The following is a 112502-nucleotide window of genomic DNA, read 5'->3' as shown; positions in this document are numbered from 1 at the left end:
TGGCCATACCCGGGGCAGCGTTTTTTTTTTTTTTTAAGACGGCACAGATTGGGGCAAACACTGTTTATGTGACGTCATAATGCCTTGCGCGCACCCTGTTTGACCTTTTGCCTCCCCAATCTGCGCCGTCTAAAAAAAAAACACGCACCCGGGCACTAATCTGATATATCTATCAATAAAGAATTATACTTGAAGATTATTACACTCGGAGAAAGGAAATAAGACAGTTGTGACTCCATTCTCTTGAACCTCCTTGGTTGAAAGAGCTTCACGTGATTATGGGTATTTTCAGCTATATCAGCATGTTTGACACTCCATAAAGTACTATTTCGATAATGACGTCACTCCTATGACGAAATTTTGCAAATAGTACACTACAGTCTTGAGTCAAACCTGCCTTAGCGACCACCTGTCTATAGCGGCCAATGAAAATCCCCCCGAAAGAAAAGCCATGTTAACCCTATAAAGCCCAAGCTATTTTGACCCCTTCCAGGCCCAAGGGGGGCACATTGTGCCCCCCCCCCCTACATAACTTCTTTATTATATGATGTATGACCGTCATATTTGGCACATGGATAGAGCAACTCATACCCTACATGACGCAACATTTGAAATTTCTCAAGGTCATCCACTGAGGGTGCTATTTGCCAAAATATAAAGAAATACATAGGAAATACGCTAAAATCATGGGGTTTTTTTGTATTTCTTTATCCCGAGCATATATGTTTTTATTTCATATCAATCATTTTAATATTTACCACAAAGGTAAAGCAAATCAACCTTCACTATTTGTTACGGTTTAAATTTCTCAAGGTCAACGTGTGGGGGCGCTATTCATTACAATATAAAGCAATATATGAAACCTATGATGTATTGCTTGGAATGGATACATATATTGGTATCACATTTCATATTTCCAAAATATTGAAATTTTGAGTTTGCAGATTGATAATATGAAAAACAAATGATATTACAGGCAAAGCTGGTGTGAAGATAACACAAAATAAAAGGGTAGTCTTTGGAAAATGCTGTATTTTCAATTATTTCTATTATATCTATTGTGTGATGCCTATGTCATATAAAAATAAAAGAAATAATAAGAAAACCATTTCAGAGTAATTCACAACCATAATTACTTCACCATTTGGTCCTTCAGCTAATTACAGCCAAGAAAACTCCCATTTCATTAATTATTATATTGTTAACTGCAATTAGAACAGAAAATCATGTAAAATCTGACGAACATGGTTGTCAGTTTACGGTTGCCATGGCAACCAGCAATATCATACATAGCTAAATTATACATCAAAATGTTCGCAATAAGATTTTAGGAAAAGTCACCAAATTTGGTTGCAATCGGGTAAAGGGTGTAGGAGTGGCAAACGAAAATATGGTGGGGGGCACAATGTGCCCCCCCCCCTTGGGCTTTATAGGGTTAAAGGAAACCAAAACCAAAAGAGAAATGTGGATTGAGTGAAAGCAGCAACATTATTAAAACACATCAGTGAAAGTTTGAGGAAAATCGGACAATCGATGCAAAAGTTCTGAATTTTTAAGGTTTTGGTGTTGGAACTGCTGGATGAGGAGACTACTAGAGGTATGATGTCATGTGGACAGCAATATAAAGAAAGTATAAAGTGAATTCCACAAAAATTCACTTTTCTAGCTTAATGAAAGAGCACTTGACTAATCGCTTTCAGAAAGCAGGGGGAATAATTGCTACCCTTAACATATGTCAGTATCAAGTTGATGGGATGTGTAATTTTCATGAAAAATGAATTTTTGTGGAATTCACTTTATACTTTCGTTATATTGTTGTCCACACATGACATCATAACCTCTAGTAGTCTCCTCATCCAGCGGGTCCAAAACCAAAACTTTAAACATTCATAACTTTTGCATCGATTGTCCGATTTTCCTCAAACTTTCGTTGATGTGTTCTACTATTATTAATGTTGCTGCTTTCACTCAATCCACATTTTTTTCTTTGGGTTTTGGTTTCCTTTAAAGACCCTGTGTATAGCGGCCACCTACCTAACCCGGCCAGCGGCCACAAATTTTATTTTCCGCGATTTCAACGATTCCGCGATTTCAACCTGTCTATAGCGGCCACATACCCGATAGAGCCGTAGCCGAGCCGATAATTCAGCATGTTTTTCTGCTTTGTAGCCGTGCCAGTCATTCCTGGGTAACGTTCAGCGATCGCCACCGCTGCATTCATCACTCATATAGTCATAATAATGTACTAGTGTTGAGTTTTCTTCACGACTGTAAACATGCTACTGTGCAACAATTTGATACTAGTAGTCACCGGCATTGTTCAATGCATGAAACACACGTGTGCATACTAAATACACATACATGTACATGTAAGTACTTATAGATGTATACAACGATGATACATGTACATGTAAGCAGTGCACACAAAAGTTGGATAACCTGTCTATAGCGGCCACCTGTCCATAATGGTCATTTTTTTTTCGTCTCCCTTGGGTGGTCGCTGTAGACAGGTCTGACTGTATTTGCAAAATGATGTCACAAAGCATTTCTGAAATTGTGTGCGCAGCTTTGCACCGTCACTCTATGAAATGTAACAATTTTTACAAACAATTATTACGTCACAAAGCAATTCTGACATCGCGCACTGCATGCGTCGAACCGTCACTCTAAAATGTAACAATTCAAAAAACAAAACAAAACAATAGTGACGTCACAAAGCAACTTTGATATTGCGCGCTGCTCAGTCTATGAAATGTATCAATAATTCTTGTAAAGCAGTTGTGACATCATAAAATAAATTCTGACATTGCGCATTGCTTCGTACTGTCACTCTGTAAAATGTAACATCTTTGAACTAAACAAGATTATTATAACATCACAAAGCAGCCTGACATCGTGCGCTGCTTACGAGAGTCCCTTCACAACATCGCATCCCGGCCACCACTATACGACACGACTTCTCGCTTCGCACTTCCCCCATTTCCCCCTTCTTTTATTAAGATTTGTGATCCAAAATATGAAACAAATATACTTTGCCTTGAGGGTTTCTGGTTAAAACTATAGGCCTCGGTGTCTCCAAAAGAACTATTCACTTTCGGGGCTGCGCCCCTCAGTGAATAGTTCCTTTGGATTCACCTCTGCCCATGATTTTAACCAGAAACCCTCAGGCAAAGTATATTTGTATACTGTTTTTAATCTCAAATTTGATCCTCTATCTATAGTGATTGGTTGAAAGAGCTTCAGTGTTTGTGTGTATTTTCAACTGTTCTAGAATGTATAGCCTGTTTGACACTCCATGGTATACTATTTGGAAAATGACGTCACTGTTTATAACGACATTTAATTTCCAAATACTAGTACAACTGTACATGTAGTGTACTTTTTGTTCGAAATGATGTCACAAAGCAATTGTGACATCACAAAACAATTTTCTGACATCGCGCACTGCTTTGAACAGTAACTCTGTTTGAAAGTTTGAAAGTTCATTTTACTCAACAACCCATACTCTGGGTATCGGAGTCCAATGTAAAAACATATATCACCAGGGGCGGATCCAGGAATTCCGTAAAGGGGAGGCGCCTTTACGAAATTGAAAAGGGGCGCACGCTCCCCCCCCCCCATTTTTCTTTTGTTTTAACAAAAAACGCAACTGATCACATTATTTATTCAATAATACAGAGTTTGTGTTGTGTGCTTGTAATAAATATCTGTAAATAAACTGTACTATAATGTTAATAACATAATCTGCTAGAATCTCACACAGCTTATTGAAGGAGGCAGACATAACCAGAAGAAGAAGAGTTGCAAATAACTTAACACAGTTGCAGGGGAGGTGAGACTCACTTCTCATCTCGTCTAGAAACCTTTTGTTTACGTCATCAGCTTCCAGCTATATACGCGCAACTTGAACTCCCAAGTTCATTGACCACATCTGCAAAAGATTAAAAAAAGATCCTTAAAAAATCCATAGAAATTCCCTTATCACTACCAAAATTTAATCATCTGTTCCTCGTGTCATTATCAACTTTTTTCTACAAGTTTCATTCAAATCCGTTCACAACTTATTTAGTTATTTTGCAAACAGACAAACAAACAAACAACTTAATTATACAAACGCCGATGAAAACATAACCGTCTTCCTTGGCTGAGGTAATGATATCAGTATTACTACTGATAATGTTGATAATAACGATAGTTATATTAATGATGACAATCATTATTTTTTTTCCCATAATCTTTTATTGATTCCATATTCAATACAATTTCATGATAAATCGAATCACATGTATTCCAGAATCCACGATTCTGGAATCCACGATAATTATTGTTACTAATCGATTATTGTTATCATCATCACCACTATCATTTCCGTTGTTCCAGTAATTTTCATTAGCCTGAATGATTGTTGTTGTTTTAGTCACTAATCGTTATGATCAGGAGACCGTTTCATGAAACTTTTTGTCAGTGATTTACACTGACAACTGTTAAAAGCTACTGAAATCCTTGCGTCTGATTGGCTGATAGCAAATTTGTCGGTGAAAACGTCCGACGAACTCGTTGATGAAACACCCCCAGGTCTATGCTATACTCTCCAAGCAATAACAAATCAAACAGTTGCAAGGGATTGTGACTTACAAAGAGATAAAAGATCTGCCCTTGTTTTTAAAAAGGCGTATGGACTTGTAACAATCATGCAATGTACATTTTTTTCGAAATATCGGACGAGATAAGGGGATGAATTATTACCCGTCAGTGTTCGATAAAAACACTGATGAGTTTTGTGATCTCACTCACAGGTGGGTTCCCGCAAGCGCAAGGAGTAATATAGTTAACTCTCTTTGTTATTCGTTAATTTTGTATTACTTTTTTACTTTTATCTCTCCGTAATACATTTTAGTTATAGGTCTATCAATCTATCAACGTACAGTGCCCAACACCTGCAATTCAGCTCCTGCTATTATGCTGGCTGCGAAAGGATGCTATATGTCATGCGGTGTAAATATCAATTCATGTATATACATGTAGTATACCATATGACACATTTCGTTTTGAAATTCATGAATGAATAAAGATCATTCAACTCCTTGGTTCCTTTTTGAGCGAGTGGGTGTGCTTCTGTTCCTGTGAGTGCATGAGTGCGTGGTGTGCTATGTCTGCGTCCGTTCGTCTGTCTGCAGTGAAATATGTCTCGGCCTGTGTGTGTATGTGTATGTGTGCTTGTTTGTTTGTTTGTTTGTTGTAAGCTAGATTCTCTTTCTATATTTCAGGTCATTCATGGATAAAGAGGGAATATATGTATATATATATATATATATATATATATATATATATATATGTGTGTGTGTGTGTGTGTGTGTGTGTGTGTGTTAATGAATGAAGAAACAAACTGGTAATGCATTTTTGGCTAATAAAGAATGAGTTTATTCGACTCGAATTTTCGGCGTCGTACGCCTTCTTCAGGAGTATTCATACCGTCATTGTCAAGACTCCTGAAGAAGGCGTAGGACGCCGAAAATTCGAGTCGAATAAACTCATTCTTTATTGGCCAAAAATGCATTATACCAGTTTGTTTCTTCATTTCTTCGTGGAGCCAATACGTGAAATCTCAACATGAATGCATATTGGTATATACTGTATATATATATATATATATATATATATATAGTATATATAAACCCCTCAAAAAAGTTTGGAAATCTGATTTTGATCAATTATTTCTCATTTTTCCTTAGAAATAATTTATTTGTGCTTAGTACCACACAAAGATTTATTAATTCTCTTTCAAATGATACCATACTTGTAATGATTATCGTATCGTCATGGAGGCGCCCGGTGCAGTGCTTACAAATATGAGGTAAAGTCAGAATTTAAAAGCTGCAAAATGGCCCAATTTTTAACGTCCCTAATGGAGTTTCCTTGTTATGAGTGAGTTCCCCATTGTTTCTTTGGTGTATGGAGTGAAACATGTATGCGTTCAACCAGGGAGGTGAGACTCTCACCTCCCTGGTTCAACCAAACAGATAAACAAACACACATATATACACACACACATACACACACACGCACACAAACACAAACACAAACGATCATGACTTAAACCATTTCGTCTCACAGAACCTCACCATATTAACCACAAAAAAAGACATAAAGAAGTGAAATGGCATGGTCTTGATTTTAGTGGATTTTCATCTTTATTTTGTCCTTATCTGGTCGTTATTTTGTCTTTAATTTATGTTAACTTCGATTTTATATTGTCAATGAACATGATCGGGGCTCAGTATCTGGTGGACGACCCAAGTGCTTGCACCACGGCCTGGTACCGTGTCCTCATGCTGTTGATTAGCTTCGTGATTCGCTGCTGAGGAATGGCGTTCCACTCGTCAACCAATATCTGACGGAGTCCTGCCAATGTTGTTGCATTTGTGACCCTCTTCCCCACAGCTCGGCCAAGTTAATCCCAAAGATGTTCTGTGGGGTTGAGGTCGGAACTGCATGCAGGCCAGTCCATTCTAGTGATGCCCTCTCTCTCGAGAAAGTTGCGCACAAGTCTCGATCTATGTGGTCTTGCGTTGTCATCTTTTTGAAGCATCTCAGCTTCAATTTGCCCTATGGCGCGGGCTTTTTGAACATTGCTTACACGTGGTATGATGTACAACCATAAAACTTGATGAGTTATCAAAATTACCTGGCATGGCACCACTGAAAACTTGAATGTGAAGTTAAAATGTCTATTGAAATTTGCCTTCATGGCTGACCAGTTGAGAACAAAAGACATAACTCAAAAGAACATGTTCTCTATTTACTCTTCACGACCATTCTCATTCTAGGAATGTTCTTGTTCATTTTGCAACTTTTCAATGCAGACCTTATCAGACACTTTTAAGCACAGCCCTTTACTTAACGGCATAAGGCATAATCATAATGAGTAGAATATCATTTTAGAGAGAATTTAATAACCTTTCCATTGATATCAAGCACAAATTGTATAGTGCTAACAAACTGGAGACATTTACAACTGAAGTCAGATTTCCAAACTTTTTTGAAGGGTTTATATATATATATTTCTGACAAGGTCAAGTTGGAATGTTACGACGTGTGTGATATATATGGGATAATACACGTCACAATAGTGCGTTGATATCTTTCTTGCTTTCTTTACTGTCAACTCCGATTCTTTTTTTCTGTTTGTCTATAAGTACGGAGAACCCAATGAAATGGATGGAACGAAAACAAAAAGGGATACAGATTGGCAAAAACATACATGTACATATGATACTTGATACACGAGGAGTGTGAAGGTTGAGAACTTTGCGAAACTTTGTTTTGATATCGGACTTTGTACCGGTTTCCGCGCGCTTGTTTGTCTACTGAGGATCGAGCGAACTGTGCATATAAGCGTCACTCATGTCACGTGGTTAATTATTTGCATAAACCATCATGGCGACATCAGAGGACGGTATTGTGCGACGGAAAATCACAGAATTGCGAGTCGTCGATCTCCGACTTGAGCTTGAAAAGAGAAGCTTAGACAAGTCTGGGGTGAAAGCTGTGTTAGTAGAGAGATTACAGAAGGTAAACTGTTTTGCTTACTCCTCAATTTGTTAGCCCTGTATGACTTTCAATCGTCGAAAGCAGTGACAAGAGTTGTTGGTCAGAACGCTCGTCGAATTTGTGCACTGGTACACTATTGTAGGGCCCGAGGCCTACGCTGTAAAAACGGACAAGGAAGGTAGATGTGTGCGGAACTACACACGTTACAGAGTGTGGCGTGTTTCTGACTCAGTAAATTATGTAAATTTTATTTCATCATGGCGCCCCCTAACCACGCGCCATGCTCCTGAGTCCTATTTCTGGGATTTAAAGGGTTGGGATTAAGGGGTTGTTGTGGCATAAAATATGTAAGACTAAGAGTACGAAACTGCATGTTGTGTACATTACTCATTAGCGCCATGACCCCATCGTGAAGACTCATGCGCGATGCCACATGGCCAGTGGCTTACTACATGTATAAAAGTTTACGAGCAATATCTCGCAGCAGTCTCCGCTGTGAGCTATGAGCTGTGGAGCTCCACCTTGCCCAGTCGGTCGGGTTGGTAATGCTGTGTCGGCAGAACATTCCTTACCCGATTTAGCGGAGTAGAACCTACCTCAGTACCTGATTAATCGCAGAATATGTTTCATTGATCTTTGATCATGTTGATGTCACTCACTATTGCACTAGACTACATTTAAATGTATGACTGTATCACATTTACTGCACAGTACAGACTACTGTACAGACTACTGTACAGACACGGTGTGCACGTGTGGTAGAGGCTGTATCACAGTCGCCTTCATAGCCTAGGCCACACAGCTTGTCAAAAGCCATACAGTAGCCTTCTCAACTCAGAAAGTCAAAAGCCCCAATTTCATTTCTCATGTAAAGTTATTATTGCTGTCAGTGTCATTGAAAAGCAATGGACAAACCCGACAAAATTATGTTTGAATTCTGTACCTTGTCAATTGTTGCTGCTGTTTTTCAGAGGCGTGTCATTCACATTTGAATATTTGCGTCTTCATCTTCATAATACCAATACTTTTACATAACATCAATACTTTATAAAAGAACAATAACCTGAAAAATGATATGCTGCAAAAGATAATCCATGGCCATGCCAAGACTCATTATTATTTAATGTCATTCACGAATGTATTACTGCTACCTTCTTCGGACAAGCCACATTAACAAGAGTAATATGACATTGTTAATAAAACTAGAAGAGGTCATACGGTCACAGCTTTCTTTGCCTGACAAAATACAATTGGGAATTTGTGTTTATTGTGCCTGCCGCTTTTACTCATTCCTTCTCCTTCTCAGGCCTTAATAAGTGAAGGTGCTGACCCCAATGAAATCATTATTGATGGAAGTGGTGCCAAAGGGGGGTCCAGAAAAGCAACACCAAGTAAGTATTTATTACTTTGTAATGCTACACTGTAATCGCTTCTACTTCATTTTCTCCCCGAGTCAAGTGGCAGACAAACGTTAACATCAGATACTATTTAATATGATGATGGCTAGAGAAGAATTTATTTATTATTATGTAGTACAAATTATTTGCATATTTTGTTTACTATTCAAGGAAGACTGTGTAGAAACGTAAGATGAGGAAACTCAAGGATTAGCAAAGAATAGAACTTAAGCTATTACTTAGTATGCATTATATTTCTTTTCATGTGATAACACTTGTTTTTGCCGTCATTGGACCTAGCAGATTTTTTCTGCTCCAATAATGACAAATGACCTGTTTAAGACATGTTTTGGATAGCTTAAATTTTGAAGTTCAAATACATTGTACAAGTACCCAAATTGCTGTATAGAGAGATGGGTAAGGTTATTGCTCTGGTCAAGGTGCACACTTACCTGTACTTTAGACTGAAACATATTTTGAACATTATGTTAGTGCTTTTCATATATTTCAAAATAAAAATCATCCTTTGAAATTGGAGATACAACTTTTACCATATTATACCCCCCCCCCCCCCCCACCGAAAAAAAAAAAAAAAAATGTGACAGAACTTTAAAATTTGCTCCATATTCCAAATGCTTTGAAATGGAATTTGATCATTAAATGCTACAAAAATACTATTGAAAAATTCTCTTTCTTTTCAATTAAACCTGTGACTTCTCTTCTCATTTTCAGGGAGGGCTGTTGGAAAGCCAGATGTAAGTGTCCCAAATATGTTACGAGAGATGCATTTATTTCAGTTTCTTTGTGTTTGTATTGCTGTTGAGTGGACAGACATTCACTGAAACATTATGCAGGAGGAACCCTATATTGTGTGTGTGTGTGTGTGTGTGTGTGTGTGTGTGTGAGAGTGAGGAAATCATTCTTCAAATTATTATGAATGTACAGTTGTACATTAGGAACTGCCAGAGTATTCTGTCATAACACATCTGAAAGTAGGTATTGGTCAAAAGAGGATTAGTTTTATTTTGGCTTGATTGCTCATTGACTATACAATGTAACATTGACGTACCCCTAGAGCAAAATTGCAGTCAGTTTTGTGTACCAGCAACTGCAAGGGCAGTGTCATCCACTTAAATTGATAAAATGAAAACATACACTGCACTTGTTAGTGATCAATTTACCAGCCAGAGTAGAAGCGTGCATGCTTCACAATGCTTTCCTTTTTTCTGCAAAGTCCTGTTAATGTTTCTTAACAAAACTGCCTGGGACCTTTTACAGGGGGATCATGAGGAGCAGATGGAAGAAATGGAGCCAGAGGAGCTGATGGATGGTGAATTCCTGCAGGTGGACTCCACTGGAGACCAATCCATCGACGGCCTGTCGCAGGAAGAAGACCTCGCTCTGGATGGCATCACAGTAGAAGACCAGATGACTGACGAGGTGGGTGCTTTGCTAATCCAAAATGTGTAACTTTGCATCACCACAAAATGAAAACATTCTCAGAAAATGTTAAACTTTAAAGTATTTTTGAATGTTTGGACACACCACAACCAAGACGTAATGAATGTGAATATGCATAAAAGCAATTTAGGCAGTAGAGTGGCTACTCAAACATAGGAATATGAAAATGGTGTGATACTTATTCACTAACAAACATGTGTCCCATTGCCCCAAAACATAATTATAGTGAATATTGAATAAGTCAAACTGGGGGTTTGGATTTTGAATGAAATCTAAACTATACTTGCAAAGAGATTATGTGATGTCTTCTGTCACATAATTTTGTTGCATTTAGAATGATTATAGCATAGATATATTCTTTTCCTTCATTTTGTATAGTGTCCCACACTACCGGTGCCGTAAACGAATGAGGGAGAGAATGCACATGGCAAATAAAAGCTGAAAAGTGATATTGATGGGATATTCAAACAAACAGGATAGTAATTTCAAACTGTATTGCACGTTCTTGTAGGATGTCATGGGTAAGATGCAGCAGGAGTCTGCCCTCGATGAGGATATGCCACCTGATGATGATGCCATCAACATCACAGCAGAGGACGACCAGCTTCTCACGGAAGATGTAAGTCACATGGCGGTAATATGACAGAAATTATCTGTCATCAGACTTGGTACATACATACTTGTACTACGGTGCACTCCCATTATAACGAACACGATAATAACAAAATTCCAGTTAAAATAACAAAATAAAAATCCAGGTCGCAAAATAATCGGCTCTATGCTTTTTTATTGTTTATTTGTTCAGTTATAATGAAATTTCGATATAACAAAAGAAAACTGCCGGTCACAAGGACTTCGTTATAACGGAAGTCAACTCTAATTCCAGAACAATCGTAATCAAAGGCAAAAAAAAACAAAAAGAAAATACAGTGTGATGTCATTTTATCTTTTTAAACAGTTAAACGTGTGTTTTCATCACATATGATGAATGACTGCTGCAAGACATAACTAATTGAATAATCTGGCAAAATCTGCTATGTGTCACTGGTCAGAATTCATGGTTTAATCACAATTAACTTGGGATTGATGCAGTAATTAATTTGATGCTTATGACATTTTTTTTTTTTTCTGTAAATATCATTGTCGTAAATGCGACTGGGGAGTCACCTTAGCTATTGGGAAAAACATGCCTGTGTGAAGTGGTCAAATAAAATTCTGAATGGTCATAATTTCATGTAGGTTTTCTATCAGTGCATTTATACTGGCAGCAAAACATTGAAGGTCTGTGGTATCATGAAAATTTGGGAAGATGACAAGAGTAGCTTAACTGAGATACCTGGTACACTGATTTTGCATGACCAAGGAAGGATTCAACAATTCCACTGTAACATGAAAATTGCCCATGAGACTTTGATTTGGACCAGAATGGGATCAAGAATGAGGTGGTAGTCTTGATAAACCAGACAATTTCAACACTGTATTGTGTAGTGTACAGGTCTGCTGGTTTAACTATTGTGATTGTAATTTTGTTTTCGTTGTAGGAAGCCATTGGTGATCAGTCCGAGGAAACAGGAGGTAAGGATTTTAAGTCTAGTTGAAAATAAAAAAGGGTGTTGTTGGTGGAGGGATAGGATTTCATGTGATATAGAATTTCTGATCTGTATTTAAATGCAAACTTTGCTGTGTAGAAAGAGGGCATGTTTCTGTGGCTTTTTTTTAAACAACTTTACTAGAGGATTCAATATAGTGACTGAAATGAATTACACGTCATAAGGGGTCAGCGTCTCCAGGTGCATCGTTCAACAGGACTTTGGTGAAAAGAGGTACATGCTGGAGTGATCGGAGAGCGTGCCTTCTCTACACCAGTGCGGCTAACGTGTGTAAGGTGCTGTTCTCAAGATGTGGCATCAGTCAACCTATCTGGTGCAGTGGAGCTAATTTAGCTTGGCGATAAATCTCGCATGAGCTGTTAGGCATAAAGGCTGAGTAATTTGAACTGGACTTGGCATGTCTCCAGGATGGGCAGAAAGAACATATGTGACAGATACTAGAAATTCAACTAAACAAGAGAACAGATTAAAAGCAGGGAAGTAACGGGGGAAGATACTCCAGTGTATACATACATGTATATATATATATATGAGTGTGTATATATGAAAAAAAAAACACTGACATTGCTGAACGACATTCTGGAGGACATCGGGAAGAATCAACGTTGGCTGAATTCGCACTATCCAGAGCACAACCTGATGTGAATCACACATCACGTCTTTAGACTTCATGTGTATGGCAGCATAAGACCGATGGAAGTGGTCATCGTGCAGTGGAGAGCTGTCTGGTTACTTGCAGAAATCGTCACACTATGCTTTGGTTTCCTGTAAAACTGGATGGAGGTTCTCATGACTATTCAGACAGGCAGTGCGTGTCCTCGACAAGCTGCCTGCAGCAGAATGCTGTTGGAAATGGAGTAGCTTTCACTTGGAAGGTTCGGAGGCAATGATGGACTCTTCAGTAACTGTAACACGCATTTTATCATGTTTTGTTACAAAGTGATACTGAGACTTCATACGGCTACTACACAAATAATCCAGAACACGTGAAGAGGAACATTCAGTGGTGAAGACAGGCTATGTTCCAGAATATGTTATCTTCTAATACAAAACGCTGGGTAGCCAGTTCAGCCTGTGTTCCTCAGCTCGAGTGCATGGATTGAAGCTTATGGCTCAGAGGTTTCTTCCTGAAGAACCAACCCAGCGACTGCCTTCTCTTCGAGTTAAACAAAGCCACAGAAACCTCTGCTCTACTTTTAGTAATGTTTTGTTTGTTTTTGGGGAAAAAATTCAATTTGCAAGTACTAGTGCATCATGTCTGGCTGTAAGTTTTATTTCCTTTCTGAGATGTTCTCTCTCTGAGGCGTCGAGGTAAGTATGATTCTGGTGTGATGAGCAAGGAGAGCTGGACCAGAGGCTGGCTGGCACCCGACCTGCTGCACATGTTTCATGACCGGTGTTCCTAATGCTCTTTTGTTTTCAATCACTTCCCATGGCATTCAGTAAAATGTGTTCCGTGTGACCAAATTTCAGCAAAAAGCATTTTGGTTCCTCTGGCTACCCCCACTCACGGAGATCAATTTGAAACCACAGCAGTGACCGATAGCTCGGCGACAGAGCAGGGCGGTGCCGGCGAGCGCCGTGACAACAAGGCGAAGACAGAGCCGACGGCGCCCGCGTCCGTAAAGCAAGAAGTCGATAACGAGTCCCTGATTGTCCACGTGGACGAGCCCTCGCTGCTGGAGTTGGACGCTGACCTGACCAAACCGGAGGACAAGGCACCCACCGAAGAGCCCGGCAATGACACCAAATCGGAGAAGGCCACCAAGGAAGCGAGCCAGGGCAAAGAGAAGTGGGAGTTTGAGACCCAGGAGAAGACTGGGGACGGGGAGAAGAGCGGAGAGCCAGTACAAAAAACAGAAGGAGACAAGAATGCTGACAAAGAGGCAGACAAAGAATCAGCGGGGGTGAAAAGTGAAACCCCTACAACTGGCAGTGACACCCAGAGGAGAAGGTTTGTTACCATCACATCACTTTTTTTTTTCTTATAAGTGATAGTTCCAGGTTTTTACAATAAGAAAAAAAAAAGGCGTGGCAGGCAAGAGACCTTGCATGTTTCCTTTCACATGATGACAGCAAAGAAAGCTGCCTTCTTTTTTTTTTTTCCTGGCATCATCGAAAGAGCCATGCGCACTGTGACACGTAGTTGGTAATAACTGAGCCGAAGACTTTGCCGACAACTTCACCACTTAGCCTGTCAAAAGATCATACGGAGGTTCTTAAAACCAGCTAACTGCTAGCCCAATGCAAAAGTGTCCAAAGCCACTAAAGGTATATAAGTGGGTCTTGTGGGACAAGTGTCTGGCTTGTATGAAATGTACACACACAAGATCCAGCGTGGCCCAGGAATAATACTAGAGTGACAGTCATGACACATGCTGCACTGTGATCATTACGATGCAGAGAACACTGCGATCTTACCCGCCATTACATGGACAGCTTGTACAATATGTAATACTTGTGGAGTCATGTCTGTGCATGTAAATCTCACTCTTCTCATAGAATCCACTGACAAAGTGAAGAAAATATGCCTTGTTGATGCCCAGCCAAAAAGAAAAAAAACTAAGCAAAATGCAAATACACAAAGAGATCACATATTACACAAACACTTTCCATGTCGCTGAGATCACATTGGTCAATGAGAGAATGTACCAGTAATTCACCTCGTGTAGTAGATGTGAAGTAAGGGGTACCAACAAAATGATACTACGCGTACATGGTGATAATTATCAGTAGTATTGTTATTTGCAAATCTACCGCTTTTGTTTTTCGGGTTTTTTTAAGAAAGGTGGGAAGGGGGACGCCTTACTTGTTCGAAACAAAGATAATAGCAACAGGATTAAGGTATATTTTGCATGAACGTATGATGTATACAGAGTTCTGGCAGAAATCGGAAGACAAGGAGCCTGCAATGTTCAATATGTATGTTTTCTCCATTGAAAAAAAAAAATGAAAATATGTATTAAAAGTAGCTAGAAGATGGCAAAAAAAAAAGATAAACCATTGTTCAGTATTATTTGCTCACAGAATTACTAACATTTCCATTCATATTTGTGAAGATGATGCTGCATGAAAGGAAAGCAATTGAATTACAACAGCCAGGTATCGTAGCATTTTCATTGAAGTAAGATTATATGAGGTAACTCAAAACGTAACCTTCAAAAAAGAAAAAAAAAAATGCTTGTAAGTGTAGTTGCGTGAATTCCAATTTGTGATGTATCTTTTTTTTTTTTTTTGAACAGAGCAATGTAGAGTGATGTTGGCTGTGAGTTTGATTTTTAAGTGTTTTATTGTGTTGGTGTGTGTTTATTACTGCATTGATCTGTGCATTCACACTGACTGTCCAGTGTTTGTGCTGAGTGTACATAGCTGCTGTAATGAGACGTGAGCAAGTGGACAGAGAGCTGTTTGTGTGTCTGTCTGTCTGTGTGTGTATCTGCCTGTCTGTGTCTGTGTTTGTGCGTATGTGTGTGTGATGACTAAAGATAAAGTGCACTGTAAACCACTGCAGACAGAACAGCTTGCCAGGCAATGAATGGCATGCTGTCTCTGCTCTGCTGTGAGGCTGGGTTCTCATACTTCTCCCCTTTGCTTCCTCTCACCAGCTCTACTGGGACTGGCTCTGGCAAGCCTGCTTCTGAGAAAGGTAGGTCTGGGTTGATTTTGGGATGAGGGTTGGAGTTTCGGAAATGAGTATATCTCATTCCATTCCCAAGCATTAGGAATAAGACCATTACCATGTGTGATGAAGTGATCGGTGAATGTTGCCTCTAGTTGTGACGTTGCCCTGATGTACTCTTTCTATCTCTCGTAGGGGAAACATCATTTTAGTTTGTCCAACTGAAATAAGTCAAATCTCAGAGACTGATAAAGTTTTGAATCGTCCTGTCAAGTACCCAAGTTATACATCCCCACCCAGTTACATTCAGAAGTATTTTGTAGTACTCAATAAGTGTCATTATCTGCCTGGCATTACACTGAGAAGTTGTTTTTGAAACAGAACAATGGCAGAAAAATGGATACTATACCTGTACTGCCTGCATGTGCAATGTAGTAATTTCTGAATTGATATACCAGTATCTTACTGTTACATGGTATAGCAGCATGAAACGTAATATTTACTTCTTGACAACCCTGTGCCCCCTTCCTCCTTGCAGATCGACGCCCAGGTTCTGGCAGGAGTGGTGGCCGTAATCTGTGGGTGTGCAACCTGTCCAAGACTACGCGGGCTGCTGACTTGAAGGTCGCTTTTAGCAAGTATGGAAAGGTGAGGTGATTTGATTAGGAAAAAAAAAGTGTAAATGATGTATTCAATTGACAGTCAAAAATATATGTAGCAAGGATCTCGTCTCTAAATAATTTGTATGTTATTGCTTATTTTATTCACTTTTTATTTCATAGGCATAATGCAATGACCATATGATCACTGGCTTGATTGGGCAATTAGTATTTAAGGAAGTTTAGGCTTTCGTGTTGCCTATAGCACAGAAAAAAAAAATGGTACATTGCGTTTCTGTTGCAATCTTAAGACGTTAGTAATGAAGGGAAATTTCAGGTCCCCAAATTATCACATTAGGATTGTATGTTTTCTTTCTTCAGTTACAACAAAATTTTGATATAGTTTAACATAAATAAAGTGCCAGTTATGAGGATATTGCTATAAAAAGAGTCACCAGAAATCCTCTCTCTCTTTCCTTCAGGTTGCTGGAGCCAAGGTGGTCACCAATGCTCGCAGCCCCGGCACACTGTGCTACGGCTTCGTCATGATGTCCGCCAGCTCAGAGGCACAGCGGGCCATGAACCACCTCCACCGCACTGAGCTGCACGGAAGAATCATTCACGTTGAATGGGTGAGGACTGGACACAACTGTCATGTAGTCTTTGCTGCTCTTGCCATGTTTACATTATTACACTTTTTATGCCTCCGCCACGAAGTGGTGCCGGAGGCATTATGTTTTCGGGTTGTCCGTCCGTCCGTCCGTCCTTCCGTCCGTCCGTAATGAATTTTGTGGACAGGGTAACTATCAAAACCTTTTGAGGTATCCTAATGAAACTTGGCATGTATGTGTATTAGGGGGTGAAGTTGTGCCTATCAACTTTTGGGTGCACATGCTCAAGGTCAAAGGTCAAAAGGTCAAGGTCAAATGATTAAAATTGCACTATTTCCCCCATATCTATGCAATGCCTGAAGATATTTTCTTGAAACTTAGTGTATACATGTATTACCCAATTAAGATTCTTTGATGAAAGTTTGGGGTCATGAGGTCAAAAGGTCAAAGGTCAAAAGGTCAAGTAACTGTTAAAATTTCACTTTCTTCTCTGTATCTTGGAAATTGTTCAAAGTATCTTTATGGAACAAAGTATACATGCATGTACTGACTGGCAGTAGTTATCTAGGGAATTTGGGGTTCATGGGGTCAAAGGTCAGGGGTCAAAGGTCAAGGGCAATACTTCGAAATTTTACTATTTTCCTTATATTTATGCAATGCCAGCAGGATTATTCTTTTTAAAACTTAATGTATGCATGTATATTACCCACTAGAGATTCTCTGGGATTTTTTTTTTTGCCAAGAAGGTCAAAGGTCAAAAGGTCAAAGATCAAGTGAAAGTGCTGAACTTACTACTTTCTCCATATCTCGGAAGCGACTCAAGTAATCTTTAAACTTAGTACATATTTATGTATGTTCTGCCTGACAGTGATTCTCTGATGAATCAAAGGCCAGATGAAAATGATAACAATTTACTGTTCAATACAGAAATTGCACTTTTTCTCCATACCTTGAAAATTACTCAAGTGCGTAAACTTATGAAAGGGTCAAAGTCGAAGTTAAAGTACATGTTCTCCTATTCATCCAATTAAACATAGGTCTAGGAAGGTAAACATTCGATACATTTGTGACAAACATGTCATTTTAATATTTTGCCAATTATGTGAAAATGTAATCACACATTGTCCACATGTACTATAGACCTATTAGGAGAATCATGCATTATGGCGGAGCTAGCGACATTTCTAGTTCTTACTGAAGTTCTGTCCCTGGTGGTTGGAGACTACATATTGAGGTTATGAACTATTAAGTTGGCAGTTATTCTATTTATTCTATAGAAAAGCAAGCACCACTTCTGTTGAATAAAGCTTGGAAGAGAAAAACAAAAGATCAGCCATAATCATTTCAGTGTGTAATTCATACGTCACATACATGTTTCCCTGGAAATGACCTATCCAAAGAAGAAGACAGTCAAACAGTGAACTTCATATTCTTCAATTCACCATTGATAAACACAGATTTTCAAGGCTATTGCCTAGATGCTACCTGCTATTTGTAAGGTCTAGTGACAAACAAACAATCCAGAAAAAAAAAAAATGATCAGTTGCAATTCTCTTTACTATGCGTCTGCTGACGGGACATGTTACTTGTGTCTTCATTCATGTGATATGTGTGAGAGTATGTGTGTCCCAATGGTGTGCAGTAAGTATGTTATGACGTTAATCAATGTCACCCTCTGCCCTCTGTTGTTAGGCCGGCAATGACCCTGTGCCCGGTGGGAGGAAGCCACCCCTCATCCCACCATCCCTCCTGGCTGCAGAGAAGGAGAAGGAAGCCAAGGAGGAGGCTAAGACCAGTGCTGCTGATGCAGAGAAGGCTGTGAAGACGGAGACCAAGATTGAGCTGGAGATGGAAGCTGTTAGCCCGGAGGCTAAGAGTGATAAGGAACCAGATTCCACCTCCCCAGGTGAGTGTTCTCTTTTAATTGGTTTCACTCATTATTTCTCACTGTTTGGAACACATTGTTGTCTATTGTGATAGCATTGGGCTGTATTCTTTGCTTTATCAACACTTCCATTTATGTGGTTTTAAAAAAAAATGAAATTTTCACACAAAAGATACATGTTGTATCTATGTACTTCAGGGAATTATGCTTTTATAGTACAGATGGGTGGAAAATAAATGGTTCTCATGAGAAGTGATTCCACTTGTGTATTTGAAGTTAAGTCTTTTCTGGCATAGTTCTGCAGGTGCCCTCTTGTGGCAATGATCAGTCAATATTTGAGGAAGTCCTAATTGTATGTTGTCATCTTCTTACCTTGTTCTCATGCAACAGGTAAGTCCCCAGATAAGCTAGATGAGAAGCCTGCCGTCAAGAAGGAGCCAGGCTCAGAAGAGAGATCACAGGAACGCAGCGCCAGCAAGGAGAAGTCTGACAAGGAAAAGAAAGAGAAGGAAGACATCCTATCACTGGACAAGATCAAAGAGCAACGTGACAAGGAGAGGTACAAGAACCGAGAGAGAGAAATGAGAGAAACCGAGCGACGCAGGGAGAGAGAAAGGTCGGAGCAGTTCAGGCGACAGCGAGACTTGCTGAGACGGCGCACGCGGGAGGAGGAGTTGAAAATCCGGAGAGAGCGGGAGCAACTGAAGATACAGCGCATGCAACTTGAACAGGAGAGAATAGAGAGGGAGCGTCTGGAGCGGGAGCGAATGCGTCTCCAGCAAGAGAGGCAGAGAGAACATGAGAGGCTGGAGAGGGAGCGGGCACTCAACATGCAACTCCGCATGGAGCAAGAGCATCGGTCTGCCCTCAAGCGTTCCTTGGATGCCAGAAGCCTGCCGATGCACGACATGGATCCTTACATGGGTGAGCAGAAGAGGAGGATGGCGATGGAGAGTGGGCTGCTCGCTCCGTCAGTCGTTATTGGACCGCCAATGGAGATGGCAGGGGGCCTGATGAACAACCAGCGGGGTCCAGACATGGGAGGAGCTGAGAGGAGGTTTGACCGTCGGGATCACCGTGGAGGAGACCGTCGGGACGAGCCAGCTGGCCGGTTTGGGGCAGGAAGATTCCGTGATGATCAGAGAAATCACCGAGACGACAGAGGGGGCCCGAGAAGGGATGATACTCGAAAAGAACCTGTGAGGAGGGATGACTCCAGGAGAGAAGACACCCGGAGAGGTGATGCCAGGAGGGATGAAGGAAGACGAGATGATTCAAGACGAGATGATTCAAGGCGAGATGATTCAAGGCGAGATGATTCAAGGCGAGAAGATCCAAGGCGAGATGATCCAAGAAAAGATGTGCCTCGCCGTGAGCCTCAACGAAGAGAAGACCCCCCTCGTAGAGAAGAAGTTACTCACAGGAGTGAGCCACCACGCCGGCACTCAGATAGCAGGAGGGATGACTCCTACCAGAGGAGAGAAGTCAGAGAGCAGCGAAACAGTGCCCCAACTCATCAGCGGCCTGATGTCCATCGGCGAGAAGATGCACCGAAGCGAGAAGAACCAGTCAGGAGGGATCAACATCAGGCTGGACGCTTTGGTGGAGAGAAGGATGAAAGGCGTGTCATTGCCACCACTCGAAATGTGACAGGTCGGTCAGAGAGGTATGATTCCCGAAACACCCGCACAGAGAGTCATCAGTTCAGTTCCCAGCAGAGTGAAGGTGGATACCAAGCTAGAAGACCAAGAACGGACAGGGAACGCCCTCAGCAGGAGAACTCCAGAGGGAGAGAAGCGGAGAGAGACAGAAGTGGCTTCAATCAAGAAAGAGGTCGTTACGATGCTGGAGGAGACACACACTTTTCCCGTCGATCCCCGCCATCAAGGAACAGACCTCAGCAGACAAGAGAGTCCTGGAAGCAAGACCATCACAGCAACATGTCCACCTCTGACACCAGACGAGTGACGGGTAGCCATGACTCCTGGAAGCAGAGCCAACAGACCTCCCAGCCGTCCAGTGACCGCAGAGTGGAGCTGAGAACCATAGACCACCACCACGAGCGTCCTCCAACAAGGGAGATCGTCGACCACTCCTCAAACTTCAGTCGCAACAGCAGCAGCAGGATGCAGAACTACCAACAGGACCTAAGCCAAGACAGCTCTGGATGGAGCTCCAACACGGACAACCGCTCCATGGGCGGCTTCTCCGACAGGTCCATGATGCGGGACACCATGCAGAGGCACAGCTCCAGTAATGACATGAGCTCTGGGATGATGGCCAGCAACACCCGGTCAGACAACAAGTGGAACAGCAGTCGGATGGACTCGTCGGTGACTGCACAGCAAGATAGGTGGGCTGGGGGCGTGTCCCTTGGTGGCATGTCATCTTCTCTGGCATCAAACATGGGGCAGACCTCCCAGGGGGTGAGTAACATGCTGAGCAGTGCTGGCCCTTCTGCCTTTGGCCCTGGCTTCGACACCACGGCTCTGGGTAGCTTGATCAACAGCATCAATGGGGGTAGGACCTCTGGTGGGTCTAACTTTGGAATGGATAGTCGTAATATAGCGAGTGACAATCGCTTCGACTCTTTCCAGAATGTACAAGGAATGCGCAGGTTCTAAGGTCATCTTCCCCCCCCCCCTTTATTATTTTTGTATACAATCACCTGCTTCAGTGTATTCTTCATAGACCTTGAGTACCCCTTCTCTGAATAAGCTTGTGTGTATCTCTCTTTCTCTGTGTTATGATTCATTAAACTAATCAATAGACAGAATTTACTGCCAGAGTATGATTCCTTTTAGTCATGTAAACTGTAACTACTTTATGACAACTTGCAAAGTAGTCTAAGAATTAGATATAGTGCATGTACATTGTGAAACATTTTTTTTTTTTGTGGCTTTGAACTTGATGCTATGATTTTGCACAATGAAAGCCCATTTTCCCTCCCTTTTTTAATTTGTAGATTTCATTGATGATTCTGTCGTGTGTTGTGCACTGTCTTAAACACAGTCTGTGATGTTCTTTTCCGGGTTTGAATCTGTCAAAGAATTATTGTCAGTCTGAAAAATCAGTGCACCATAGCATAGATCTGGGAAGTTGATCAAAATGATTTGAGGGGAGAAAAAAAAAATGTTTGATTTGCACAAATGTTTATGTGACAAAATTCGGCAGGATATTACTTGAAGTTGGAAGCATTGTACAATATTGTTTACCTGACTGAAGATGTGTAGAATTTTCCATGAGAGGGAATTTTTCCCCATGTATAGTAATCATAAGAGACAGTTTATTGTACATGTTATGTGGTGATTACTGTCTTGTCTCTATTGTCAGCAGTGTATGCAGTCATTGTCAGTTTCCATGAGCACTGGGATCAGGGGCAGAATTAATATTGCATGATTTTGTTGCTTATCTCCTGTGCCCCAGTCCCAGCAAAACCTAGCACAAGTACCTCAGAACATTGGCTGTCAATTATGTTAGCATTGGTAGAGATGAACATGTGTGCATCTAGTACAATTGAAGACTCGATTGACCCTATTTGTGTAATGTACAGCAGAGTAGTTGAACTGAGACTGTGTGATACTTGAAATGTTGAATGTCTGTGTAAATTTCTCATATTGGAGTCATGAATACACTGTACAGATGTTGTGGGGTTTGGGGTTTTTTGTTTTTGTTTTTGTTTTTTTGTGCAGTACAGTGAATGACTATACATGGCATTTTCGATTGCATAATATAATCAACCATGACACCTGAGAAACTACATCTGATCGTGCGACTTGATACCACTTTGCAAACTTTTTGCGCTGTACTTTTTATCTGTATCTTTTACATAACAATTAGGATGGCTTCAGCAGTGTTCATACATACTTTTGTATTGTTTCATTGTTGGATTCATTGAATATGTTTTCTGCAAAGAAATCCATCATACACATATATAAAGTCTAGGATGATACACATATTGTTAATATGCAAAGACTACAAGAGCAGATATTGGCTTCAAATGTTATACATTGTACTTTCATGGAAAGCACAACACACAACTTTGTAGGAGTTTAGAGTTAAGAAAAAATTACAAACACTGAGATAACACAAGTAAATGTTTAAGATAACAAGTAAATATTAAATGCTAAGTACATACCTTGGTGAATCCATAACTGCAACGGCTGTTGGTTATTTAGATGTGGTTGTCCTTCAATCTATGCATGTGTTGTAAGCAAAGTAGAACATGCTTTTTGGTTGTTCTAATACTTAACTGACAAAATTTTAATATCAGTAGCATGTACCAGATAATCTTCAGTACAACCAAATCTTTGATTCTACTGCTGCTGTTAAGTCGAGCTGTGAATGTCAGCTGAACACTTCAGTACCTATATAATATACACAAGAAAATGATGTTAGCATTGATGGTGTGTTTATGGTATCTAGTTAGTTCTGTATTTTTTTGTGCACTAACATTGGTTTGTAAATATGCTTTGTCTTATGCATAGGGAAATTGTAAGGAATCTTCTTGGTCTATGTTGTAAACGCAAACTTCCATCTTCATGAATGAATACATACTGTCAAAATTCTGCATAAGTCTGATCTATTAGCACAGGAGAAAAGCATCAACTTAAGGCGATGTCATTAACATGTATGTTATTTACATTTATATGTCGGACCAATACGTTACTTTGGGGTAGGCAAAAATTTTACCTATGCTTGTCATGTTTCACTGTACTAGGTTGACCACTCAGGAGTGTAAGATTTACAAATTTAAGATCTGCTGATTCGTCTCAAATCTCTGCACACAATTTGTACTGTATTGTTGATTACAATTTGTATGCACGCATGGGTTCAGGAATCACTAAAATCAACCCAATGCAATATTCGGTCGACTTTGCCTGAGCTGACATTGCACAGATCAGAAACTTCGCATAAATCAGCTCTTCATGAAATTCTCATATTTTCCTCATTTTCTTTTTCTTCTCTATTGTGCAGAAAGACAGAGTCTAGAATTGAGACGGTTAAATTGCACTATTCCTTCCTTGCTTCCCAGTGGCCACCAAATTTTGTACATCTTATGAGACGGTTATGTGGACATACATGCATACACATTTCTCTTTCCTATTGTGCTTCTTATGTGTGAATACTTTACAGAAATTAGTGCAGTACACTACACTGTGTGGTATAAAATTTCTTGTGACGCTAACAAAATTTCCCAGCAACCACTTTCACTTTGCATCGAAAGCAATTGGTGTGTATGTTTGATGTGACAAAAAGAACATGATTACAAAGAAATGTTGTCATTTCCTTGTCTGTAACTTAGTAAGGAATTCCCAAGTTCATAATGTGTTGTGTTCCTTTGTTCCTATTCCCTCTTCTTCCCACAGTATGCATTGTCCACACAAAATGGTACATTGTAGGCAATTTATTTCTTTTTTCTGTTCGTTTTTCTTCTGAATGTAGAATGATTAGAACGATGTGGTGGGATACTGACAATGTGACTAGCTAGCAAGAATGAATACAATTACAGCTGATCCTCCAGCAAGATTTGGTGGGAGTTACGCAGTGGTACTCGGTGTACCCAGGAAGACAATTGGATTTACGATGAAAGTTCTTCTCCAGTATAAATGTATGTGTATGGAATTATGAGCACTTGCATGGCCTTCTCCTGTTCTTTTATTTCTTCCCCGATTTCAATAAAATTTAAGGCCATTGATATGTACTCACTGGTTTCATCATTGTCTTTGCTAAATGTCGTGTTTTGTCTTATCTCTCAATCATATAGTACACATATAGATCTTTTGAAGAATTGAGACAGGAAGGTTGGGTTTTGTCCACAAATTGTGTGATGTACTTGTACATGGATGAAATAACAGCATGAAAGTTTTACATAAAGAGTTGTACTGTATACCAGGTTGTAATTCACAGTAACATTGCATGAGAGGAGTATGATGAATGTACTATGAGCAGTTGATGATGCATCTCTTAAATTTGGGAATACAGCTAGTGCCTAACTCACAAAAGTCGAACTTTGACAAATATTTGGCGTTTAGAGTAGGAAGGCAGATATGAAAGGATGAATCTGATAATGTATTAGCAACTGTGTGTGTGTGTGTGTGTGTGTGTGTGTGTGTGTGTCAACTGTTAATTGCACGCACAAAGTTTTATTACTTGCTATTCAGTGTAATGTGCTGCACACAATCTGTCTTAAAGTAATAACACTGCAGAAAATGAAATACATGTACAACACGGAAGCATAGGAAACTTGTCACTTCCTCATATCATGTCTCATACCGCACAAAATAAACAAGCATCACATGATTATATTACAGGGGAATCTTGAGTGAAACTCTAGTGCAATTTCCGACATGCATCTTGTGTGTGTGTGTGGGGGGGGGGGGGGGGTGGCGTGTAATTGATTGTTGGATACAGAAGAAACGGCAGAGTAAGAATGCCAATAGGTTCAAGACTAACCTTAAAGGGATGGTAAAGCTTTGGTTGAGATGGGGATTCACGGTTTTAACTTTTTGAGAGATAATTAGAAACCTCATGAAATATTAAAGAGCATACAATTCTAAAAGGACTTGCAAGTTTATATGGTGAAAATTGGTTTTGAAACGGCTGACATATCCAAGAACAAAGAGATCTTTTGTATCTCACAAAAGAGATCTTTTGTATCTCACAAAGTTTGACGTGAAACCCATCTCAACCAAAACTATACCATCCCTTTAAAGGGATGGTACAGTATTGGTGGAGATGAGAATTGGGCTTTTAACTTTTTGTGAGATACCAGGAAAATACTTATGATATAGTACAGACCATACCATTTTAAGAGGAATTCAAAGTTTATTTGATGAAAATCGGGTTTGGAATGACTGTAACATCCAAAAACAGAGTAAAACAAAGCGATCGTAATAAAGTGTGGATCCCACACTATTAGAATCCCTCTTTTTTGGATATCTCAGCCATTTCAAAACCAATTTTCATCAAATAAACGTTGAATTCCTCATAGAATTACATGCTCTTTCATATTTCATAAGAGGTTTCTCATTATCTCACCAAAAAATGTTAGAAACCTGAAATTAGGTCTCAACCAAAACTATACGATCCGTATGTATTTGTTTCATGTGCATGTAGTATTTCACCTCCACACTTTCATCTACACATCTTCATTTACGTATCGTACATGTACTCGGTGCATTGTGTATTTTATGAAGGTTTCACTCTACTGCGTATTCTTTTCCTTCACCTTTTGCTTTTTCCTTCCGTGTTAAATTTCTCACAGGATATGCTCCTGAAATGATGTAATGCATGTACCTACGATGTGTTTCTCCTTTAATCTTCGTCGACTCCCTTCTCTTCGCTTCCAGCGTTTTTTGTTTTCACTCGCTACTAGAGCAAGAATCATTTTGCTAGAGAGTGTATTTCCCGTAGATTGGTCGATCTGTGTGAGAAAGAAGAGGGTGTAACCAGTCTGAACACTTTAAGGGATAGTACAGTATTGGTTTAGATGAAAATTGGGCTTTAACTTTTTTGTGAGATACCAAAAGAACACTTAAGAAATGGTACAGAGAAATTCAAAGTTTATTTGACGAAAATCGGGTTTGGAATAGTTGAAACATCAAAAAACAAAGTAAAACAAAAAGATTGTAATAAAGTGTGGGTCCCACACTTTATTGGGATCACTCTGTTTTGGATGTTTCAGCCATTTCAAAACCTATTTTCATCAAATAAACATTGATTTCCTCATGGAATTACATGCTCTTTCATATTTCATAAGAGGTTTCTCATTATCTCACCAAAAAATGTTAGAAACATGAATTTAGGTCTCAACCAAAACTATAATGATCCCTTTAATGTAACGGTCAGTGACAACTTCTGCATATAGCTGCTTCTCCCTTTCCTTCTTGTCTTTGTCTTCTTCGTCTGCTACTTCTCATTCATCTTCCATTTCCCCTTTCTTGTCTTACCTTCTTCACGATACTATCTCTATGCTACCAGTCTCCATATGAAAGATGATAGAGCGCCGCCCGCTTCGCGGCCTCTATCATCTCTTTGCTCCGTACTGACTTCTTCCTCTATAGGGCTTTTTACACTTGTAAATTTTTGCTTAGCCCCGGACCAACGGTGGGGCTAAGGGGGGGGGGGGGGGGGGGGGGGGCCTTAGCCCCACCGTTGGTACGGGACTATCCTTAGCCCACTTTCTGTTTATACTCGTTTTTGCCAAAGTGCAGAGACTCCAACTCTCCCGTTTTCGACGGGAGATCTCCCGCCGAAAACCCATTTTTGCAAAATCTCCCGTTCTCCCGTTTGAGATTTAATTTCTCCCGCCCTGGCTCTTTGTCTCCCGTTGGAAAGGATTTCTTACATATTTCTATCGTATGTTGAAAAAATAAGCCTTAGATAGCACCAGAGAGCATCTAGAACCCTGGGAATTTCGCGCTTCGCACACATCAACTTTGAGTCTCCCGTTTGCTCGGGGTTTCAGGCGGGAGAATCTCCAGATCAGAAGGTACTTTGGGTTGGAGTCTCTGAAAGTGGGCTAGCCCCACCGATAGTACGGTACTATCTGGCCCTGCAAAATAGCAGGGGTTAGCACCGCAATTGCGGTGCCAAGCAAGTGAGTGTAAACAGAACGAAAAAATAATCCTGGGCTAAGCGACGGAGACGAAGTCCCACCCTCACTGACCAATCAGAAACGAGGTAATCAAGTGCTGCCGGTGCGTGCGTGTACGTGTACAGTACACAGCGTAATTATGAATATTCATGTGGTTTGGAAAGTCCGGGGCTAAGAAATACGAGTGTAAAAAGGTCAGTTTTCTCCTTAGCCCCGGACAAGAGATAGTACGGGACTAATTGGCGAGTGTAAAAAGCTGAAAAAAAATTGGTACTGGACTAACGATAGTCCTGGGTCAGAGAAAGTCCGGGGTTAAGAAACACAAGTGTAAAAAGCCCTTATGTACGATGAGGGCCAGGGGAGGCGGTTGTGCGAACAAGGGTCAATCACCTCATATCCGCAGCAGAAATGGTCCTAGAATTTCCAGCTGTCCCATTATGTACGGTAGTAGTCTGCATCATGTTATGAACGTGACACACCCACACACAAATCTCGCACATACACATGTTGATGAACAATACGTTCATTAGTCTTGCATGGTGTAGTAGTATACTTGGATGTGTATATATGGCAGTCCAGAAGGGACGTCCCCGAGTTTTGTCAAAACGCATTTTACATTGTCTGTTGAGTAAGTGATGAGGAATGCGGAAGTGGATAAGGAGGTGAGTTCGCGTAGGTACGTGTCCTGTGACTTTTCTCCCCCAGGAAATCGTGAAACACCACACATAATCCACTCAATAATGAAAGCAATATCAAATAACCAAAGAGAAAAATGAAAGATGGAACCACAATCGAACCAAGAGGAGGAAATTGTGGAGTTATCATAGTTTCATTGCAATCAGATAAAATCTAAAGATGTATGGAGTTGTGATATCTCTTCCTTGTTCATGTCTTCGTGAAAGTCATTTTGGTCAATCTCATCACATGCACATTGGCACGAGGCTGGCTGTGATGTCTGCGCCTGTAACTTTCCTATTGTCGTTGGCTGTTTTTTTTTTTTTCTAGTTAAGACAATCAGTTAATGAAAACAACTACAACAACATCCTTTGAGAACTAATTGCTTGCCATGGCAAGTTTCCATAGGTCTTATTTGCAACCTTTTAACGCAGGGTAAACAAACAAACAAACAAACAAACAAACAAACAAACAAACAAACAAACAGAAGGCTAATAAGAAAACTTCCTGTAGTTTGAATTCTTCCTAACCTTTGCATGTCGGATTATACATAATTCATAAACAAGATTTTTTTTTTCTTGTGGAGCTTACAAGAATGTTAATGACCTTTCCAATAGGGCGAAGTTCACTGCTCTTTTGACTAAGTTTGGAGTTTCTGTAAAAACAGAAAAAGATATAACCCAGAAACTATATCTTTGAGATGACAATTCTAGATAATATTATGTCTATGTGATTCTTAGCTTCTTAGTGCTGGGGAAGATGTGCCCCAACATGTTCAAAATAGTTGCTTTGTTATTTCCCAGTGTTATATTATTCACTTACGCATATTGTTCGTGAGAAATGAAACTGAAAAAATGAACTGAAACTAAACTGAACTAGAAGAATCTACATCAGATTCTCAGAAATGCGTCATTGGTGACGCCCGCTTGTCGGTGATAGACCGTAGGTGGCGCAAATCTAAAAATCGGCCTCTGACAAACGTTCGTGGTGGAGTCAGCGCCGAAAAAGACCTCTATGGATTTTGTGGCGGTGCCGCAGTGGTTGAAGGGAATATTGCGTCGCCATGGAGAACTAATCGACGCGCTAACAAAAAGCTGCAGCATCCAAAAGGGTTGTTAGCGGAAAAGGTAGTGTCGGCTCGAGTTATATCCACGAAAGGTTGAAAAACTATAGGCGTCGAGCAAGTAACAAGTCGAATCAGCGAATTAACGAATCAATTTCATCTGCGTGCGTCATCTACTTCTTTTGGTTGGCGCAGGCACGTGAGAAGTCATCAGCCTATACTTCTCTACTTCTCTTCCTCCTTCCTTCTCTCTCTCTCTCTCTCTCTCTCTCTCTCTCTCTCTCTCTCATTCAGAAGTAAATTCAAAACCGCGGAGATTAGAATAACGATGCAGCAGAAGTACCCGGATTCTCATTTGCATAATTCGTTACTCGCTGTAAGCGTGAGAGTAATTTTCTGGCCTACGTGCATTTTGTCACGTCCTCTCGCAATGGCGGTTAATATTAAACGCCGGCCGGCCGGCGAAAGTCCAAATTTCAAGTGGAGAGTTTCGCCGACTTATCAGCGGAGGATTTTTGTCAGGGAGTTGTATCACTGGAAGTCACCCCGCTTCAAACATTATTGATGAGTTCAACGATATTTCAAAGGAAAACATTCCACGTGCCGAACCGGGAATAAAATCCACTGACTGTGACGGAAACCTTTTCCCTTTTTTAAGCATAAAAGGTATGAATATTTCTTCTTTTGGCATATTTATATTTTCTTAAGCGATAAATATTTACATAATCATGTCCAGGACTTAATCAGCTCTATTGATTCTCTTTTCGTTAAGCTCATGATTTACTTGATGGCAGACCGTCTAACGGATCAATACGGTGCGCGTTACCCACTTTGGTTTTTTTTTTCAACATTGAACAAGTCAATCGAAACTTTCACAAACAAAGTGAGGATTGATTTTCTCTTTATTTCACCTCAGATCACGAGTTTTATTAGATCTGCTCATCATGCTGTAGTGATGGTGCATTTTGAAGTGGTTGAGAAGAGAAATCTCTATCTTTCAAGGCCGCATCGCTCCTTCCTCCCCACTTCAATGTGCCTCTCTTTTTTCACCTTCACCAGATCATTATAAAATACGTGAACTCCTTTGCGAGTATTCTTTACACAGCATCGATCAAAATGTGTTCTAGTTCTTTTCGCTGTTTTTTGTGCTGTTGTTGTTGTTTTTTTTTTTTGCTTCCGGTAGTTGTCTAATATTTTTATCTAATTTATAATTTCTGCCAATAGTCCATGACGGTTCAATTATAGATTTATGCTGGTTCGTTGTTTTGTTTTTCTTTTTTTCCCTCAATAATGTCTAGCTATTCAAGTTTATATGTTTTCAGTGACCGGTCAATCACTTATCATTCCAAATCAAGAATATATAACAATGCCCTATATTCAGTATAGTAACATATGTATAATTGTACGTACCTGGGTCCCGTTTCATAGAACTTGTTATCAGTGACAACCGCCAAATTTCTATGACAAATTTGCTCTCAGCCAATCAGATGCAAGGATTTCAGTAGCTTATAACGATGATGAACATGATTTGAAATGTTTGATGCATATTATGTCTGCATCTTCGTGTATTTCGTGTTTTTTTTTTCCCTCTCGTCCATTTGAGGAAGTGGGCTTACACATGCGTAACGAACGAGACGGCTGTACACGTTTTGAAAAATATGGAACAAGTCAATAGGATATAAGAAAATAAGTATATGGACGCTGTGTCCTGAGCAAAACTCAAGAAATAATCATACGAAATTGAAAACAATCATATTTCCTAATTATTAATAACAATACGATATATACGTTGTGAACTGATATTCCTCTCCGATGGACAGGCGTATCTATGAGGTCAAACGACGCTAAATTCTACACCGTTTTACATAGGGCCTAAATATAATACGGATGTTGCGATACTCATGATGATAAGTATAATCATGTACACTAAAACAGAAGCATAAAGATTTATCTATAGGCCTATGTGCAAGAAATAAAGAAAAAATAAAGGAGGAGGAGATGAAGAAGAAGAAGAAAATAAGAAAAACAAACCTGACATGCGTTGTCCGTCCACACGAGGGGGGGGGGGGGGGGCTTTGCTTGTCAGTTTGTATGTTTGCCCAACTGGGGGCAATGCTTATCTTCGTGGGCATTGACAAAACTACAGCGGTGTATGACCGCGGGGTGGGGGGGGGGGGTGGAGGGGGAGGTGGGATTGTGGTCATTCCTAAACTCAGCTAGGGTGCAACTAATCTGTCATTCATAACCAGGATCAATTCGTGTCACGCTTACTATGTTTCTCAGTAAACAATGATCGGGCTTCATTCGGCTGGTCACTCCCGCAAGACCGCTCGGCACGTAGGCCATTCTCTGTTCCGGGTTTCAGTGGCGTGGTAAAATTATCATGCAATGTGGATGTGGCAGAGGTGGGCGGGGATGAGGCTCAAATTATGTATCTCTCAGATATTCCTTTACTTATACGTCATGTATCACATCAGCAATTTGATTCAGTGCGTCGTGGCGCAGAAACTCGACCTATTGTAAAGTAGCTATTTTGTGATCTTTGCCATCAATCATCAATTTGTGATTAATTCTGTTCAGACACACTGCATAAAATCTAGATGGAAAGATCCAATGTGAGCCTACTTTTCAGAAAAGATAGAACCGGAACAGGAAACAAACTATAAACAAACGAACAAAAGAAGAGAATGAAAAGTAAAGATGTATGTATATCATGTGAGCATAGGCACCCTCGGTTACAGTTCTTTATTCTTAAGGTTTGTTTATCCGGAAATTAAATGCCGTTCCATATTCCGAAGGGTTTGTTGACACGAAAATAAAGAAAAGGATCGTATGCATGTTTTGGAAGAACGAACCATATGAATTCATTTGCGGATTAACAAACCTTCAGAAATACTAACGCCCACACATCCTCCACGCATCAACTGTATCTGGCAATAAGAATTACAAGCATAATAGCACCCAAATGAATAAAAATTCCAGTACCATCGCGTGTGTAACTGGTTGCATACCTTCGATGTACACACTCAACTTGGAGCAATTTTGTGTAGTAGACTACAAAAAGAAACAAATAGGAGAAAACAATTAAGCATTACAAAGCAAAGTTGTGTGTGTGACCTTGGTTCAAAACGCGGGGTTACAACAATAAATTATTGTAGTATACCATTCAGAACCAAGATCAACGGCACGCGTAACTGCCTCTTCATTACTCGCAAGGGGGTACGTCTTGCACCCTCTTCGCAAGTAGTCCTTCTCTTTTCGACCATAATGAAATACGACGGGTCGTGTTATGGGACAGAGAGATAGGCAAAATATATATTACCATGGATGAATGTCCTACAACGTTGGAGACGTTGGCTTGGTTAATATCTGTATGATTCAGTAAGTAACTCTCTCCCTCCCTCTCTCTCTCTCTCTCTCTCTCTCTCTCTCTCTCTCTAATATATATATATATATATATATATATATATATATATATATAATCAACATAAGGAAGTAATGTTTGTTGTGGACGCGTTGTAATCTTGTGAAAAGACCATTGACTTCGAACATGCGAAATTCGAGAAAAAGAGGCGAAGGAAAGAAATACTTACGGTATAGTTGGATTATTAATAGATAGGTAAACAAGGAAGGAGAGGGTATTGGAGTGCATATTATCATCGTATGCATTTCTTGTTTGTTCCGTTAAACTGACTGCCTGTTACGAGATTATGGAATATGACTCCACACATGATCCGCTTTTTAGGTGCCCAGAGGCTATGGATTTATCAGAGATGTCATTTCCATGTAGTCAGGGGGCGGGGCTAATGGAGCGAAAAGTGACGTGGGACTCATGTTCGTGATGGATCACAATTCGCTATGCAACTGGTTTCCGTTTCCTTTTCAAATCTCAATTGGTCTGGCTGCCTAGCGACTGTTGTCACAAACACATGATTTTACGGTTTCGGGGGATTTTAAGCGGTTGATTTCGATATGACCCAACTCAGAGAAGGAATTCCATACACACTTTACATGTCAACAGAAAATCTAATCCGGGACTTTGGTATAACATCACGCACATAATCGCACAAGGCGGAACTGTAATATAACTCCAAGATTACAACACCCTGGCAACCACGCATTCGACATATTACAGTGTACATTTTCCCTGTCAAAACTAAACATACGATGGTGTAGAGTAGTAAACAGGCGGGAGGTAAGCCATACACTGACCATACAACCGCCTTCTAACACTTCTTGTACTTTGATGGGGTGGAGAGATAGGAGGAATATATAGATCGCGATGATCTATAGATGTAAGCAAGGAGGTGGGCCACCTCCCTGATGTAGGTTATTGTGAACAATCTGCATACACCTTGCTAGAACAATATAGCCATCATTTTGCGAAACTTTCGCAAAATAGCAATACATATCATAGTCTACGAAGAGACAAGGGAGGGGAATGAAACTCCGCGTGAGGTTGACTTCAACAAAATGTTCACCCATAGGGCTTTGTCAACTGACAAAAATGACAAACCCTATATGGCGACAATATGGTTGAATATCAACCCCACGCGGAGTAGGTGTCTCTCCGTACTCTTCCCCCCTCCCTCCCTCCACCCCCCCCCCCCAAAAAAAAAAAAAAAAAAGAAGCTCCGAGCAGATGCGATGGGGGTCCCGCGAGCGATAAAGCTGAACTTAGCATGGATACGCGAATCATTGATCTTGGTTATGAGTGGTATTTATTTGTATACAATTCCGAAATTTCTGAATGACAGTATAATGATTATCCACCTTTAAGACCCGGTCACGCACCAATAGCTTGTTGTTGTTTACTCTTTTCCCAGAAATGGGTCAATTTTTGATGATTGGTGATGTTATTATACACGTACAGTGCGTACACAGTCACGCACACCAAATACCTTCCCATGCAGTACTAGAGTAACTACATAATATCTGTAATTTGATTATCGTTGTTGCGATGAAGATTTGCATATCATAAGCCTGTGTATATGCAATTGTCACTATAAATAGGGAAATTATTTGGTGTACATGGTCTACAAGAAATAAAAAAACCATTGACAGTCTATCTAAAAAAAATCCCAAACCACAGATACAATACGTCTCAGGACAAGTTGATATTTCACAAATTTATACAAGTATTCTCTTCTTTCTGTCAAATTACCTGATTTTAACACCTTCAATCTCTTACACAATGTTCGTGTCGAAGTAAAAGTAATTAGATACAGAGACAAAGTATATTCACACAGATAGATATCAGATACATAGACAGACTAATAGATAGATTGGGTGATAGATGGATATATAACAGGAAGCAGAAAATGGCGAAAGGGAAGATAAGGTACACGTACAGAGAAAGAAGGAAGGTTATCGCAGCACTGCTTAAAACGGATGATTTACAATTTCCAATTATGAGCTAGAACGGACCTCGCTTCATCGATCATGTCATTGCAGTCATTAAGAAGGCCATGCAGCGGGCTTGACAGATGATAACATAATAAGAGGCTTTAAAGGCATGATATCAGCCATTGAATATAGAGTCTTCAGAGAAAGAGAAAGAGAAAGAGATATTAAGATAGACAGATAGATATATTTAGATGACAGATATAGATAGACAGATAGAGAATAGATGCATAGATAGATAGATAGAGATAGATAGACAGACAGATAGATACAGTTAGATGATAGATATAGAGAGATAGATAGAGAATAGATAGAGAGATAGATATAGATAGACAGATACATTTAGATAGATGATAGATAAAGATAGATAGATAGATAGATAGATAGATAGAGATAGACAGATAGATAGATTAAGACAGACAGATGGATAGATAGAGATAAATAGAGATAGAAAGATAGATAGAAATAGAGGGATGAAGAGGTGAAGTACCAGCTAGAAGATACAAAAAAAAGAAAAAGAAAAGAAAACAACAACAACCCCTAAATGTAGGACTCTAAGATTGAGTTTCAGTCGAATTCGGTGTTGGTTGCGATCACAAACAACCAGAGGTCCGGGTCAATGTCAAACAGAAATTTCCAGAGGAGACATCAAATACTCCGGACCAATAATCTATTTTAGTCGAAGATGGAATAAGCGGCGTTGCGCTCACTCCGACGAACCCTATAAAAGGGACGATCGTGCGGTTTATTGTGGCATTTTGCAGGCACGGCGTTTGGTGATGTGGATTTCCAATGTCACGTGGCTGAACAAGATTACAACATCATCTGACCGCCAATATTGTCTCTAAAAATCAGTTCAGAAGACTATAAAAGCTAATCCCGACATTTCAGTTGGTTTTGCTGTTTCCGATGCCCTTCATACAGGGCTGTGATTACAGCGAAATCGCCTATTGTTACAAGATCATTATAAATCTCTTGATTCCGCGTTGCACAATGTCATTACTAACATTTATGATTCAATGAGAGGCGTCCGTGATTCAATGACCATGAAAGCTGTTACGTCACAATAGAGTAGAATATTGCCTGCAATGAATGGTGCGAGTCAAAATATACAGTCATTGTGATGTGCAAGTTTATGTCTACTCTAGAAAGATCAGAAGTGTGTATAGCTGATGAAACTGACAGATAAGCAATCGTTTAAATTGTTCACCCACTAAAAAGAGATGATAGTGATCATGATTTTTGTTTTAGAAAAGATCTGGGACTCGGAAAAGTTTGTGTTATTTTTTCATCATAATCATTTTATACAAAAAGTTAATGTGCGAAATATCTAGAAGGCAACAAGTTAAATTCATATTTTCATATTCCTTTTAAAGCGCAAAAGCGACGGTAGCATTCATCGAGTTTTCATTAGAAGAGCCCAAAGGTTTAATATCTAAATCAAAAGTAACATTGCTAGTTTCAGCGAGTGTTCATTCATGATATAATTTGTGGGGGAAAATGCACCGAACACTGTTGGCAGATTTGACTAAAGTGGCCTAAGTGTAAGGATCCCTGTATGAAACCCATCACGCCACGTCGAACCAGGTCTCCATTCATCCCTGCAATTACTGACTTATAACATAATGGATACTGTAGTCTGTGCTTAAATGAAATGAGATAGAATTGGACCGGTGCTTTCAAGCCTCAGTCCACTTTGAATTCGTTCTTTCCCATGCGCATAATATGAACTCTTCATTGCTAGCTTTTCGGCACAAACTCCTTTGATGAATTGAATCTTTCCGGTGCAAGAGACATTGTGCACTGAGACGACAAAGAACTTTATAAAGAGTACAAGTTTTACAGCATCAGTTCCCTTGCTGAACCAATTCTTCAACATCTTCAGGAGATATCCGGAGTCCGTGTCATTCCTTCTGTCTGGTTCTCCCCTGTCCGACAGCACGACGTGTTCAAGTGGCTTTGCCTTCATTCTTGAGTGGTTATGGTATCTTATACACCACGGACCGCTGCGGTAATCCAAAACTGCCGCGGGTACTAAACCCATCCAAAGCCGATCGATGACCTGTACGACGGATAGTTTGAACCTCTTTTGTATGTGTGTGTGTGTGTGTGTGTGTGTGTGTGTGTGTGTGTGTGTGTGTGTGTGTGTGTGTGTGTGTATGTGTGTGTGTGTGTGTGTGTGTGTGTGTGAATGTGTGTGTGTGCGTGTGTGTGATTAAGTTACAGTTTGCTTTTGTAAACCACAAGCATTGTTAAAGCGATATTCCATGTGCAATGGCAAATATTATTTTGATGCAGTGTTCTCCTTCGAAAAAAAAGAAGAAGATTGAAGGGAAAGAGCAGATCGTATTGTACACATTCACACATTTTACTGCAATGCTTCGCGAGCACCATTTGTCATGCACAATTAACTGTGTGATTGAGAAGATGGTCGGGGTTTCTGCCTTGCTCAGTTAGTCGTAATGATGCGAAACTCATAACAAGGGTGTTAGGGCTAATGAGGAAAAGGCGACCAAAGTGAGAGGTGATTATTATTTTTCCGGGAGGCGTACCATAGTCTCATTACCAAGGTACGGTACTGTCAGTGGAAATTCACGTTAGTTTATAATTTTTCTCCTCGCTGAACTGATAGTCTCATGCAAGGCAATCAACATTTTTTTGTTTAGTTTTGTTTTTGTTTCGTTGTATATACCCCTGAATCAATAGATTTGAAGGGAAATACCAATTAATGAGAGTAGACTCCCTTTTTAACATGAGAACATTGTATTCATGTTTCATTTCACCGACTTTGCTGAAGCTATCTTCGGCCATCATAGGAGAGAATATCATTTCGTGTAGATAATTATAGCTAGGGAAAATTAGTCATGAATGTTTTAAAGGGATCGTTACGCAGGGATTACAAAGGGATCAGATTTGTTGCGCACTCACCGCACAACCAAACAACGAGTAATGAATTTATTATTTCAATGTCCTCTGGGAATAAAGATGAGCCAAACATGATTATCAGTCATTTGTATTTAATGCCCTTGCTAAGATCAACGAGAATTGTCACGTATATCCTTCGCTCCCCTTTTTTCCCCTTCCCTTGATATATTATTGGCTCAAGAGCGCTGATGAGAATGCGATTAGCACTGAATGTATAGGGTCATTATGTCAGGCATTCCATTAATCAATTACGTTATTTATATGATAATCATATTATCATTTTCGTTAAGTTACTGTATTTAATAGAAATAATGATTATGTTTTGTATTCTGAATATTGTCCGCTCTCTGTTGTTTTTCTTGATTGCGTATTTATTTCTCTATTCATTTTCATTTATTTATTCATTTATTTATTAATTATTATTATTATTATTTTATTTTATTTTATTTCATTTCCATTTTTTTTTTTTTTTGGGGGGGGGGGGGACAATTCTCGTTGATCTTAGCAAGGGCGTTCGGAGCTCCTTGATCTTACGCTAACTCGTCCGCTGCGCGCATCATCAGACCAGTGCATGCATGGAGAAGAGATAATGATGATGATGATGATGACTATCAAGATGTTGCTTGCTGGTGAGAGATGACGATGCGTATCTCGTCAAGGAGAGCGATGAGGGAAGAGAGAACATTGGCAAAGTGTTCGGCATGCATGAGGGTGCCGTGAATGGATATTATTATCGTCACTTAAAGGGGGAAACAGAAACGTTTGCGTTATGCATAATAATTATATGCGATATCTGCTATAGGAAGATTACGCAAGAATTAAACGCTCATGTTTGCGTTTAGTTTATTTCTTGTCTTTTGAATTGCCGATGACATTTTCTCGATATCTCATAATATGAGAAGACACATTGTATTTTCGTGATATTTGTCACTAGCTCCATAAACTGCCATTCGTTTTTTCATGACGGATGAATAATACTATCCATCTTCATAAACTAAATACGCAGTGAAGACAAACACGCGGTATAAGAGGTTACAGATACCATGATTTAACCTGTCACATTGTTCTTGAATAATATTCATTTTTTGATGTAACGTTTTCCAAATATTCCACAAGATGCGTGTACCATTTTATCTTTGAATTTCGAATCTAAAGATGCAAAAGCTCCATCATTATCATGACATCCGGAATACCCCCTATCCACCCTTGCTTGCGTGCCCCCCGCCCATTGAAAATGTAATTCATGCTGTAGAATGATATCATTAATGAATCGGTGACTATGTGCACCACTGGGTGTGTTCAGGGGCGGTGATAGAGAAAATTATGCCCATGGAGTGATGCATGCTACGGCAAACAGACCGGCGAGCCGGCGGCGCCACAAAATCGCCGATTCATCTTAGCCAACATTGGCCAACAGTATAAGAGGTCGAAGACACAAGACAAGGCACTAATATAGCACGATGACGTACATAAAGAGAGGCTAATATAACCACAGTGATGAAAGGTAGCAGAACTTGCCCTCATTAACATCGACGGGCAAATCTGCCAGATTGTGTTCATGTGTGGAGTGAAGCTAAATGTTTCTCTACTGTGAACATTCATACCACGTAACTCAAGTCATTATATGCCATTTTTTGCATATACTTTTAAATAATAGAGTGGCCCACAACACATTCACCAGCTTCTCTTCTTCGTGGTTCTCCCTTTTCAGAGAATAAAGCATCGATTTATTTTTCAAACTTTAACATGTCAGGTTATGCCTTTGTTTATAACTACATTTCCGCTTACATCATAGCGTGTACTTTATTCGTATATCTTTTTCCATTATGTTTAACATTTGCGATTATTGTATATTATGAAAGAATTTAAATGATATTGGGAATAGAATATTAGCATGGAAATTGAACGCCAATTATCTTTCTTTAAATAGTTATATTTTTATGTTTATCATCGAAACCACGAAAAAAAAAATGGACGCAAAACGCTATACATGTTCCTACCCCACCCCCACCTCTCTCTTCCTGCATGGATATCGCTGTTTCTCTTTCAGTGTGGTTTAATGTTCATTGTATGATAAGCAGTCTCTTCATGTCACACCCGTACACTAATTCATGCCAAGACCGGATTTTCCGTGAGATATTAATTGATAGGCAGACTCCGATGAGAATGGAAAGAAGAAGCTTGTCAACAAGTTTATTACAACAGTTCAGTTCAGTTCATGTTTTTATTTTTCTCCATCGCAACATAATCAAGAACATATATGCACATCCAGTGTACTTGAAAGTCAAGAATTTCAACAAAAGTAGTCAATTAAAAAGGGGTACATTATACTTTAGAAGGGGCTCATACAATATAAGCATTATATAAATAAGTCAATCAGAGGATGGAGATGGGGGCCCACTGAAAAAGCGAAGCTTGTAGATTGTGGGCCCCCCAGTTGCAATATACAATGTACTTATACACACATACACAAAAAAAATAATAAAAAAAGATAATAATTCATGGTCACCTAACCCAATACATATTGGTTAAACAATTATTAACCGAATTAAACATAGATACAATATACCCCATCCCACAGAGATTTTTTTCCTCATCGGTCACTCGTTGGAAGCATTTATTATTATTATTATTATTTTTTTTTTTTGCTTCCGGCCACCAACCGAAGTGTATTGGACCACAGTCTAATGAATCCGACTAGTGTTGGTCGACTATCAGGTCAGTATCAGACATGTCGGGCGTGATCAGATGAGGCAAGATCGTCCTATGAGGATCACGCGTTACATATCTAACACTGACCTGATAATCAACCAACACAAGTCGGATCTATCAGACTGCGATCCGATACACTTTGCAAGCCAAAAAAAAAAAATGTTTCCGACGAATGCCAATGAAAGATAGATAGATAGAGAGAAAGAAAGAAAGAAACTGTGTGGAATGAGGGTAGTGCTATAGCATTATTACGATGAATATATTAATGGATTGTTGAAAGTGACGTCTTACAGGCATCGATCCACGACGGTCGTTGCTACAGATTTCCTCTCCTATACCTCTCTACTACAGTGTACTATACTTCTACTATAATGGTGCTAACCACAAAGTTTTCATTGGCATCAAACAGATTACACAGTGCACGTATCCATACTCGGCATGTGACCTTATACATAATGAAAGAATCCATGCAGCTCTACAAATTAGCAATATAAGCAATCAATATGTGTAGGGTGTCTTTCTGATGACTACATATTCAATGCAGTTACATCATTAGTATATCTGAAGCGCTGGCAAGAGCAGTATAGATTAAATCGTTTAGTTTCTATATATACATGCGCTCTAAAAATGCGTTTTGTGATCGAAAAATGATAGAGAAATATCGACTTATTTGAGCAGGGAAAGCGACTGGTGTGTGGAGACAACACTTTTTTATAGTATAACTAATATTGGTTACGCTGCATGTAGCTTTATTATGCATGTGTAAATCATATGGCCAAAACTACAGACACTAAATAATTATGCAGGTTCGTCGTTACATTGTATACATTGCCACAATATAATCAAATATCGTATAAAACGCACATCACTATCACTGTTCAAACAGGACTTCGGAAGGTTGTATGATGAACGTAGAGACCCGAAGTGGGAGGGATAAAAATAGATCAAATGATTTGATGTTGACTTATTTAATATTTGCCCAGGGTTGAACACTTGCATTGACAGGTGGCTGTTCGACTAGTCCCGAAACATGAACTAATTCATATTTGCTGTAGAACTGGACTTGTGACTTTTGCTTGCTAGTGTCTCGTCAACGGTACCACGGCTAGGAAGTGGAAAAAGAAGAAGATAACAAAATAGCACACACACATACACACACACACACGCACACACACACACGCACACACACACACACACACATACACACACACACACGCACCCAACAGCAACACCAAACCCTCAATTCAAGATGCAGTATACACTACAGCATTGTTACACGTGATGCGTGCCACCTATGATAAACATTGTCAGGAATACATTACCATGGCTAAATCTATCTAATTTTGTCACACTCCCTGATTCGAAACTCGATGCTTTACTTTTGAATGATTCTCTGATGCACTCATAATTTCCCATCGATTAAAATGGTAATTAGCTTCTGTTCTCACAACGATGTATACCTATTTGAAATTAATATCAAAGTGGAAACCCATTTAATGCTTGAATTGACTTTACTAACAAGAGTAAAATCCATCAAACAGAAAGCGCGAAAGTTTAATTGCAGAATTTCAAATGAAGTAATGAAAAGCCTCCCATTTGCTGGCGCATGAATTTTCACTTAATGTAATTTCTTGACATGTAGTCAGGAAAAAAATGTCCGATTATGAAGAGCTTTGTATTTGTTCGACTTTACATCTTTAATGAGTGAGTGTCCACATCCTGTAATATACCATGCATATACAAAACAAGAGGAGTATATTGTAGATTATGAGCCATTTCAGCGAATGGATGAAATATCTTAAATGTTCCGCACAATAATCATAAAACAAAGATAGTATCTTGCTATGACAGACTAGATGATTTACTTTCTTAACAAACATGGCGGAAAGGGGGGGGGAGAAAAAATGTAGTTGCGATCGTCCAAATACATTTGTGCAGAGGGTGGCATTTGATTTAAAAAAAAAACTGCCATAGCACATTTTCACCCCTCAACGTTAATATTATCTTTCTCTCACTTGGTATATTTTGTTATTAAACACAAACAATCAGCTTTCAATAATACATTTTTTTTTTTCATTAAACAGGACAGCGTGGCTTCTTAGTTTCCTCGGCTTTTTAAGCATCGTCAGAAACCCCGAAGTTTATTTGAACAAAGAGACAAACAGAAGAGAATAGAGTTTATAGAAAATATTCATGTCAAATTTGCTAGAAAGTGCATGGTTTATTCCAGCTGACACGGATTCCATATAAGTATAAATATAGATCAGTGTAAATAATGTTTTGCATGATCCATTAAATTGACTGTTTGGCCTTGGCAAAAGCTTTCTTTGTAGGTAAACAAACTGGATTTGACGGATTGTATACCCTCATCAGAAGATGTTATTACATCTTGAACGTATCGATTATTCTATCAGCTGATGGACTGGTGTAAGATCATACATGGGTAAATGCCGGTTCGTGTCGTTGTATGTGCCCCATAATTACATGTTGCTATCGTTTTAATTATGTACGTCTACGTATACGTCTCGAGTCTGACGACAGGAACATTTTTGTTTGGGTTTATTGTTCCTGACTTCAAATATTTTGAGTGATTGTTGATGAAGCTTGTGATTCAAGGGTGTATAAAAGCTCCACACTTGTGTTGAACACACAGCAGCAAATCACTAAAAATAATTACATTCTGTGTAAATGATTGCTGGGTGCATGATTTTAAACATTTTGAAAGGGACAATGCATCAGGCCTATAAGTAAGTGGTGTGTGATGTGTGTGTGTGTGTGTGTGTGTGTGTGTGTGTGTGTGTGTGTGTGTGTGATGTGATGTGTGTACGCATGCCTCCGATCCTTTTACCATGGAGCCATACTGTTTAGTAGCTCCATGTTTTGACAGTATAACTTGTTCTTTTAAACTAATCAAATTTATTCAAATTTGGAATTCAAGTTGTTTTATGGCAACTGATTGACAGTTTGCAAATCAGTTGCAATAATCGGATCTACATTACATTACGCGCACCGTAACCAGCAGGCTACAGGGATGTAATACTGCCCGTGTCCCAAAATGTCAGCAATCTATACACAGCATATTTCCTTACCATGAATTTAGATTTAGATCTGAATTTTCCCTCTGGTCAGCAACCTCAAATGAGGTCGAACACATGGACATTTCTTGACCACTCCGAAAGTTCGTCAATCCGAAACTGAAATGAGGTTCGTTTAATTATTCCAAAGCTTCGTTAATCCCACAATGAAATTAGGATGTACATGTATTGCATTGTATCGTATTTTATTTTCCGTCATAAAATGATATACAAACACAGATATATAGCATGAAAAGATTCGTTAGGTGTGTGTATGAACGAAATCTTCAGAATTACAAAACCTTTTTCATTTCGGATTAACTAACCTTCTGAACAAGGAACCTTTTTGTTTTCATTTTCGGATGAACGAACCTTCAGAGTAACAGCTATAACCAAATATAATATTTTGATACGTGTAAGTGATATGTGACGTGTTCCCATTGTTATTTGGACAGGGGGTTACTCCTTTTTGTCTCTTTTTTTTACCGTTTTCTTTTGAAATAAATGTGAAATAGGCATGCAGTATGATTCCATTACTAGGGCCCATTTGCATGGCCATGCTGTGAGAGCTATTTTGTGTATACGAAAGAAATTAAACTTTGGGCCCAAAATCGAAACATTGAGAAGGAATTGTACAGAAGTACGCATAAAGAGGTAAAGTAATACAAGAGAGAGAGGGAGGGGGAGGGGGAGTAGGACAGAAAAAAGGAAATGGTCGTAAGAAAATAATAAGATATTTTGTTAACAGCATGCACGTGTTTGAACTTTAAATGCATTAGCCTCTTCACTATACAACATGCAGCAAAATTAACACACACACACACACACACACACACACACACGCACTCCGCTTTTGTTAAAAAAGAAAAGAAAATGCGCATTGGAATGGACTTGGTCTCTGGAGTTTTTACGTGCAGTGATTCTGTATGAGACAAGTACCCATTTTTCAATCCACTCCAAATTCACTTTTCAAAAAACACGCCAAGATAGCGCGACTGCATTATCGCGGCCCTCCATACATCATGCAACATGCTGAAGTGGAACTCTCGTAGAATACATTGTACATAATTTGCCGTGCTGTGCGGGGGAAAAGGCACCCGAAAATAACCACGAACAAGAAGTATATATTTTAACAAGACTGACGAAGTCTGTCGTGCGAATTCCGCTCAGAATGTTATTGGCGACACCTTGGCAATGTCACGTGACGCAATCTAATGTAAACCCACTTTCAATACTTCCCCCTTCGCCCCCTCCGTGTCAATACGCTTGGTAAGATTATTGACGTGATGGGGGAGTGGGGGGGGGGGCAACACAAAAGAAACACGAAAGACAGTGATCTATCTAAAATACAGTACTCTGGCGTTGTAGTCGGGAAAGTAGAGGCTTTACTTGACATTTCGTGATGAATAGACTAACGTATACCCCCCCCCCCCCGACCCACCCGCCCTATCCCTGGTATCCATACCTGGTATCACATTTTATAGATCTGCGGGTGACTACATCTGCCAGATGAAAATAGCTAGTCTTGTTTCATATAGTTATTCAAGTGAATCTCTCGTAATGTTGAATCAATGTCGCCTCTTATCAACGAAATGAAACTTTTTTGGTGTTGTTTTCTATGTGTAAAATGATATCACGATCTGGTCATCAAGTATGAGCGAATGCATGCCTTTTCTTTCTTGCAAGTTCCATAGCATGTCTTAAAAACATATAATAACGTAAGATCGTAATCAAATGATTTGTTCAAAAGTTTTTTCATATGATTAATGAATTCATCTAAAATAAAATTTATATTCTAAATCCATCACCGCCCTCGATGTATCTTTTCGAGTCTCCAACGCACTTGCACAACATGCTGTTGAAGCTATTAAAAACCTACTTGACGTATATGTCATAGACATGCGTGGGAGGATAGTAGTCAGTCTCTATGTACACAGGATTCTTCTCCCTTCTCTATCTCCCCTCTCTCGCTCCTCTTTACCAGGAGACGTATCTGGAGTTTCTCAAGATCTTCCTCTTTTCCAAGATCAATATGTCGTCTAGGAGCGATGTTTTGCCGTATCGCAATACCACGCTTTATTTGGGCTGTTAACTGCAACTTGTCCTGTCGATTTAAATGTAGCGGATAAAGCAGGAGTCGGTCACACTTAAAGATCTACGTGTGGTTCTATGCAACGAAGAATGGGCGATATATGAAACTCTAGGCCTGCATGGAGAAGCTGCACATTTGAATGTTACCATCATTGATTTGATCACTAGATCTGATTACGAGGTATTCGATTTATATGTAATGAAGTAAGAAAGCTTGGCAGTATAACTTCAACCGTCTCCTGCACCCCCTATTTGTTTCTGTGGTATTTGTGTGCGTGTGTGTGTGTGTGTGTGTGTGTGTGTGTGTGCGCGCGCGCGAAAAGTTTAGGAAGCTTCGTTTGGAAAATTGGAAGTTAACGTGACACGAGTATAAGATGCGTATCAATTGAAACTGCTTTATATACAATAAGAGAGAAGAAAAAAAATACAGCTGAAGCGACATGTAAAGTTACCTAAGATTTTTGCCAAAACTCATAACTATTAATTACGATCTATACGAGCTACAAGTGGTTGAGGTAAAAATTCAGCTTTTAACTTTTTGCGAGATATTTAGAAACCACTTTATGAAATGTTAAGAAGCCTACAATTCTAAGAAGGAATTCAAAGTCTATGTGGTGAAAATCGGTTTGGAAATGGGACAGATATCTATAAAACAAAATAAAACAAAGCAATCCTAATGACTGGTGGTTCCCACATTTTATTAGGATTGCTTTGTTTCGGCTATCTCAGCCATTTAAAAACCAATTTTCATCAAATAAGCTTTAAATTCCTCTTAGAATTATATGCTCTTTCATATTTCATAAGAGGTTTCTCATTATCTCAAAAAAGAAATCATCATCATCAAAAAACGTTGGAAACCTCAAACCCCATCTCTTCCGAAACTGTATCATCCCTTAAAAATTTCAATAACCGCTGACGTAATCCTTGGACTGCTTCTTAAAACTTGTATTCATTATCCTTACTATTCATTCTTCATCAGACCATATATTCTTCGACAAGTTGTTTACAAAATCCAAAACAGACAATTATACAGCATGCAAGTAATGTATTCTTATAGCGCTCGAAGGTGTAAAGGGGGAGGTATACAGGTGCGAGTGAAATAGAGCACTTGAGACATTCCACATGATAAGAAACTGATCTACAAGCTATATGATCAAATTACGATTAACTCGATTGCATATAATTATATACAGCACTGTTGTTTTGTCGCATTCTTTGAAAAACAATGTGAAGATTATTGTCTATTCATTTGTTTTTACTTAGCTATCGACCTAAGATCTAATTCTCCCCAGTGATGGAAATCAGGGAATGCAATTTTATCAGGAGAATCTGCAGAGAGACTTGAATCTGAAATAGAGTCGGAATGGGAATTGCAGAGCCCTAGTCAAGAAAATTGCGTGGCGCTGCAATCATTACTTGTACTATTTTTCTCTCTCGCGTCTGCCAAGAGGAGCAGCCTCTCTCCCTGTCTCTGTCTCTCTGTCTCTCTCTCTCTCTCAACTTGTTTGTCTGTCTGTGTCTTCTTTACCCATGACCTTCATCCACTCTTTATTCAACGGCAGAGTAGGGGAAGTACATTGATGATTCTGGTGCATCTGGTGAATCAGGAGCAATAGTATATTTAAATTCTCTCTTTTTTTCTGTTTATAACTATGTATTCATCCCCCCTCTCTCTCCCATTCTCTCTCAGTTTAATATAATGTAAGACGTCTAATATAATAAAATATAACATAATATAATACAATATATATGATTCAATATAGCAAAATATAATATCTGCTCACATCTCACGTTTCACCTCCACAAAGCAATAAAAAACAATAAACCGATAATGCATTTTTGGCCAACAAATCATAATTATCTTTAGGAGACTCAAATTTTTGGCGGCCCACGTCTTCCGTTCTTCAAGACATCTGTTTACGGCGTGAGACGCCAAAATTTGAGTCAAATAAACATGTAATTTATTGGCCAAAAATGTATTACCAGTTTGTTTATAGGTATTACACTTTAATCAAAGAAATGTCGATGATGCCACACACATCAGATGTCATTCGACAGCACAACCTTTTGTAATGTTTGATTTTGCCTGTTTATCAGTGGAATCAAACTTGTTCCTTCCTATCGTATACAAAAAACAAATACACGTACATAGCCTTGAATTGAATTGTACGGTATTGTTGAGACGAGCTTTTGGGGATGCTGGGCAAATAGGAAAAGCGTTTGAATGGCTGGTGGACAATCTTACAAGCTGTCAGAAATTATTTGATAAGTATTCTCCCGGGTGAAGCAGGTACCGTTTGTTTTCCAATTCAGCGGGAATTGATCGACAGGTAGTGTCTTTCAGCAAACACCCATATTGCATTAATGCACACACAAACACACACACATACATAATACCCTTTGATGAATACCGCGTACACACCCAGATTATACACACACAGCCTCATCCGTCGTCTCTCTCATTTTATACCCAGAAGCAAAACGACAAGCAGTATACAGGGTCAATTGATGTATATAGCACATCAGCCAACAAGAAAAAAAAAAATAAATAAAAATCACATGCTAGAAGCTTTTTCGACGTCTAACAAAATTAAGAACGCAAAAACATGTTTTCTTTTTATTCAAACAAACGCGGAAAAAAAAAACAGACCCGGAGCTGCTTTAGTTTGAACATGGAGCTAATATACACGTAGCTCCATAGTTTGAATGATTCGAGTACATGTACTATATCTTCGTGTAAACGAGAACTTTAAAAGCCATCTTACAGAAACTCCTCACCGCTTTTCATACTGTCTCACTATAACCCCATCCGTATTTTGTCAAACACAGAACACTTTAATTTCAATGTTAAAGATTATAAAGACATGCAAGTCATGTAAATTTCATACAGTATAAAGAAAGATAAATCACAGACAAGTCATAAATATTTCACGATGTGCAAATCACAACACATACACATGCACACACAAACACACACATACACAAATGGATGGGCATGTGTTCACATAATGACATCATGTGCTCTCATTTTTATCTCTTTCAGCTCTCTTCCAAGCAGACCAAAATGGGTCACGGGATTGGAGGTCAAGGTATCGTCGCGAGGCTCAAGGGAATGGCAAACTATGAGGTGAGAATCTCAATTTTTGATGGGAACACTTTAATATTTGAGACCAGTGATGTTGCCATCAAAAAACAACAACAAACAAACAAACGCAAAACCCCCCACAAAAAAACAAAACAAAACATGGAGTTTCACCGCTCCTCAATTTGGCTTTAATTTGGTTTCAAGAATTTTTTTGTTAATAAATTTCTCAATTGGAAAATGTGAATAACTTATACATGTTTTAATAACTGTCAAGTGCATATAAGAGTAAGCAGAATTGAGACATTTTTCCAATTATATTTGTGGGATGCACGGCTGTTAACAGTTTGCAAATATCAAAGTGTTTAAAATTCCATGTCAAATTCTTCGTTACAATATCCTTGAAGATCAAGAACACACATATGTTGTGCATACACATAGACAGATACAATACACTCATACATTTCCTTTTATTTGCTTTGCAAGCCTTTAATATTTAATAAATAATCATTTTCATACACTCTGGGTGAATAATAAAGTAGCAATTCTTAAAAAAGATATACGGTATATACATTTTCTTGAATACATAACATCAGCTGTAAATGAAAAAAAAATGTGGAAGAAAGTCATCAAGGTTATTTGTGTACTTCTTGTACATTAGTGTACACTGTAATATACCTTCGGAATGTGATTGAACTGGGCTATCTCAAACCATTAATGAGTACTACATGTAGTATGTATCATACAATTTCTTAAATACATGGATAACACTGGCTGTGGTAAATAAATAAAAATGAGAGAAAAAAGACAATATTACTGTGGGCCATTGAACTGGTGTACTAGAGCGTTACTGCAGCTGCAAAGCTTGGATTTATGCCATGCATCAACCAACATGTACTACAAATGTATGTGCTAACATAAACCCTTACAGACTGGACCGCATGAATCTTGAAGACCAAGTATAGAATCATACCAAAGCAAATCAAATGGGCAAAGTTCTTCGTATGTGATTGATGGCACTGTAATTACTCAGGTGACTACTACCAAGTATCGGGGGTTTCACAGAACAATTTTTGCCTGAAGATTATTGAAGCATTTGCACAAACATACAAGTTTTGTCAAACCTCGATGGGCTTGTCAGAAGGACTCGAGCTTCAAGTGCATAATAAAAATAAGTTTCAGGCACACAGCTTAGGCAAAGCTCATACAACTTGTAATTGAAATCATGGCATAACAGCAAACACACCAAAGTTTGCTTTACCATGTTTGCATTTGTTAGTTTCTTTGACCAGGATGTACATCATTCTTGCATGATAGAGTGCACTCTTGAAACAGTTACAGCTTTCTGAAAAAACTTTAGGTTGATGCATCCCTTCATTGTCATACATGTACCAATGCTTGTGGTCTGAAAGAGGCAACAGAGTAAGATGTGGAATAAAATAAAGGATTGGCAGAGAATAAGGAGACAAGGAAGCTCAATTCCTAGTACTGAGTGACTGGTATGTTGAAAAACCCACTTGTGCAATTTAAAGTCAAAAAAAGAAAGAAAAAGAAAGTGTACATCCAAGCACAAAGGCTTTTACCAAAATACTTGAGGCATCTTTATTGCTTTATTTTGTTTTCACTTCCCATAATGTTGCAGAATTGGATACCTTTGTCTACAATTTGTATATTTGTTCCACTTTAACCACAAATATGACGTTGAAGCTACAGGATTTCAGTAGAAAGCACAGTTTACATTGGAAATGTTTCTGTAGGAAAACGTAACATCCAAAATTTCTACTGTGTACAGTGATAATAAAAATGGTTCGTGACTAAATTGAAATACAAAGAAATATCATGAAAATTACAGGAAAATATTGCGTTTCAAATTACTCCAATTATCATCTGTTAATACTCAGCTATGAATTTAACTAAAACAACATTCAAATCTTGGAAAACAAAAGACTGATTTATGAATTACACTGAATAGGCAAGGTACCACTTTACAACCTTTGGAAATACAAATGGATGAGCAATTGTTTGAACAACACAACATTCAATTCTAGTGATGTGACAAGTTTATAAAATAACTGCAATCAGTAGAATTGGAAAAACAATATGAATCATATCATACCACACACCTGCTTCACGCCATAATTCCAATCTTAAATATGGATAATGCTAGTTGTCGTTTTTCTGTAAATTTACAAATTGTAATTCTTTCCCCTAAACTGACATCAAAGTGCCTTGATAATTCAAACTCCACATGTTGTACTCAAGAATTTGTGTGCAGACCATATCTCAATAAAATATGAATTTTCATCATCTCTGAGTCTCCACAAAAAATTAGCAAAAATTTCATTGTGGAAAACTGGCTAAAAAATGAGCTCTAATTATCAGGGTCCCCTGGATTCTTGCTAATGCAGGATATCAAATACAAACGATGCAAAAAAATGTCTAAAAAGCTTCAAGAAAATCTGCTTTCTGGTGTATTATTAAACAAATAAGGATAGGTGGCACCTGTCTACATTCTGGATTAATCAAAAAGCAATTCATTTTTGTGATTTGATTGTCAACTTTGATCTCTGGGTAAAGACTTTATTCAAACATAAGACACATAACATTCCCCCCCCCCCCCCCCCTTAACCTTGAAAGGCATTCTCTCTCTTGTTGTGTCTCAGAGCCACACAGTGGAATTTAGTGATCGATTTAATGCATTTTCCTCCCCAATTTCATGGTTCCTCCTTCATATCTCACTGTAGCTGGTGCCTGTGATCTTCTGCGTCAGCGCGGTGTGTATGATGGCGACCGCCTTCTCTGGCTACAGTCTCTTCAAGAAGACAGACGTAGCGTGAGTATGATGCATGGCTAATCTCTCTACCACTTGTCCTCCATTGGCAGTCTCCCCGTCAATGCTGCAAAAAGCTGTAACAAGGAGAAGAATGGCGGAACATAGTGAACATGAGCATGTATGCATAAATGTATTACGAGTTGATCTGGCAAGACTGGTATTGGGAGGTTTCTGTCACCTCCCTCTCTCTCTTTACTCTTTCTGTCTCTCTTTCCTTTTCCCTCTATTCCATGAGCATCATGTTTGACCCCCTTCTCTCATTGTATCAATGTCCTGTCGTCGTATCATCGGTTGCCGAAGAGTCAAGCTTTTAGCCTATTGGCAACCATTGGCAACCGTTCTGTATGGTAATTTATAATGCATGTAATTATGTCACAGATGTATGTCTAGTGAAAAATGGTTGAAATTGGAGAAAATAGCCAGAGTGTGTAGTACGGACTATTATATGTATATATCATGTTTGATGATATTGTTGGGGAAAAAAGGGATTGTAAATCATGTCCCATACAGTACAGAGAATAAATTAAATCAAATCAAATCAAATCAAATCAAATCAAATCAAACATCTTCTGTTGAGGAGTAGCACATCGTTTCCTTTTTTTTTCTCCTCTTTTATCAGCTTAACTGAAATAACACAAGAATTCAAAAGACAAGACTGATATTACAGCATATCGGTACCTTTGTGATTATATATGGCTACAACACAACTATGCTTTTCCTGTCTTTCTATTTTCGCCCATCAGTATGCCTTTCTCTTTGGGTAGTGTGCATGCCTGATACACTTTTAAATTTTGACGTACACGTGCATACCACCGAATTGGCAAGGAAGGTTGATGATGAGGCGTAAATAGAAACAGAGAAGTGTTACAGTGAGTGAGAGAGAGAAATAGAAACTGAAAGTGAGAAAGGAGGGAGGGGGGAAAGACTGGGGGAGAAGAGGGGGAGGGGGGAGATGGTGAGAGATAGGAGAGGGAGGGAGATGATGGAGGTAGGTACACTTGTATGTCTTCCGTAAACTCCACGTGAAATCAATCCACTTGGCCGGTGGATTGGTTTCTGCTCCAAAGTATGCGCCAACATCTTCAATTTACAAGCCCAGCGGGGAGTCGGTTCAAACTCTAACCCCACTCAGAGTAACATGTTGTGGAGTGTCGGCTGATAGACATGGCAACAACGAGCTGTTGAAACCAGAGGGGAATTTTAACATATTCACCTCAACACTGAATACTGATCATGAATATGTTTACCACTTGTTGGTGACTTTCTTTCTCTTGTCTTTGTTTTTGACATTGAGAAACAGACTCATAAAGTAAATAATGGAGGACTGCATACATGAGTTTACTATTGTCAGATCATAGAATGATAACATTCTAGAATTTAGTCAAAGCTCGAGAAAATGAGTTTGTTGCTGTTTGAGAGTACAGTTCAACATGAAGAGAACATATATCTCAACAAAAGTCAAGTCTCTTCGTACATATATTGGGAAAAATGATTAGCTCGACTGTCACAAGCACATACTTTGCTCAAGGAAACGTCATGGTAATTTTGATGTTTATATTTAGACATATTTGTAGGCCTATAGGTATGAGAAGAGAAGTAATGAACACACAGGATATGACATAGAAATGGGCTGTTCAGGTCATTGTATGTAACATGTGTATCATAACAGCAAAGTATGTGACCAAAATTCCTTAAAAAGTGATCCATTTTGATGATGAATACCTAACTTTTGCAGAATTAATGCTTCCTTTGTACAGACGAAATTCCAAATTCAAAGCTGAGAAATTAAACAGGGAGTTCATTCTTACATCTCACATAAGCAGCTAATGCTACAGCTAGAAAATTACAGACTATAACTAACCGTCACCATCAAGATCACCATGTACATCGACGACAAATGCTACATCGTCTTTTTGAGTGAACAATGCTGGTTCCTAATGAATGTAAAAACATATGTAATGCAAATGTGATAAAGGGTTTAACAAAGAGAGCATGAATGGTGGCTACTTTTTTTTGGGGGGGGGGGGGTGCTATCCTCAATATCACTAAATACCCACACTCTACTGTACAAAGATCACTGATCACTCTTGGGAATTTGAATACTGGTAGATACACAATGTCATATCTCTCTGATTAGTATGGGTAATCTTTGATGGACAGGGTACTAATCATACATCATGTGAGCAAAATGTTTGACCAATTGGCAAGTGTGTAGATAGAGTTTCTTTTAAGGTCAAAAGTGAAGATTTTTAGGTGCCACATGCATAATATACTGTACAAATGAAAAAAAAAAACCTTACACATACAGTTTTTTGATAAACTAATTTTTATCTCATCAACAGACTCTTTAAGAAGTCCACTCCACATCCTTGGGTTAAGGTCAGGGAAACACAGCCACAGAAGGTAGGAGGGAGTGCTCTTATAACTGGTGATGTTCGTAATTCTGAAGGTTCATTAATTTGAAAATAAAATAAGGTTTGTTATTCCTAAGGTTTGTTATTCCCTAGCACACAAATTTCACACACCTAAAGGTTCATTAATCCGAAAATGAGAAAGCATTCATTAATCCGAACGTTGATGGTGTTATTTTGAAGGTTCATTAAAATAAGGTTTGTTTTTCCGAAGGTTTGTTCATCTTTGAATGAAGTAAGATTCCTTAATCCAAAGGTTCACAATTGTGGTGCATACTACCTTCGAATTACAAACTTTACTTCTTTTTCTGATTTTTGGAGCAAGCCCTATCGAACCTCTTTTCAGTATTCAAATCAACAAACTTTCGGAATAACGAACCTTCAGAATAACGAACCTTATTTCATTTTTGGATTAACGAACCTTCAGAATAACAAACTGTAACCCTTCCTACAACGGTAGGGGTTCAATACAGTGCTCTCCAATTGCAACTTAGCATGGCTAAAGTGTTTGAGTTTCTGATTGAATTCATTAATGCTGAATGGTAAGAACTAGGTGGTGCAATATTTTATTTTTTCCAATATGAATGGCCTACCAAACCACAATATTTTACCATATACATGTTTTGATATTATATATAATATGTCTGTTCATGTGAGAATATCTGCATGTGTGTATACACACACACATATATACCCTCATATACATCCAAAATGTACTTTATGTCCTCAATTTCATGGTCCTAAAATTGACAGAAATTATATATGCTCTTTTTTTCTGTTTTTGCATTGCAGTTCCTCACTCTGAACCAGAAGTACAGGAGCAATCCCGTGATTGAGGAGCTTCAGAGGGAAGTGGGAAGCCGCAAGTAGATAGATCACTCTCCGAATCTTGATGAATCTGCAGGGATCTTCGAAGGGGTTACAGCTAGTTTGCTAGTTCATCATTTGAGTTATACCAGTCCATAGGATACTAAGCAGCACAGAAAATCACCGGCTTCTAATGAAAAGCTGAACGAGAAGCAACAGGCATATAACTTTGTGTGGCACAGCTTACGGAGATGATCACTTTTGCTCATTTCATTTTGACAGGAAGGCTTATGTCACTTATGTCGCTGAAGAAATCCCCTCAAAAACCCTTAGGCAAGATGACATTTGACAAAAGCAATGGATTATCAAAATTTCACACATGGCACTGACAAGAAATGTACCTGACATGTTCTTCAAGTGGCATGAATACGATCAGTTTCTGATTGTGTTTCATGTAACTGTTCATTTCCGGCAATCCCCTATCTAATGTGCTGCAGTTGTCAAAAATAGACAGTTTTTTTTTTCTTGGTTTGTTTGTTTGTTTGTCTCTTTGCTTTTGCTTCAATTAAAGATGAAATAATATCCCTCTCAAGTATTAACCGGAATTTCACACTATATTTCGACAACTACATCAATAGTTTAGAGTATAGAGAAAAACGATACGCAGCATTGTTGATTTTTGGTCATTTTAGTATTCTGAGGACAGATAGTCTACTGCACTAGAAGGGAGATCTGGGTTCATAGTTTTGTTACATGGTATAAAAGTGAGTAATATTGCAGACATTGAAAGTGCTAAGAGAGAGAAAACTTGATTGGTATGACCTATTGCAAAATATCTGAGATTCGTCTCATGAGGTACAGCACTTACCTTGCCTATAGATAGTGAAAACATAATCCATACAAATAATTTCTGTTGTTTCCAACTATTGAATAAATGATGTCCCAGTGTATTATATGTAAATTTTATCAAATGGTTTGATCAGTCAGTTTTGATTTGTATACAGTGACTATACAATGTGACAAGTTTATTTGTTTAGCATATTATTATATTTTTCAACAAATTGATGTGCAGTGATTGATTCCTGAGGTAGGTTTAGTAATTTATTCACAGACAGTGCTGGTAATATCTACCTTATCATGTGAGAGAAAATGTGATGTGATGTTTATCTCCTCTATGCAGTGATGTATGTATATATTTGAATAGAATCTGATGATTTAATATGGACATGACATGCAGAAAGACAGCAGATAGTGGATTGGCGTGTGTTCACAGTGAATTGATTTAAGTACTAGCTTTGACTGTTCTCACAAACATGCAGCTTTTGTAGCCAAGTAAAGTGGATATTGTATGTCTGCATTTATCCTTCTGTTTGGTCATACTTTGCACTTGAAAATCCTTAGCTGGAGTTGACTTATGTTTCCAAAATGAATGGCCAACAGTGAAACACATCTCATTATGTATGGACAAAGGGTGGTAAAAAATAGTATACTATAAGCTGTTTTTTCGCGTACAGATATTTTCACTAATGACGAGGTCATGAACATTTTTGCAAGATGTTGTTTTCGCGAATTGACATGGAAGCTGTCGTAAGTGCACTAGTACACCAGAGCATGAGCGACATTTTCATGTGTAACAACACTGTTGTTAAATTTGTGGTCCAAAAGCTTATACAGTACTTGAAAACATGGGATAAACATTGGAAAACTTGAGCAGCACTGACAGTTCTAAATACATATCATAATTATCATGGAATCAATATCTTCAAGAAAATCAACTACTGCAGTGACTAGATGTTGGCATTGTACTGCAGAATGCTACCCATAATCATCATTTCCTACGCAACATAATTCATATGGCTCTATAGTTCAACTATTTAAGTGTGCTGTACTGTACGAGAACACTTGAAAGATAACAAAGATATATCGCAGTAACATTGTTATTGATGTGCAAATGAAAATCTTTGTCATATTTGCACAAAGAATAAGTGGTGCAAAGTCTCAAATGGCTGTTCAAGGTGTATTCCCCTTAAGAATGGTGCGTACTGAAGACTATTAATGTAGAGTGAGATACAGTACATACGTGCAATGTACTGCACCTCTGATACTCCTAGGTCGAGACAGAGTGATTACTCAGTCATATGGCCTAACCTCACTCGCACCAAGGCAAGAAAGAGATGGAAATGAATGAGAAATAGAAAAGAAAAGGAGGAATGTCTGGCATTCACATTAAGATGTGAAAAAATAAATACATGGCATGCTACGTGTCAGCTATACATCATGCAGTTATGGGTTGTGAGTTTGTCCAGTCTGGCAAGTTGATATGACAATTTTTTCTCTTTCTTTCTTTTTCTCCTCAGTCTCAACAAAAGTATATAATACAGAAAAAAGAAACAATCATATTCTACATCCTCCACCCCCTCCCCTCTTACTGACAGATGCCTCAGGAAATAGTGCAGATCCTAGCAACTGTCACAATTTTTCGGTCCCCACAGTCTATTTGGCACAACAATTGAAGCTTTTTGTTTTCTCCCTGAAAACATTCAACTGAATTCAATTGTGGCAATTATGGTATTCTCGAGATCCCCTCTTTTTTTCTGTACATGTTTGAAGCATCATGTAGCAACAAAGCAATAGACAAATTCAAATAATCATTCCAGTGTAATGCCACATGAGTACACAGAGTAAATATGGGTATGACAGTGCATTTTTTAAAATATAAGTCACAGCGATTCTACAACCATTCACAGTAGTTCTTAACCCTTTAGCCATTGAAGATTCCATACATAATGGCCTATGGTTCCCTAGAAGGTACAGCAGGTCAAATCCATTGTAACTTATGGGACAAAGTGACAATTTTTGGTAATTTCAAACCAGTATTTTGAGAAAATAGTTGCATCAAATGCATTTTTCTCAGTTCATGGTTAGATCCATCATATCACAGTTTATGAAAACACCATACTTAGTTTGAAAAGTATCATTGCATTATGTACAGCAACGAAAAATTGCTGTCGTGACTTCTGGGACATTTGAGGACCACCGTTTTTCACATGGGAAAGTAAGTTCTGAAATATTCTTACACACAGAGTCTCTGGAAAGATATTTTCTTTCCTGAATGTAGCAAAGGGTTGGTGCTTACCCTGAGCCAAGTGGTATGAATATCTACTCATTGGTACAGTAGCAGGATAGGGAAAACCAGTGTGACTGATGGGACACAAAAACGTGACTTATGGGACTCTATCAACTACCACATTTTGAGATTGAAAGAATAATATTTACTGATGCTGGAACAAGTTCTAGAACATCATAAAACCAATCTATGACCAAAGAACATTCAGAAAATAAGCCATCTGAGAATTACACAAGCTGTATTATGGTCATAATAGTGTATCAGAAATGATACATCAATTCTGCAAAAATTGGCAATTTTCATGAAAAATGAAGGTTTTTCGGACATAACTCCTCTCCACGTTCACCGATGTTCACAAATGAGGTATTAAAATATCCGTTGTGAAAGGCTGCTTTGAGTAAACAATACCAGATCATCTGATTAAGCTTCATTAATCATCTATACTCAATAGTTTGATTTTCATAAAATGCAACCTTTCCGTGGAATTGACCAGCAATATTACTCTAATTTCAACAATTTTCTAAATTATGTAAAATAACTCACTGCATGTTTATTTTGGTCTGTTATAAATTAAGTTTATTTGAAGGCCTACTAAGAATTCTAAAAGAGAACGGTGTGTCACAGAAATAATTCTGATATACTTCTGTTGACCTTTGACCTCTTTCAAATTACATAACTATATTCTACATGAAAACAATAAAAATAGTACAGCATAAAATTACTAAGGAAAAAAAAAGAGGATGGATGGTTTCGGGCAGTTCAGTTACTAATGGGTTAAAGTAAGCTGTCACTTTTGAGAACATGGAAACACATCTGTTACAAACTACAAAATTGGGAGACTCTTTAAACTCAGCATATTTTTTTTTCACACATATAATCAGCTATGCATGAAGTGTCACAATAGAACTGGGTGAAGAAGGAGTTGTTATGAACAATGTTACTACAATTAAACCTACCCAACCATTTGATGGTTCTCTGGATTTCACCTGCAGGAAATACAGGATGACAGCAGGAAGTCTTGTATCATATGCCATTAACCATACCATAGAGCGGATGAACATACTAATCCCACTATAGGCCAGGAGCTTAATAATGCATTCAAATTTTATGCATGATGCTTCCTTCATCTACAGTTTTGTCAGGGGACAGCTAGCCACAGCTGTCTATCCAAAGAATAGGTTTTGTGTCAAATACAAATAATAGTGAAAAAGATGACCAAGGGGAATCATTCCTCTAATGAATTTGGACGACAAACATACCAACAAATATGATAAAGCACATTGGTGTCTACCACTACATGCACAACAGTGACAAAACAATGGAAATTATGTTTCCACCACTGATACATATTGACGATATTCATGCTGACTACTCAACATGCTTTTTTTTTTTTACTTAATCATCAAGATGAATAAATGTACAATTGTTTGTGGATCATATATGCCACATATTCTAAAACAACCCTCAGGGTCATCTGAGGCAAAACATTCTAGATTTCAGCCCTACACTTTTATGAAAAGCTGTTGGAAAATCTGAAGGTGTATGATACAATTTTCATTCCTGGGGCTTCCAGAGGGTGTGTGTGTGTGTGTTGGGGGGGGGGGGGGGGGGGGGAGTCTATTCAGTTAGCTAGGTCATATGCTTAAGTACTGTCTGTGGGCACAGTCTCTCCCTGGATAGACCTGGCAGGAAATTTTGCACATCAGGCTCATAAAACAACCATAAATGACATATTTATGATCCTCCCAACTCTCTAAATCATTGTCTCTCTATGTGACGACGGACACGTATGGCAAATACACGTGTCCATTTTAGGAGCATTAAAGGGGAAGTTCAACCATATTATATGCATGATATCGAATGTGGGGAGATTTGTGAAACAGATTTGTGAAAGTTTAAAGGACAAGTTCACCTTCATAAACATAAGGATTGAGAGAATGCAACAATATTAGTAGAACACATCAGTGAAAGTTTGAGGAAAATTGGACAATCGATGCAAAAGTTATGAATTTTTTAAATTTTTGTGTTGGAACCGCTGGATGAGGAGACTACTACAGCTTGTGAGTCATATGCGTACAACAGTATAAAGAAAATGTAAAAGAAAATTCAACATATTTTCACTTTTTTCGCATAATAAAAGAGCTCTTGACTTGCCTCTTTCTAAAGGCAGGGGGAATAAAATTACCCATAACATTTGTCGGTAACGAGTCAGGGGAATGTGTACTTTTTTCAAAAGATGGCATTTTGTGAAATTCTCTTTATATTTTCCTTATATTGTTGTACGCATGCGACATCTAAGTTATTCATACACTGCAGTAGTCTTCTCATCCAGCGGTTACTGCACAAAAACTTCAAAAATTCATAACTTTTGAACGGATTGTCTGATTTTCCTCAAACTTTCAATGATGTGTTCTACTAATATTGCTACATTCTCTCAATCCTTATGTTTATGAAGGTGAACTTGTCCTTTAAAAATGAAATTGAGCAATCCGTTCAAAAATTAATTCCATGTGCTGCCCCTTCTAGACTGGAACTTCGTAACAATTTGTGAGGATAAAGGGGATGGCTAGTAACTGATCAGTGGGAATCAGTGGGAATGCTGGGGGATGATTGTTCCAATCCTTGTGGGATTCATTTAAGAGTACATTATATATCTATTGTCGTGTGAAAATTATTTGCTTCAGAATGGTCACAAATTCAAGTAATGTGCAGTTTAATGTTTCCAGGTTAGCATGCCTGTACAGTGACGGGGTGATCGTTAACGGGTCGTTAATGATCTCCCCGTCACTGTACAGGCATGCAGTAGAAATGAATTCGTAAATTCTGTATTTTTAATGGAAAGTATGAGTTCCTTTGACTTGTTACCAACATATGTCACAACAAATATCATTCTTCACAGCTTTTGTATTTTCTCTATCCTCTAACTTGTGTGACACCATAGTTGTTGTAGAGTTTCCACCAAAAGAGGGCAGCACATAGTATACTGTATACGCTATAATTTTCGCGTACATAAATTTTCGCGAATTGCCGCTGTCACACATTTTCGCGAGTGGTTAAATTCGCGATTGGGGGACCAGAGAAAATATGAAGTGGCAAAGAAAGTGTGAATCTTCAACTTACTAGCAAATAAGAATGATACTAGTTATACACTGCATGAAAAAGACTTGCCAAACTCTGTGAACTAGTAAGTTAGAATTCAACATTTTTGAAGTGGTTAAGTCCATCGCGCTAGATTTCTGACGAGTGGTCCCCTAGATTTCTGACAAGTGGTCCCCTTGCGATAATGGATTGGCTCTCTACAGTATTCCTAAGTAGACGTGGACGTGCGTAAACAAGCTTAGCCAGTATGGTCTGTTCGGTAAGCCGTGACATGGTATACTACAGCTGTAGTACTGAAATGTTCAGATCATCAAGGCAAGGGATTCATTTTGGAAGGTAATATTTTCGCGTGTTGTTAATTTCACGAATAGCTCCTGACTCGCAAAATTCGCGAAAATAAACCCCCGCAAAATATATAGCGTATACAGTATTAACAACTCATAATTTTTAAAAGGATTGCCCAACTGAGTATTTCATTTGTCTTTTTTTTATTCACTGAATCCCCATGTGTGAATAAACTTTTCCTTTGACTGCATGAGCTTCAACTCAGGGTTTAAATCTATGGACATTTCAAGGACCATTCAAGGCCCAATTTGTCATATTCCTGGCTCTGACACTTGATGCAGAAAGAAACTGAAACATCTTATTATAAGTGTCAACTACAAACTAAAATGATGGTGCTTGAGTCTTCATCATGTTCATTTTCATTTTCATTTTTTTTTTCTGCAAACAAATCCCCCAACCCCAACAGGGAATATAGGAGATAAGAGAAAATAATATACCAAAAGCATTTTCCCGACTGGAAAACATGTACAAAAGTTCTAGGAAATCAATTTGAAATCTCAATTGCCTTTTAAGGGGTTTTCAAAAACAAGTGAAAATAAATCACATTTTACGGCCACACATACAAACCCTGCATTCGTATCCTTTTTTGTTCCTTTTATTGGAGAAACATTGAACACAAACACTACTTCAAGTAAGTGGTGCACAAGAAAATATATCACATTGCACTGGAGTTTAGGGAGCTTTCACAAAAGCAATGTACCTTAACTGGAAATGAATTTTAATATAAGCTACTGTAAATGTGAACTTGAGCCTTTCCTCTTGACACCATAGGCAGCAGCGGCAATTACGATAATGCACAGACAAGGATGTAAACAATGGCCAGCCAGCCACACATTCCCTGTTGAAATTCAAGACAGTTTGTGTCCTCAAATTAGAGCTTCTTTTAGCATCCTGCCCATTCCTCCTCCACTTGAAAAAAAAAAGGGGGGGGGGGGGGGGAGAAGGAAAAAAAGAAAGAAAAGAAAAACTGAAGGGCGATAAGAAGAGGTTGGGAGGTGTAAACATATCGGCTTTCTTTGTGCCATGCTAATCTTATCGGCTCGGCATGTCACTTTTCCAGGCAGTCTGGACACCTTGTCCAAACATCCTTGACACAAAAAGCAGGACATAAGAGAAAGAGAGACAAATTTCTGATACCTGCACATCTGCTTCTCTCACAGATGATATATAGACAGAGAGATAAAGAGAAAAAGAGAGGGAGAGATAGAAAAAAAAATCTCCATAAAATCTGATACTGTATGCATATATTGGTTTACATTGGGCTTCTCTGATTCAATGCATTAATAAGAAAAAACAACAACTTTGGAGCAATTTAGTGCTAGAAAAGCTCACAACTAATCTCTCCCTTGCATCGTATCAAGACATACATTAGTTTTTAGAGCAAGTTAAAAGAGGTTATCTTCGGCTTATATAATTTGGTTGTTGCTTGTATATTAATGCAATCCCTATATTCTCACAAAGAGTATACGTCAAGCCAAGTGTGTGTGTGTGTGTGTGTGTGTGTGTGTGTGTGTGTGTGTGCGTGTGTGCTAGAAAGTGTGTGCATGTGTCTGTGTGGCATGCCAAAGGTTAAGTTCCACTTGTTCTCTGTCAGTGGCATGGAGCAGAACTGACAGCTCACTGCACAGACACAACCCCATGGGCAGAACAGACGAGTCCAAAGGGAGATATTTAAGGCTCGGTTTTGTTTGTAACACACACCCTTGAGGTGATCCCTTTTCCCCGATACCTGGCTGCGTGTGGAATGAGATGCTGATGATAGGTGGGATCAAACATAGCCGCATCCAGGGGGGCCACTTGGGAGCATGAATGAGGGAAACCGCTTCTACCAGGGTAACATTCTTTAATTTCCCCAACTGGAAACCTGCCCTTTGACAAAAAATGCAGTCATTGCTAGCGATGCACACAAGTTCCAGAAATCGAATTGAATCACTGAAACTGCATCGGTCTTAAACTTGAGATAGAGTGGACAGTTCCAGCACATTTATTTACATATATGTCACTTGACATTGATGTTATACATGTATATCTACTACAAAAAGACCAAAAACAAAAAACAAAAACATAAAAAAACAAGCAACATCCAAAATATTTATATAAAGTGGATCATGACTAAAAAGTGTGTCAGCGTACAATATCTACATAAAAGACTGTTCTCAATAAGATAATGTGAAATATGAAGGAACCGCAAAAGCAATTAAATTATATGAAGAGGTGACAACTTGCAAGGTAAATTACACTGAATGCTAAGTTTTTGCCATTTTATAGATCTAAAGATATCAGCACTTATGTACATTCATCAGAGTGGTTTCTAGAAGATAAGGCCTTCAGTGGCAGCTAGTGCAGTTGATATATATCTACAACAAATTCTTGATCATAAATTTCTATGACAAAGACTGATTCTGCAGGCCAGAAGTGACTAGAAGAAAGTATCATAAATATTGAATACAGTTGTAATTATAATTCACGGTTTATCTAGTTTTTCACTGCTAGGAATCTGCTGGAATTTGGAGAATGACACAAGCATTTCTGATACTGAATGCTTTTTACAGAAGACGTTTGATAAAAACTAAGAGGGCTTTCTCAAGTCCAATGCCAATCCATACAAGATGACTGTAGTCAACAGAATGGTTAAAGTTTCACCAAAATCCAATCTAAATCACAACAGGTAAGGAGCTTACAGTTTTCACACATGTACACAACACAGTGACTTTGGTCTCATCCACATACACACAAATTTTCTCCATATATCCAATATCAGAGTTTATCACAGAAATGGACGGGGGGTGGGGCATTTCATGAAGCGTTTCGCCCCATAAATTTGTTAAACAAATTTGCCCTCAGCCAATCAGATACAAGGATTTCAGAAGCTTATAATAGTTTGTCTGAAAAGGTATCTGACAAAATGCTTCATGAAATCCCCCCCAGCAAAGACTACAAAGATTGAGGAAAAGTCAATCACTTACTAACATCTAGGATGAGAGCGATCATAATAGCTGACAAAAAGGACAAGAATTTAGTTGACCTTTCTTGCCCTTCTATACTCAGAATGATGATAATCTGAAAGTGACGGATGTCTATCATGAAAGTTTGATAATGTTTCACTTCAATAAATTTGGTACCCAAACCACAAATTATGGATATAATTCCATTAACCCTATTCTGACTGGGGAGGTCAAATTGACCCCCCCTCGACATTTCGCGCCACGATTCCGCAACGCGCCAAGATTTTGCCGCGTCGTTTCATGACGCTTTTTTAATTGAAGTCTCCCGCATATTTTGTGACCAAATTTGTGACGTCCGGGTACACCGTTCTGAAGTTACGTAATGTTTTGCATATATGCATGTCGACCTGAAAACAGCTCAAATTCATGATATCGTGTGCAAATCCAATGCAAATTGTGTTTTTTTGTTAAATTGATATAAATTAGATTATTTCAACTTTTAACCATTGAAATTAATCAATTCTAATGTAGATAAGCTTGAAAACGTGCCTGCAACAAATTTTGGCAAAAAACAATAGAAAACAAAAGGTCGAAAAAACAATAAAATACATAAGAAATTAACAAAACAATAAAAAAAAAGAAACTGATTTTGATTGTTATTTTTTTACAAGAAAATTGTTCGATGTGTCTTGAGGAACTCTGACACAAAATTTAGCAATCCTTCAGTCTTTTTAATGGAGTTATAGGTGAAAATATGATTTCATGCATAAATTTGCATAATTAATTTACTAAAAATAGAAAGTCAATATTTTTCTATTGTATGACCATGCAAGCTTGCAGTTGACATCCGGCTCTATCTTCAGACAAAATTTTGTGGCGATCATGCGATCGGTGGCCGAGATCTGAAAGGGGGGGGGTCAAATTGCCCCCCCTCCCCTCCCCCCCCCCCCCCCCCAGTAAAAACTTGGTCTCAAATAGCCCAGTTGAAATAGGGTTAAAGCTGTGGATATAGGATGATGATATCAATTTTGTAAATTTAGCCTTCAGCAGACATCTCCATCTACTAATTCCAGTACCGCGTCATTAGAAGCATGATTATTTTCTCTTCTTTTAAATTTGTAGAAGTAGCATGCTCTGAATAGGTAGTAAAATGAATAGAAGTATTATTAAATAGAGTACTACAATATGTATAGACAAAAGTGTATCTAGGCCAGGAAACAGCATCAAGAAAACAAGGGAAACAAGAGGAAGGAGGGAATGAAGCTGGGAAAAATGGTATCAAAAGATGGAGATAGAGAACAAATAGCCATGGAAACAGCATCAAGAGCCAGCCATCCCTGGGAATCATTAACAGGACTTGGAGGCAAATAGTGAACCAGGGCAGCAAACAGGATCAAAAGATAAAAACAGATATGAAGCAACATAACAAGACAAGAAATGAGAGAAGGGTGAACTGAGTCTTGCATCAGCATCAATACATGGTAATGAAAGTGAGTACTACTGGAATCATATTCATTATAAAGCACAGTCCAAATACAGACACTACAGCACCAGCTCAGAATCAATACTAAGAAATAAAGAAGCATTCTATGCTACAGCTACACACTGTGTATAAATTATGTAAGAAGACACTTATGGAAACATGGATACATTTTCGATGCAAAAACAGAAGAAACTAGAAATGTCGCTATGGCGACTGTTATGCCTCCGCCATAATGCATGATTCTCCTAATAGGTCTAGATAGTACATGCGGACAATGTGTGATTACATTTTCACAAAACTGGCAAAATATTGAAATGACAAGTTTGTCACAAATGTGTTGAATGTTCACCTTCCTTGACCTTGGTTTAATTGGATGAATAGGAGAGCATGTATTTGGGGATTTAAGGACTTTGACCCATTCATACATTTATGCATTGAGTAATTTTCATGGTACCGGTATGGAGAAAAAGTGCAATTTCTGTACTGAATAGTAAATTGTTACCATGTTCATCTGGCCTTTGACCCTAAAATTCATAAGATAATCACTTTCAGGTAGAACATGCATAGATATGCAGTAAGTTTCACGATAAATTGAGCCACTTCCGAGATATGGAGGAAAAAGTTAGTTCAGCACTTTCACTTGATCTTTGACCTTTTGACCTTTGAGGCAATAAAAAAGAAAAAGAAAAAAAACTCTCCAGAGAATTTCTATTAGGTTACACATGCATACACCAAGTGTAAAAAAAAAATACTAATCCTGCTGGCATTGCATGAACATGAGGGAAATAGTAAAATTTTGAAGTGTTGCACTTGACCTTGACCCCTGACCTTTGACCCCATGAACCCTACATTCTCTAGATAATCACTGCCAGTCAGTACATGTATATATACTATGTTCCATGAAGATACCTTGAACAATTTTCCAATTTACAGATAAAAAAAGAAGTTTTAATACTTTTACTCGACCTTTTGACCTTTGACCTTTGACCTCATGACCCAAACTTTCACCAGAGAATCTAAATTGGGTAATACATGCATACACTAAGTTTCAAGAAAACATCTTCAGGCATTGCATAGATATGGTGGAAATAGTGAAATTTTATGTACTTGACCTTGACCTTTTGACCTTTGACCTTGAGCACGTGCACCCAAAAGTTGATAGGCACAACTTCACCCCCTAATACACATACATGCCAAGTTTCATTAGGATACCTCAACAGCTTTTGATAGTTACCTTGTCCACAAAATTCATTACGGACGGACGGAAGGACGGAAAGACGGACGGACGGACGGAAGGACGGACGGACGGACAGACGGACGGAAGGACAGACGGACGGACGGACGGACGGACGGACAACCCGAAAACATAATGCCTCCGGCACCACTTCGTGGCGGAGGCATAAAAATGAGGCAACACACTCTGATGGAAGATGTCAGAGTCGGTGGAATGTTACTAACTTATGACGGCTCAGACCCAGTGAATGTCACATTTGTTGGATTGAAAGATGATGAGGGAGAAGTGAACTTATTGTCAAGAAGAAAACTGCAGATAAATTGGTATTTCAGCTTGGGCGAGACAGCCAGTAGTACAACCACATCAAATATAAGCTAAGAGAAGTTGGGTGGAGGGCAGTGTGTTAATGATGAAGTACAGGGAATCAGCAGTGTCTCTTTCGCTGACATGACCGGTAGCTTTTAGAAGATGTGGTGCACGCAACCTGGAGAAATAGCTGGATTTTGAGGAGAACACTCATTTTGATGCCACACCTAGTCTGGCACATTATCTGAAGAAGTACAGTCAACCTTTCACATAAGTCGAGTAATCACCTCAGTAGAAGGTCTTTTCAAGTCCTCTTCTCTTTATATAGTAATGATTTTAAACCCTCATAAGTCAAATTTTCTCTAAGTCGATGCTATTTCTTTAGTCCAAATAGATTCAACTTAGGCAAGGTTGACTGTAATCAGATATTTGGCTTACAGGAGGCATCATGACAGGTGACACGCCCTTCGAGGAGGGGTGCAACAATTACCCCATGCTCCTTAACATGAACTGGCATGAGTAGGTTTCATCCTGTGTGTCCTGCTTACAATGATGCGGACCAACAGAAACAATCCACAAGTTCCCGCCCACTACGAGTGACATCCAGGTGTTATCACTAAATCTCAAGAAAGAAATGGAACATGGAAAACGAAACCTGATCGGTGAACCGTCAAACACTTCCAGCAGTTGGAAACACCTGTCTGAGATAGCCTTGACCTCAGAATTAGTATTCAACTCACTGCAAGAGGTTGTGGGAGGTTTCTAAGATAAAGGCAGAAGAAATTGATAAGTGCATGCAGACAGGGGTTGGTGGGTAATGACCTTGGTGGAAGACTTGTCTAAGTGGGAACAGGAACTCTGTGTAACTTTTGTCGCACAAGGAGATCACTGAAAGAGAGGACACATTGTACCCTTTCTAACAGATGGAATGACATGAATTTAATCCCTAGCTTGGTTCTTACATCAGCAATAAGTCAACACAAAAACTTCTTTTTTTTCCTCCTCCATTTCAAAAATAGGAAATTCAGGGGAGGTTTGCTTGCAGGTTAAAAAAAAAACAAAAACAAAAACTTGTGATGTGATGACATCATCCCCTCATCTTATCTCCATACATGTGGTTGTGACTTACTTCAATTTTTCATAGGCATATTACTTTTGATGCATACATGTATGTGTAGGTCAGTTGTATCACAAAAAATCTGAAAATATAAGGAGATATCACTATTTTTCTCATTAAACCATAACTGCAGACGGTTTAGTCTGGAAACATTTTTATTGTAACTATTGTTCACATTTTATATACTTAACAATACTTAACATCTATCATACTGGTTCAAATTTTTATGTTGGTTGTTTCTATCCCAACCTCACATTCTAGAACTATTTTAACCCTAAAAGGGCTGGGGGGCGGAATCTGCCCCGCCCCCCCTCCTTGACGTTTCGCGCTGTAATTCTGTAATAGGCCTCATCGTGAGGCTTCTTGACTTTGTTTGTTCAAGTCTCGCGCAACTTTTGAGACCAAATTTGAAACAACCGCGTTACTTTTGCGAAGCCATGCCCAGTTTTGTAACGGAATGTTGCCCCCCCAAAAATTTTGTGATTTTGTGTACATTTCCTATGGAAAACAGTGCTCTGTCATGAAAGTCATAAAAACCTGATTATTTTTACAATTAATCACTTTCATTGATTAATATTGTGCTAATTATGGAGAAAAGTCATCAGTGACACTTTCCAATGAAAAAACTAAGGAAAAACAAAATTTGAAAAACAGAGAAATACATAAGAAATTCTGAAAACAATAAAATACATAAGAATTGAAATGAGTTTTGGAAGTTTTTGTGATGTACAATTGTTGAATATGCTAAAACAGATTTACAGATCAAAAATTAGACTCACAATGCTTTTAATTAGACTTAAATATGATCTTGAGCTTAATTTGTGTAATTAATTAATGAAAATTAGAAATTGATTGTTTCAAAAAAACTTATGACACAATCTTGTAGAATATGACGTGGGTCTCACGCATGCAAAATTTCATCGCGATCGCACCATCGATGGCCGAGATCTGGGGGGGGGGGGTGGTGGCGGCGGAATCCACCCCCCTGTCTGAGCAAAGCCAAAAAAGCCCGGCCCTTTTAGGGTTAAAGCATTAATGCTGAATATTTGTTTCATCTGCAAATGGTAAACTATGCCTTCAATGAATGACCAGTATGCTTGAGGTTTGTGTTATTATTAAACCGTAACTGCAGACGGTTTAGTCTGGAAACATTTTTATAATAACTATTGTTCACATTTTGTATATTTAACAATACTTAACATATACAATACTTGTCAAATACAAGGCTTGAGACTGCCAAGTTTATGGAGTGAATGGCAGTCAGACCTATTGCACTGAAACTTGAAGAAAGGTTGAGGTAATACTATTCACTGCTCCCTGGAAGGTAAGTTTCATATCCTCCCTTTTGCTTTCATCAGTGTGTGAGTTACTATATCATGACACAGTAACACATTCATCAGCAACAGATACTCTATAATGACAAGTGACATATCAACAGCCTGTATTCTATGTCAACTACTTTCATGTAGTGTGTGTGTGTGTGTGTGTGTGTGTGTGTGTGTGTGTGTGTGTGTGTGTGTGTACGTGCGTGTGTGTGGGTGTGTGTGTGTATTTTGGTACATGTTGTATGATGGACCACAGCGGGACTTTCACACTGACAGACTACGGCCATATTTCAACCTTGGATTGGATTTCCATGACATGACCAGTATACTATCAATCACATGGCATGCCTTAGACATTGAGACATGTAGGCAGTCCAGTATACAGGGTCCAACATGGCAGCAATTCCAAGCAAAGTAAGATTTTTAGAAGCGATAGACATAGAGCCACTGTCTGCTGTAACATTTCGTGCCCTTGGGGACATGAGGTACTGTAGCTTGATAGAGAAATACTCCAGTCAGTCCAAAAGGGCAGATTGGTCCATCACCACAGATGGCAATTAGATGTGCAATTAGTTTACACCTTACAGATTTGTGACAGTGTGATTCATTATATTACTGTGTATTTTTGAGTACGCAGTGAGAAAACTGACTTTATTAAAAAAAAAAAAACAAACAAACATCACTATATGTGTCCAACTCTGATAATATTGAAGGGCTTGACACTAGGTAGTAATGATGAGTGTGCGCATACATTATTACTCTGAATTATGTTTATTTTGTAATCGTCTGTCATAGAGTAAATCAAAGAAAACTGTACTTAACCCTTTATATCTCTTTTGGTAATAACAAAATTACTATGATTGAAAAAACACACTTGTAATTATCACAACAAAATTGTAAGAGATTGTAATATCCACATAACCTCGAGCAAAGATACCTGAGAATCCATGGTTGTATAGTACTTTACAAAATGTTTGATAAGTTCATATCAGAAAGAATGAGGAAGAGTGTGACAAATGGAAAGGGGACAGATAAAACAAAAACAAGCCAGAGGATCAATGTGGCTTAGCATGCACATCAAAGAAAATATAAGATGGAAGATTTCTCTCTCATATTTTATGATACATCAAGACTTATGCAAATTCCTTATATATAGTGCAATATTTGTCAATTTGGGTTCCCTTTAAGAGCACTGTTTACAATATGTGCAGCATACAGTTTCCCTAGTACAAGCTGGAAAACAACCCATCACCTGAAAGACTTTAGTTGTTGCTATGACAACTTCAGTTAGTCCAACTACCAAGAAAATTAGACAGTTACTTCGTTCTATCAGTGATTGCTACAATAACCGTCTACTGTATACTAAAGATGGATTCCACCATCAAAACTGGGATTGCAGGGAGGAGGTTTATGGGGAAAGGGAATGGTTCATCAAAAGGCATTTGGCATGGAAATATCCATGAAGTAAATTGGACTTGGCTCTACAATAGTTGTGTTCAAACATTGATCCATAACCTTGAGGATAAGCTATCTTCGAGACCATGTTGATGCACTCAAAAGTGACCACAAGAAATCTCAGGGTTAGCGCTCTGTCCACAGGCCGCAGGGGGCCGCAGGGGACCCCACCAGTAGATGAGCATCGGGCGGACATGATAATCACCGAACTTGTAGATAAGCACTACCTCTCTGTGAACCACCCATTCCATTTCGAGGTCAACCTCCTGAATATGAATACAGTGCCTCTTGTGCTGGGGTCATCATGAACTTCCAGTTACAGGAGGTTTTATTGAGTAGGACTTGCTCATAGTTACGGGGGCAGGAGCGTATCCTCAATGATAAGCTACCTTTAAGGATAAGCTTCGTCATGTGAATGCGCATCATGGATAAAGGGCCAGAGCTTTAACCTCAAAGATAGCTTATCCTCGAGGTTAAGGATCACAGTCTGAATGTAACTAATGTTAAAAGACTGCATACCATGGATTGTTCCGTAACTGTGGCAGCATTCACATCAGCCCAGGAAGAAGACCTCCTCCAGAACTTTGGACTCCTCCTCGTCTCCGGGATCAGCATCTTCATTGAGCAGTCTCCCGATCTCCCGGATGACGTCATGGGATCGCTGGACAAGATGGGACTTGGTCACATCGGCATGGGCAGCTGCAGTTGGGAATCCTGATCAAGGAGAGAAAAAATACATGAATGCTGTAACACCAGAAATGTTATTCAAATTTCATGAATTTCTTCCCGTCGACATGTTTTCATTGCAACTGATTGACAAATTGCCCTACATCGACGTAAATAAGCACTGAATTGATCACTGATCAATTCAGTGCTTATTTACGTCGATGTAGGGCAATTTGTCAATCAGTTGCACCAGAAATGTTTGTGTGCACTTTATTTTCGCAAATTTTGCGAGAGCGAAGATGCATGAAATTAAAATACCCGTATGCCAAAATTCTTTTCTACACCATATGTGACAGTGCACCTCAAAACAAACAAAAAGTCGCCAGATATGGATTTTTAGTTAAGACCATATTCTGAAAGACCAGACTTTAAGCTTTAAAATGATGTATAACTCAAATCAAATGGACTCTCCTAACCTATCTAAATATTGGAAAGAAAGCACAAACTCAGGAAAAGTGTGAACTGAGAAAAGAGGCTCTGAAGTACAGTGTCTATTCAAGCGCTTAATCTTTACCAAACCGTGCTGGCTGTGCGATGAATGGGACAAAAAACAGGAAGTAAACCACCAGAGTAACAACAATGAAGGGATTATCAGATTAAACTGAAATTAAGCATGCCTCATTAACACATTCTGTCCATAATTAATGCCAACTTTTAGAGCAGTGGCACTATTTTTTCAAAAGTTATTAGAGTTGAAAGTGGAGAGTGTGGACAAGGTTTTTCAGAAATGAAAAAGGGATTCGAAAGACGCACCTAATCAAACTATTCTGCCAAAAATGTTCGAGATAAACTGCTAAAAAAACGCACTTTCCTGCCCGTTTTATGATACCAAATTTTAGCATAATGTAGAAGAAGACCCGCTCTTTCAGAAAATATGAAAAAGTCAAGTTCGGCTAGGTTGACCCATTTCACTTATTTTCAGTCCTCACGCAAAATCAGTGTGTGCGACTTTATGTTCGTTTTGAGGTTCACGGTCACATATGCATTGAACACCAGAGGCAATTTACAAATATGTCATGCAGTGAAAAAGGATGTCAGCTTCAATTTGCGAAAATTTCATACTGCAAAAAATATCTTGTTTTACAGTACTCATTCATATGCATACACAATACCCACAAGGTACCGGTTAACACCTTCAAGTTCTGACGAACAATGATCATCCAATCACTATACAGAATGTACACTCTTGCTTTGAGGAAGTAATGCAATGCTGACCAAGCTATGATTTACAAACATGTATGTTTCAACAAACATACAGTACACATTCACTAATATAAACATCCATTGTAATCACTACTTATCAAATGGCTGGCTTGAGGTGAAAGTAAAGCTAAATTCACATTGTCTGGCTGTTTCAACAGACAGTCCAGTCCAACTTTCAAAACTGAACTGACTCTCACAAATGAATTCACTCTCTATCTCTGTCTCTTTCCTGGAAATGCAATCTTGTGTTGAAATAATCACAATCAAAACAATTATAAGAATAGGGGTACCACCCATCCAAGGGCAGATGGGCCTAAATTATTTTCATTACAACAAACATAGGGCCAAAATTGTACAAATTTTTTGAAAAAAAAAAAAACCCAAATGAGAGAAAGAATTGTGTCCTTGAGTCCTTGGTACTCTCAGCTCAAAAATTGTGGTTCACACCTGATTGTCTTGTGACTACAGAAACTTTTTAGGTTATTACACATGCCTTAAAATCTCCATGTAGAAAAGACCATGGTGCTGTAAAAGTGGATATTCTTGTGTGAGTAATTTTTTGCACTGGGCTGGGTAAGAAGAGTTTAACTTGTTTTTAATTTCACAGAATCAAGACACCATATGGCATGTAAAAATATTCGCATGCATTTATTTTCGTGCTAGTTTCTGGTTGAGCAAAATGCGCGAAAATTTCAACACTGCGAAAATGTCCACTCTTACGGTACATTCTCGGGAGTCAAATGGCTGCACTTACCACGAGGCCCTGTGGAAGACACTGATGATTTGGCTCTCTGCTCCTGGTCTGTGATGTTGCTATGATTAGCAACACCTGTATGACGCCCTCTGGTGTTAGACGGCAGCAAGCTTCTCCTATCTACCTGGCTGTATATGGGTTTCCTTCTTGGACCTGAACCGACGTCATAAGCCTCCCTGACACCTCGTGGACCATATCTCTGGTGGGACTGTGGACTAGGACCTGGTCTTGGTTGCTTCGCGAGGTACGGTCCATGCTGTTGGCTCATCCTCACATCAGCTCTGGGTTTGGTTTTATGGAGTTGAGGAGGATGAGACTGGTCAAAGTCTTCGTCTAATAAGGCCGAGATACTTCCAATTTGCTTTTGAGGCAGGCTAAGTCAATGTCAAAGAAGAAACATTTGGACAGTAAACTGCACTGGGCATGTCCATTGATGTCTGGCAATAACTGGTGAAATATTCAAGGTCTGTGCAATACAAATTTCATTTTCTCCCTACGATGAAAGGACAAAGAGTAATTTCTGCACAATCGTAAAATAAATCCTGAATGAAGCTAACACTCAGCACAGATATATCACCTGTAGCAAATCCCAGCAGAACACGACATAAACATTCTAGTCAGATCTTGTACACAATAAAGTTAGTTGCTTTATGAATAGCCACTAAATCTAGAATATTCCAAACATGCAAATTATACTTTCAGGATAACATTGTGGTCTCTTTTATTTGTTTTTCACCAACAAATATGTCATTATACACCTGATATGGCCAAAAAGTCAACCAACAACTAGAGTGCTAAACAGATACTCAATCGAAATCTACATATCGTCGGTACATCTGACCTGCTTGTGGGAAGAAATCATAATTAGTAGCTACATGTAATTGTTTTGAGGCACTGCTTATAGATATTGAACTCAAAGGAAATGAATACTCTTCAGAAGAACCATGAGAGTAAAGTACAATGAATGTTGTGGTGTCCATCACATATAAAGATAAGTTTGACATGGCTATATTGACATTGTATATCTAGGCTTACCTGGAAGACTGAGCTCTGTTTGTTGTTACATTCATAGCATTGGGTAAGTGGGACGCAGAGTCTGTGATGCGGTAAGACTGGTGCAGCTGGGATGTTGCTGAATTTGCTGCCATGCGGTTAGGCATTTTTCCTTTGGGTACAGGGAGGGAGATAGAACACAAAAACATACACTATCTGCTGGTAACTTACATGCAGGCAACCATTTGTTTAAAAAAAAAAACACCCAGAAAACAAAACAAATACAGTACTCTCTGCATAATCGGGTAGGCTCGGGCAGAGCGTTTCTTACCCGATTAAGCAGAGTACCCGATTAACAGAAGAACACGTCTCAATCACAATTGGCACACACAATGTGTATGTACATGCACTGTATGCTTAACACGCGTGCTTGCATGGCACATTCTACATACCTTGCACTTGCTCAGTCACGAGCAATAATTTACACTCTTTTTATAGGCAAACATGTCTTCAGAAAACTTTGTCGTTTGACTATAGACTCCTCGCTAACACGCAGGCGTTTTCCGAAATGAACTCGTCTCTTTGCCTGCAATAGTCAGGTAGAACGTCGGGTTACTTTTTGAGAAGTGACTGCTATGGGGGAAAGCAAAATTATGGAGCTGGTGAATGGCCTGATTTTCGTTGCAAAACTTCTTGTATCATGAATGTTGTTGCAGAGCAAGGGAGGAGCGCAAGTGTTTTCAACTATTGTCCGTCTATGCAGTTGTGAGTGCCAGCTACATGAGTAATTTTCGTTTACGTGTGGCAAGTCGGTACTGGTACATGTGTTTTCATGTTTAATCACTCCCCAAATGATCAATCTTCTTTCCAAATTAAGCAGAGAATGCGATTAGCTGTGGAAAATTTGACATTCATGATTTCTTTAAGTGTTATATCTGCGATAAAATGTGGGTAGAAATTACATAAGAAGAAAATTATTTACCCATTTATGCGGAGAGGCAACCCGATTATCAGGTAATTTTAATGTGCATTGGAACTGATTTTGACATTACTACCCAATTAAATGGAGTACCCGTTTAAGCGATACCCGATTACACGGAGAGTACTGTACTATGGCACCTGAATTCAACACAGGAGACTATATTTATGCTTTCTAAATTTTAGTGTAACGATTCTAAGAAGCACAAAGCTTGTACACATGTACCTATGGAAACATTTATCGAACCAGAAATACCTTGCTCTGGATATAGAGGCAATAAATTAAGTGTGTACAGTACAGATCAGTATGGAATGTGAATTGAGTCTTTCAGTCAGCTAGAATTACTTTCACTTCATTTAAAACCAATTAATTTGATAAACTGCCTAGGTGTATCTAACATGGCATCATGTGCCAACTAATCTTTTTTTTTTTTTTTTTAATTCAACCTGATGGAACACTGAAAATGTAAGTGAATATGTTCAAATGGTTCTTCAGTTACCCTCTAAACTGATTAAAAAAAAACTTTGATATATGCAAAGTTTCTACTGTTGATGAAGAGTGGAGTGATGTGGTTCTCTGCAATATCCCTGAATTTGAATGAATATAAGTATGAAATATTTGTATAACGTTACAGACATACCTGGGTGTCTTCCGTTGATTGGACGATGGAGTGATGCATATCCCTGAATGTTGTCACCTTCATATCCCCCTTCTGTTTCTGCCCTCATCTGATACCACAGCTCACCATTAACTTCTCCTTGCTCCTCCTCTTCCTCTACAGGATCATAATCTCTATATTCTTCATAGTAATCATCTTCCCGCATCCTGTAACCACCATTTTGAGTGGATGAGATGTACCCGTCTCTTTCCATGTCCCCTGGATGACCTCTGCCATGGTACATTACATCAGGAGGAGGATAATTTGTGGAAATCTCCTCCTCTCTCTCATTCCAGGCATCAACTATACTCTGTCGCCACGGTGATCCAATCATCCCCTGCCTCCCATCAGGCTCTCTCCTCCAATACCTCTCTGCATGTCCATTCATCCTGTCAACGAACACACCTGTTCTCTGATCCTCCTGCATCTTAGTTCTGTGTTCTCCATGCCTGGTTTCTCTGTGTTGAGGTAGGTGCCTCCCTTCGTAACCTGTTGGCAAGAATCTGCCGTCGTCGTGGTGTGAAGTCATCCCCATCCGGCCCAGCTGCTGTTTCTGCGCCTGTATCTCCCTCTGCTTCTGTTGCAGCAACCGCTCTTGCTCTGCGAGTTTGTGCTGCAGCCACTCCTGTTCCTTCTGCAGCTTCACCCTCAACAGGCCGAGGTCCTGCTGCCTCAGTCTCGAGGTCCTGGGGTCGGGATAACCTAAAGCTCCTGGCATAGCTTTCTGGGGGGAGTGCACAGTAAGGACTTGTCCGTGTCTATTATCATCATCATAAGGAACACCTGCAACCTTTTGGTGATGGGGCACTTGCTGGCCTCCCTCCTGGTGTCCATAGCTGTGGTGGGTGTCCATCTCTGGAAGGGATGCCCAGTGCTGGCTTTGAGAGGCATCTCTGCTGCTGCTCATATTTCTCTTTGATGAACTCTTGGTGGAATCCTTCTCCTCCTGCAGTGGCCGAAAGTCCTCCAAACTGGCTCTGGTACTTGCCAACCCCTTTAGTCCATCCCCATTTCTTATCAGAGGATGCGAATGGTGATGTTTTCGCAGATTAGGTTTTGCATTTCCAGTTACTGATGGGGATAGCTGATACGACATGGCATTCTCACCCCCATAGTCTATTAACGTTTCATTAAGCTCTGCATTCTTCACTGATCTAGATTGGAGGTGATGAGGTCGATGGGTGCTAGATAAGGCTGGAGTGAACTCGCCATCAATGCCCTTTGGCATGTTGTGGTCAACAGATGCTGGCGTTTTGACAGAAATGTTATTGGTTTCTGTCTTCAAAGATGATGCAACACTTGAATTGTCTGGAACAGAGTGCAGCTGGACAAAGCCTCCATAAGAATCAGAGTGCCGATCAGACGTGGGAATAATTTGGGCGCTCTCTTTGATGGGTGACCGTCCAGGGGGACTTCGAGAAGCCTGCATAAAAGATTATAGAGGATATAGCATGCAGGTCTGCCAACATTCCCACATTCAAATAAGGGAGATTCCACATAGCAATCAGGGAGATATCTGTGAGCTACATGCATTTCAATGGGCAAAAATAATTCCCAAATCAGGGAGATTTCAATATTCTCTTATTTAGACATGAACAGATTTTGACATTTTCAGGGAGACTCCTGCAGAATCAGGAAGACTTGGCAGCTCTGAGCATATACACAGCATGTCTACAGCATAGATGAATAAATATTGGACAGAGAGATAAATAAATGATAGATAAATAGTAGGAGACAGAGGCAGATGAAAACAGAAAAAAAAAGAAAGTGACATGTGATGTACAAGGATAGTTAGATACAGAATACAATCAAAGCTGGACAACATACCTCCTTGGTTGTACTGCTGTGATCTTGTAGTGATCCTAAAGGACTTTTCTGCTCCTGAGAGACTCTAGTCTGATACCCAGCGAGGAGCTTTTGGCATTCCAGAAGCTGTAGCTGGAGACGTGGAGAACCATGGCTCAGGAAAAAGAAGAAAAACATAACTCCACTCCAGAGGAAACAAAAACGGAAAAGGAGTATATTTTCACTCTGTATAAACGGCAGGATGCCACAAACCTGCAAACCCGCTTGCCTGGAGCAAATAAATTTCACTGCTGGACAAGTGAGAATGAATGTGTACTCCCCTGTTAAATGTAAAGGACACTTGCCTAAGTACCCATTAAAGCATATGGCAAGACATAATTTGTAATACCCTAGCTTGCCAGTAGGCATATGAGCCCCCAGAAAACAACACCAAACACACAAACATGGAACACACAGATAAGCAAATATGAATTTGTGTACAGTGGGTAGTGCTGTTACTGCCATTCAAGTAAAGATACCCATGGCCTGAGCTCAGTACAATGAATTGTTTTTGGCAGTCTCCTGGTGTGCAGAGTCAGTGTTCTTGAAAGTGTTAATCTTCAAAACAAATAAAACAAAACGAAGTGGAAATCCCTGAATGATCAGAAAGGAAAAGTGATAAGTTCAATTATATAATCAAGATTTCTAACAAGTTTTAAATCAATTTCTGCAGGTATAATTTCAGTTCAGTTCGGTTCATTTATTTTGCACAAGTAACACATATGTATAGTGACATTATCATAAAAAACAAAAGGGTATAAAATATGAATTACTTTTATCTGCATGAAAACCAGTAAAAACGCGAGAGGACACTGTGATCGATGTGTGATGACCATGTGGAAGCAAGATGGCTTACAAAGATAAACTAGAAATGTCGCTACAGCGACTGGTTATACCCCCGCCAAACAACATTTCATAAGCTTTGGTCAAAACAACATTTCATAAGCTTTGGTCAAAAAACTGAGGAAGTAGTAAATCTGCAAGATCTCTCCTTGATCTTCTGCCATTAATATGCCGTTACCATGGCAACATACTTTCGGGTACTGTCGAAAAATGCGTCTTGCACATCTACAACCAAAGGCACACATCTGTAGCAAGTTTCATGGAAATTGGGCAAAAACTGAGGAAGTAGTTTGCAACACAAAATTTTCCATCATTTTGGCTCATAATATGTGAGCTGTTACCATGGCAACATACTTTTTGTCACTGTCAAGAAATGTGTCATGCTGACCTATATCCTAAGACAAACATTCAATATGAATTCCATGAGAATTGGAAGAACACTGATGAAGCAGTTTTGCCATGAAGCATTTTGCCCTATATTTTACCAATAACATGCCGTTACCATGGCAACGCACTTTTTGCCACTGCGGAAATATGTGTCTTGCACATTAACATATTCAGATGAACATCTGTACCTAATTTCATAAAAATTGATCAAAAACTGTGGGAGGAGTTCGCGACGCAAGATTTGTACCCATTTTTGCCCATAATATGCCGTTACCATGGCAACGTACTTTTGGGTACTGTCAAAAAATACGTCTTGCACATCTACAACCCAAGGCACACATCTGTGCCAAGTTTTATGGGAATCGGTTGAAAACTGAGGAAGTAGTTCGCGACGCAAGATTTGCAACGGACCGACCGCCCGACCGACCGCCCGCCCGACCGCCCGACCGTCCGCTGATTCCTATATACCCCCTTCAAACTTCATTTGGCGGGGGTATAAAAATCAAACAAATCAAAAACTAAGGTGGGGAAAAAGGATATTTTCTCTCTCTTTTAAGATGTCCACCACCTGGTCTTGCATATCCTTAGTCCTCAAGTCATGTTCTCTCCTCTCTACTTGCAGCTGCTCCATGGCGACTTCCTTCTCTTCTCCAAGTCTGTTGGGAGGGGGAAGGGGTCATCCATAGGACAGATCAAGGAATGAAGGACAGAACAGGGAACATTTTCCTGCACCTTGTTATGTCATCATCATCATGATAAATATCATCCATTAGAGTTTCTAACATTCACAAACAAATGTGATAATGTCTACAACAATTCTAAATACAGTGCACTCCCGTCATAACAAATGCGATTATAACGAAATTCTCATTACAATGAAGTAAAAATTCAGGCTTCATCATTATCCACCCTATGTAATTTTACTGTCTATTTGTTCTGCTATAACAACATTTCAATATAATGAAAGAAAACTGCCGGTCCCAAGGACTTCGTTATAACAGGAGTTCACCGTAGACCACTAATTTTTCACTTGGGAATCAATCGTAATTGAAAAGCAAAACTTAAAAAAAAAAAGAGAGTAAATTATAGCAACTAACTCAGCAGTAAAACATCATGCAGCCAATATGCAAGCAAATACATACACACTGGCACTAAATACCTAAACACAATATCTTTGTTTCTTTTCTTTTTTTAATGAAATGAATTTACCAGACCTCATTTGATCTTAGCAAACAAAAGCAAAACCCTCACAACAATACAAGAGTCTTACTTTGCAAGCTCCCTGATTAAATTGGCAACTCGCTTCTTGTCCTCTGGCTGAAGATCCTTTAAGGATGGACGCATGAAGGATGAATCTCCTGCAGTATTCTGCAAAGATGTGGAATCATATTCCCAATATATGTAATAAAATATTCATATACAGAAGGAAATGACGGTCTCCCTTTGTCACTGTCTCTCTCTATCTCAAGAGAGACAGGCAAAACATTAATGTGGCAGATGAACAAGTATGAATACTATCTGCATGGTTCTTGCCTGCTGTCTTACCCCCAGGTTCACAGGTTTATTTTGTCATACGTACACTACGTACATAATAGCAGCGAGTCTTTCTATGTTAGTTGTTACCAGAATTGTCAATCTTGTATACCTTTAACTACCATGATGTCGAGTATCCCTCTCCTTATCTTTTCCTCTCACTTTTCTTTCTTTTTCTCTCATCTTCGTATCTATGAACAAATTGAACGTGCATAATACATTTTTTTTAATGATGTTTATGTACATAATATGTGTACGTTATCCATACTGGACGTCCCAGTCAAGCTTTTCATAGCTTATGACGGTCCAGACAAAATGTGTAATATGTTTCATGTACAAACTATGTGCATATTTGTGAATAATGTATGTATATGCATTTTGTGAATAAATCAAATCAAATCAAATCAAATATACGAAAAAGTGAATACAATCCATACATACATACATATGTAAAGTAGATATGAACATACGTGATGGAACGTACATTCCATCACATGAACATGAATTTCTGCAACAAGACAACATGTAGTGTGCGTATAACGTACTGTATATGTGGTATATGTCATGGTGTTTTCATTCTTTTCAAATTTCGCAAGTCGACTAATATTGCAAAAATATAGCCTCCCTCGACACTCATGCATTGTACATCATCTCAAAGTGGGGAAGTCAGTAACTTTTTTGAAGGGGATAATACTTTTCTCATGTTTTGTCAATGTGGATTTCAAATGCGAAATATACTCATGGAATATATGCCATACGCAGCATACAGGACAAAAAAAAACCTAAATGCAGCTGCATAATTTCCCCTCACATTAACTGATGTAAATTCTTCAAATTCAACTAATACATTGATCTTGTTCCCCTCACATTATTTTCATTTTTCACAAGCTACATCACACCTGAGAACCGATTTGTTTCCTCTTGGATGATGGATTACCCCCACCATCCATCTTCCCGGGCAGCTTCGAGGGCATTGTTTTCTGCCTGTGGACTCCCGGTTTGAGGAATTTCTTGGTTGTTTCCTCCATAGTCGGTCTGGATGCAGTATCTGTGACACCTTTGGAGTGAACAGGAATGGATTATACACTACTCAAAAAAAGTTAAGGACCACTTTTTAACGTACATAAAAATTTTATACAAGGTGTTTTATTTCTGGAAATACCTCAGTACAACTGTCCTAAATGTCCTTAAACACGCTGTAATCAATTTCACGCATGGGTGGTTTCAGTTGTTGCACAATGTCTCTCGCATCACTGCACATCCTGAAAAGTGGGCCCCGAGGGGTATCAGCTACCGACATGAAGTGGTAAAAACGAATGTCTGAGTGTCTTTCAGGCAGTTCAGTAACGAGTGTGACCACCTCCTGCAGCAATAACGGCTTCACAGCGCTGTCTCATGGAGCTGATGAGGCGATTGATGTCTCTGACATCCAGTGCATCCCATGCAGCCTCCAGAGCAACACCCAGCTGCTGCAGTCCAAGTGGATGGGCTTCGAGCTGCTCGAGACTCCTCCCCATCATGTCCCAGACGTGCTCTATCGGGTTTAAGTCCGGGGACCTCGCTGGCCACTCCATACGCTCAATCCCCTGGCCCTCAAGGAACTCGGTCACCACCCTAGCTCGGTGGGCACGGGCATTGTCATCCATGAAAATGATGTTTTGTCCCACATTTTCTGCAAATGGCACCACTATAGGTTCAAGGACCTCATCCCTGTACCTCACTCCTGTCATTGCTCCCCCTGGGACCACGTAGAGACGAGTACGGTTGGCGTAGGTGATGCCTCCCCACACCATGACGCTGCCTCCCCCATAACGGTCATGTTCTGCAATACAGGGGTCTGCAAATCTCTCCCCTGGTCGCCTCCAGACTCTCGAACGTCCATCATTGTGGTCAAGGGAAAATCTGCTCTCATCTGTGAACAGAACTCTACGCCATTGCTGTCTGGTCCATCTGACATGCTCCCGGGCCCAGTTGAGACGAATTCTTCTGTGAGCAGGGGTGAGTGGGACACACTGAGCTGGCCGTCTGGCATGCATATTGGCTCTGTGAAGTCGGTTACGGATTGTTTGAGTGGAAACAATCACTCCAGTTGCTGCAGCGAAGTCATTGTTGAGGCGTCGTGCACTGTGAAAGCGGTTGCGGAGGCTGAGATTCGTCAAGTAGCGATCATCTCTAGGGGTTGTCGAAACTGGTCGGCCACTGCGGGGTCTCTCGGAGTATAGCCCTGTCTCTCGGTGTCTTTGATTTGCTCTGCTAATGACACTGTGTGACACGCCCATCATTCTGGCTACTCTTCGCTGACTGAGGCCAGCTTCCAGCATCCCTAGGGCTCTGGCTACATCTGTTTCACTTAGGTGGTGTCTTGGCATTGCTGTTGTCGGCAAGTTGTTGATTGTACAGACTAAAGACAGAAAATGCTTTGGAAGACACTTGTCTTATGGCCCACTGCAATGATGCCAGAGACATCATGAAAGAACTGCATGTGTGAAATTGATGTCATTGTGTTTGATGGCATTCTGGACAGCTGTATCTTGGCATTGCTATTGTCAGCAAGTTGTTGATTGTAGAGACTAAAGACAGAAAATGCTTTGGAAGCCACTTTTGTACGGGCACATTGCAATGATGCAAGAGACATGAAAGAACTGCATGTGTGAAATTGATTTCATTGTGTTTGATGGCATCCTGGACAGCTGTATCTTGGCATTGCTGTTGTCAGCAATTTGTTGATTGTAGAGACTAAAGACAGAAAATGCATTTGAATCCACATTTGTACCACTTCACAATGGGCCCACTTTTCAGGATATGCAATAATGCGAGAGACATCATGCAACAACTGAAACCACCCATGTGTGAAATTGTTACAGGGTGTTTGAGGAGATTCAAGACAGCCATATTCGGGTATTTCTAGAAATACAACACCCGGTTTGAAAATTGTATACACACATTAAAAAGTGGTCCTTAACTTTTTTTGAGTAGTGTATTTCAATTATCAAATGCAGAGGAGTTTTTCGAGGTTTTATTCTTACTGTTCCTATTGTCTCTTATTTGAAGAGTTTGACCACAAAACAAGTTAACTCAATGCTTGTCAATATTAGATATTGGTAATTAACCCTATTCCCACCGGAGGGGGGGCCATTTTGGCCCCCCGCCTCGACGTTTCCCGTGATTATTCCGCAACACGTGATGCCTTCGCCGCGACATTTTATGACTTTTTTCTTTCAGGTATTGCGCAACTTTTGAGACCAAATTTGTTGCTCCCGGGCATATCGTTTTGAAGCCACGCCCCTTTGAAAAAAATCCATTGACCCAAAAATTGCTCAAAAACATGATTTTGTGTACAAATCCAATGTAAATTGTGTTTTTGCAATTAATTCATATAAAAATAAATATTTTTACTTTCAATGGCTGATTTATTTTAGCCTGATTATGCTTTAAAAAGTTTCTGCGACAAATTTTAACGAAAAAAAACAAAACAAAAAGTAAAAAAAAGAAATACATACGAAATTCAATAAACAATGAAATACATAAGATATAATTATGAAGCCGAATTTTTGCTTCAATATTATTGTTGAGGATATCGAAAAGAAAATGTTCACCACAAATTAGAAGTCTTGGAGCTTTATTTTTTTATTTATAGGTTTAAAAAAAAAAAAAATCATTTTTGCATAAATTAGCATAAATTAATTGATATTAAATACATAAATTAAAATTTGAAAAATCTAACTATACAGTCTTGTAGATTACATTGGCCTCTACCTTAGTGCAAATTTTCACGAGGATCGCACGATCCATGACCGAGATCTGAAGGCCCCCCCGGTGGTTTCAATTCCCTCAAAAAACCCGGTGGGATTAGGGTTAAACCTGCCGAAAATAAAAGAAAATAGTATAAAAAGGGATACTTTTTATCCTAACTTCAAGAATAATTTTTGTTACACACTGTGCAAGGTATAATTGGGAAGGCTTTATTTTGTCCTATCTAATGATGGACCTACTTTAAAATGTCTGAAAATGGTGCTTGGCCCATTTTGCAGACCATTCATATCTATTTATCACTAGTACCTTTTCTTTTTTTTTTTCTTTTTTTCCATGATAGCAAGGCTTTACAATTTGTATTCATGTTGGCCAGTCCTTCTAGTCTAGCATACAAGGAAGTTGTTTAGTCAGTTTATCTAAAAACCGTTTTTCATTAACCAAAATTATAAAGGGCTTTGAATATGGTATCATTTTTGATCTGCCAAGTTCAGAATATTCTATATATTTCAACAGCCAAACAGGCTACAAATTTATAACACACAATTTTTCTCACTTAACATTCACACTTACACAATCATACTTGCCTGGAGTATGTGAGCACTGAATCAGATAATGAAGCTTTTACCAAGCAAATCTATGAAACAGGTCATGTATCTTAGAATATACATGCGACCCTGCATCACAAAACCAACAAAAAGTCGCTAGAAATGGATTTTTAGTTAAGATCAGATTCTGAAAGAGGAGACTTTAAGCTTTAAAATGATGTATAACTCAATTCATATGGACTCTCCTAACCTCTCCTAATATAAGAAAGAAAGCACACACTCTGGAAAAGTGTGAACTGAGAAAAGAGGCTCTAGAAGTGCAGGGTCTATTCAAGCGCTTAATCTTTACCAAGCATGCTAGCTGTGCGATGAATGGGACAAACAACAGCAACAACAATGAAGGGATTATCAGATTAAGCTGAAATTGAGCATGCTTTATTAACACATTCTGTTCATGATTAATGCCAACTTTCAAAGCAGTATCATCATCCTTTCTAAAATCATTAAAGTTGAAAGTGAAGAGTATGTACAGGGTTTTTAAGAAATGAAAAGGGGACTCTACAAGAAACACCTAATCACACAATTCTACAAAAAAAAAGTGTACGAAAAAAAAAACCCTAGCAAATAAGACATTTCCTTGTTCGTTTTATGATCCCAAACTTCAGCATAATGTAGAAGACTTGCTCTCTCAGAAAATATGAAAAACTCACGATTGGCTAGGTTGACCCATTTCACCTATTTTCAGTAGTCTGTCCTCACACAAAATCAGCGCATGCGACTTTTTGTTGGTTTTGTGATGCACGGTCACATATGTGCATGTGATACCATCAGTGTTTGGCACTCAAGTCACTTGATACTTATGATTACCTGGAACATGTGCACCTCTGTGAGTCATCTTGTCCTGCTCAAAGTCTCCATCACTTTCTAAATTTCACATGAAAACAAGCAATAAAGTGATATTGACATTTGGGGAATAAATCTTTACAATCTTAACTCCCGTGATTCAGTCGCATCATGAGAAACAGTATCTTCAATTTTCTTGTTTTTAATTTCCTTGTAAACTGACTTTTTGAAAATGATATCATTATAAAAGACAACATACCTTTCCCACACTGACTGAATCCACAACACTTAATAAGTACCAGTATTGTGGATTCACTGTAGGGTTGAGTTTAGCCGTAAGGCCGAGTTTAGCCTTAGGCCCTACCCACAAATACAGTGCGTAATTACACTAATTTACTCATTACCATATCTAGTCTAGTACATTACAGTTAATCATGTTAAGAATGCCTAATTTTAGATGTACATAGACATAGAATCAAGTCAAATAGCAGAGTTAAAAGCAACATCTAAAACTGGCACACACTTAAGTGTTTTTTGTTTTTTGTTTTTTGTTTTTTTTGCCATTCAGTCTTCAGCAACTGTAACGGTCACAGATGAGACTCTGTATATGTAGCTGTACTAATCATGGCACAGCGCTGTCTGGAGGCAAGGCTGACAGTTTATGTAAAGGCAATATCTCTGCGAGCTAGCTAGTCATTTGTAATCTGGCTGCTGTTGACTGAACATCACGACCAACTTCACTTGCACAAAAGACAACTAGACTCTATTCACCATTCAGTGCGCAACAACCGGTAAATAGCGGTCCAAAATGAGGACTGTGTCTTAATTCGCCTGCTAATTTCCAGCTTGAAATCTAGTTTAGCTTGAGGTCATGAAATTTTATGAAGATAAAAAGCTTTTTGGGAAGCTTTACTGGTCTTTGCTGCCCTGTTTTGTTTACTGTGAATTTTTATAGCCTGACCAGACGCTGCGCTGTGCGAAGCGACTGGGCTGTGTTAGCCCGACCAGACGCTGTAAGTACGTTGTCGCTACCTACAGCGACTGGGCTGTGTATAGTTAGGGCTGTGTATAGTTACTGTATATCTCGAGAGGTAAACTAAAAGTAAAACAAAAGGCTGCATCTTTCAAACATGATAGTATACAACCTAGGCTGGTGCTGTATTTGACCGAAAGATCGGTCTGTATCTGTCCGTCGGGGAATGTTCCGCGGAGACTGCGTCTGGCTTCACGGATCCCCTCCGTATACAGACCGAAGTCAATGATTGCGGCTCCTGTGTGGAGCAGTCGCGCACAGATCAAACGTTACGATAAACCAAATTTCAGACAGCTTTTTTACATTCAAACAAGTATGACATGACATGACACATTATGCAGCAATATTTGGGATAAATTTCTCACATTGTGCAATCGAAATACTCACATAACCTCGGTTATAATGCAGAAATTTTATCGATATCGCGACATCGCCGTTCGCGAGCAGTAAGTCGCCATTTTGAATCTGTAACAATTGCTAAGCCAATCACATGCGAGGTACGTGTTTTAGTAAAACAAACACGTACAAACTACCTCGCATGTGATTGGCTAATAGATTCATAGTGTATGTTTCTGCAGTTTGAATGTGACGACGCGACAGGCTGTGTTTTACGTTGAAAATTCTCCTAAAATGTTGGATTATTCATTAATCTGGTGAGTGTAACGTATTCTTAAAAAAATAATTTCACCATACAAGCTTAAATTTGCCGACCTAGGGCCGTGAATTAGACGCAATTGAGAAGGGTGAGGTACCTCACCCAATTTTCCATAGAGACAGTGGTTAAGAACATCCACACAGCAATGGGTACTGCAACCTTCCGTCTGTCTACGGAGGACAGCGTTAATGGCAAAATATAAAAGAGTCATCCGGACAGACGGATCTTTCTGTCTAGTGCTGTATACGGTACATACAATTGTAGATTCTACAAAGCTATGACTCTTACGAGTTATTCATTAGCTTCAGTGTCAAAAAATACTAGGCTGTACCAATTATGGCGCTGTACCAATCACGGGCTCGTTACTCTGCTGTGTATTTTATTATATATGGACTTCATCTTTCATGGAACTTGTTCAAGCATTCAAACTGTATAATTTTACAACAGTCCGGGACATTAACTTTTGTGCTGGGTGAAGAGATTCTACCAATTAATTAGTCGTGTCTGCTGTAAAATCTAGTAACGTACACCAACAGGACATTACGCTACGAGTAAGAAGACAAATGATATTGAACAAGTGAAAGAAAAGCATTATCCTTGTGTACTACTATTACCGTCTTTGGTCCAGAAAATGACAGCATCCGTCCTCTCGTTCATTTCAAAGCGCCCGCCCACTCGTTCGTCGTAGATCTATTCGTGGTATACAGCAAAGAGTATAGAAGCGCACGCAGTCAGTCAGTATGCCATGCAGCTGTTTACACTGTCATCGCACTCGTAATCTCTGCTATCGATGCCGTCTTGATCTGCCAGTACACACCGGCGACCCCTACACATTGGTGTCGGTGTGGATCTGCCACATCACGGAGGGATTTTACTAACAAGGTTTGAGCCTGTTTAGGCTCGCCTTCAAAGTCATGACAGTTTTCTGGTTTGGAAGCGAGGGAGCCGTGACAATGTTACATCCATTAAAGGGAAATTAAGAGGAAATTCCATTTGGCAATCAAGTTGACTATGGAAGAACAAACTTTACTTTAAAACAATCATAAAATCACAATGACGTTTAAATTGGACCATTCCCGCCACCAACTACAGTTTTTTTTCGTTTTGACCTATCTCATGTTTTCCTATCTTAAAAAAACGAAAAAAAAAAAAAAAAACCAAACAAACCAGGGATAGCCATCACAATGACATGCAAATTAGACGAGGTGATGATCATCTCACATTTCTCCGATGTATTTGTTATTAAAAATTTGAAAAAAAAAGGCATACATCATTAGAAACATGTAAATACACGTCAACCCATGTAGCTCTCTTATTTGTTGGTGATTTGAGTGGAACTTCCTCTTTCTGTTCAATATCACTCTATTCATTACGGTCAGCTTTACAAAAGTTGATTTTTACTTTTTGTTATGAAAATGAGCTTTTAAGTTTAAAATGATTAAAAAAGGAAAGGAATGGGGAAGATATATCTTCTTGTGTGTATGTGTTGAATACAAAAGATGTACTTTGATCAATATTCTGTCAAACTTTCAAACAAAATTAAGACTTGGAGTTTAAATTTCAGCCCTTTATCATGCTTTAAAATTGGTGTTTCTCTGGAAGCCCATCTCTTCTCTTCCATAATTATGTATGCATGCCTGCATGTGTGTATACATATAATCTCTGCAATTCATTACAAATCTGTCATTTTATATGATCATGTGTATATATATATATATATATATATATATATATATATATATATATATATATATATATATATTATATATATATATATATATATATATATGAAGGGTTTGTTTGCAAAAACCGATAAGTCCATTTTTGAAGATTTTGAAGTACGAACTCTGTCATAAAGTACAAAATAATACCTTTTAAATGATATATTGGTCATTACATATAAAGGTATATTTTTGAAGTTATGGTCAAAAGAAGCAAAAATTTTCTTATTATTCTCTTTATCTTTCTTGACCTTTAATCGCAAATATCTCCATTTGGCAAATATGGACTTATCGGTTTTTGCAAACAAACTCTTCATATATTGTATATATATATATATATATATATATATATATATATATATATATATATATACATATATATATATACATACATGTATACATATATATACACATACATACATAAATTAGATAAAATATGTACTTATAAACAAATGTAGCATACCTTTGATGTATTTACCCCCATAGCTAGAGGCACATGTGCACAAACATATGCATACCAACAATTCATTGGCTTGTAAAGGAATTATCACACCCTGTCTGACACACAAACATAAGCATTTTTTTTTTCTCTCTCTCACACGCATACATGCATTCTCATAGATCTTAACAAGCATGGACAACAGTAAAATGCAGTTGGACCACCAACTGATGGAATGTATAAGCCACACAAGAACATTGGTAAAAACATTGACCTAATGCACTTCAGCAATATCTGTGCACTTACAGTATGGACTGAGAATTTATAAAGTACAATGTAAATGGTGCAAGACCAGCAACGCAAATGGAAAAATGGTACATGGTAATAGTCTTCATCAACTTCGATGCGATGATCCATTCAGGGTGGACAGGTAGTTAGGCCTACAATTGTATATTGTTAACTTCTGTTTATTTTCTTTTTCATTTTCCTTCCTCTTCTCCTCCTATAACTACATTCTTTCTTCTCCTTGTATAGTTAACTTTTAGAACATCACGTAATCTCATTGTATTGATTCCAACATTGTTGCAAGTCTCATGAATGTGAATGTTCATTTAGTGTATCAAGTGCATTTAGTTTGTGATTGTTGTTTTATTTTCCTGAGCATACATGTGTATTTTTAGATGAATTTAATTTCTATGAACACTTCTTTCATTCTGCTATTACCGGTACTCCATCTATCAAAGTTAACTTGAATGTGGAGCAAAACAGTATGTTAAAACTCTGATTTTCAGAGTTACAGCTGTATGCTACTGTTGTTGGAGTTTACACAAGCACACACAAACACAACATATAAACATGCACACACACACACACACACACACACACACCGTATACACATAAAGAGTTCATTGAAATTGACATTTACAATAACTGATCCTGTAATTTATTAGTGAACATGCACGAATGAAAAAAAAAAATGCAATACACAAGGCTGGCAAACAAAATTCATATTTACACATAAACTTCAAACAGTTGGTTGAAAATGATAGTGTTATAAATATCTACCTGCTGCGGATAATAACCGTGCTGACTCTGTGCCGAGTCTTTTGCGAGCAACTTGTCATCATTCTCAGGAGGTAGATTCCATAACACCCCTATCATTCTCAACCATCAACAGACAGGAACATTATGTATTACAGCATTCTGGGAAACAGTTGAAACATTCTCTGGTTTGGCAATACATTACTTTTATAGCAACAACATTCTCAACACTGATGAGATCAGAATCTATTGTTACTTTTTTCTCACTCTATATTCTGATCGAAAAGAAATTCATGAACATCAACAGATCATTTCTATCATCCTTATGTTTTGTGAAGGGCAAAATACCTAGTGTTACAACTTTCCAATTCAAATGAGTACTGTTTTTATTAACCCTTTATCCCCTCTTATGTCAATTCCAACAATTCAAATTTTTTAATGTCATTATCTTAAACCCATTATTATTTCAGGCAAAATACAAAATACTCTTTAGAGAATACACTCTGAGAAGTCCAAGCACAAGTATACATGTAGCAAGAGAGGCATTTATAAGAGCGAAATCCACTATAAGAAGGTTGTGAGATTATGATATTTGCTCTTTGTACCCAGGACAGTAATCTGTATGTGAGGGAACATGATGTCTGACAACTTCAATATCTATGTGTGGGACCATTTTTCTTTCTGCGTGTGTTTGTGTGTATGTGTGTGTATTTATGCATTGAGCTCTGCAACATCTTTTGAAAGTGTATAACTTTACCACACACCGACCAGATAAGACATTTCAGTGTATCAAAAATATTTCGCAAGATCCCACTATAGCACAGTGTACAGGTACGATAAAACATTTGGAAAATTAACATTTGTCATTTAGCCCATCCCTTGTTTACCTTGATTTGGCCGTCATGACTGAATTCCTTACAGCAAAAGCAGGGGCGGATCCAGGAATTCCGTAAAGAGGGGGCGCGTTTACAAAATCAAAGGGGGGGGGGGGGGGGGCGCACGCACCCCTCCCCCTATTTTTTTTCTTTTTATTTCTTTTGTTTCAACAAAAAATAAAGGGGGGGGGGGCGTGCGCCGGTTGCGGTCCTCCCTGGATCCACCCCTGGCAAAAGTGATAAAGACTTATTGTTGCCTGGATTTTTGTGATTTCAATAACTCTCACAGACACATAATGAAACTTACATTACCATCCCTGTTTACACTTTGGTCAAATGACAAGAAAAGTTAACATGCTTGCCTTTGTGTATCAGCCTCTTGCCACAAGTTTTGCTCTTTGTCTTTAGTCAAGTTGCAAATCCTACTTCACAAGCTACTAAAAACATGTAATCACTCTACATTTATTGGCACAGATTTTGTTTATACATACATGTTAATCATCCTAAAAACTTTTATCATTATTTTTTTAAAGTCCATGCACCGAAAAAACCCTGCTTTGATTTAAAAGGATCAGTTGCAGCTCACACACAGACAGTAATGGAAAGGGAAAATAGAAATTGTTAAAGTGCTTAAGAAATGTCTACATACACAGCTTACTTTTTATCAAATGGTTCGAAGTAAATGCTATCACCCTCCCCCCCCCCCCAAAAAAAAAATACATATAAATGTATAAATACACCACAAGGCTTCTGCTTACATAAAGAATTTAAAGAATTTCATTAGGATAAGGTTTGTCGCATACCACTTTCCAGTGCAATGCTGCATGATCTTGATTAATCATAATGTCATGATAACACCCTATTACCGTTTTGTGATACGGACGCTGAACGGGCAATCAATTGTATCATGTGACCAGGCCTTGATGCATACCAAGATATATGTACAAAAACCATATGCAAACCTCATATATCAGTCCAAAATGTTGGATAAAGATGGGCAAAATTGCCAATTCTATTTGATTTTCAAATTCATAATTCTAAAAAAAGAGAAAAAAAATGATTATACACATTACTGGTGTTAAATGGTATCAGTGAAAATGGTGTGTTAGGAATTAATTAACTAACCTACCATGGTCACAGTAATTATTTGATAATCAGTGTTACTGTTAGTAACAATTTGGTATATTTTATGATCAGCCCGGGTGCCATGTCTTTTCACATTTCTCACATGGGCAGTTGGTAAATGCACAGGCTATGCTATCAAATGCATTTCAGTATTCAAGGGTGAGCAATGACATTACAATATTTTTCACTGATATGCAATAAGTTGGTAACCTTAGAAAATTAACTGGACATGATTACAACATCAGTGAGCTGGTATGTAGCCTTCAGCTCCAGTCTTTTATGTGGAAACTGACATGAGACAAAAGACTCAAAGTATGACAAAATTCAGATGACTAAAAAAAAAAAAAGAAAAAGAGAGAGAAATGTTTTGGACAACAGTTCAAACTCACCCTTGTTGTAATTACTTGTCTATTTATGACTACAACAAATAAACTATTAAAAAAAAATCTTGTTACTCCTACATACAATTGTACATCACCATTCATTCACATATCTACACTGCTTCAGCATGTTCTACAAAAGGTAAAGATGACACAATCAGATGCAATGCACTATGCCTGACATTTGTGCCATGATGGAAAATTTGGAATGATACTTATTCTGTACAAGTTACAGTGCTGATTTCTTAAGGGCTGATCATTACTATAATCTCATCTAAGTCAGAAAGCTCATTAGGGGGAATATCTGAAACCAAACAATGGATGCACAGAGAATAACCACCTCACCTTGTGGGACTCTGAGTAGAATACTTTGCTCAAAACATTATTTCATAAAAAGGAAGGGGAAAAAAAATGTGGCATTTTTAAAATCCGATTACATTGTGTTACAATGAGATACCAGAAAACCGAGCCTTACAACTTACAAATAAAGCACAGGATGTGAAGTTGTGGAATAGCATTTGCTTCTCAGCGGCTGCAAGATAAAAGAAAGGGCAAAAAGTTTCATGAATAACAGGTAACATATTACACAGAGTGCTACAAAAACTTTTTTTTATACCACTTGCCTGACCAGGCAAGCAGATTTTAAAGTTGTTACAGAACACTTGCCTGAACATGAATTTTACTTGCCCGAGAAGAAAGTCCAAAGATATGAAACAAGGCAAGTGCCTAATTGTGTCTCGCCCATTCGCGTACAACGAATTAATATTCTTTATAACTCCCAGAAGTTAATTGACCTGCTTATGACCTTTGACCTTGTGGTGACCTTCAACACCCCAAGGGACATTAACCATCCAAGTTTGGTCACAATCGGACAAAGGGATCAAAAGTAATGAGCCATAATCGAAACGCGCTATAAAAACTTAACATTGGGCCCTTAAAGTTTGTTAAAGGGAAGATAAACCCCAAGAACAATGTGGATTGAGTGAAAGCAGCAGCATTAGTGGAACACATCAGTGAAAGTTTGAAGAAAATCGGACAATCGATGCAAAAGTTATGAATTTTTAAAGTTTTGATGTTGGAACCGCTGGATGAGGAGACTACTAGAGGTTATGACGTATGAGTGGACAACAATACCAAGAAAATCTAAAGAAAATTCTGCAAAAATCCATTTTTCATGAAAATTACAAATTCCATCAAGTTGATATTGAATATATGTTAGGGGTAGCAATTATTCCTCTTGCTTTCTGAAAGCGGTTGGTCCATTGTTTTTTCATAATTCTAGAAAAGTGAATTTTTGTTGAATTTCCTTTATATTTTCTTTGTATTGTTGTCCACTCATACGTCATATCCTCTAGTAGTCTCCTCATCCAGCGGTTCCAACACCAAAACTTTAAAAATTCGTAACTTTTGCATCGGTTATCCGATTTTCCTCAAACTTTCACTGATGTGTTCTACTAATGTTGCTGCTTTCACTCAATCCACATTGTTCTTTGGGTTTACCTTCCCTTTAACCCCTGTCTGTGACCTTTGACCTTGTGATGACCTTCACCTCTCCAAGGGACATCTTCCATCCAAGTTTGGTCACAAACAGACAAAGGGATCAAAATTTATGAGCCATAAACGAAATGCGCCCCAAAAACTTAACATTGGGCCTTAAAAGTTCGTTGACCCCTGTCTGTTACCTTTGACCTTGTGGTTACCTTCAACTTCCCAAGAGACATCTACCATCACCCAAGTTTGAATGCCATTGTAGCAACATGTGCTGAGTGATGCATGATAAGAGTCTTTCAAGTAAACTTTAACGTATGACCGCAAATGACCTTTGACCTTGTCATGTGACCTCTTACGGCACCATGACATGAAGGTACCCCCAGTGCATCCAATTTTCTTTAATGGCCAAATATTCACTATGTGCAAAATAAAAAGACCCTGGAAAGGATCCCAACCTCAGAAGTATACAAGCAAACAGTAATGAAAGTGAAACTTTTTTTTTCTCCCCACAAATGTCAGAAACCAAGCACAGAAAATGAACCACAGGAAATACAATTTATCTTTTCATGAAATAAACATCTATGTTGCTTAGTTGAACACATTTACAAGATTATCAAAATTGTTGCATATGACAAACAGCAGGTTACTTTGGAATGAACACTTTCAGGAAAGTCTCAAAGAAAGCATTACCAGGCACTTTACCCCCACTTTCCTATAGGCACATTTTAGTTAATGTCCTATACATGCAACCCAAATATAAAAGTGGATTGACTAAATGCAGCAATATTGGCAGCACACAACAATGAAAGTTTGAGGAAATTCGCACAATTCCTTCAAATCAAAAGTTATGAATTTTTCAAGTTTCGGAGCCTCCACTGCTGGATGAGAAGACTGCATTTTGTGCTGTAACAGATTTTTAAAAAGCATTTTTTTTTTTTCAAATGACAAGTACATATACCCTTGCCTTGAAAAAGGCAATCATTCCCCCTGCTTTCTAAGAGGCGAGTCAAGAGCTCTTTTATTAGGCTAGAAAAGAGAAAATATGTAGAATTTTCTTTATATTTTCCATGTATTATTTTCCATACATGATGTCACAAAATGTATACTCTTCTTATCTAGCGATGGAGGAACTGAAACTCCCAAAACTCATTAACTTTTCAACAGACTATCTGATTTTCCTCAAACTTTCACTGATGTATTCTACTAACATTGCTATGTGCAGTCACTCAATCCGCATGTATATTTGAGTTTCATTTCCCTTTAAGTGCTCTTTTCAAGCAAGGATTGCATGCATAGCATTCTTCCATGACTCTAGCTGCAACTGAACGTACCTCCTGCTCCTACTCCGGCTGCGGCTACGCTCGCTGCGTCGTGGAGCAGGTGAGCGGGAGCGGGACCGGGACCTGAAACATAAAGTTGGAGAACGTTACACACTGACCCAGCACATGCTGCTCAAGGGGTCCTCCTTGTTGCTAAATAATTTGCAATGACTGCCCCTTGTTTCTGAAATACATACATATACGACCCTCTCTAAGAAATATTGGTGATTACAGAATGAATCTGACCCTGACAAGATAACTAACTATCAAAGTGCTGGGTGAATAATTGATGAACAGAACTGTAAAGATCCTTTAAATATTTTCCATAAAAGTTAAAGAATCTTGAAAAAAGCAAGAAACACAAATATTCTCACACAACTAAGGCTGTTGGAAGCATTGATCTATTGAGCTTTTACTCTATTTCATCCTATCATCATCTTTTTTCAAGTAGCAACAAAGTAATGGAAGGGTCAAACTTAAAAAATCAAAAGTTTACACACCAAATATGTGTACTTAGAAAAAATAATAATAATAAAAAAAACCCTCGTTAAAACCTTCGTGGGTGAGAAGGAAATTGCAAAGAAAGGGAAAAGGTGTCAGGAAACAAGAAGAAAAATGTTATAATTCTTTTTTTTCTTTTTTTTAATCACCACTTAAAAATCTGGTACAAGACTTACATCAGTTCCTAACCTCTGAAGTCTTTTTCAATTTGTACTTCTTTTGTATTCTTGTATAAAAACCTTACTACAATTGTAACTGCAAATTGCCCAGTTTAACTCTATTCACTTCAAGGATCTATCTCTGCTCATTGCCATCAAAGTTTGCTAAGACATAAAATCACTCATGCATCAGGATTCTGTACATAACACATCAACCACTTATCAATCATCCTAAGCATTTCTTGTCATGTTTATGTTGCTACAGTAAAAGAAACCTTGCACTTACTACCTGTTTTCCTCCACTGGAAAAACAAAGGTGAAGAAATGACAAGGAGGGGATAAAGAACCCCCCTTATTGCCAGCAGTGCAGGGAACTACAGGACGCAGAAGGACGCGCTAAGACTGAGGACGCCACAGACGCATATGTGATCTTTTATTACACGTGCAGAACTGACGAAACTAGCATAACCCTGAAGTCGTAACCAAATGAAGGGCAGCAACAGAGATCTTAGCAGACATCCTCGCAAACGACAGAGCGTGCATTTCGTCGTGCCACAGCCCCCGTGGATATAAGACGACATGGACGGCATGGGGCTTCTCTTGAAGCCGGAAACTTGCGTCGAATTTTGACGGGGACTTTTTGCCGCATATTTCTTTCTTTTTTTAAAGCCGCATGAAGTGCAGATTTGTAGTAAAGGTGTGTGTGAGGCAGACGTGGGGCTTTTTAACGGCCTGCGATCTTTTCTCCATCACCGGATCTGATATCCTATCATGAAAAGATCACATTCCGTCAACTACCCCATGAAGGAAGGCGCAGTGTTGCGACATGGTCGTTCACTGGAGAATTTACTGGGCGTTAGATACGGGCTGTCAAGCCACTAACAAGAGAGTCCTGAAAAGGAGGGAAGGAGTAATCAGGGAATGGTCACAGAATCCTGACCATGTTAGATATTAAATTAGAAGCAACACTATAAATAAAAATAAAACAATACAATTCAAATTTGCATTAAAAAGAAATAAATGTTTTGAATGGTATATTATTGAACTATTACGCAAATGCAAAATGTCTGATCTTTACACACACACAAAGCAAAAAACAAAAACAAAAACAAGAAAAAAATAGACAGATCAAGTGTCTGAATTTGGCGAAATTCCTGGTTCCTGGGAGAAATCACACAGATTAACATAAAAGTTCATAGGTATTCTTGCACATTAATTCCAGTCTTTCACATTTATTTTTCATCAGCAAAGAAAGACATATATGAAAAAATCAACATACACAGCATTCATCAACTACTGGTGAAATACAAAAACCAGTGATATGATATATCATTTAGTACATTGATGCAATAAGAATGATTTTAAAAATCCTTTTATTCACAGAAAATCTCAATGACATTGGAAGAGGATTCATGCTTCCTTTTCTGGGAATTCTTTTAAATTTGTTAATACTCTTTTGGTTTTCCTTTTATTGCCACAATTGTGAAAACTTTCTGCCTCTTAATTTTTTACTTTTTTCATATCTGCCACTTACCTGGAGTAACTTCGACGACGGCTACTCCCACCTCCTGACCTGCGGCGACATTCGCGAGCAAAGTGTCCGACCTCTCCGCATTCATAGCATCGGCTCTCCCCCCTGGGTGGACCCCCGCGGCTGCCCCCGAATCTCCCACCTCCACCGCCACCTCCTCTGTAGCCACGCCTGCGCGAGTCTCCATTGGACATTTCCACCCGGGCTCTCTGGCCGCAAATGTTGCTGGTGAATTCAAGTGCACAACAGGAAGTTAGGTTGTTAACAAGAGAGATGCATGGGATAAAATGTAAAGCCAGAGAAAGCATAAGGGAGGGGATCTTAAAACTACCAGGTTATAGTGCAGTACAGCTTATCCTTGTCGTCCATTATTGATCACATTACTGTTGGAGACCATTGTCCCAAATGGAAAGTGTTTAACTTGCAGCATTACAGTGACGTGATTGAATGTCTATTATCAAATGCCTTTTTAAATTCTAGATGACATACTGAAATCACAGTTATCATTACTGTTCAAATTGTCCAGTTCTTGCTGCACTGTCACCATTGTTTTACAGCTTGTACCTGAACTACTTGCATGTGTTTGTGTGTGTGTGTGTGTGTGTGTGTGTGTGCCATGTATGAGCTCAATCATTCACCATGTGATGTGAAGCTTTGCTTTTGATACATTTATTTATAGTTTTCCTGTAAGTAAATGACCAGATGTCATGAAATGTGCGTAAGAACTATTGCAATATTGCAAAGGTACTCACTTTCATGCAAACAGAAGTAACATTCACACACTGTTCATTTCTTTTTTGTGTGTGTAAGCGGGACTGTTGATTCAAGTGAGTCATGATAAAGTCAACCCTGGATATTTGAAGGGCTTACACCATGGAGTTTGGGAATCAAATTGTCATTATTACTATTATTACTATTTTTTTTTTTTTTTTTTTTGGTATTACTAATAGGATTCCAATTTGTACGAGGCAGACACTATGACTTTCTGTTCACCTTCACATATATAAGGACTCAGAGAATGCAGCAATATTAGTAGAACACATCACTGACAGTTTGAGGAAAATCAGGCAATCCGTTCAAAAGTTTTGAATTTTTGAAGTTTAAATGGCGCCATCACTGGACGAGAAGACTACTTCAGCTTGTGATGTCACATGCATAGAGCGGTATAAAGAAAATATAAGGAAAATTCAACATATTTTCAGTTTGCTCGCATAACAAAAGAGCACTGGACTTGCCTCTTACGGAAGGAAAGGGGAATGATATTACCCTTGACATACATCAGTAACAAGTCGAGGGATGTGTACTTAAAAAAAAAAGAAGGAAATTTTGTCAAATGCTTGTATTTTCCTTATATCGTTCTATGCATGTGACATCATACACTGTAGTACAATAGCCTTCTCATCCAGCAGTGACTTTACAGAAACTTTGAAAAGTCATAACCTTTGAATGGTTTGTCTGATTTTCAGCAATGTGCTCTACTGACATTGCTGCATTCTCTCAATCTACATGTATATGAAGGTGGTTGTGTCCTTGAACTAATTCATTGTGAGACATTACTGCTGATAATACTCACGTAGCATCCAGTTCCTTCACTGCATCTGCTGCATCCCGTGAATCCTCAAACTCAATGAAAGCGAAGCCTGGTGGGTTCCTGGCGATCCACACGTGTTTCAGGTGGCCGTAGTAGCTGAACTTCTTCTCAAGCTCTGATTTGCTGGCATCATTTCCAAGGTTACCTACGTAGACCTTGCTGCTAGAGGAGGAGCCGCTTGATGATCTTCCATATCTGGACATCTTCTCCCGACCTCGCCTGAGCTATGGAAATACAACACAAAACATGCATGAACAGTAGTCACAACAGACATCAAGTAAACAACAGAACAATATCAGATGCCTTGGATGACTTGCAGTACTGATCAACTCTTGAAAAACAAGGAAAAGTAGAAATTACGCGGTGCGTAATATATGTCCCCGCCGGAAGTAGCATTTAGTAGCAAAATGTACAATATAGGTAAAAAATCAAGGTCAAAGGTCAAAGAAGTCAAAGGTCAAAATTCTGTGTAGAAGTTTTGAAGCCCTCACCTAGTGCCATCACATAAAGGAAACAGAATCGAAATCGGGTTAGAAATGGCGAAGGAGTAGCATTTTGTAGCCAATGTACAATATAGGTCAAAAATCAAGGTCAAAGGTCAAAATTCTGTGTAGAAGTTTTGAAGCCCTCACCTAGTGCCATCACATAAAGCAAACGGAATCGAAATCGGGTTAGAAATGGCGAAGGAGTAGCATTTTGTAGCAAAATGTACAATATAGGTCAAAAAATCAAGGTCAAAGGTCAAAGAAGTCAAAGGTCAAAATTCTGTGTAGAAGTTTTGAAGCCCTCACCTAGTGCCATCACATAAAGCAAACGGAATCGAAATCGGGTTAGAAATGGCGAAGGAGTAGCATTTTGTAGCAAAATGTACAATATAGGTCAAAGGTCAAGGTCAAAGGTCACGACTGAAATTCTGTGTTGAAGTTTCAAAGCTCCCATGTAGTGCTATCATATAAAGCAAACAGAATCAAAATTGGCTCATAATGACAGAGAAGTAGCAAATTGAAGATTTTGATCACACACGGACGCACACACGGACGGACGCACGGACGGACGGACGGACGGACGGACACACGGACACACACACGTACGGAGCCCGTTTCATAGTCCCCTGCTCGAACTCGTTCGGCGGGGACAAAAAATCCTACCACAGTTACAGGGCTTTTTCTGTGCTCGTCTTTGACATGTTGAACTTATTTGACTTGACTGCTCTAGCAACAGGGTTACATGTAATGACACATCATGGCCTGGCATCATCACAATGACAAAGGCATCAAGAAGTCATTCCTGTGAATCCAGGGTCCAGAGTCTCTAAAAGCAGGTGTCTAGATCCAGTATGTCCTATGTGCTCCACCTACAACATCCTGGCATTATCATTAAATATGCCCCTGTAATTCTGTTCCAAAATACTAGTAGCTAGGTCATGCTCTGGTACAGGAGAGCCAGGTATAATATTCTAAATAGGCTCACTTCCAGCATTTGCCTACAGTTGACTCAAACCAACTAACACTTGAGGCATATCACACATTTGTGCCATGTGTCATTACCAGCACCAGCGAGTCCAGACTAGCAATATTGTTCTGATTTCATATCACTATTACTTAGAACATAAAGGGCTGAATTAACGAAGGAGGTTTAAATTCAAACCATGGAATAAAATAGGTGTACCTTTGACATGCACTTTGTATCAATGCACATTTGTTACTTGATACCTAGCCAAACACATGTGATTAGACTGTTTTCATATTCAAACGGAAGTGAGATATGATATCACTCAAGCCACATCAACTGGCAATGTATAGAGCTGTACATCATACACCACCTCGCGAAGAGAAAAAAGAATTACATCAATTTCATACTTTCTAAACAACTTTACTTACTTACAATATTTTACACCCCATTCTAACTTTTAACTACTTTTACATTCCATTCTAACCATCTTTGTTTCGTAAAGATAGATTAAAAGTCAATAAAAAGCTACTATGTTGTAATTGATTGGGGGATTTGCGATTGATAAGGATCAATCGCACCACTATGACAGTCTTGATAAGGCTATAGTGTTGCCTTTGGCTGTGTACACTGTAGCACATACAGCACGTAAACGTAAATGTGTGCACATCAAATTCGGTGCATATTCTCTGAAAACATTCAGTAGCGCTTCCTTGTACATTGAGTACGTACAGCGTACAGGATACACATGGCCATGGTAGGGCTAGCCAACCAGCGATATCTGGCTGGCTGCTGTGCTGTCCATCAATCATGAAATGAAAATGAACTTAACCAGGGGCATTTGGGAATGAAGTGAGCTCTTCTTCAAGAAAACTTGCAGCCAAACAGAGGAACGCCAATGACAAGACTGGAAAAGCGAAGAAAAAAAGACGATGAGAATTGATTGGAAATTAGTCTAGAAAGTAGAATGTCAGAAAAATTAGGCGACTTTCATTGTAATGGTGGTATAAGATACTGCATTGTCTGTTGATGAGGCTGTTTCCAGCTCAGCAGCGGGCATACATTGTAGGCCACACAGCACGGTTACAAGTGTGTGGCTGTATTCAGCGACTCGGGCTAGACTGTACGGATACAACCACATATGAGCATATGGCTGTATACATTTACCTTGTTAAAATCGGACTCTATGCAGTTCTATTGTTTTTTTGGGTTGGATCATCGATCAGCTAGAAACTACAGACAGTTAGAGTGGTGTTGCTCGTCATGCTGGTCATGCACATCACACTGTCTTAAGTATAACACCTAGTCATTGTCATCTTAATCATGTGACAGCGTAATTAAAGGACAAGTCCACCTTCATAAACATAAGGATTGAGAGAATGCAGCAATATCAATTTGGGAGACAGGAAAAATAAACCTAGTGCAGTGGTTTCTCTGTATCTCTTGCTCTTCCTCATTCTACCTTTCAATATTCTCCATTAATGTTACTTCAGCTCAGAAATAACAACTGCTAACAGACTGCTCATAAATATGTGGGGTTTTCTACAGATGTGCAGACAAGACAGTGAGTGAGCACTGCATTGGCATTGCATTGACCAAAAGATAGGTCTGAATCTGGTCGTCAGGGATATGTTCCGCGGAGACTACATCTTGGAATCTTCATGAAATCCCCTCATATAGAGGAGGGCCGCAAACTTGCAAAAGTAAAAAAAAAAAAAAATGACTAAAACTAGAAATGTTGCTATGGCGACTGGTATGCCTCGCCATAATGCAGGGTTCTCCTAATAGGTCTATAGTACAATGTCTTGACAATGAGTGATGATAGTTTCACATAATACATATCGGCAAAATATTAAAATGACAGGTTTGTTACAAATGTGTTGAATGTTCACTTTCATTGAACTAGGTTTAATTGGATGAATGGCTATATTGTCTAAGAGTGCCGGTATTTGGGCATTTGAGGATTTTTACTTGACTTTTGACCCTTTCATAAGTTTAATGAAGAAGTGAAATTTAGCACTTTCACTTGACCTTTGACCTTATGGCCAGAAACTTCCCAGAGAATCTCTATTGGGTAATATTTGCATTACACTAAGTTTCAAGAAAAAGTCCTGCTGGCATAGATAAGAGGAAAATAGTGAAATTTTGAGAAGTTGACATTGACCTTTGACCAACCTGACCTTTGACCCATGACCCCTACATTTTCATAATCACTGCCAGTCAGTGCATGCATATGTACTAAATTCCATGAAGATACCTTGAACTATTTGTGAGATATGGAGAAAAAAGTGAAATTTTAACATTTTCACTTGACCTTTGACCTCATGACACAAAACTCTCTCTGGAGAATCTTTATTTGGTAGTTTATGTAAAAACTAAGTTTCAAGAAAATACTTTTAGGCATTGCATAGATATGAGGGAAATAGTGAAATTTTGTGCATTTGACCTTGACCTTTTACCTTGAGCATGTGTGCCCAAAAGTTGATGGGCACAACTTCGCCCATTCATACATATATACATGCCAAGTTTCATTAGGATACCTCAAACGGTTTTTCAGTTATGCCGTCCACAAAATTGATTACGGACGGACGGACGGACAGACAACCCCAAAACGTATTGCCTCCGGCGACACTCTTGTGGCGGAGGCATAAAAATGGCAATCATGCACTTTATGCCTCTATATTATCCGTGTGAGATTTTACCCTAATTAAGTAGTGCAAGAGAATTTGAGTACCTATCACTAATCAGGCACCGCGGGTTTGACAGCATTATGTTCCGGTAATGTGTACATGTGTGTAGGATCTCGTGTTGGGATGCAGTGTGTGTGGGAAAAATGAAAGCACAGTACGCCACACCATTGCTCGCCCTTCCTTACGCGGCGTGATCGAGCAGAGGGTGTGCTGCTGGGCTGTGCACGGCACACGATGCAACTGAACTGGGGGAAACTTTTGCCTTCCATTTGTGATTTTAAATGAATGGATATTGCAATATATCTCAAGCAGGGGATCACTAATTAACCTACTCAAAGAGCTTAAACATGTCCACTGTCATTGCCAAAATTATTCTGCGAAATAAACAACAACAAAAATTAAATAAGATTGTATCCCAATCCGTAACTCTCTTACCGCCTACACAGCCATTTACCGGCAACCACTACATGCACACACACACACACACGCACACACACCTCTCCTGCGCAGGTGGTTTGTGCAAATTGCAGTGGCAGCGGATGGATGAAGGAGACATAAAAACTATTTATGTAACTGTGGCTGGCTAAGATGTTCAAAAGTGGAAGCTATTGTATCGCAGACTTCCTTACACTTTGCGGCATGATCACAGCAATTTCTGCAGTGCAATATTGTAAATGTAAAGCTTGATAGTCCTGAAGCGGAGAGCAGCCAGAGGCATGCGAGGCGATATTGCGCAGTGCTTGATGCAATTGTCAAAATCGCAGTGCATGCTAGGCTAAACTGGTGGTATCTGTCTCTTCACGCCCAGCCAGCGAAGATCCCACTCAGCGAGTGAAGAAGCTAGCTGCTCGTCTGTAGCTGCAGGTATCTGTGCGCATGCGCGGTAGTTGATTTGAATAGCGTTGTGTTCTGGAAGATGGTTGACAGACCTGTGCAAAAAAAAAAAAAACAGGATTTTTTCGGATTAATGTATAAAATCGGCCAGCAAAACATAAAATAGGGCTAAATTAGGCCTACATATTCCAGTTGAGCTAATTTCAGTGAGGCTGAAATTCCCTTTAAAGGGCATTTTTAGCTGACAATCTATTGTCCCGCGCTGATCAATAATTTTGCATAGCAAAGTGACACGAGTAGATCTGTCTCTTAAACGGAGGGCTGACCATACATGTTTCAACATCAGATAAGAAGCCCACCGTGAGGAGACAGATACCATTCATCTAAAGGCCAAGCTAGGCGGGCTTTAGTCACTTGAGTGATGGTATACCTATGTCGTTATCATTTGTCAAACGGCGTTCCAAGCAACAGTAAAGCTCGCCAGCTGCTCAGTGCGTGGTGGTTCACGGGAATGAGGTACCATTTCATAATTGTCTGCTCTGGAGAGTGCAATGCTGGTTGTGAGGAAAGAGGAACTCTTCTTTCTATTAATACCTTATTATGGTGACAAATGCATGACCGATCACATGAACTTAAAAGACAACCATGTCAATGTATCAGTACACTTTTTCCAAGTTTTGAGTGTCACATGAAAGGAACGATGCATGTCTCACTGAATGGATGAGATCTCTCAATGACAGTGGTAACACTATTCACAGGCCAGCCTGCTCATGACTGCAGGTTTGTGTTTAGGGCTTCTTCTAACCTTCAGGGTGCTACTTAAGCACTAGCCTGATTGCCCGGGGCAAGTAAAAAATCAAAGCTGGGCAAGTGTTTTGAAACAATGAGAAAAAATGCTTGCCCAAATTGGGTAAGCAAAAAGTTTTGAAGCCATCTTTACTTCCCAACACTTACATGTTGTATGTGAAAAAGTCCCACCAATCCAACACCAACACTATCTAACCAATACTCCCCACATATGCTGTTTATTCAAATAATTGGGTTTCATCAAGCCCTTAGCTTTAATCACAAGTGATTTTCTATATCATTTTCTTATATCTTTAGATTTTCATTTCGGGCAAGTAAAATTCAGGTTCGGGCCAGTACTAGTATTCTGCAACAATTAGAAAATTTTGAGAGGGAGCTTGCGCACGCACTGGAGGATACTAGCGAGCTTGCACATGCATCGGAGGATACAGTATCCTCCAGTGCGTGCACAATCTCAAAATCTCACAGCTTGCGCGCTGTCTGTATGCTGGATGCGTGATGTGATGTAACGTCGCATCGCGGGATTCCACAAAACAAACTGGAGTACCCACCTACTCTATCAGTGTGGAATAGTAATTTGGAATATACATGCACAAGATCAGGTTAGTACTGATTTTATTTTTTTCGTTACCAATTTTTGTAAAAAGATGTCAGACTTCAGCTTCAGGAGGCTGATTCGTGCGCGGAGAGGTGAGAGCTGCAGAAAAAAGCACTGAAAATATTTAGTCGGATCAAGCCGCTAGATGAGGCAGATGGGGCAGTCCTCATGAGCGGGTTTCCCAGACTGATAATACAATGTATGTGATATAGAGTCTAATCATCATTTTCGGTAAGTTGTAAAATGTGCATGTCAATATTGATAGCACACATGTATGATGATGTAGATATGAACTCTCAGTCTCATTAATGAAGATTTACATTAGATGAGCTTGAGGTGACAAAAATGATCTAAAGTATCAAAACTCAAAGCGACTGCAACGCGATCGCTGGACTCTCTTGACTTTGTGTTGTGGATCGTGACGGTACAGACAGCCCTGTCGCTATTTACAGCGACTGGGCTGTGTATAGTTTCAGCAACTGGGCTGTGTGTGTGTGTAAAATTCATTAGACATGATTGATACTAATGATAGACCTAGACTAGACTCTAGTTAGTAGGACCTATCAATGGAAAGAGGAAAAGTTCCTCTTTCCTCACCATCATTCACATCAACATTGCACTTTCCAGAGCTGACAATTACATGTATGAAATGGTAGCCCTCCAAAGTTTAATTACCTTCTCTTTCTTTTTCTTTTTTTTTATACGCTCTGTACAGCTGTACGCAGTTTCCCCACATTCATTCACACACACGCTCACAATCTCCTTGCTCACAACACTCATTGTTTCAAATCGTCTGAGTGTAGGGCCTACAGAGACTCCCAGACACAAACCCCATTAGTCGCATTACACATTGCACAGTGCATTTAGCGCAGAAAAACTACTTGCTTCTGCTCTGAGTCTCATCGGTTGAGATCCACATCTTACGGCCTGCCCATCTTACTTCTAAATATACGTACCGAATGACTGAAATTAAAGATATGGCTCCGTAATGTGTAATTTTAGCTAGCTAGCCTTTGATGTACTTGATGCCCTGCCCAGTCGAGTCAGTCTTTTTGCCAGCGGAAAGATACACCCGATTCGTACATGTGCGTATGCATGTGCATGTAAGTACCGTGCTTTTGGTGTAGGATTTTTGCTGCTGGATATCAGGGCCGATTTATCATATCCTACGGCGTGTGTAGGGCTGCTTGTAACGCACGCACACGCACAGCCTGATTTCTACGAGCGCTCATTCGCTGCATGTACATTCGCTGTACGTACAATACCACCGCAAATGCACGTAGGCACACTGTACGCATACCATCACGTACAGGGTGCTCATGATCTTAGGCGTGGCTTTTACTAGTACACTGTACTGTGTTTAAAGCTCCTAAACTACTAACGCATGCATACAGCAACATGTAGTTTCTTTAATGTTATCATGTAAATTGTTGTGAATAACTCTCTCATCGATTTGTACATAAAATGTCTTGCCTGATCGTAATTGTAGCTAGCCTATAGTGTTAGTTGAGATGGGAATTCAAGTCTTTGCGTACAGTAGCAAGCTTATTAAATTTTGACTACTGAAAATCGGTTTTGAAATGGCTACTGAGATATCAAAGAGCAAAGTAAAACAAAGTGTTCCTAATAAAAGGTGGGTCCCACCTTTTATTTGGACCACTTTGTATGTTTGTCAGTGTTGCTGCTGTTGTTGTTATATTATAGCGCACCATTTCAAAGCCATTTTTCATCACTATTTAAAATCAATTTTGAATTCCTCTTAGCTACGCTCTTCAATATTTCATATATACAGTGGTTTCTAATGACCTCACTAAAAGTAAAAACCTGAATCTTCCTCTCAACCAAAGCTATCGCTTTTACCATAGCACATACTGTGGTAGCTGAACGAACTGCAACCTGTCGATCTCCTTAGAGTGTATAATGTGCTTTTTCTTGGATGCAACTCGGATACATCTCTACGCTCTCAAAACTGATGTCACAATAGAAATTTAGTGGAGATGTGTGCAGCTCAATGGGAGACTTGTGAGGGTTTTATTATTATCACCTCTGCCAATATATATGGGATAAGTATAACACGACTGATTCGTGGGGATCACGTGAAAACTGCTTCTTTCGCTGATTTGCTTTGCCTCCATTTGTGGTATATTGCAGTTTGTAGATTGGTCGAATAGCAACATCTTTTTTCTTAAATTCATTCATCGGTCGACTCTCTCTCTCTCTATATATATACGTATAATCCCTAAATTTGTTTTGTTTTCTACGGAACTTTATGGGAGAGGAAACACATCCCGTATCTATCATATGTTTTACCGGTCAATATCATAATCTTGTCATTCAAGTTTCTATTCCGAGCATTCAATTTCACGCATTCCACGCTCGCAGCACTCCTATGAATCAGAAATCAAATTCAACGTCCGATCATTATAGGATTCACGATCACAATTATTGTTCATTTGCGTCATTTAAATCTAAGATAGGAGCACGCATTTCAGCAATGAGCATTCAAATTCATTTCAAGCCGGCGACGGAATTTCGATGGTAATTCAAATTCGTAAAAAGGCAAATTCAATCATGTTCCACAGAAGTGCATTAGATTTTTTTTTTAAATCTTGCATTTAGTTATAGCATGAGGCCGTGTACTATGTGGTATTTTTCACTTAGCTTTGAATAGATTTGGCTTCATGATGAAGATTATTTCGCCGTGTTTGTATAGGTCCACCTGTTCATTCTAAAATTTGCACTTCATGAGCATGTGACGAGGGTAAAATGGCAGCTAATTATACAGGTACATCAGGTACTGTATACACAAACGAGCACCTTCGAGAAAATAAATTTCTATACCACATTGAAACTCAGGACATGAAAACTGTATAGGCCTACGTCTTGTTTATTGTTTACTGATGTATTATTGGTGTACATTTGCGGGACTAAGTAAGATCAAATTGTGCGTTAATGGGGCGTTGTCCTTTTTTAGTGCATGAGGTGTCATCAAGGATTATATTGTCGTTGTATTGTTGGATGTACTGAGACTCTGACTGGACTTTATGATTTAAAATTTCTTGAAATTAAAAACCAAGAATACATGAACACAAAACAATGCAAGAAACATAAAAGAAATAATGAAATGCATAAGCCTGGGTTGTGCAAACCTCTTTGATTGTTATATAAGAAAATATCCTCATCCCATCAACCTATTCTTAAAAAAACAAAACAAACAACTATTGTCTAGTTCCTTCATTAAAGTGATTGCATGAAGTAGGTAATTGATCATCTGAAAATGAAATTGAACGCTCCAAACAAGCTCATGGGGACGAGAGGACTACCGTGAATTTGAATGCACCAATGCAGTGCTCGGCATTTGGATGCGTGAATTTGACCAGACGGAAATGAAATACATTGTAGAGCCATATCTATCATACCACAAATGAAATTGATCGCTCGGATTCTGAATTTAAATTTCCGAATATTTTCGCATGCGTGCGATATGTGAATTTGAATGCACATTAATGAATTGGAATAACAAACGTATGAAATTGATGGGGAAAACCTATATTAAATCAGGATCACAACAGAGCCATAGGCGTATACAGTATACACATATAAACTTTGCCTTTAGCGTTTTTGGTTATGAGCAGAGGTGACTTAAAATAAGACAACAACAACAACAACAACAGCAACAGCAACAACAACTATGGGAATAAGTGACTTTAAAATATTCACTGAAGGATGCACCCCGATTGTGAATAGTACTCTAAAGGCACGGAGGCCTGTAGTCTTAACCAGAAATTCAGTATTAGGCAGAGTACATTTGTTTTTTATTTTGGATAAAAAATTTAGACAAAGGAAGGGGAAAATGTGATGCGAGAAGTCATGAGGGGGATGCGATATTGTGAATGGATCCTACAGTACCGATACGAAGCAGCACACGACGATGTCAGAATTGTTTTGTGATGTCACAATTGTGTGTGTGTGTGTGTGTGTGCTTTCATAGAGTGACAATACAAAGCAGGGCGCGATGTCAGAATTGCTTTGTGATGTCACATGATTGTGTGTGTGTGTGTGTGTGTGTGTGTTTAAGAAATTGTTCCATTTCACAACGAAAGAAATACTTAAAAAAATATTACTGGAAATACCCCAACACTATGAAGATGGATCAATTATTTAATTGTCAAAAGAAAACAGTCCTTTCCAATTTATCCAAGTTTTGTAATTATATAATGACACATGTTTAGATTATTAGTATTTTTTATCCTTTTTGCAAATACTACATGCCTTTTTTACAGGCTGTGCCTTCTTTACAATTGATTTGTAACTTATTTGTCTTTTCATTCTCTCCTCCTTTTTTCTTCCCCTCTCTACTTCTTCTTCTCGTCCATATTTCCTTCCTTCTTGTTCACTTAGCGTATGAATTCATTTCCATATGTCTTTGTGTGTTTTCTTTTTTTTCTGTTTCTTTTTTTTCTTTTTTTCCTGAACCAAAAGTCACTCGTATATCTTTTGTTAATTCACCAGTCTTGTGTCCTTCTCACTCTCCCTCTTCACCTCCATATATCCCTTCTTTCTCTCTCCTCTCTCTCTCTCTCTCTCTCTCGTCATATTTCCCTTTCTTTGTTTTTTTTTCACTATATATCGTGTATATATTGTATATTTCTGTACATTTTTTTTTCTTTTCATCAATCGCATTTCATTCTTATTTTGTTTGTTATAGTTGTTTTGTACACTTTTCAGAGTTATTTGCAATTATTATTTATTGATATTATAATGTGCTATATGTTTTTCATTGGACTCCGATACCCAGAGTTTGGGTTGTGAGTAAATAAACTTTCAACTTTCAACTTTCAACTTTCAACTTTCAACAGAGTGACGATACGAAGCAGTGCGCGATGTCAGAATTGCCTTGTGATGTCACAATTGTATGTACGTGAGTGTGTGTGTGTGTGTGTGTGTGTGTGTGTGTTTAAAAAAAATTGTTACATTTCACAGAGTGACAATACGAAGCAGTGCACGATGTCAGAATTGCTTTGTGATGTCACAATCATGTGTGTGTGTTTTTTCAAAGAAATTGTTAGATACGAAGCTGTGCGCGATGTCAGAATTGCTTTGTGATGTCACAATTGTGTGTGTGTTGTTTTTTTTCAAAGAAATTGTTACATTTCACAGAGTGACGATACGAAGCAGTGCACGATGTCAGAATTGCTTTGTGATGTCACAATATTGTTTCGTTAGTAATATTGTTACATTTCACAGGGTGACGGTACGATCATGGAGCTACTAACAGAGAAGAGTAGCTCCATGGTACGACGAAGCAGTGCGCGACGTCAGAATTTCTTTGTGATGTCACAATTGCTTTGTGACATCATTTCACAAACACGGATTTGGAAAATGTCGTCATAAAAACTAACGCCATTTTGCAAATAATACGCCATGGAGTGTCAAGCATGCCAACATTCTGACATAGCTGAAAATACATAAAATCACGTGAAACACTTCCAATCAATTACTGGAGAATAAATTCTTGATCCAAAATATAAAGCAAAAAGGAGAGGGCTCTGTGCTATAGTGTAAACGAGCGCCACCTACGGTTTTAGTCGAAAAATTACATTTTTGAGTCCGACCAGATTGGATGATAGTTCTTGTTAAGAAAAAAAAAAAAAGCCAAACCTTTGTTTATCTCTTTTAGTTTTAGTCTAATTCGTCTTATTTTCAAAAAAGGGAGGGGGAAGTCATAATGAATGCAATCGCCTGTAATAATTTTGTAAGCTACGTGTTATGGCAACAAAGCTGTCGAGCAAGCAAAAGCCAATTTGATGTGAAGTTCAAACAACGTACATATATAGATACAACCCCCGCACCCCGAAAACATGAAAACAATTGAATATTGCCGACGAGCCTGATCTTCGGATTAGATAAAACACTCAATCAAAGTCTATATTGAATCCTTTACCTATATACTTTGAAGTCATGGTAAAGGCTTACGTGATTATTGTCGTACATAAGTAATGAAAGTTCTTATGATTATGAATACTTCTCTGCAACGCCTCTTTTTCTTTCTTTTCTTTCTTCACCTATCTTTGTTCTGATTCTTTAGGTAATCAAGTCCCAACTTTCTTAAGAACCAGAGTTCCTGCTATTTTTTTTTTGATTCGTACACCAAATCATAAGAATACTTTTCATTACGGTGTTTCACGGCTGGTATCGCGTCGTCGGCACAGACAAGCCTGTCTGTCCCTATCGACACAATCATGAGCAGCACATTATACATGTACTAGTAAAGTTTATAGCGTCTGTGAACACAACATCGACAACATGATATAATTTTCTGTTTTAACGAGATTCCAATTAGAGCACACGATATGTG

The 112502-nt window shown here is 38.8% G+C and overlaps 4 protein-coding genes across 6 annotated transcripts; 2 read left to right on the top strand and 2 right to left on the bottom strand.

Annotated features, from left to right (window-relative positions):
• Positions 1–7437: 7437 nt before the first annotated feature.
• Positions 7438–22079, top strand: LOC139726725 (uncharacterized). Of its 2 annotated transcripts, none has more exons than XM_071637717.1 (12): positions 7438–7572; positions 8858–8942; positions 9681–9703; positions 10227–10388; positions 10921–11028; positions 11951–11984; positions 13493–13973; positions 15625–15665; positions 16177–16286; positions 16720–16869; positions 18541–18754; positions 19124–22078. In XM_071637717.1, exons 1-12 carry the CDS (start codon positions 7438–7440, stop codon positions 21355–21357), a joined length of 3777 nt encoding a protein of 1258 aa, XP_071493818.1. In that variant the 3' UTR covers positions 21358–22078. The 2 variants fall into 2 exon arrangements, with proteins under 2 accessions (XP_071493818.1, XP_071493820.1); XM_071637719.1 differs by having other exon boundaries at positions 7548–7572; positions 13553–13973; positions 19124–22079.
• A 7433-nt stretch (positions 22080–29512) lies between these two features.
• On the top strand, positions 29513–56690 carry LOC139726723 (normal mucosa of esophagus-specific gene 1 protein-like). The gene is made up of 5 exons (XM_071637715.1): positions 29513–29736; positions 48319–48402; positions 51102–51190; positions 53533–53593; positions 54394–56690. Exons 2-5 carry the CDS (start codon positions 48340–48342, stop codon positions 54469–54471), a joined length of 291 nt encoding a protein of 96 aa, XP_071493816.1. The 5' UTR covers positions 29513–29736; positions 48319–48339; the 3' UTR covers positions 54472–56690.
• Positions 51020–88307, bottom strand: LOC139726724 (uncharacterized). Its single transcript, XM_071637716.1, has 11 exons — positions 88209–88307; positions 85931–85987; positions 81665–81822; positions 80503–80600; positions 79773–79888; positions 77985–78103; positions 76140–77580; positions 74563–74692; positions 73528–73901; positions 71364–71558; positions 51020–51264 (listed from the first exon to the last, which is right to left on the bottom strand). Exons 1-10 carry the CDS (start codon positions 88249–88251, stop codon positions 71398–71400), a joined length of 2697 nt encoding a protein of 898 aa, XP_071493817.1. The 5' UTR covers positions 88252–88307; the 3' UTR covers positions 51020–51264; positions 71364–71397.
• Positions 88308–91863: 3556 nt separating this feature from the next.
• LOC139726721 (serine/arginine-rich splicing factor 7-like) lies at positions 91864–107234 on the bottom strand. 2 transcript variants are annotated; one of them, XM_071637713.1, is made up of 5 exons: positions 107101–107234; positions 99749–99990; positions 98179–98400; positions 95998–96069; positions 91864–93707 (listed from the first exon to the last, which is right to left on the bottom strand). In XM_071637713.1, exons 2-5 carry the CDS (start codon positions 99967–99969, stop codon positions 93701–93703), a joined length of 522 nt encoding a protein of 173 aa, XP_071493814.1. In that variant the 5' UTR covers positions 99970–99990; positions 107101–107234; the 3' UTR covers positions 91864–93700. The 2 variants fall into 2 exon arrangements, with proteins under 2 accessions (XP_071493814.1, XP_071493815.1); XM_071637714.1 differs by having other exon boundaries at positions 99749–99985; positions 107101–107213.
• Positions 107235–112502: the final 5268 nt, after the last annotated feature.

Source organism: Diadema antillarum, unplaced genomic scaffold, assembly GCF_040938485.1.
Source record: "Diadema antillarum isolate AM-2024a unplaced genomic scaffold, OU_Dant_1.0 seq00000097_RagTag, whole genome shotgun sequence".
Taxonomy (NCBI): domain Eukaryota; kingdom Metazoa; phylum Echinodermata; class Echinoidea; order Diadematoida; family Diadematidae; genus Diadema; species Diadema antillarum.
The sequence above is the reverse complement of the archived record's forward strand: the minus strand, read 5'-3'. Positions and strand labels throughout refer to the sequence as shown.

Bases quoted from the DNA above. Each gene is read 5' to 3' on its own strand.
- LOC139726725 (XM_071637717.1), top strand. From the start codon at position 7,438: ATGGCGACATCAGAGGACGGTATTGTGCGACGGAAAATCACAGAATTG. The intron at 8,943-9,680 runs GTAAGTATTTAT...TCTCATTTTCAG, and splicing joins GTCCAGAAAAGCAACACCAA to GGAGGGCTGTTGGAAAGCCA. The intron at 16,870-18,540 runs GTGAGGACTGGA...CTCTGTTGTTAG, and splicing joins GAATCATTCACGTTGAATGG to GCCGGCAATGACCCTGTGCC.
- LOC139726723 (XM_071637715.1), top strand. From the start codon at position 48,340: ATGGGTCACGGGATTGGAGGTCAAGGTATCGTCGCGAGGCTCAAGGGA. The intron at 48,403-51,101 runs GTGAGAATCTCA...ATCTCACTGTAG, and splicing joins AGGGAATGGCAAACTATGAG to CTGGTGCCTGTGATCTTCTG. The intron at 53,594-54,393 runs GTAGGAGGGAGT...TTTGCATTGCAG, and splicing joins GGGAAACACAGCCACAGAAG to TTCCTCACTCTGAACCAGAA.
- LOC139726724 (XM_071637716.1), bottom strand. From the start codon at position 88,251: ATGAACGAGAGGACGGATGCTGTCATTTTCTGGACCAAAGACG. The intron at 79,889-80,502 runs GTAAGACTCTTG...CCCTCCCAACAG, and splicing joins TTAATCAGGGAGCTTGCAAA to ACTTGGAGAAGAGAAGGAAG. The intron at 78,104-79,772 runs ATATCCTTTTTC...ATGGTTCTCCAC, and splicing joins CATCTTAAAAGAGAGAGAAA to GTCTCCAGCTACAGCTTCTG.
- LOC139726721 (XM_071637713.1), bottom strand. From the start codon at position 99,969: ATGTCCAGATATGGAAGATCATCAAGCGGCTCCTCCTCTAGCAGCAAG. The intron at 98,401-99,748 runs GTGAGTATTATC...TGAATTCACCAG, and splicing joins GTGAAGGAACTGGATGCTAC to CAACATTTGCGGCCAGAGAG. The intron at 96,070-98,178 runs GTAAGTGGCAGA...TTTATGTTTCAG, and splicing joins CGTCGTCGAAGTTACTCCAG to GTCCCGGTCCCGCTCCCGCT.